General features: G+C 58.9%; 1 protein-coding gene across 4 annotated transcripts; it reads right to left on the bottom strand.

The window, feature by feature from the left end:
- Positions 1 to 35,982: 35,982 nt before the first annotated feature.
- On the bottom strand, positions 35,983 to 91,982 carry ST3GAL1 (ST3 beta-galactoside alpha-2,3-sialyltransferase 1). Of its 4 annotated transcripts, XM_079796549.1 has the most exons (9): positions 91,658 to 91,968; positions 74,576 to 74,729; positions 59,010 to 59,064; positions 47,376 to 48,290; positions 45,671 to 45,867; positions 44,582 to 44,761; positions 42,905 to 42,950; positions 40,993 to 41,112; positions 35,983 to 39,512 (listed from the first exon to the last, which is right to left on the bottom strand). In XM_079796549.1, the coding sequence occupies exons 4-9, from the start codon at positions 47,685 to 47,687 to the stop codon at positions 39,339 to 39,341; spliced, it is 1,029 nt and encodes a 342-aa protein (XP_079652675.1). In that variant the 5' UTR covers positions 47,688 to 48,290; positions 59,010 to 59,064; positions 74,576 to 74,729; positions 91,658 to 91,968; the 3' UTR covers positions 35,983 to 39,338. The 4 variants fall into 4 exon arrangements, with proteins under 4 accessions (XP_079652675.1, XP_079652673.1, XP_079652674.1 ...); XM_079796547.1 differs by lacking the exon at positions 35,983 to 39,512 and having other exon boundaries at positions 39,523 to 41,112; positions 91,658 to 91,982; XM_079796548.1 differs by lacking the exons at positions 35,983 to 39,512; positions 91,658 to 91,968 and adding an exon at positions 82,227 to 82,718 and having other exon boundaries at positions 39,523 to 41,112.
- Between the last annotated feature and the right edge of the window lie 48,168 nt (positions 91,983 to 140,150).

Below are 140,150 nucleotides of genomic sequence, written 5' to 3'. Positions count from 1 at the left end.
AGTGCACAGGCTGCCAGTCGGGACCGCCTGGTCTCCTGTCCCCGCACCCACGGGGCCTCGGGCTCAAATTCCACGTGTGCCTCTCTCCACGTACCCACGGCCGCTCCGTCCTCAAACATTTCCCGAGCGCCCCGTGCAGGCAGAGGTCTGGGTCCGAACCCTAGCTGGGCGCCTTACTATCTGTGCACCCCCAGGCACATGGCTCGTGTCCCTGCCTCAGTTTGCTGGTCTGTAAAGTGGGGATGCTAACCTCGATTTGCAGCGTCGCTGTGAGGGTCAGTGATGAGGCGGGGGGGGGGGGGGGGGGGCCCATCCAGGATACTGTAGGTGCTCGGTATATGGTGGCTGTCACCGGGCCTTGAGGCATGAAGAGGTCTGAGGGCTCGGGGTCCCCAGGACGCTAGCGTGTGTCCGATGGCTGCCCCGGCCATGGAGACCCTGGCGCCGGGGGGCGGCCTGGGGGGTGAGGGCGCGCAGGGGAGACTGGGAGTCCCTGAGAGCACTGGGGCTCTGTCAGCAGTGCCCCGACTCCAGCAGTTGGACATGGGTAACATTCCCCCCATTTCCCAGACACTCAGGCAGGTAAAGTCGCCGCCGAGTCAGCCAGGAAGTCCAGGGCAGCGAAGAAGACAGAGCCCAGGCCTCCTGACTCCGCACACCCGGAGTTCGGCTGTTTCTGGGTCAAGTCAGTGCGCTGGGTGCTTCTGCCCTCCGCCCGCCTCTCCTGGGCCTGGACCCCCCTCCCACCCCCAACCTCCCACGCCCCCATCCCCCCAGCTCCTCCAGCCCCAGCTCACAGGGCCCCTCCCGGAAGGTTTTCGGCTTCTCCTGAGCGCACATCCTCCCGCCGCCGTCTCCATCACAACCCTGAGCTCACATGTTGATAATCATACATGTTGATAATCTCACCACCGTAATCACCTGTTTGCGTCTGTCCCGGGACGGGAGACGCCCAGGGCCTGGCCTAAGCAGAGGGTCTGAGCCCCAAGGTCCTGGATGATCGTCCTTGGCTCCTGCCCAGCTCCCCACCGGGCTGTCCACGCTGAGAAACGTTTCCAAAACCACTTTGCGTTTGCAAACAGCACTTCCCCCGTAACAACCTGGTGGAGGGCCCTGGCGATTTTAAAATCACAGGGTGTGGGCCCAGGCAGCAGGGAGAGCCGGCAGGAGCTATGGGGAGGGTCAGGGAGAGGGAGAAGGAGGAAGAAAGAGGAGCCTGGCTGGTGTGGCCCAGTGGTTGAGCGTCAACCTATGACCCAGGAGGTCACGGTTCGATTCCCGGTCAGGGCACAGGCCCGGGTTGCGGGCTCCATCCCCAGTGTGGGGCGTGCAGGAGGCAGCCGACCAGTGATTCTCTCTCATCGCTGATGTTTCTCTCTCCCTCTCCCTTCCTCTCTGACATCAATAAAAATATATTTTAAAAAAGAAAGAAAAAGGAGGGGGAGGGGAGAGAAAGAGGAAGGACAAGGGAGGGGAGGAGGTGGGAAGGGAGGAAGGGCGTGGGGGAGGGAGCTCAGAGCAAGAGACAAAGCAGGCAGCCCCCCCCCCTTCCCCTCAGCCCTGGCCCTGGGGGGCGGGCGGGGGGGTCCTGGGTTCCAGGGGCCCCGTGGCCCCTCAGGTCTGCTTTGCAGAGGCCTTTCTGGAGGTCAGGGCCTGCGGGCTTCCTTGGAGGAGACCCCAGACTCCCCCGGGGCCTGGCTCCTCCCCGCTGCTGTCCATGGAAAGGCATCCAAACCCGTGAAGAATTTTTATAAGATTTTAATTGAGCCAATCTGACAGCATTGCCGGGAGCACCCGCTCAAATGGTCCCGAGAGTGACGGCTTTGCAGTTCCTTTTACGCGTTTGCCATGAAGGAGGGAACCTGAGGGGGTTCCGGGGAGGGGCTGGGGTGCCGGGTGGAGGACCACAGACGCTCCCGAGGGCGCTGTGCTGGTCCCAAAGGTGCGTGAGCCTCACACACAGGGCAGTGGGCAGGGCGGGCCTCGGGCGGCGATAACCTGTCCCTGAGGAAGCTTTCCGGCTGGCACATGGCTGCCCAGGTGACCTGCCCAGTTAGGAATCTCTGGTCCCATTGTCCTGTGAGGCCACCTTCCCTACAACCTCCGTTCTGCGTCCGCACCGCAGTGGGCGGGCCCGCATGGAGGCTGGGCCACCCCCCACTCTGGAGCCGGCTTGACCCCAACTGGCTGTGTGGCACGGAGCAAGGCTCTAGGCGTGTCTGAGTCCCCATTCCCTGGGGTTCCAGGGGCCCGGGGGGGGGGGGCGCTGCGGGAGGCTCCGGAGGCAGAGCTTGGGGCCCCGGCGGGAGCCGGCTGGGAGCAGCGTGGCCGGGCTCAGGGATGAATGAACGGAGCCAGGACACCCGCTCCTCTCTCGTGTGATCCCTCTCCTGTGACGTTCCAGAGAAGGCAGATCGTGGGGGGAGGTCAGAATCGGGGTGCCTCTTGGGGAAGGGCTGGATGCTGACTGGGAAGGGGCCCTGGGGTGTCCCTGCGGGCGGGGACATTCTGTCTTGAGCCGGATGGTGGTTTCACACGGTATGTCCATGCTGTGCATGTTTCTCCGTCTCAGTCACTCCTCCGTTAAACAGCAGCAACGGCAGCCTGCAGCGCGGAGAGCACAGAGCCGCCCGGCACCCGCACGCCTGGGCCTCGGGGTAACGTCACGTCTGTCTCCCACGAGGGACCGTGAGCTGCAGGAGGGCTGGGGCCGGGCCTGGGGCCTGAGCCCGAGAGGGCCCTGAGCTGGTGCCTTTTCCCCTTTGGGCCGCGAAGGGGACCTGGTACTGACAGCACCGTCCTCCCCCCGCCTCCCGCCCCCCCCCAGTGGGGACGTGCGGAGCCTCACACCCTCCCGGGAAAACCTCAAGGCTGAGGGGTGAGTCAGCAGCATGTGAGCGAGGCCTCCTGCCAGGAGCTGGGCCAGGCCGTGGGGCAGGTGGGGAGCGGGAGGTGAGGAGGGCGGGGTGACCCCTCCCCGGGACCGAACGCGTGCCTCCTGCCGCCTGCACCTGCTTAGCTTCCTGGACTTTGTCCACGCCTGCTGCGCCCTCCTTCCCCTGCCACTGCCTCAGCGGGGACCCCGCACGTCCTTCCTGCCCTCCGGTCAGCCATCCTCACTCCCAGGGCATTAATGCAGGGCCGGTGGTTTGCAGAGCTCGAGGCCCCACAAAAGCTAGCCCCAGGCTTGGGTGGGGAAACTGAGGCACGGGGGGGGGGGGCAGAACTTGTGCAAGGAGCTGAGATTCAGACCCAGCTCAGCCTGACCCCATTGTGCTTTCCCTGCAGTAGTCACACTGAGGGGAGCTGGGTGGGCCCTCTGGGGATCATGGACAGACTCTAGTCCCTCTACCCATTTTACAGAAAGGAAGACTGAGGCGCAGGGAAGAGAAGTATCTGGTGTGGGAGAAAGGGGTCACTATGATGTTTTACGACAGAACCCTAGCTGCTTCTCTGCTCCTTCTCAGAGCGGGCACGGTGGCTTGCTGGGACAGGGGTCTCCCAATGAATGAATGAATGAATGAAGTGCTGGAACCCTATTGCCCGTATGGCAGCCACTGGCCACGTGTGGCTTTTGAGCACTGGATGGATGACCAGGGCGATGAGGGACTGAGTTACAAATTTGGTTTCGTTTTAATTAGTTAACATAAAAATTTAAAAGCTGATACGTCAGAAAACTTTTAAGAGTGTTTGGGACAAGTTGGGTATGCGAATCTACTTTTTCAACTGCAGAATTTCTGATACCTACATACAGATCAAGTGTTCCAGATGAAAATTCAGCGTCAGAGTTGAGATACACTGGCAATATGAAATGCACACCAGGTTACATGGCGCTGGCATAAGGAAAGAATGTGAACTACCTCGGTGTGTCCTCTATGGATCACACGTTGCAATCATTTCTCCAGTAAGTAGATGGATAAATGGCGGTCCGTCCAGGCCCGTGGTCGGCAAACTGCGGCTCGCGAGCCACGTGCGGCTCTTTGGCCCCTTGAGTGTGGCTCTTCCACAAAATACCACGGCCTGGGCGAGTCTATTTTGAAGAAGTGGCGTTAGAAGAAGTTTAAGTTTAAAAAATTTGGCTCTCCAAAGGAATTTCAATCGTTGTACTGTGGATATTTGGCTCTGCTGACTAATGAGTTTGCCGACCACTGGTCCAGGCAATGGGATATCAGTGCTGAAAGGAAATGAGTTACAAAGCCCTGGAGAGACAGGCGGGGCCTTAAATGCATGTGATGACCCCGTGGAAGGAATCACTCGGGAGATGCTAACATACCGTCCCAGCGGTCGGCAAACTCATTCGTCCACAGAGCCAAATATCAACAGCACAACGATTGAAATTTCTTTTGAGAGCCACATTTTTTAAACTTAAACTTCTTCTAACGCCACTTCTTCAAAATAGACTCGCCCAGGCCGTGGTATTTTGTGGAAGAGCCACACTCAAGGGGCCAAAGAGCTGCATGTGGCTCTCGAGCCGCGGTTTGCCGACCACGGTACTATCCGATCCCAACTCTAGGACATTTTGGAAAAGGCAAGACTAGGAAGACAGCAAAGAGACCAGTGGCTGCCAGGGGCTGGGGGGGAGGGAGGGAGGAGGAGGCAGCGCAGGGGGTGTTCAGGGCAGTGGACGGCTCTGCCTGAGACTGCCATGGTGGCTGCATGTCATTTTACACGTGTCCAAACCACAGTAGGAGCAGCCCCACGCGTGAGCCCTCGTGTAAGCCAGGAGCTCTGGGGGATCATGATGTGGGTGTAGGTTCACGGACTGTGACACGTGTCCCCCTCGGGCGGGGGTGTTAATCGTGGGGCGGGCTGTGCATATGGGGGCTGGGGGTGCATAGGAAAGCTTTGCTGTGAACTTTAAACTGCTCTAAAAAATAAAGTCCATTAAAAAAATTTTTTTAAATCACCCAACATCTGGGAATTTTCCCTTGTATTTCCTACTGTGTTCCTAGCACTTAGCATGTTCCCGACGCATAGTAGATGGCAAATACATGTTAGTTGGGTGAATGAATGAATGAACGAACCCACACTAACAGTGTTAACATTTTGGTGCACAAAATTCCACACATTTTTCCATGCACGTATACCCCACATAGATGTTTTTCATTTACAGGAGGTTTTACCAGACACGTGGTTGCATAACCGCTTTTATGTCTTCCCAGGCTGTGAGCAGCTCTCAGGGCAATAACTACAATGTTCGTCAGCCTCATTGTCACGGCCGCGCAGGGCTCTGCCATCGGATGGACTGACCGTCCGCATTTCAGCTCGGCTCTCATTTTGACATCTGCGCTGACCTCATGCTGTTGCCTCCGTCCCCCCCCCCTCCTCCCCCCACACACACAGCAGGCGCCCGGCAGCGTGTCTCTCCCCACGTGGCTGTTTGTCAGCACTGCATTGAAACGGGTCTGAACAGAACAGAGCGGGCGCGGTGACGATGACATCTGAGTTTCTGGTGACAGAAAGCCAGGCTGCCAGGCCTTTCCTGCCTCCGGGGTGTCTCCCTGACCTGGTTGGTTCTCTGAGCTCCACCTTCCCTGAGAAATGTCCAGTGAATGCAACAGAAATGCACTCACTACGTCCGCCCAGCACCCGGCCTAGCCAGGGGGGGGGCAGCAGGGTGAGGTGGGGGCCGTCACCACTGACTGCCCACCCAGCTATGAAGCCGATAGGGCCTGGGTTTGAGACCTGGGGTGGCCACATGTGAGCTGTGTGTCTTGGGGGAAGTGGCATCACCTCTCTGAGAGCGAACACAGCGACAGCACTCACCCGCGGGGTTGTCCCGAGGATTCACAGGGGTGACGCCACGCTGCTCGTCCAGTATTTGCCCGGGCTGACGGTTCGCGGAGAGGAAGCGTGCTGTTACCGCCGCAAACCCGCACACAGCACGCACTGGGCACCCCTAACTCACGCACTGGGCGCCCCTAACTCACGCACTGGAGCCTGAGGAGGTGGCGGTGCCGGGGCCTCCATCAGGAGCTGAGACACGCGCCCCTGGGTCTGGCGCTCACTTCCCAAAGAGACACCATCACCCCCGTGGGGGGGCCTGTGCCCTCCGGGTTGAGAAGGCACTTAGACCAGGAGGCCAGAGATGGAGCCGGGTCCCCGTGAGCTCCCGGCGTCACCCCGAGCTCTGCGCCTCGGTGTCCCCATCCGTAGGCCAAGGTAGGATGGCCTTGCCCACGAGGCCCTCCAGGCTCTCAGGGTCTTAAATCACGGCCCAGAAATGCTCGCTGCAGGCACCGCCCCAGCATCCGGCAGCTGCCCCCCAATCCCGCCCACAGGCCTGCGAGCCAGGGATGGCTCTGCATTCTCAAGGGGTGGAACACAATCAAAAGAATAATAGCTTCATGACAGGAAGAATGATGTCAAATGCACATTTGTATCTGTAAACCCAGCGTTATTGGAGCACCGCCATGCTCACTCATTCACAGGTTATCTATGGCAACTGCCAGCGGCAATGGCAGAGTTGAGTAGTTGCCATGGAGACTGGCCTGCCACACCTTAGATAGATAGATAGACAGATTGATAGATAGATAGATAGATAGATAGATAGATAGATAGATAGATGATAGATAGATAGATAGATAGATAGATAGATAGATAGATAGACAGATTTTTAAAAAATCCTTACCCCTAAGGATATTTTTTCCATTGATTTTTAGAGAGTGTAGAAGGGAGTGGGGGAGAGAGAGAGAGAGAGAGAGAGAGATAGAGAGAGAGAGAGAGGGAGAGAAACATCAGTGTGAGAGGAACACATGATTGATAGCCTTGCATTAGCCACAACTGGGGCTGGAGATCAAACCTCGAAACCCAGGTAAGTGCCCTTGACCAGGATTCGAACCTAGGACCCTTTGTGCCAGCACTCTACCCACTGAGCGCACCGGCCAGGGCTTAAGATACTCATCATCTGTCTCTTTAAGAAACAGCTGTAGCTCCCTGCTCTGGCGTTGTCTTTTCAGATTGCACACCGTCTTCGGAATACTTCGCATTTGTCTTTCTTTCTCCAAAGGTCACTGCCTCTGAAGATCAGGGCTGTTTAGAAGACAGGAGAGAAGGCATGGAGAATTCCTCCTGCTCGGCCCAGCTCCCGGGCAGACAGCCCACTGCCCAGGGGTCTGCAGGGTCTCCCCAGGGTCAGGGTCTGCCGTGTGCAGCGGGCTCCCTGCCAACCCCCTGCCCCTGACACGCTTACCCTGCAGAGATGTAGCAGCGCTGACCGTTGCTTAGTGGTTAGAGCCCCGGCCCAAGCACAGAAGGGTCTCAGGTTCAATTCCCGGTCAAACTGCATGAAGGCAGAGGCATTTCCTGTCTCTGTCGCTGCTCTATTCCGGTCCCTACACGGTTTCTGGCGCACAGTAGGTGCTCAGTCAATATTTGTTGAATGAAATAAATGAACTACCGTAGTTAGAGCGGCCGTTCTTTCTTTCCTTCCCTTAGACAACCCTTCAGCACATACCACAGGGATTCGGACACGGGACGTCTGCCTGTGTTTACGGAACACCTACTGTGTGCTGGCTGCTTCCTCATTCATGGTAGCCTTTCCTCTTTTCTACCCTAGTTCCACCATCACACCATCCCGGGGGGTGGATTCTGTGATGGAAGGAAAGTGACGTCTCAGGCCGGTCAGCCACTTCACGACGCTCAGCGTCGGTTCCTCCTCTGCCAGATGGGAAGGTTTAGCCGAGGGCCCGGCGCAGAGTAGGTGCTCAATAAACAGTACTCCCCTCCCCCCACCCCCAGAGGGTGGGACTAGTTCTCCCTGTTGTAGCCCTGGGGTCCACGGCTTGTGTCTGGGACTCCCAAGGCGAAGGCAGAGGAGGGGGGCGACAGAGGAGAGCAGAAGGAAGAGGAAGTGAGAAGGAGCCGCCGCCCAGGCAGCGCCTGCCTGGAGCTTGTGAGCCTTTGGGGACCCGCAGCTGCTTTCGCTGGGTCTGCCTCCGGGAGGGGTCAGGCCCGGCCCCGCCCAGGCTGCAGCGGGGTCACAGGTGGCGGGGAGCCATCCCGGGACAGATGTGAGCGCTGCCAGAGCGCCAGGCCTGGAGGAAGCGCCGGGCGCCGGGCCGGAGCTCAATGGGCCCTTTCTCTCTCCGAACAAGCACACCCCTTGTTGGCGGTTTGTTTGTGCGCTGGCTTCCCAGGCTGTTCCTCTTCTGCTTTCCGTCCCCGGGGGTTCGGCCTGGGGCAGGCGCCTCCAGGAGCGCTGGGCGCCCAGCACTGGGGAACACCGCCCCTCTCTCCCCAGGCTGGGGCCACCCGGCGGCTCTCCCCTTCGCACAGGACACAAGACATGGGGAGACAAAACTTGCTCACCTGCAGGGACTGACCTTCGGGACCTGCTCGCCAAGGCCCGGGCGCCGTGCTGGGGGTTGGCACGCATTCCCCCGCCAGCCCCACCCGCAGGACACCATCGGCCACCTGGACAGAGCACGTCACCACCTGCTTCAAACTCTTCCTGGTGCAGCTCTGGCTGCCGAGGAGGAGCGGAGGCACAGAGCTCAGCGCCTTGGCGGCCGCAGTGGCTGGACTGGAACCCGGGCCTCGGTGAGGGCCCAGACTCGGCCCCTGCACAGCCCGTTCAGCTCCCAGCTCCCCACCATCCTTTGTTCACGTCACTCCCCTGACACCTGCCTGTGCCCAGCTCCCCGGGCGTGCTCCCCTCCAGGATGACACGGCGGCCTCCCTCCCTACCTCCCTCCGCGCACGTGCGTGGTCAGGACGCGGGATTTCTGTGAGCAAGCCCTCAGCCCTCCTTTGGCCGACAGACCCCAGCTGTTCCCGTGGCCTCATCCACAGAAGAAGGCCGTGGTCGGCAAACTGCGGCTCGTGAGCCACATGCGGCTCTTTGGCCCCTTGAGTGTGGCTCTTCCACAAAATACCACGGCCTGGGCAAGTCTCTTTTGAAGAAGTGGCGTTAGAAGAAGTTTAAGTTTAAGAAATGTGGCTCTCCAAAGGAATTTCAATCGTTGTCCTGTTGCTATTAGGCTCTGCTGACTGATGAGTTTGCTGACCACAGGAAGAAGGTCTCAGGGAGACGCTAGTGCTGTTCCCATTCTACAGGTGGGGCCACTGAGGAACAGGGAGCCCTGGGCCGCCCCCACCCAAGGCGGCAGCTGCTGGAGCCGAGAGCGGGTCTGGGTGTCGGCCTCTGTTCACAGATTCCCCCGCTAGATCCCGCTGGACGGGGCAGTGCCAGGAGGGCAGGAGGAGGCCAGGCCTAAGGCCAGGTTTGGGACGGCCAGGGGGCGAAGGAAGGCGGGCGAGAGGGAGAGCTGATGTGCCGGGCTGGTCTCTGGCTGCTGAGCGAGTCCACAGGAGCCCCACGGCAGCGCCTGCCCCCTCCCGTCTCAGTCCCCGCCCCAAACTCACGCGCGAGCGAGCATCCCCAAGTAGCTCAGACGCCGCAGGTCATTCTGCGATGGGCATGGAGGGGTTGGCATGGCCCGGGCTGCGGCACAGGCTACAAACGGTCCCCTGCTCGTCTCTGGAGTCCCCTTCTCAGACTCCCGCCCCCCCCCCCCGGGGCCGTCCTTCCTGACACCCACCAGCTTCCTCCCACGCTGCCGCCCCAGCCCCGGCTGCCCCCGCCACCGCGCTGGTGCTGTTGGCTCCCACTCGCTGGGTGTGTCAGACAAGAGGCCTCCAGATGAAGGCAGACTCCCCCCAGCCCGGGCGGCCCCTGTCCTTGGCCACGCCCGGAGGGCTCCCCCAGACTCAGAGATGGGGCCGGAAGCAAACCTCCAACCAGGCAGGGTCTCCCCCAAACGCCGTGAGATCTGGAGTGGGGGAGGGACGCGGAGAGGGTGGAGAATATGTGGGAGGAGGGGACCATCCTGGGGGGAGGACCAAGGACCTTCGCTTGGTGTCCCCGGGGTTCCTGGGCGAGTCCTGGGCCTTGCGGGGCCCTGCATGCCCTGTGGGAGGGGCGGGCTCCCTTCGTCCTTCGTCCCCTTTGCCCAGACCACCCGCTCGGGGCTGGGCACCGGGCCTCTGTCACCTCTCACCCCCAGGGCCTGGCCCATCCGGGCACGGCCCTCTGAGCGCTGGCATTCGCGGGCATCGTGGGGCACTCGATGTGTGCCACACACGCTGCAGGGATGTTTGTTCTCATTTTATCCTCAGGGGCACAGCTCTTCTCTCCACTTTACGGAGGAGAAAGCCGAGGCCTACAGAGGTGCCCCGGGCACTGCTCACACCCAGCCAACTGCTTCCAGAACCTTCCAGGCTCCATCCGGGCCGGTGTGCTCCATATTTCACTGATGCGGGACGGATGGGAACATTCGACCTCGGTTGCCGCTGCTGTGAGGATTCAATGTGGGAGTCGCTGCCGAGGCCGGTGCTCAGGGAGCTCAGTGAGTCAGATTTTCGAGAGAGAAAGGCTGCAGGCTGCTCCGTAAACGCCCCGAGTCCCCGTGTCCTGAGTTAGCCCTGGGACCTCGTGTTCCGTCCAGCAGCTCCCTGCTGAGAGAGCGGCGTTTGCCGCGCGCGGTGGACGTTTGGTCTGAGCCTAAGGTCGCACCGTGCGCACAGGGAGGTGGAGGTGGGTCCTGGCACCACTCCGGCGTGTCCGCCGAGCTGTCTTCCAATTGACCCCGGATCTGTTACAATTCCACCTCGTGGACCCACGGGCTGCGTGGGGACCCGGCATGGGTCTTGGGACTCGGTGCTTTGGCCACCGAAGCAGCTACCTTCTCTGGAAGGGGCCATTGCCCGGAGGGGTGAGGGGTGGGGGAGCCCTCACCCACCCTGAGCCGCTTCCTGAATAGGAATACTGGGCATCTGCCAACGTTTATGGAGTCTGTGTTAGGACCGTCCTAAGCACTTTCATGAATCAACTCATAGATGAGATCATCACTAACCTTACTTCCACCGATAGATGAGACAACTACGGCACAGAGAGGTCACTTCACCTGCTGAAGGTCACACAGCAGGTGGGTGAAGGAGCTGGGATTTGAACTCGGGGCTTTGGGGTTTCAGAGTGCGTGTTAGAGTCACGTGTCCTCCCCCTGCTGCCTCTGAGCCAGCCCCTCCCCATTTCCCCATGGCTGAGGGTGTGGTCTCCCGTGGTGCTGAAAGGAGAACGCTTTTGTTCCATTTTTCCCTCTGATCTTCACAGCAACTGTGGATTGGCCCAGAGGTGAGGGAGATACTGTCTCCCTCCCTTAAGGACGGAGAGTCTCCCGGGGCAGGGAAGGCGAAGACACAGCCTCACCCTCTCCATGTTTCGGATAATGAAACCCAGCCCGGGAACGGAGCGGCTGGCCGGGTTCCCGCAGCCGAGCGGCATTCCACCGCGGGGTCAGGCCGACTCCGTCCACGCGCCGAGCAAGTGGAGAAACAGCGCCCTGCGCCAGCGTTCAGCGGGCCCTCGCGGGCAGGAAGCTCGGCTGATCCCTGCGCCTCCCGAGGGCAGGACCCCTCCTGTCACAAACTGTGCGCGGACAGCCGGCCAGTGCGGCTCACGAGCCAGGAGGTCACGGTTAGATTCCTGGTCAGGGCACATGCCCGGGGGTATACACGAGGCAGCCAATCAAATGTTTCTATCTCTCTCTCCCTCTCCCTTCCTCTCTCTCTAAAATAAATAAAAACATACAAAAAATTTAAAAGCCCAGCAGGCATGGCTCAGTGGTTGAGCGTGGGCCTAGGACCCAGGAGGTCACAGTTTGATTCCTAGTCAGGGGCACATGCCTGGGTTGCAGGCTCGATCCCCAGTGTGGGGCGTGCAGGAGGCAGCCGACCCATGATTCTCTCTCATCGTTGAAGTTTCTGTCTCTCTCTGTCTCCTTCCTCTCTGAAATCAATAATATATATATATATATATATATATATATATATATATATATGTATTTTTTAAGTGAAAAACTGTATACGGACCATGGAATAAAGTTCATATTTCTCTAAGGAACGCTTGCATTTCAGGGATGAAACTGTATCTTGGTAACACAGAGAGACCGGGAATGCAGCCCCACGCTGGCGAGGACCGGGGAAGGCGTGCCTTCTCCTCGTGTTTGTTTCCATCCCGTCTGGAATGGAGAGTGCTTCAAGGAACACACCCTGGGCGCCCGTGTTTTCCCACGCAGCTGGCCGCTGACGGCGGCTTGGCTGCGATCACAGCCTCCCGTAGGCTCCCTCCGCGGTTCCCTCATAAATCCACGCCGGTGAGAGTCCGAGGGAGCCAGTGTTTCTGGAAGGCTCTGATCTTGTCCTCACCCTTTTGGAATTAGACTTAAGTTAGGAAGCGGGGGAGAGAAAATATGTCCTTTGTTGTTTATCTTCTTGTCTTTGTCTGAATGTTGGCATGAACATGAACAAAAAGAACAAAAAAGGAAAGCTAAGATTCATGCTGCCCGGGAGCGAATACGTTCCAGCGGGAAAACACCCGCCCGGGCGGGGAGCCTGCCCCTGGCTCCGGGCCGCTGTGGGGATCGGGACGCGAGGGAGAACTGGGATTTGCCTTCCGGTTCTCACCCTCCTACACCGGTGAGGGAATGCAGCCCCTCCCAGAGCGGGATTCGAGAATCCTACGGGAGGTGCGTGTGTGTGCGTGTGTGTGTGTGTGTGCGCGCGTATGTGTGCGTGTGTGCGTGCGTGTGTGTGTGTGCGCGTGTGTGTGTGTGTGTGTGTGTGTGTGCATTTTCTCACCCATCCTGGAAAGGGTCGCAGAGACTGCGGCTTAGACTTTGCAGCCACACACACCTGGATCCGGGTCCTGGCTCTGCCCTTGGTGACAAGGGCGCTTTTGGATGTTTGTGTCATTCCTCTGCCTCCGGGACCCCTCTTCTTGCCAAGGGGAAGGGGTGGTCATGTCCCCCTCGGGGTTAGCGTGAGGGTGACAAGAGGCAACGCGTGAAAGGCCCGTGGGCTCGCGCTGGGTGCCGAGAAACGTGAGTTCCCTTCCTCCCTGGGAAACACCTTGCCTAACTGGGATTTTCAGAGCGTAAGCAACGCTTTGTTAGTTAGCCCGATAACATGAAACCCTCTTTCCAAAGACCGGTAAGCCCTGGCCGGGGAGCTCAGTTGGTTACAGCATCGTCCCGGTATGCCAAGGTTCAATCCCTAAACAGGGAACATACAAGAAGTAAGCCATGAGTGCATAAACAAATGGGACAACAAATCTCTCTCTCTCTCTCTCTCTCTCTCTCTCTCTCTCTCTCTCTCTCTCTCTAAAAAAAAGATCAATATATATATTTTAAAAAGTCTTAACAAAAAGTTAATCTTCCTGTGGCAGGGACCACTACTTGGCCACTCAATATTCATTCTCCATTTCTTCCTGAGTCATAAAGCCCTTATATTATTGGGGCTGCCCAATAGATTAAAATGCAATACAATGCAATATAATACAATACAATTCTTGTAGCCAGCTGAAAAACTACATTTCCCAGCCTCCTTTGCAATTAGGTATGGTTGGTGGGACTGCAGAGCTAGTTCCATAAAAGAGGCACACTCAGCCTTTTCCACGTTCCTGCCTGAACCTGATTCCCAGCACGCCAGCCATCGTCCACAGGTGACCTTGAGGCCAGAGGCCATTAGTCAAGGGCGGTGAAGCAGGAAGAGAGACAGCGCGAGCTGATGACTATCGAGCCTCATTAGCTCTGTTCCTTTGTGAGAGGAAAGAAAATCTCCTATTTACCTAAGCCACTGCGTGTGAGAGTTTTCCATTGCATGGACCTGGCACCTGGCTCTGGTTAGAACAGATAACCTCGCCACCCCTCCTGGTCCCACTCACCGATGTGTGTCTCTCTCATTGGTGTTTCTCCCTCTTACTCTCTCTCTCTCCCCTCTCTCCCTCTACTCTTTCTAAAAAAAAAAAAAAACAATGGAAAAACTATCCTCAGATAAGGATTAATTTCACAAAAAACTAATTGTTGAAACCTATGGGGATTAGCGTTTAGACAATAACAGGACAGACCACCCTTCGTAGTAGAAAGACCACGGGGTTGAAGGCCAGCAGGCCTTGTATTGTAGTCCTACCTGTCGCTCTTGGCTGGGGGACGGGGCCATATCACTTCTAGTTTCACTTCCTGGCGGTAGAATACGAAGAGACTGGAACAACACAAAAGAAGGCTGCAAGAAAGCAAATACAATAAAGTCAACAGAATAATCTCTGTCAAGTGCTTGGCCCACGGGCGGGAGTCCGTGCCTACGGCCTGCTCTCTCTCTGTTTGCATTTCACTTGGCGTGGCGTGGCGTGGGCCCGCACCCGGAACACGCCCTGTAATGCTGGGTGGCGAGGACACGTGTGATCTCCAGAGGGTAAGCCGTGAAGTCAGTGGGTCAGAAAGGCCTAGGGCTCCGCATGGCCCCGGGGTGTAGCTGGCGTTGCCTTTGTGTGTAAGTCCCAGGATGCATAGTTGGTGTCATTCTAGAGGGAATGACCCAGGAAGTTACCAAGCCAATGGGTTTGGGCCACGGTCCGTTCTCCTGCCCGACATTGGGCTGAGTCTGCGGGCTGGGAGCCCCGAGGTGACTGGACAAATGCAATCGCGAGGGGAGAGAGGCTGGACGCAGAGCGGAGCTCCCAGGCCATGTCCCGGCCAAGGAGCCGGGGCAAAGGCAGCCCCCGAGCTCCCTCTGGAAGGAGCCGCCTGGGCTTTCTTGAGCTTTGGGCCCAGGTGCGTGGACACCTCCTTCTGGCATGTTCTGCAGGTGCGGCTGCAACCCAGCTGGTCCCGAAGGGCCCCTCAGCCTGGCCCCCTCCCCCAGCTGCGTACTACGGGACCACCCTTGCCCCACGTTCTTTTCCGCTAAGACCTGTCTCCCCTCTTGCTGCCTCCTTACCATCCAACCAGAGGTCACATCCTGTCCCATCTGTCTGTGCCTGTCCCCTGAATTGGTCCTCTCCTCCCTCCCCTGCTGTGGGGCTGGGCTGGCCTCTCCCGCAGCTAACCCATCCTGACAGGGCCCTTCTGATGGAGCGTGGAGCACACCCATCCCCCTGCCCTGTGCCCTGTGCCTCCCGGGCTCTCTGACACTCGGCCGAAAGTCCTGGCAAACGAGGAGGAGAAAGTGCTTCTCAGTTTACCTCCCAAACCACAGACCGATCTGCATCGCCCTCCCCCCAGACTGGAACCTCTCTGAGCTCTGGGCCATGGCCTACCTGCCCACTTGCTGTGGTTCCCCTCCCACCCCACCCCACCCCCACCCCAGCCAGCTCCAGGCTCTGCCAAAGTCCACCTGGGACTAACCGTCCCCACCCCGGAGCCTCCAAATCCACCTGCGCTCCCCAGGTCTCTGTCACACTTTGCCCCTCCCCAGAATACCTTATCGCCACCTCCCTGATAAGTGGCAATTCATGGACATGTTGATTGCTCTTCACTTGACTGTAGATCAAGGACTTTGTCTCGTTTAATTGCATAACGAGACGGGTATCAGGGCCAATACTCAAAATATGTAGCCCACTGTGGGCGCGTCCTGGCCGAAGAGAAGGCCTGGCTGTTGAGCCAATTGCCCTTCCCTGGCACGTGGTCGGGCCCATCGTAGGCCCTTCAGAATATTTTAAGAAATAGTTCGTGCACGTGAATTACATTCCCAGTTTTGTCCCGGGTCTCCTCACACTTCCTTATATATTTGACCTACTTTAGGTCCCCTTCTAGCAAGTTCTCTTCAGCTCCCTGACCTCTGGGGAACGTGTGGTTCCTTCGCTTGTTCCAGAAATACTTGTGGGCACGACTGGGGGCCTGGCACCATGCGAGGCTGCAGGGATACGCTCGTGAACACAAAACGCGGTGTCTCCGCTTTCAGGGAACTTGGACCCAGACCACAAAGATGAAGAACAAGAAGAGGAGAAAAATAGTCACAAAATTCATGGCGATCAGAGGGACCAGCAGGGTGCTGAGAGGGAGCCTGGAGCAGGGCGGGGGCAGGATGCAGGGGTTGGCACCGCATTGCAGGTGACATCTCAGCACGTGGACTTGACGCTGGGAAGTCAGGACGGAGAGCCCTGTAGGCAGAGGGAAGACGCCATTGGAAGGGCTTCGGGTGGGAAGGAGCTGATCCGCTTGGAGGAGGAAAGGAAGGGACGAGAGCAGGCGTCCTCAAACTACGGCCCGCGGGCCACATGCGGGTGTTTTTGCCGTTTTGTTTTTTTACTTCAAAATAAGGTATGTGCAGTGTGCATAGGAATTTGTTCATAGTTTTTTTTAAACTATAGTCCGGCCCTCCAACAGTCTGAGGGACAGTGAACTGGCCCCCTGTTTAAAAAGTTTGAGGACCCCTGGCCTAGAGGGTGGGCCCAGTGAGTGACCGGCAGAGCATCGATGAGGCGGGAGAGGCAGCGGCCCCGGGTGCTCCAGAGCATCACTGGCCGTGGGACGATGGCCATGGACGCCGCCGGGTTAGGTCCGAGTGTCTGGGGAGCCACTGGAAGTCAAGCTGACTTACGAAGGTGTACGACCTTCCTCACTCCTCCCCTTCCACAGATGCACGGACGGCGGTCATGTCTCCTGACCTGAGCCTGGGCCTCATAGAACAGCTGCCCAGGCCCTTGGAATCCTCCTCAGGAACTCCAAGGCGGCCACACAGACCGGAGGGCTCCCTGCGGGGCGACCCTGGGCCCCCAGCACTCACCCGGCTCCAGGTACAACAGCCCGGGGCATGGGAGCTCAGGCCTGGCCACCCTCCCAGTCCCTCCTCTTCCTCCGTCAGGAGGGGAGCCCACTGCCCCCATCCTGAGGTTCTGCCTCTGGGGCTGCAGGTCCTCTGGGCTCTGCTTGACCTGAGTTTGGAATCGGAACGAGGAGGGTCTAGTGAGGCCCCCAGAGCCTGTCTCCCGGTGTAACCCCAAGTCTCCTCACAGGCTCTCTGAGCCTCTCCGTGGTGGTGAATCGCCCCTGGGCCCCCAGTGAGCCCCTTCCCCTCCAGGCTCCACAGGACTTCCCACGAGCAGGGATGAGAAGAGACACATTGATGACCTTCAGCCCCCGAGGAACTGTGCCACATGGTCTTACGCATTTATCTTATTGGAACTTAAAGGTCCTAGTCACCCCAGTTTTCAGGTAGGGAAACAGGCAGAGCATGCACGGACACCTAGGCCTGGCCCTGCAGAAGGCTTCCTGTGTTGCCTGAGTTTTCACTTCCTCCTGTGCCCCATTGGCACGTCTGGTGACCAGAAGTTCAATTTGTCACGTGTGCTGAGCACCTGCGGTGGACCAGGCCCCGTCCCAGGCCTCCAGGCCTCGGTGATGACTAAGGCCTGACCACCGCCTCTACAGAGAGGCCAAAGAGAAAAATGGGTCAGTTCAGGCTTTGGAGTTACTCAGACGCCAGGGCCAGCCCTGCTCATGTAACACTGTGGCTGTGTGATTGAGCAAGTAACGAACCCGGTCTGCTCCAGGTTCAAGTCCACAGCTGGGGCAGTAATTGCACCTACTTCCCTCTTTCATATCAACAAGGAGCTCCCCAGGATCTCTGCCTTCGAGGTCAGAGAGTAAACGTAAACTTCCACCTTCGTCTGGCGGACAAGGCAGCCCCCGTTACCCACTGGGGTGACAGCAGAAAAAAGCAGGTTTAAATGAGACCCAGAGTCCCCATAACATAACGCAAAGATGTCTGGGTTTCAATGTCACACCAGGAACCAGGAAGTGTAAAGGGATTGAAAATAGGTCACCAATTGATAACAACACCATGATGACAGAAGTGTTATAATTACATGAAAAGGGTTTTAGATCGGCATTCAAAAAAATGGCTTCAGTGAGTAATTATAAACATGCTTGAAACAAATAAAAATATAGAAAGCCTCATCAAAGAAGTAGAAAGTCTCAGCAAAAAAATTCCTATATAATAAAAGGCTAATATGCAAATTGTCCCCTTGACCGGGAGTTTGACCAGGGGGCGGGGCTGGCCTGCCAACTGCCTGTGGCGCCTCCTACCAGCCGGCTCTGCCCCCTGATTGGCTCCCACATCCCAATCGGGGGCAGGGCTGGCCAGCCAACCTCCCACATCTCCTCCCTTTGGCCGGCCTGGCCGGCCTGGCCAGCCTGGCCGGATCAGCCCAGATCAGGGTGGGCTGGCCAGACCCCATCCGTGCACCTCTACTAGAAGATATAAAGAAGAACACAATAGAAATGTTAGAACTGAAAAATACAATGAGTGGAATCAAAAGCCCAGCGCATGGGCTCAGCAGCAGAATTAAGGGATAACCCTAATCTCAGGAATTGTCTTCACCTGCAATGCACCGAATGCTCCTGAAAACTGGGGACTAGGATGGCCATCTCTGTACCCAAAGGCTCAGCGCTGGGCCTGGATCGTCTTGGTTCCACACACACACAGCACACACCATGCACCAATGTTACCCACACACCACACACATCACACACACACTCAAACACTCCCTCGTGAATCTCAGGTCTACAGCAGGGAAGTGGGATAATGAGAGGGCCTGCGGGGTGGGGTGCAGGGCGGGGTGGGAGTTTTTTTACCTTTGGTTTCCTTCATCACCCAAGGTATTTGATTGCAGGTTTTCAAAAACGTTGCTCTGATAAGAGGCCTGTATTCACTCCCTGTGTCTGCCCCAGCAGATCCCAGGACCCCGGGCTTAAAGCAGCAGCAATGCTCCCAGCTCGGGAGGAGCCCCCTCCAGCTGTGAGCAGGCTGTTCCCCCGGGGACTCTGAGGGACAGTCCGTCCCGCCTCTCCCTGCCTCTGGTGGTGGCTGCACCCCGGGGGTCCTGGGCTGGCTCCTGTACCACCCCTGCCTCTGCCCCGTCTTCCTGGGCCTCTCCTCTGCACCTCAGCTCTCCTCTCCCTCGCCCTCTTACACAAACACCTGACGTGGGTTTAGGGCTCTACCTCAATCCAGCGAGATCTCAGGCAAACCTTACCCACACCTGCGCAGAACCGTTCCCACACAGCTGCATCCCCAGGTTCCGGGTGGTGGTATCTTTTGGGCTTGGGGACACCCTTCAATCCAATAAGGTCCCCGGGCTTCCCCAGACTCCCAAAGGGGGTCTCTCCGACTATGAATGGTGCCGCTGACTCAGCTCTCTGCCCCTGCCCATCCTCTCTCTGACGTGAGCTGGATGGTGGCCCTGGGAGACGTCAAGCAGGAGGGGCGGCCACCCTCCGTGAGCTCAGCGGGGATCCGAGTTCTCTGTGGCCCCCTCCCCTTGGGTAATGGGGTTTCCCTACTTGAGGGCAGAGGAGGGGTCTTATTGCAGCTACCCCAAGCTCCCTGGGGACAGAGGAGGACACGGAGGCCCCCAGTGAGTAGCCCTCATGCAGGGACTCCCTGCCCACCCTGAGGTCCCTGTGGGACTCCTTTCTGGCTTCGCGTCACTGTGAGGCCCGGGGGAGAAAGGATGTCTGGTTGCCGAAGCCGGTTTGGCTCAGTGGATAGAGCGTTGGCCTGCGGACTGAAAGGTCCCAGGTTCGAGTCCGGTCAGGGCATGTACCTTGGTTGCGGGCACATCCCCAGTAGGGGGTGTGCAGGAGGCAGCTGATGGATGTTTCTCTCTCACCGATGTTTCTGACTCTCTATCCCTCTCCCTTCCTCTCTGTAAAAAATCAATAAAATATATTATATTAAAAAAAAAAAAGAAAGAAAGAAAGCATGTCTGGTTGAGGAACTGGAAGGAGGTCCGTGTGGCCAGCTTCCGTGGGCACCGAGCAAGGCTGACAGCAGACAGGGGCAGAGCCCCGACAGGGACTCCCTGCTGTGCCGTCGGAAGATGGTCAGAGGCCAGAGGCCAGAGGCCAGAGGCCAGAGGATCCCCTGCCTTCCTCCCAGGACCGCTGCCTTACCCCCAGGACCGCTGCCTTCCCCACGATCGGTCCCTCAGCGGGGACCCTGCCACCTTCCCGGACCAGCGCCTGCTTTAACGGGAGGTTCAGTGCCCCCCGTCACGGAAGGCACCGGTGGGAAGGACCACCCAGACCTCAGGTGGCCTTCTCAGAGGCACAGCCTTCCTCGGACCAGGTCTCAGAAGGTCACGTGGGACCCCCCGAGCCCCTCCCATCCTCTCTCTGCAACAGACAGAACCCAGAGTCTGGGAAGGAGTCTGAGTTGCCCAAAGTCACACAGCAAGTGAGTGGCGGAGCAGAGACCCAGCCCAGCGGCCCTCAGCCTCTGAGTGGAGTCCCTGAGTCCCCAGCGCTCGCTCCGCAGGTGGCCAGCTGGTCTACCCAGGGTTTCTCTGCTGGCTTGGAAGGACACAGAACGGCTCTGGTTTTGCTTACAAGCTGAGATCTCCTGGGGCCGAGTCTGCCGGCCCCTCAGAGTGGAGAATTCTGCGCCTGATGTTTCTGGTGGGAACCTCAGGCCACCGCAAGCCAGAGGCAAGGGGAGGGGAGGGGAAAGGAGGCAAGGGGAGAGGAAGGAAGGGGAGGGGAGGGGAGGCCGGGGGAGGCCAGGGGAGGCTTCTCTGGGTCTGGGATGACATGAGGGCGTTTCCCCAGCCCCTGGAGAGCAGGATGTGGCTCTTGGCCCTTGATGCCCAGGATACTTCTTGTTCTGAGCTGCTGCGGGAGGGCCCTGTGATCCCACAGAACCCACTTTGCATCCTGGTCCCGCCTCTTCCGCTGTGTGACCTCAGGCAGGTAGCTGGGCCTCTCTCTGCTCTGTGCCTCCTGTGTGCCCAGCTCAGGGTGCACAGGAGTGAATTCCTCTCCTGCCCTCCCTCCACCCCACCGCCCTGGCCCTCGGGACCAACAGGAACAGAGCCGCTGGGAGGGCTGGGGAGAGAACTCTCTGGCCCCGAGGGTGTGTCTGCACAGTCTGGTTCGCTGCCCCTGGGGCTCTGGGAAGAGGTCCAGGCCCGAGCGCGCACAGATTCCTTTCCTTACCCACCCAGCCTTGGATTTCATGGAAAACAAAGCCGAGAAGAAAAACCCAAAGCGGCCTGACTCCGATCCGGTCAGTTACTGTGAGGGTTTCAGAGTCGGTGGAAGCCGGGGGTCTGCTCGGCCGGCTGCGCAGGGGGTGCGGGAGGCAAGAGAGTCCGGGCTCTCAGAGCCTCGTTTCCTCCTCCGGTGGTTCCCACGGGTGGAACGAGAGGCCCTGGCCGCGATTTTAGGGACGAGTCCTTGGTCCTGGAGAGCAGGCCTCCATCCTGGGCACGGTGCCCGGGGCCGAGGGCGACAGCCATGGTGCTGCGGCTCTGGGCAGCCCTTCCTCACACTCAGCCACATTGTTTGCCTTCTTGCAACAGGTCTTGACCCTAGCTCTGTGTCTTCGGTAATCCAGAAATTTCTCTGGCTTCTCTGCGTGATCGCTCAGCCACGCCCTTGCTGGCTGGCCATCTTGGGCCGAATGAGGCTTTCTTGGGCACCGGCTCGCCCCCTGAGCAAGGAGGGACCTGCTGGCTTCTGTCCAGGTTCAGACCCGCCAGGCCTTCTCCTCCCACCACAGCCTCTTCTTCCCCGGTGCTTCTCCTCCTACCACAGCCTCTTCTTCCCGGTGCTTCTCCTCCTACCACAGCCTCTTCTTCCCCGGTGCTTCTCCTCCTACCACAGCCTCTTCTTCCCTGGTGCTTCTCCTCCTACCACAGCCTCTTCTTCCCCGGTGCCTTCTCCTCCCACCACAGCCTCTTCTTCCCCGGTGCTGCTCCTCCCACCACAGCCTCTTCTTCCCCGGTGCCTTCTCCTCCCACCACAGCCTCTTCTTCCCCGGTGCCTTCTCCTCCCACCACAGCCTCTTCTTCCCGGTGCTTCTCCTCCCACCATAGCCTCTTCTTCCCGGTGCTTCTCCTCCTACCACAGCCTCTTCTTCCCCGGTGCCTTCTCCTCCCACCACAGCCTCTTCTTCCCTGGTGCTTCTCCTCCTACCACAGCCTCTTCTTCCCGGTGCTTCTCCTCCTACCACAGCCTCTTCTTCCCGGTGCTTCTCCTCCCACCATCGCCTCTTCTTCCCGGTGCTTCTCCTCCCACCACAGCCTCTTCTTCCCCGGTGCTTCTCCTCCCACCACAGCCTCTTCTTCCCGGTGCTTCTCCTCCCACCATAACCTCTTCTTCCCGGTGCCTCCTCCTCCCACCACAGCCTCTTCTTCCCGGTGCTTCTCCTCCTACCACAGCCTCTTCTTCCCGGTGCTTCTCCTCCCACCATAACCTCTTCTTCCCGGTGCCTCCTCCTCCCACCACAGCCTCTTCTTCCCCGGTGCCTTCTCCTCCCACCACAGCCTCTTCTTCCCGGTGCCTCCTCCTCCCACCACAGCCTCTTCTTCCCGGTGCTACTCCTCCCACCACAGCCTCTTCTTCCCCGGCCCTAACGGAGCAGACCTGGACTTGGCCGGCCGGCATCCGTGTCCCCTGATCTGCCAAGAGCCCCCGAATTTCCATTCAGGACTCATGTATCCTCACTGTGGGCCGCCGCGGGGCCACGCCGCGGGGGGGGGGGGGGCCTCTCCTGGCCGGGCTGGGGGCCTGTGGCCAGAGCCAGGCCCGTTGGCTGCTGATCTCTAGCGGAGGGACCCACGATGGAAAACAGACGGGGTCACTTGTTCCGGAAATGGGCCCAGCCATCTGCTGAAGAAGCCCCGCCCCCCTCAGAGATGTCCGTCTTCCTGACCCTGGGAGCCACGGCTGGGCCGTTTTCCGCGGCCAAAGGGACTCGGTGGGTGTGACTAACGATGAAGTTCAGGATCTTAACCTTTTGCACTCGGAGGTCGAGATTAAAATTACTCTTTGAATGTATCAATAATTTGAAATATAAAAAATCCAAATAAATAAGTTTGTATGAAAAGAAACTCCAGTTTTTTATTCTACTGCCGCGCTTTGTAAAATCTGGGGTATTTAAAAAATTAAATCCTGGTAGAATAAAGGAATCGAGAAAAAAGCAAGCGAGTGCAAAGGGTTAAAATGGGCCCATGTGCTCACCAGGGTCCTGAAGAGAGGAAGGCAGGAGGGTCAGAGACAAAAATCGGAGGTGCTCACACCTTCCACCCGCCCCCCCCCCCCCCCAACCAGAGCTGCCTGCTGCTGAGAGAGAGAGAGAGAGAGAGAGAGAGAGAGAGAGAGAGAGAGAACTCACGGACAGGCCATTACTCCCGCCCACCTCGGGACATTAGGCCTCGGCCCCTCCTCCCACCCTCCCCTTTGAGGCTGCCAGGCCCACAGGCGGCAGACAGAGTGGGCGAGCTCAGACCGGGTCGCAGTCCATTCTCCCAGCTACTCGCTGTGCACCCTTGGGCACATGGCTTGGCCTCTCTGGGCCCGTTTCCTGCCAGCCTGAGGGGTGACGAGCAGGCCTCCGGGAAGCACCGTGGGATAACTGAACACCATTTGGCTGGAAGAGCTTAAAACAGTGTCTCTGGGTTCCTAGACCCGTTTGCTGACTACTCTGAGGGAGAATCTGGAACGATCCCAGCTCCTTCCTAATCTAGACCCCGGAGGCAGGAGCCTCTTCCTCCTCCTCCTCTCCTTCACGTCTCTCTTCTCCTTCCCCGCCAGCAGAGAGGAGGCCGAAGCTCAGAGCCAAGTGAGCTGAGAGCCAGGCTGCCCCGCCTCTTCCCCGGGGCCCCCCAGTCCTGCCTCCCACGGAGAAGGGAGGCAGCAGGGTGCCAAGTCGGCCTCGGGCACTGGCCAGGTGGGCTGTGGCTTTTCCCAGAAACCTCCAGGCCGTGCCAGTCCTCCTGGAACCTGCGCTGCCCTGTGCTCGGGGAAGGCCTGGCTCTGGCTCGAACAGCCCCCAGGACCGCAGGCGGCACCGGGCGGAGAGCGGCACGCGGGCCCGGGCACTGGAGGGGCCGCCGGGGGCAGTGCCAGCCGCCTCTCCAGAGTCCGTGCTGAGGGCTATGCCCTGGGCTCCCCCCAGCGCCAGGCGGAGCCAGAGGCAACGCGACCCGTTCGTGGATAAATAGATCCGCGCTCCCCCCGCCTCGGGCCATCAGAGAAACACACGCGGGGGACACGTCGGATCTGTGAGGTCAGACATGCTAACGCACATGGCGTGTGAAGGGCCTAGAACACATTTCCTTAAAACCAGTGAGCGTGATGCGCCACTTCACAACCTCTTACCTCCTGACCCACCCGTTCATTCCACTTTGAGGGACTCACGGTCAAAAGGGAAACCAAGCCCGGCCGGTGTGGCTCAGTGAGCACCCACCCAGGAACCAAGAGGTCACGGTGCCGTTCCTGGTCAGGCCACATGCGGGCTCCATCCCCAGTCTCACCGATGTTTCTATCTCCCTCTCCCTTACTCTCTCTAAACGCAAACCAGGTAGCTGGACAGTTACTTAGGTAGAAACATCACCAGCTCAGGGTCATCTGTACGAATAAAAAACTTAAATGTCAGAAATGAGGGGATCCGTTAAATAAATAAATGTTGTGATTCCCCTGATAGTATGCTAAGTCGACGAGGAGATAAAAAATGTTGATAGGACTCTACCAGCATGAGACATTGTCCTGATAAAGGGTTATGTAAAAATAACAAAACATGAGTGTACTAGTTAGTATATATACTACACAGTTTAGTAAGGACACACACATGCACACATAGTTTTAAAGGAATACGCCAGAATGATAAACACAGTTATCTCAGTGGCCGGGCGATAGCTTTCCTCGTCGTTCTCACGGTTATCTGTGCTTTCCAAAATAACATTGCACTACCACTAGGTCACTTTAAAATCAGAATATGTGTCCCACAGAGACACACAGTCTCATTCACTCACAACACCTGCCAGGTGCCCGCTCTGGGGGCTCCCGCGGCGGGCGGATGGAGGCCTGGAGACAGCGCCCGCAAGGGGCTCTCGGCTTACTGCAGGGCCCACGCGGCGCCGGCCCAGCAAGACGGAGCCCTAGCCAACCTCCTTCTACTATAAAAAGCAGCCGATCTAGCTGCGCGCTCCGCCAGCAGCTGCACACATTGAAGCCATCGGCCCCGGGCGCGTCCGCTGACCTCACCTCAAACCGGCTTTAGACGTGCCTACCTGGGAAGGACTCCAGGCCTCCCGGGGGGACGCTTATATTTTTGGAAACGGAACGGGTCAACAACAGGCGAGAGCATTTCCTGCCTCCGCTCTTCAGGGGCCTGGTCCTGACTTTCAGAAACCCAGACCCGACCTCACACACCCTCCCTCGCCTCGCCTCCTCTTGCCCGCAGTGTAGGCGGTTCTCTTTCGCCAGAAGGCCTGGCCGTGTAGACAGGAGGTTGAGAGCAGAGTATAGACTCCAGAGAGCCGAGTCTGAATTCCAGCTTCACTGCCTACAAGCTGTACGACCTCGGGCAAATTAGTAAAGCTCTCATAGCTCAGTTTCCTCATCTGAAAAATGGGCGTACTGCACGCCTCTTCCACAGAAATGGATTGTGAGTGTTCATCAGTTTGAGTACTTACCGAGTTCTCATTGCAAGGGAGCCCCCAATGCAGGGGTAAGAGGCTATGTGGGAATTCTGCTAAAGAAACAAACCCCGCCCAGCTGGCGTGACTCAGTGGTTGAGTGTAGACCTATGAACCAGGAGGTCACGGTTAGATTCCCAGTCAGGGCACAGGCCCAGGGTGTGAGCTTGATCCCCAGCGTGGGGCCGTGCAGGAGGCAGCTGATCGATGATTCTCTCTCATCATTGATGTTTCTATCTCTCTCTTTCCCTCTCCCTTCCTCTCTGCAGTCAATAAAAATATATTTTAAAGAAAAAGAAGAAAAAAGCCCCGATTTGTGGTCTCTGCCGATTTCTGTGGTGTAAATACTCCTACCATCACCGCTTTGAAACCACCAAGCCTTTGACTGGATGGCGAGATTCCTGCATAGCTGACCCGTGGCTTGTAGGGTCTAACAGTCAGCACACCATTCGCCCAAGCGGCCAGACTCGGCGGGGTCTTCAGAGGCACACGGTTTAGTGGGAGGAAAACCAAGAGCTGTTTGTACAAGATTTGCTGTGCGTCTCCATAGAGGCTTGTGGTGGCCGAGACAATTCCTTCCTTTCTAGAAAACCTTTGCTCGCCGTGGAATCCCCATCCCAGCAGACAGGAGGGACCTAATTCTATGAGTTGAATAGATAAATAAATGTCTTTAATAAAACACACAATGAGTGGAAGCTGAGTTCAGTGCTGCGATGGAGACTAACGGGGAATCCGTCTTTCTGAGAGGCGGCCTGTCCGAGCAAGGTGCACGCGAGAATTAAAGGAGACACACACTTAAAGGCGTCCACTAGAGACCGGCCCTTTCCTTGTTCTTGGAGGACACACCTCCTGAAGGCCCCAGCTCCAATGGGGTGTCACTTCCTGTCTCAGTACCTTGGGCTTCCTGTGCCCCCCACCGTTGTCCTCTGGGGAGAACCTCATGGTGGCCCCGCCACAGCTTGTGGGGGGGAGGGGGCAGGTACTGGGTCTCTCTCTCACCCATGTTGCCTGTGGCTGAGCTCGGGCACCCGCACGTTCCCCATCTGCTCTGGAAGGACCTGGTCCTTGGTGCCCAGCGCAGAGGACGAGGTCGCCGCCTCTCCTTCGGGCCCTGGAGCCTGAGGACGTGGGAGGGAGCCTGACAGGCGAGGACTGGTTTGCGTGAGGTCGAAGGTCAGTTCTGGCACAGACATGGTTCTGAAGACCCGTTTGGACGCCTGGCTGTCACCTTGGGCAAGTCCTCCCCTTGGGGGTCTCAGTTTCCTAAGCTCCGTTCCCTTTGCAGAGTGGACACGAAGCTCCGAGAGGCTGGGTGCCCCACAACAGTGGGGTGAGAACTGGGTCCTGAACCCAAGACCAGCTGGCTCAGGGCTCAGCCCTCACCCTCACCCCTACCCCCACCGGAGGCCACAAGTCCTCCACCACGTGGGGTTTGCACCCCCCACCACCTAACCCCCACCCAAAGTGCCCACGAGATCAGCTGTGTTGACGAAAGGCAGGTCCGGAGGCCTCCGGCCTGGTTACTCATTACTTTATTAAATGCTGATACGGCAAACCCTCATAAACAGGCTACGGGGTGCTAAGTCACCAAAAGGCCGAGCCGGACAAACAAGAGCCTTACTGATTAACCGCCCTGCTGTCCAGGCCGCCAGCTGCTCCCAGCCCGGTGGGTGGGTGGGGGCCAACACCTCAGCCAGGAGCAGGGACCAAAGGCCGGCTTGTTTTCTGGCCCAGCTGTCAGGGCCCCTCGGCCTTGTCACCAAGCCCTGAAGCCTCTGAAAGCTTGGTTTGGGGTGTTTTTCAGGGAAGGCACCCCCCCGCCCCCGAGTCCTGCTGAGGCTCGCTGTGGGGCAACGATGCTCCTCCCGCCGCCCCCAGCCCATGCATTGGGGGAGCTTGGCTGTCCCTTCTCCCCCTGGACCCAGGGCCTCAGCTGCCACGTCTGCCCTGGTGCCGGGCGTTGGGCAACATTTAACGCCAGAGGGTCTTGATCCGGCATCTAGAAGGGGTCAGCAATCTGGAGAAGGCTGTGCGTAGATTAAATGAGAGTCCAAAGACGAAAGATAATTTTGAAAGGCATTGGGGGGTCAGAGGAGCTTTAGCTAAAGGAGCTAAGTTCTCCTTGTCTCGGGACCCCTTGCTTTTTATTAACACAAATTGTCCTAAGGCAAGGTGGAGATACACTTCAAAGGGTAGGGTTTACAGAAGAATTGTCAGATTGGGGAACAGCCTTCAGCTGTTCAGGTGTTTGGCCAGTAGGAGGCGATATCATGTAGATTAAGATGCCCTGAGCTGTCTGGCAGCAAACAATCAACTTAATGCATCCCTTTCAGGTTTGGGGAAATGCCTTTAGCCATTCCAACAGGTGATAACATATGTGACTCAGCCCTCGTGGAGTCCCCGAGTTCCATCAACCTTTTGATGAAACTCTTGCAATTATGACATGCTGGAACTGGCTTCCGGCACCCTGGCCCTCATGCGCCAGGGCTCGGAGTCAGGGACACTGGCACACACTCTGGCATCCCCAAGACCAGCCCTCGGGGCTCCTGGGCTTTTACGTTTCCATGAACAAGGGGAGGCACAGGACCCCCACGAGAAGCAGCTGGCAGCTAACAAGAAGTCCCGGCCTCGTTCAGCTCCCCGAGGCACTGTCTTGGTGGATGGCTGTATGAGCTCCCCGTGGCCGCTGTGACAAATGGCCCCAAATGCCAGGGCTCAAAACAACACCCAGCCAGGGCCTCCTCGGGCGAAAGTCCAGGTGAGGGCAGGACTCCGTTCCTCTGGGAGGCTCGAGGAGAGGGGGGTCTGTTTCCAGATCCCAGACACGGCTGCTGTTCCCTGGCTCAAGGCCCCACATGGTCTGTCCTCACACCTGCATCCCGGACCCCGGCCCTTGCCCTGGAGTTACAGGACCCTGCGACTACATTGGGCCCAACCGGGGAAAGCAGGGGGGTCCTCCCACCCCAAGACCCGTAGCTTCATCACCTCTGCACACCGCCCCGTGCCAAGTAAGGTGACATTCTCGGGGTTCTGGGGTCAGGATGGGGACATCCTTGGGGAAGGGGCCATTATTCAATGGGCTTGAGCTCCCTCTGAAATGGTCACTGACGGATTCTTGGTCCTAAGGTCACCACGCTTCCCTCTGACCCTCAGCCACAGGCGTTCAGACTTGTCCTTCCTGTCTCTCTCTCTCACACACACACACACACACACACACACACACACCCGCCCAAGGCCTCTGTGAGGACAGGGTACTTGGCTAAAGTTCGTGGAAGGCAGCAAAGGACTTCACCCTCCCAGCCATGCGTGCAACCCCCAAACGAAGCGAGAGGCCCATTTTTAAGTTTGCAAGGCCGCCCCCCTCTGCCCCGCTCCCTGCCATTTCCCTCCTGGTAGAATCCTAATCGCCTGCGAGCCCCTTGGTTTTCTCCTTCCTCTCCTTCCTCTTCTCTCCCCTCCTTCTCTCTCTCCTCTCCCGCAGTAGATTGTGCTCTTCCCCCCCCCAAAGGCCATTGTACCCATATCCCCCATCTCACCTGCTCTCCTCCTGCGGGATCTCTCGCCCTCCTCCGGCCAGGAGGGGGCGCTGCCCTCCTCTCCTCCACCGGCAGGCCTAGGAGTTTAGGTTTCTGCCTCATGAGCTGGGATGCTTGTTTTGGGAAATCTGAGCTGACGTGTAAGACATCCAGCTTCCGCGAGACCACCGTACTGTGAGGAAGCCCAGACCAGTGGTCGGCAAACTGCGGCTCGCGAGCCACATGCGGCTCTTTGGCCCCTTGAGTGTGGCTCTTCCACAAAATACCACGGACTGGGCGAGTCTATGTTGAAGAAGTGGCGTTAGAAGAAGTTTAAGTTTAAAAAATTTGGCTCTCAAAAGAAATTTCAATCGTTGTCCTGTTGGTATTTGGCTCTGTTGACGAATGAGTTTGCCGACCACTGGCCCAGACCACACGGACAGGCCGTGAGGAACGCCCTGGTCACCAGCCCCCCTCTCCCCTCGTGGAGGTGGCATCAGCCACCTGCTGTTGAGATGGCCCATCCCTCGGAGGCCGAGACCCTGACAGCCTGGAGCAGACACAAGACCCCCTGCCGAGTTCTGTCCCAATTCCAGACCCACACGATTGGGCAGCAAATGAAAGCCGCGGCCTCACAGCGTTGGGTCTGGGGATGCTGTGCTGCCCAGGGTCGCAGCAGCTGGACCGTCCCGTCCCTGCTCTCCCAGAGGCAAAAGAGACCCCCCTCGCTTTCTTAAGCCTCGCAGGCCCGCCAGTGCTTGTGTGGTCCTGGCCTCTGCCCTCGGGTCTCAGACTGCTCCCCACCAAGGCTCCTTAAGGTGTTTTGCTAAACAAAGCTTCTCTCTGAGGGGTGTTCGATGCCAGCAACGAAGATAGCAACGTGCTTTATCGCTGCCAGAGTTTTGAGTGCTTGGCACACGCGGATGCTCCGTGAATGTTTGTTTTGAATTCCATGGTTCTTCTTTGAACTCCCGGGGAGCCGGAAGGTGAGGCGAAGGCGGGTGCAGGAGTCACTTTAGGATTCCAGAAATTGGCTCATGTCGGACCCAGCATCTGTATCAGGCAGGATCCAACAACAAAAGACCCCGCCCGACCAGGAAGTTGAACAGAGGACACTGAATATGGAGAGTTGGGAGCAACGGTGTCAGAAGTGTCCAGAAGACTTACCTGTAGGGTTGCCCGGTCAAATATGGGACAGCCCGTTATGTCTGCATTCAGATAAACAACAAACGTGTGTGTGTGTGTGTGTGTGTGTGTGTGTGTATGTGTGTGTGTGTATGCATGCGCCATGCAATGTTTGGGACTATTTGTACTAAAAACCGATTTGCCATCTATCTGAAATGCAAATTTAACTCAGCTCCCGGTATTTTTATTTACTAGCTAGAGACCTGGTGCACGAAAATTTGTGCACTGGGGGGGGGGGGGGGGTCCCTCTTGCAAACTGGGACCCTTTGGGGGATGTCAGACTGCCAGTTTTGGCCCAATCCCCACAGACCAGGCTGAGGGACCCCACCAGTACACAAATCCGTGCACCGGGCCTCTAGTATTCATATAAGATCTTTGGTTAATCTCTTCCCTCTGAGATTCATCAGTCTGTTCCATGTTTCCATACCTGTGCATTGAGCATCTGCCCCCTGGTGGCCAGTGCGCATCATAGCTACAAGTCAAATGGTCGAGCGGTTACTTAGGCTTTTATATATATGGACTAGGGGCCCAATGCACAAATTCAGGCACCTTGAAAGGAACTGTGGGCCACGAGGCTGCGGTGGGCACAGGGGCGGGTCTTGGCCCATCCTCGCGCCCCCTCCTGGCCCCTCCTGCCGGCAGCCCTGTTCCCGCCATTGCTGCTCCCACATGCTGATAGCACCAGCCCTGCTCGCACCTGCTGACGGCACGGAGCAACTGGGGCCAGTGCCAGCAACGGGTGTGAGCGGTGGCTCCGGCTCCAGCTGCAGGTGTAAGTGGAGCTGTCGCCGGCAGCGGGTGCAAGCACCCAGTGGGACTGCAGCATGCAGGAACAAAGAATTTTCAGTAACCACCAGAGGGTCGCCCTGATGACAGCGGCCAGCGCCCCGCCTTGGTCTGGCGCCCCCGCTCACCTGCTCCACCATCTCGCCACAGCCAATGCCCGCCATGTTCCGCACTCTGCTACCTGCTGCTGACGTCCGCCATGTTCCGCGCACACCCCCTGGTGGTCAGCGCATGTCATAGCAACCAGTTGTTCGGCCGTTTGGTCTCTTTGCATATTAGCCTTTTATTATAAGGATTCTGGTAATCCCCACTCACCTAGAGGATAGCAACAGCAGCGGGAAGCGTGTCTTCCTGGGGTTGGAGGACGGTGGGGAAGGGCTGTTACCAGGGTCCAGGGGCTGGCACTGCCCCATGGAGCTGGCACCCTGGCAGGGCCTGCCTGGCTCAGGCTGGGACCAGGGAGGGGGCGCAGGCCCTGCAGGGATGCTTCCTGAAGAAGGGGGAGGAACACCGGGGCTTCTTCCTTCCTCCTGCCCTCTTTCCTCCACCAGCGTCTCCCATTGGCTGAGCCCAGACAGAAGCCATTGGCAAGGGAACCTGGGAAATGTAGTTTGCAGGAGTCAGGCCTCGGGAACAGGGGCAGAGCAGGACATTAGAACTAGGACCCTATTTATCAAAAACATGCTGAACGTCTTTAACCAGCTCTTAGGCCCGGCGTCCTTTAATCCTTAACTAAACTCCGAGGAAGAAGCTGTTCTTGTCCACATTTTACAGATGAGGACACTGAGGCTCGGAGGCATGAAGAAATTCACCCAAAGCCACCCAGGACGTATGCGTGAGGGCCAGGCCTCTGCGACCTCAGGAGGAGGCGCGTTGGTCCCGTGGGAGGTGGGCAGAAGGACAGACTCAGAAGCACAGGTAACATCAGCTCCTCAGGGTTGGGCTGGAAGGCGGGCAGCCTGATCTGGGTCCACTCACTTGGGCAAACGAACCCCGCCCCTCCAATGCCTGTCACCCTCTCTCTCCCAAAGGCATGACGTCCATCAGTGCTTTCCTCCCAACAGGCAACACTGCTTCTGCCAGGCACTGTGCTGGGCACAGAGAACACAGGGGAACGAGGCGGGCAGGGAAGCAAAGAGGGGCAGATGGCCGTGCTGGGGGCACTGGAAGTAGGGTGAGACAGAGGGTGGGGGTGCGAGGAGGGAGGGGTGACGGATCCTCCAGCCAAGGCTGAGCAGGCGGCGATGACTTCCCAGCGGCCCAGCCGGCTGCTCCCGCCCTGGTCCTGCCAGCTGGCGCCCCAGCGGAAAAGGAGGCCACCCTCCCGCCAGGGGCTCAGGAGAGCTGCAGGTCAGGGAGGGGGCTGGGCTTGGTCTCCCAGGGGCTGCCCCCCTCCCCGCCTCCCGGGAAGAATTGGACCTCCGCATCACCCAGGGCTCTGCTCTCTCCAAGGCTCCGCCTCTCCGCCTCCGTGCGTCAGGCTGCGGGCTCCCGCTGCCCCCCAGACAATGACGAGGGGCCGCGCCTGAATGTCCCACCTTTACCGGAAAGGTCAGCCGCTGGAGGGAAGCGCCATCCTGGAACAGGAAGTCCGGTTTCCAGGACGTGCTGCAATCTGGGCTCTATTTCTGGAACAATTCTATGGGCTCCGATTTCTTTAGAAAACTCAAATGAAACCCCTGCAGGCCAGCGGACAAAGGGAGGGCTCAGCGCTGCTCTCTCATTGTTCCTGGCCCTGATCCTCCCTCGCCCGCCTCTCTCTTTCCCTCCCTTTCTGCCCCAAGGCCTGGCTGCTGGGGGCCAGCTAACCCACCATCCAGGCTGCAGGGGGGTCCCGGCCTGTGGGACCCAGAGGCCAGGCCCAGACGGCCTCTCGTCCCTCCCCAGCCCAGCCATGGAGGAAGCGGGCCTCTCTCCCTCCTGCTCCCAGGACCCCGGGACGCTCCACCCCACACCCACAGCGCACAGTCAGCCCGCCCCACAGGCTCACTCCATCAAATGAGCACATTTACGAGAAACATCTTGCATTTATGACTGTTTTATTTATTTTAAAACATTTGTAGCCCGGCCGCGTGGCTTAGAGGTTGAGCGTCGACCTGTGAACGGGTTCGGTTCCCGGTCGAGGCACCTGCCCAGTGTGGGGCCTTCAGGAGGCAGTGGATGCATGATTCTCTCTCATCATTGATGTTTCTTTTCTTTTCTTTTTTTTAAAAAATATATTTTATTGATTCTTCACAGAGAGGAAGGGAGTGGGATAGAGAGTTAGAAACATCGGTGAGAGAGAAACATCGATCAGCTGCCTCCTGCACACCCCCTATTGGGGATGTGCCCGCAACCAAGGTACATGCCCTTGACCGGAATCAAACCTGGGACCCTTCAGTTCGAAGGCCGACGCTCTATCCACTGAACCAAACCGGTTAGGGCGCATCATTGATGTTTCTATCTCTCTCTCCCTCTCCCTTCCTCTCTGAGATCAATAAAAATATATATTTTAAAAAAACCATTTTTAGATTTAGGTAAAATCCACACAACACGTCATGGACCGTGTTCCAGGGTGCCGCTCCGTGGTATGTCAACTTTCCACCATGCGGTGCAACCACCCCGCCCCCTGGTTCTGAAACATGTGACTGCGACCTGTGCCCGTTGCTCCTGCAGCCAGCTGCCTTCTGTGCCTGTGGGTTTTCCAGGCACGGGGGTTCTCATGGAATCGTGCTCTGTGGGCCCTTGGGGTCTGGCTCCAGGGCCTCCGCAGGATGTGTTTGCGGTGGGAGTGGGAAGTCAGGGGCATTCCATGATCTGACGGGCCGGCCCTGCTACGCGGCACACGGCCCCTGGAGACCTCAGCCAGCCAGTCCACTGGCTCGGGGTTCCCGCCTTTGCCCACTTGGGTCAGACACTCGCCTTTTCCCAGTTTCCTGGGCCCAGGGGCAGCTATCGCCTTATCTGGAGGGTGCTGGACTCCGTAACACCGAATGCCAAGCCTAGTTCAGTTCTGGCCTCTGCATGGGGGTGTCTTTCTCACGTGGCTTTCAAATACTTGCTGGGTCCCCATAAACCCCAGGTGGAAACTAACTGGCCGAGGGTGGGTGCGCTGCGCCCCCTGGTGGCCACCATCGGTAGGAGGCATGGACTGTGCTCTTGGCCAAGGTCAGCAGGAAGGTTTTGGCAGCTCTGGGCTCTGCCATGAGGAACAGCCCAACAGCCCGTGGGAACGCATCGCCAAAGGGCTTGGGTTGGGAGCAATGCCGCGGGGGAACCCAGGGTCCCCGGCTCTTGAGGGGAACGGAGGTCGTTAACCCTGCCCCGGCGCTCCTGGACTCAGCAGCTTGCTTTGGAGGCCCTGGCTGCACCCCTTGCTCCCCTGAGTTAGTTCACCCCCTGAGGCGCAATTTCTTCATCGAGTTCTCCTCTCTCCAGAATTGCTGCAGGACTCAGTGAGCGTAAGGGAGGCGAAACGCTTAGTCCAATGGGTGGCGTGCCAGGGAAGTCGCGGTCATTACAGACCATCTCCACCTTGCACGGAGTTGCCGCTGGCACCTGCCCCTCAATCAGCCGGTGGCCACCTGACAGCAGAGGCCTTGGCTCTGCGCACCCTCGGCCCCAGCGGCCCTGGGCACATACACTGAGTGGCCGGATTATGATGATCTCTGAACGCATAATAGTCTGGCCACTCAGTGTGTGTGTGTATGGTCCGGCCAGCCTGGCCCGGGGGAGGGGACACGGGCGGTTGGCCGTTCTGCCTGCTGGTCGAACTCCTGGTCGAGGGGACAACTTGCATATTAGCCCTTTATTATACAGGATAAATATAATTACTCAGTGTATGTGTCTAATGAAATGTATGTGGACATCAAGTATGTTCGTTTCCACACAGTCCCACGAGGCAGCAAAGCAGGGACCATCACTCCCTTCACGGGGAAGGCCCGGTCTGGATCCCGGCTGGATCCCCGGGGTGCCTGGGTTCCAGCCGCGCCCTCTCCTGGGGGGACTCAGAAAGGGCGGGAATCTTCCGGCAATCCACAAATCTACGATACCTCCCAGTCCCACCGCCACAAAACACGAGGGGCAGGAGGTCTCAGAATCCGTGGGGCCCCGGGACGTTGAACCTGGACACCCATGGATCTGAAGGTGCCTTCGGGGTGTTCAACATCCGCAGCTAAGCGTTCTACACGAGCCCTCCTTCCAGAAGGCTCCAGCAAGGATGTTCCCAATGGACCGATCGCAATCACGACCCTTTGCTTAAGGTCGTCTGGGTGCCAGGACCTGTGCCAGGTGGTGGCATCACAGGGGCTGCTGGCCCTGCAAATAGCAGACTCCCCGCCTGGGCTGCCGAGCGGCACCTGGGGCAGGGACACCCGTGGCGCTCTTGTCCAGCCCCCAGCCGGGATGTCTGCGTGAGGGCCGCGTCTCTCTGGGCGCCCACTGATGTTCCTGTACTTCACGCTCCTCCCCACCATGGTCCTGGCCGCCCCTGCCATCTGCCTATGGAACTTCGGCTTCTCTCCAAGGTCCCCAGCACCTTGCAGCCGACCTCCCTCTCCCTCTCGTTGAGCCAGGGTGTTTGCAACCAACTTGTGCCCTTATCCTGGGACTTCAGTGACACGTGGCGCTCACACACAGCACCTGCCCTCCCTGCTTCCTCCCTCCGCCTTCTCTCCATCACCTGGAACAACCCCATCCTGAAGGCCACTCATTCAGACACCTGTGCCCACAGCTTCCCAGCTCTGAGCGGCTTCTGTGAGTGTCCTCTGTCCTGACATCCACAGGACTCGTCTCCAGCTCCGCTCTGTCCCCCAGCAACCAGCTCCCGCCTGTCCCCGCTCCGTCCCCACCAGCTTCCATCGCCTCGTGCTCCCCCACTTCGGCCTGTCCCCTTCTAGGCTCTTCACCTCCTCCCCGCCTGCTGCTCCCCTCCCTGCACTGGGGGTGGCTGAGCGAAGGCGCCCGCTCCACAGAAGGGGCCCCTCTCCACGTCACCTTCGACCCCGCCAGGCCTCCTCGGCGAACGCTCAGAGCGCTGGCGTGAGTCTGCCGGGGCCTCCGGACGTGCTTCTCTTCCTGCCCTCCCCCCTTGGACAGCTGGCGCTGTGGCCCCATTTCCCAGATGAGACCGCTGAGGCTCAGAGAGGCCGGGGGAATCCCCGGCCCTTCACCGTTTCAGGACTGAAACACCTCCCGAGTGGAAACCGTGAAGGGCAGCGTGAGGGCTCGGCCCCCCCAGAAAAACAACACACCCCGAACGATAAAATAGCTCTTCTTTAATTCACTTCGATTCAGGTCACTGCAAATGCTCAACAATAAATAAGACACAGCCGAGGCTGAGGACCGCGACTCGGGTCAACGCTCGGCTGTGAAACGCGAAAACAAGGCTGAGTGTTGGGGGGGGGGGGGGGGTGGAGGGCGAGGGGGGGAAGGTAGGGGGAGAAAACGCAAATTTTAAAACACCAACAACCAACCAAACAAGATTGCCAAAAAAAAAAAAGAGAGGGAAAAAAGTGCCGGGGAAACTTTGGCTTTGGCGTGACGTAGCGGCACGATGGGCATCAGGTCTGCCCGCGGGCGGGGTTCCTGACCAGGCCCGGGTTAGAGCGGGCGCCGCCTGCCTGTCTCCCCAGCAGGTGCGAGCGCTGGGGCCCAGGGAGGTGCCCCTGCAGGTGTCAGTCTGGCTGCTGGCGGCTCCGGGGCAGGGGCCTGGGGGCCCTGAGGCTGGGGTGTCGCTGAGCTCTCTCTGCCCCTCACCTGCCGCCGCCTCTCCGGCTTCAGGCTCAGCAGTTTGCTGTGGGCAGGGACCCTCTTCCCGGCCGGGGCCAGGGCTCCTCCTCTCCAAGCTGCTCTCTGCCTGCAGGTGGGCCAGCCCTGAGCTGGGTGGGACCCAGGGCCCGAGGGAGCCCAACCCTGTGTACGGTGGACACCCCAGAACTGCCCCTGGTGGCTGCTTCTCGTTCTCCTGCCCACAGCACCCCCACATGCCTTATGATTAACACTGGTCCAGTTCTCAGCCACTCAACCCACCGTGGGGGTCCCACTGGCTTAGACCCATCGGTGCGTTCAATCCCGGCCACAGCGACCGGGGTTTAGGTGGTTCAGTCCTCTTTCTAAGGCAAGAGGATGCAGAGATGTCTGCGGGGGCGGACAAAGTCGCCCCCCGCTGGAGGGATGGCACTGAGGAGGCGGGGACCACAGCTTGCCAGGAGGGCAGCCGCGGGCCATAGCGGAGCGGCCAGCAGCCACGCCAGGGCACTGCTCGGAGATGCCGGTGGACCCGCCGGGGAGCCCAGCTCTGGGGGCTCTAAACAAGGAGCCGATCCTGCCCTATTTCTGCGCAGAATGTCTGAGCTGTGCGGTCTGTCACCATTAGTGGCTTTTGCAAGTCACATCCCTTCTCTGGGCCTTGCTTTTCTCACCTGTACAATGGGAGAGCCAGCTTCCTAGGGCTGGAAGGAACCTCCCAGCTGGCACAGCCTCGTGGGAAGGAGGGAGACGGGATGGGGGCCGGGCAGCCGACCCAGGCAGGGGGTCCCTGGCCTGGCCCACCCCGCAGGCAGGGGGCTCCTTGGAGACCGGCACGGGGGCCCCAGGCAGGGGACGAGGTGTCCCTGCGGCTCAGCTGGGGACAGGGCCTCCTTTTCAGGACCTGCTCTGACTCAGCCACGCCCAACGCAGCAGGTTGCTGTTCTGTGACGCCCGGACATCCTGAGCTCGCAGGAGAGGCGAGAGCGCGGGCGCCGTCCACTGCTCCGTCCAGTGACCATCTTCCTGAAGGCCTGTCCCTGGGACTGATCGGCCGGCCGCCAGATGCTGGCTGAGGTCCTCCCATCTCCCATCGAGGGTTCGGCCTCACAGAGACTCCGAGCCTTCACCACGGGGAGAGTCTGACGTTCGGGCGGGTGTTAAAGCTGGAACAGGTGTGTGGATCCTGGATCCTGCATTTTTGAGGCTGTAAGGACCGCAACGGAACCTCCCCGGGAAAGAGCTCGCATGTACAGACTCAGGAGAAACCGTGGCGTGAGGCTTCGGGGGACTCTTTCTTATGAGGTGCCTGACACCACCTGTGGCCCCTGAACGCCCACAATTCCTCCCTCCCCACGTGCAGAGGGAGAAACCGAGGCCGGGAGAGCAGGTCCCCTGGCGTCCCTCTCATGCCATCGGGAGCAGCGGGGCCGTTGGGGAAATGCTGTCTACGGGACAGTTTTCCCGATGACATGTCAGTAATGGAGCCAACGCCGCGGTCCTCCCAGGCCTGGACCCCGTGTCTCGCCCGGCCCCGGGGAGGTGCCCCTGGGTTTGAGAGGGGCCCAGCCGGAGGCTGAACCCACATTGGCAAGGAAGCTGGGCTGGGAGAGGAGGAGGTACAGGACATCCTGCACACCCACCGACCTGACACCCCAGGATTTGCCCACCACACCCCGAACACCCACAGAGCTTGCCGGAAGCAGCCCACTCCGCAGCTGCCGGGCAGAGCGGGAGAAAGGGAGTTAGAACCCAGCCCAGCAAGAGCCAGAAAGTGCACACGAGGTCGGCTGGATGCAACAACAACGAATCAATAAATAATCAGGAAGGGCGACGAGGAGGACAGAGTGCGGAATGAGGTATGACTGCCCCCGCTCTGATGGCCACGCTCCCAGGATCCCCCGCCCCGCCCGGGACCCCACGCAGGTGGCCAGCGGGGCCTGGGCCGGAGCGGGGCCTGGGGGAAGACGCTGGCTGGAGGGACCCGCTCCGGGGGCGTGGCCGGGTACGGGCATGGAGTCTGACAGTCTGTGAACGTCAGAGTGACGTGCCAGGGCGGGCGCCTCCAGGAGGGAGGGGGGGCACCTGAGCTCTGCCCCACCTCGGGAACCCGGAGGAGCCCCCCGCTGAGAGCGAGGGGCGCTGAGGGTCTCCTTTCCCGGGCTGGGTGCTGGCCTGTCAGCCGGCGCATGCGTCTCTCCCGGGACGGTACGAAGGCACATGGAGTGGCCAGACCTGCCCTGGGCCATCACGTTCACCACCGAGATGGTCCTCACAAGAACCGTCTTGGGGAGAAGGAGAAGACATCTCTGCTGGACTCAGAAACGCCTGCCTGAGCGTGAAGACCTTCGGGGGAGCCCCTCCTGCCACCAGAACGAGTTCGGGGAACAGAGGGGAGTGGGGGCTGCCACGTGCGAGGAAGGGGTCGCCCGGCCCCCAGCGCGTGGCTGTCCGGAGCCGCCCCCACTCGGAAACATCCAGCGAGAATCAGAGTGCGGGCGTCAGCCCTGGGCCCCCCAGCAACGGAGTCTCTGCCCGTCCTCCCTGGGAAATGTCCTTTCTTTTAAAACAGGGGGGGGGGGTCTTCAGTATCTGCCCCTCCAACCCCCACACCCCCGTCTTCCGCAGCCGTATTCGGAGAACAGACTTCCCCCGCGTCTCCACCTTTTCCCGGCGTGGGAGAGCCGTGAGGGTCGCTCAGACGTGCTCTGCAGCCCGGTGACATTGCTGAGTAGATGCTGTCAAATGTTGGGGTGCGCGAGGCTGGCCCTGGGAGCCCCCGGAACGGAAGGAACAGCCCCGGCGAGGAGCAGGGCTGCCGTGAGAGGCTGCGCGGATGTGGCCGTCCGCGACCCTTCGCGGCGTCATCTCCCCTTGAAAATCCGGATTTTGTGGATGGACGCCAAGGTGGTGGTCACGTTGGACTCAAAGTCTCCGTCATGCACCCCGGTCTTGCGGAAAGCCCCCGCCGACGGGTTGTTTTCCCAATAATGGTGCCAGTTTCCTCTGCTGTCCGCCCCGAAGCCGTACAGGTCCACCTGCGGGGGCCAAGCAGAGGTCAGGGCTGGGCGGCGGGTAGAGCCGGTGGGACAGGAAGCCGGCAGGCACCCCGCATCTGCACACGCCCTTTCCCCGGAGCGCAGAAATCCCTCTCTAGGTTCCCGGGACTCCCGGGGGCGTGGTGTTGAGTAAAAGTCAAGTTTGTGTCCGAAGGCTCCGGGGGAGGCGGCTGCACCTGGGTGGTCCTGAGGGAGCGGGGTCTCGCCTCTGGGGCAGTACCACCTCTTCTCCAAGGACTGGGGAGCCGGGGAAGAGGAGCACCCAGCCCTGCCACCCCCTGGAGGACCTGCAAATGCCGCATCCTTCTCTGAGCCTCACTCTCCTCATCTGGAAACCGGGGCCAAGAGTGACATCCGTGGGGAGGCCGGGGTCCTTTCTCCCCTCAGGCGGATCTCCATCTGCCAGGCGCCCTCCCTGGCCAGCGGGCGGGGCCTTCCTTACCGTGGCCGGTGTTTACCGAGTCCTTCTCCTGTGGCCCCTCCTGCTCCTCTGCCCGGGAGGCAGGGACCAGCCTGGACGGACCAGGGTGGGAACCTTTTTCCTGCCCAGGCCCTTTGGATGTTTATAACGTCATTCGTGGGCCACACAGAATCATCCACTTAAACATTAGCCCGCTCTGCTTGGTCAGACATTTCAGTAACTCGCCGCTAACGCCTTGGCAGGGCCAGACCTCATGATTTCTTGGGCCTCATGCAGCCCCTGGGCCGGACACTCCCCACCCCTGGCCTAGATCACCGGTGGAAACCCGGCGCCACCTGGTGGCTGTCGAAGGAGGCCCAGGAGGGGGAACACACTTCCCAAGCTCCCTGGCAGTCCATCCTGGGGGACAGTGGAAGCCCTGGGTGCCTGGTTCCCACTCTCAGAGATTCTGGCGGGAGTGGGCGGGGTGGCCTGAGAGCCGGGCTCTAGCTCTGAGGTGGGAGCAGCAGCCTGACCCAGGTCTCCTATGCCCACGGCTCCTTTGTTTCGCCCCCAAATCGGCGCTTCCACCCATTGGTCCTGGGAGCCTAGGGAGCTCACACAGAATGAGCCAGAACGTGCTCCTGGGAAGGTTTTTGGAAACCACCGCTCCTCCTTAAGCACCCCCCGAGAGAGGCCTGCCAGGCCCCGGGGGCTGGGGTCAGGATCAAGGTCAGCACCACCACAGATGCTATCACAAGGGCTGGGGTTGGGATCAAGGTCAGCCCCAACACAGATGCTCTCACAAGGGCTGGGGTCACGATCAAGGTCAGCCTGATCACAGATGTTCTCACAGGGGCTGGGGTCAGGATCAAGGTCAGCCGGACCACAGATGCTCTCACAGGGGCTGGGGTCAGGATCAAGGTCAGCCGGACCACAGATGCTCTCACAGGGGCTGGGGTCGGGATCAAGGTCAGCCTGACCACAGACGCTGGCACGGCCTCTCGGGAACAGTGAATGAGGGACCCTGGTGCCTGGCTGGGCCGGCGGGGGGCATACCTCATCACAGACGTGCAGGGAGAAGATGACCGAGAGGATGCCGGTGGACGGGTAGCGCCCGTGGCCCTGCAGCCAGCTGTCGAAGACGTACTTGATGAAGGCCGGGTGGTAGATCAGGATCTGCGGGGGGAGCACACGGCCCTCAGAGAGACGGCTGGGGAAGGACACACCCCCTCTCGGTGCCACGCGTTTGTGGCCACAGGGACAGACATGATGGGAACAAGGCCCCAGCACTCAGGGGGCTGCATGCTAGCGGGAAAAGACAGACAGGAGCCTCGCTGGTGAAGTGCCAGAAGATGCTGGGAAAGAACTCGGGGACAGGGAGGCAGGGAAGCCCTGGGGCGGGGGAGAAGGCTCGCTGAGCAGGTGACGTCTCAGTCACACGAGGCCGGGGCTGAGCGAGACGGTGCGGCTGCAGGAAAACTCATGCACGGAGCCACCATCCACCTGGTCTGGGCCCAAATGGTCCCCAGTCCCTAAAAGCACCCAATGTGCTAGCTCTCCCCCTTCTCCTGCTGCAGAGGAGGAAGCCGAGGCTCAGAGAGCTTAGCAACGTGCTCAAGGCCACACAGCCAGCGGTGGCCGAGCGGGGGCGTTCCGGCATCAGGCAAGGCCTTGGTGCCGCTACTCACAGCCGCTTTGAGGGGACTTGCCCGGCAGCAGAGGGCAGGCGTGTGCAGGAAGCCTAATGCGACACCTCCCCCGCCCCGAGAGGTCTGGAGGGGGGCCTATGCTCGCCGCGGTGACCCCTTCAGCTCGCAGCCTAGTGGTTTGCCACTGCCTCCCTGGGAGGCCCTCCCTGCCATGGGATTCACAAGTGCTTCTCCCCCGCAGCAGTACCGCCCCACGCAGGCGGGTGCTGCAGGCCGGGGAGGACCCCAGTTCTGCGTGACCCCAAACCAGCTGTGGGTCCCCGGGCAAGTTGCCTGACCTCTCTGACACCAATCTCCCCATTTAAATAAGAGCATGCAGGCCTGGCCGGCGTGGCTCAGTGGTTGAGCATCGACCTATGAACCAGGAGGTCAGGGTTCAATTCCCAGTCAGGGCACATGCCTGGGCTCTGGGCTCGATCCCCAGTGTGGGGTGTGCAGGAGGCAGCCGACCAGTGATTCTCTCTCATCACTGATATTTCTATCCCTCTCTCTCCCTCTCCCTAACTCTCTGAAATCTATAAAAATATCTATATATATAAAAGGCTAAGAGACCGTCCGACCGTCCGACCAGTAGCTATGATGCCCACTGACCATCAGAGGGCAGACGCTCAACGCAGGAGCTGCCGAGCTGCAGTGATTTGGCAGCAGCCGTTCTCGGGTGATGCACCCCAGAACCAGAGAAGAGGGAGCCCGATTCTGGGGTGCGTCACCCAAGAACCGCCCTCTCACAATCCAGGACCCCTTGGGGGATATCGGAGAGCCGGTTTTGGCCCGACCCCCCGCAGGCCAGGCCGAGGGACCCCACCTGCCAGAGGGAACCCACTCACTCCAGAGACACCCTTCAAGCCACAGTGCCGCCCCAGGCGTGGCCGGCTGGGTCAGTGTGGTGGCCACTGCCCTGCCTTCATCCTTCTGCCCTCTGCCCAGGTTTTGGCCGGCCCCCACACCAAGAAACGATGGAGACACAGGTGAGGTCTGGCTTGGAGAAGCTCACACAGTAGTTCTCAAACTGCAGCCCCTTTGGCACCCCTGGAGGCCTTCTATAACCCCAGGTAGGTCTGGTGGGGGTTGGGGGGTTGCATCTGTGAGTCTCCCAGGCGATGCTGCCGGTCCAGGGTCCCAGGGTCGGTCCCTCCAGCAGGGACTCCACCGGCCCAGCGCCCAGGGCTCCCTGAGGCCAGATGCCGGCAGCGGGGAGGGTGCCCTCCCCACCACGTCCCACCGGGCAGAGCATCACAGTGAGCATGAGCGCCACTCACCTGATCCTTCCGCACTTTGATCTTCGAGGGGACAGGGATGTAGGTGCTGGGGGGAGAGAGCAGAGGGTCAGTGTGGGGGGGCCGGCTGCTGCGGGCAGCTGGGGAGGGGTGACTGAGAGGGAAGCAGGGCCAGGCTGAGGAGGCAGACACTTTCACAGGGGCACCCCGCCCCGCCACAGCCCCCCACACACAGCCACAGGCCCCCCACAGCCTCACTCCCCCCAGCCACAGCCCTGCTCCCTGCCAGCCACAGCTCCCCCAGCACAGCCCCACTTCTCCTTCCCCTACCCCACCACAGCCCCCCTGCCACAGCCCCCCCAGCACAGCCCCACTCCCCCCCAGCCACAGGCCCCCCCTCCCCCGCCACCACAACACATCCTGCTCCCCGCCCCCACCAGCCAAGGCCCCTGCCACAGCCCTGCAGTGGCCCATTACAGACGCCAGAGGGCGATCTTGGCTCATTTGAGGACTTTCTGCTGGGTTATGGGCCTTCTCCCAGAAAGGTTAAGGGGACTTGCTCCAAGGGCCCCCCAGGGTCCCCCTCCGCCCCCCGCCACCACACACACACACACACAGCCTTGGGAGCCAAGGAGGCCAGAGCACCTACCCCCACGGTAGGGGTGCTGGCTGGTGAGGCCCACACTGCCTGCTTTTCATCCGGAGCGTCAGGAGACTCCAAGATGAAGGCCCCTGGCTTCACTCTGGATCTGACTCGGGCGCAGCTTAGGCTCCGGAACCCAGGGACCAGGTGGCATTGCCCTGCCCAGCGCCTGCCTCCCTCCCGCCCTCCCTCCCTCCCTTCTCCTGGGAGCACAGCACCCCCCACCCTCACCGCACTCCCTCCCTCCCTTCTCCTGGGAGCACAGCACCCCCCACCCTCACCGCACTCCCTCCCTCCCTTCTCCTGGGAGCACAGCACCCCCCCACCCTCCGCATCCTGCACGGTCCACACTGGGCCTCACACGGGCTTGGCCCCTGGACATGGAAACCACTCCCCTTCGGGAACAGCAGGGACTTAGGAAGGGGACCAGGCGCGAGCCTGGCTCCGGGCAGAGTCCGCCTCGAGCACGCTGCCCGCCAAGCCTCACGCCCTCCCTGGCAGAAGGGAGGCCTGAACACGACAACTGTGACGATTGGGTCAGACGCCACATGCCCCGTGCGTGTGGTGTCGGGAAGGTGTGCGCACACGAAGGACACTCACGCCCCAGCTGCCATGCTCGGCACCCCATCCTCCCACCTGCGCCCCACCCCGCCCAGCGCCGTTTTCAGTTTGGAGGCAGATGGCTGCACGCGGAGCACGCAGAGGCGAGGGGTCGGCGCTAAGGTGCGCTGAGCCCTTCCCAGCGGCCCCATCCCCAGGAGCTGCCGGGTTTCGGGGAAGCACAGCGCGTGGTCCACTTGGGGGTCAAGAGGAGGAACAGGTGCAAGTCCGGGGGGCGTTAGAGCGATGGGAAGTGCGGGACGGGGAGAGCGGAGAGTCAGAGGTGGCCTGTGGGCTGGGCGGCGGGTGCATCCCAGGAGGAAGCGTGTGGAGGGGCGCACTGCAGGGAACAGCAGGAGCTAGGCTGTGGTGCAGGGAACAGCACGGTGGGCGGCCAGGAGGCACCCACAGGGTGAAGAGGAGCAGCGAGGGGCCAGGCCATGGGCCCCTCCACCCGACGCCCCGGGGGAACCTACTGGGAGATGGTGCCCGTGGTGGTGGCGCTGACCACCCACTCCAGGTCCAGGGTCTTGAAGGGGACCAGCACCATGCTGACGTTCTCCGCCAGCTCGCGGAAGCTCTCGGGGTACACGAAGTGGTGGGTGGTCTTGCTCCCCACGTCGGCCTCGAACCCCGCGGTGGGGGCCTTGTTCATCCTGGAGGAGAAGGGAGAGACGCACACGCGTGGCTCACACGGTCCCACATCCCGGGGGCCGCTGGGACCTGGGGCCAGCGCTCAACTCCGCGGCCTCCTCATCTGTGAAATGGGGACAGCGAACACGCGGCTCGGGGATCTGTGGGTTTTTCCTTTTAGGAGCTCAAGTGCGCTTAGGCGACCCTGCTGGGGGTTCTCAACCTGTGGGTCTGAGGCGTAGAGCCTAAGACCATCGGAAAACACAGATATTGACATGACGATTCATAACAGTAGCAAAATTACAGTTATGAAGTAGCAACGAAAATAATTTTATGGTTGAGGGTCACCACAACATGAGGACCTGTATTAAAGGGTCGCGGCATTAGAAAGGTTGAGAACCACTGGTCTAAAGACATAAAGCTAGAGATCACAGGGACGGAAGATTCTAGAAGGCACCTGGGATCACCAGCCCCTCCCCCCACCCCCTCGCTGCTGCTGTTTCTCGCTCTGGGCTGAGGGAACGGCGGTTACAAGAAACCCAGAGAGGCGTGCGTGGGGCACCTTCCTGGAACATCTGGCCACGTGGTGACAGGAAAACAGATTTTACATGAACAGCATGCAGGCTGCCAAACGGGATGGATTTCACAGACCAGACGAGGGTCTGTAGGTGAACCTTGCCGTCTCGCCAGGGCTCTCGGCGCCAAGCTCCCGCACACTGCATCCAGAGAGGCACCTGCGTCTGTCTCCACCCCGCAGGGCAGATGGGGACACCGAGGCCCGGAGGGTGCCGCGAGGAGCCTGAGGTCCCCAGGTAGGTCTGGGCACACCGGGGCTGGGACCTTGACCTCCGGGCCCGGAGCCCAGGTGCCTCCTTCCGCGCCGGGGTCTGGGGGTGCCCAGGTGCGCCTGGGGCGAGGGTCCGGCCGCTCACCTCAGCACGAAGTCATGGCTGTCGATGTGAGGCCCGTACCAGGACTCCCGCAGGTTGCCCGAGTTGCCCACGACGGCACAGCGCCGGCAGCCCCCCGCCTTCTTCTCCAGCAGCGGGTCCACGTTGTGGGGCACCACGCGGAACAGCTCCTTGAGGGTGTCATTCAGGTCGTGGGGCTGCTTCTCCCGCTGCAGCGTCTGTGGCCCAAGGACAGGAGACAGGTGGGCCTGGCTGCACTGCCTCTGGCCGGGACGTGGCGGGGGGTGGGTGCAGGGAGGGGGTCAGAGGGGGGCCGGGGCTCTGCCCCATGTCCAGTGACAGATGAATAGATTTGAAAAGGTGGAGCACGCAGCCAGGCCATTGTGGCTCAGTGGCTGAGTGTCAACCTATGAACCAGGAGGTCATGGTTCGACTCCCTGCCCGGGTTGCAGGCTGGATCCCCAGTGCGGGGCGTGCAGGAGGCAGCCCATCAATGATTCTCTCTCATCATTGATGTTTCTCTCTCTCACTCCCTCTCCCTTCCTCCCTGAAATCAATAAGAATATACTTTAAAAATAAAATGAAATAAAACGCAGAGCAGGCATACAATGGACTATCACTCAGCCATAGAAGAAGGACATTCGGACACACGCTACAGCATGAATGGACTCTGAAAAGATGCCAAGACAGAGGACAAACACCGCGGGTCCCTCCCACCACGTGAGGCTCCAAGGAGTCAGATTCATGGGCAGAGAGGGGAACGGGGGTTGCCAGGGTCTAGGGGGCTGGGGCCGGGGAAGGGGGTTAGGTACAGAGTGTCGGGGGGATGCTGGGAAAGTGCTGGGTGCAGAAGGGGTGATGGTCACGTGACACGGTGATGTAGGTAATGCCCCTGAGATGTGCACGGATGAATGGTCCAGAGGAGTATTAGTTCATCACCATCAGAGGGAAACCATCATCCGGGATCAAGCACCTGCTTCTGCTCAGACCGCCTGGGGCAGCTCCAAGATCCTCATCGCAACCACCCGAGACCTGGCGACCGTGCTCATCCTGGCTCGGCCGGGCAGGGCTGGGCCCACATCCTGCCCGTCTCACAGGCTCCCAGGCCACGGGGCTGCCGCTGCCCGCGTGGGGCTCACTCCCTGAAAACCCCTGGGGGAGTGGCCGCAGCCACGCTCCCCTGCAGGAACTCCCTCGGAGATCCCCACCGGGAGGGGCCCCTGTGCGCCCCAACACTTCCAAGTGTTCAGGACCACAGTGTCCACACGGAACTCTCTGTTCTCATGTATATATAGCACATCCTCAATAAGGAGGTTGTGTGTGTGTGTGTGTGTGTGTGTGTGTGTGTGTTTTAATCCTCACCTGAGGACTTTTCCATTGCTTTTTAGAGAGAGTGGAAAGAAGGGGGAGAGACGAAGAGAAACATCAATGTGAGAGAGACACATTGATTAAAAGCCTCTCTAACAGGACCGGGGATCGAGCCTGCAACCCAGCTACGTGCCCTTGACCGGAATCAAACCCGGGACCCTTCAGTCCACATGCCGACGCTCTAGCCACTGAGCCAAACCGGCTTGGACAGTCGTTTTTGCATGAATGAACGAATGAATGAATGAATGAATGTATGGCCAACATTGCAATTCCTGCAAAGCACCTGGCAGGGCCCCAGGTGTGTACTCAGGTGCCGGGGGCCCCCTCCCTCATCCCCCGCCTCGGCCGGCGCACTCACCAGCCACCACGTATAGGTGTCTTCGTCCAAGAACGCGTTCTTCGCGGTCAGCAGCGGCTGCATGGACCAGTTGAACCTGTCGTCGAACCAGGACGAGACCCTCCGCTGGCCGACGCAGCGGGCGCAGGCGCAGGGCCGGCGGGAGAAGGCCAGCAGCCGCCGGAAGCTGTCGGACAGCTCCAGGGCCAGCTGCTTGGGCAGCCAGGCGGAGGTCGCCGCGGTGTGCGAGTAGCTCAGGAGGAAGGAGGTGAGGAAGACGAAGAGGACGAGGAGGGTGAGCACTTTGAGGGTCCTTCTCCGCAGGGTCACCATGGCGGCTTTCCCCACGGGGCTCCCGGCGACGAGCTGCAGGAAATCACGCCCCACTCGGGAGGGACTTGGAAGGAAAGTCCCGGAGAGGGAGGTTCACGCGCAAGGTGAGGCGTGGGTGTCCAAGGGGCGCGGGGGGCCCTCAAGGCTCGCTATGGTCAACTTGGCTTCCGCCTGGCGACGGTCACCCTCGGGCACCGGAAATCACCCTGTGACACTCGAAGGCCACGGGGGTCATTCAGGCGGCGGGATGCCTCTTCTTGCAGCAAACCTGTCTCTTGCAGAACATAAAGGAGCCTGCCGCATCAGCAACCCTCGGACAGCCGGTACTGTCTCTCCGCAAAGCGATCATCCGACGTAAGACCCGCGATCGCCTTTCCCATCCAAATGGGCGGAGGGGCAACGACTCTGTGAAGTGCCGGGTCCCGCCGGGGGAGGGCCTGGGAGGCAGGGTCACGGTGGGGGACCAGGAGCCGCTGTGCCGCCGTCCTCCGTCCGGGAAGGCTGTGTGTGCTGACGCCGTCAGAGCTCAGTCTGACCACACGGCCACCAGAGACGTGGCCGCAGGCCGTGGGCTTGCCGAAGGCACCGAGGGCTGTCTGTCATCTGCACAGAGAAAGAGGAAGCAAAACGGGATGGAATTCTATTACCTTGTGATGACACCCTGGCTGGTGTGGCTCAGTGGACAGAGCATCCGCCTGGGGACTGAAGGGTCCCAGGTTCGATTCCAGTCAAGGGCACATGCCCGAGTTGTGGGCTCGGTCCGCAGTGGGGGGGTGGAGGGGGGGCGTGCAGGAGGCAGCCGATCCATGATTCTCTCTCGTCGTTGATGCTTCTATTCCTCTCTCCCTCTCCCTTCCTCTCTGAAGTCAATAAAGACACATTAAACACACACACAAAAACCCAGCAGCTTGTCCACTTGAGCCAGATTAACCTTCCAAGACCGGCTCGCTCTGCTTTCCCCTGGCCAGCATAGGCGCTGGTCCAGGGATGAGAAAGCGCCCTAATTCCATCCCATCAGAGGGAAGCCCCCGACTTCTGCAGGAAGGGAAGGCACTGGCTTTTGCTCTGGTCTGTGTGAGGCTGGGACGAGGCAGTCAGGGTCGTGCTGGTCATGGTGCGGGCTCCTCGCAGGGGGGACGGCCGGGCAGGACCAGCAGGAGGCATTCAACCCCTGACGGGGCCGCACCTGCAGCCCCCCCACGCTCTGACCTTTCAGGCACATGAGACCATAAATCCCCTTTATTGTGTAAAGCAGATTACTTGCAACTTGAAGCAACACAACTGCGCCTCAGAGCACACTTGCTCCTACCCCTGGGCTCCTGCCCACGCTGTCCCCGCTGTCCAGAACAGCCACCCCACCCTGCTCGGGCCTCGCTCCTTCTTCAGGCCTGAGCTGGCGCTGACTCCCAGGGGAGGCCTGCCCACTCCTGGCGGCCGCAGAGTCCTGGCTCCCTTCGGCCTGCTTTGTTTCCGCATCTGCCTTCCTCCTCCTCCTCCCCGGCGGGCGCTCCAAGAGGCCAGAAACTCAGCCTCACGCTCTGACTGAGCCTGACCCCCGGCACACCCGTGGCATCGGGGAAGGCAGGCGGGAATGAGGGACAGGCAAGGGCTGGCAATTCACAGATCCGAGCGAGAAAGCACGGACCACATCCGAGGATGCCCATGCCCGCCAGGCTGTGTCACCGGTGTGCTGTGTGGCTGTGAAGAAGCGACCTAACCTCTCTGGGCCATTCCTTGAACTGGAAAGGGGGCTGAGAAGAGAGATTCTGCTCACTTCTCGGGGCTGTCAATCAAGCAGCCACTCACAGCGCATGTGCTGAGGCCGAGGTCCAGCATAAATGATTCTAAGGGGGGAGCTCCCGGAGCATCTGGGAGGCCCAGTGCCTTTGGGAGGAAGGAGGCTGGTGGGCCTGGTCAGTGGGGGAGGGGGAGCAGGTGTGTATTTGCGGGGAGGGAAGCCTTTCCCGAGACCAGGCTTTCTCTGAGGGACGGAGCCCTCCGCAGGGTCTGAGCTGAGCAGGGAGGGACAGGGTCTCCCTGTGTTGGCCGTGGTGATGAGCAGGGCCCCGAGTCCCAACACCAAGGGCCGAGACGAATTCACGTCAACAGATGCCTGGGAGCCACACGGAGGACTGGGACGGGAAGACGGGCCGGTTCCCCGCCACCTCCTGGCTGCCTGTGAGATCCAGATGCCCGCAGCGGACACTGGGGTGGAAGGAGACGGAGGGTGAGGCTGAGCTGCAGAATGGGGGGAGGGGGGCTTGGAGGGGCACAGCGACACCCTCCTCCCTCCATCGGCGCGACCCAGTGGCACCATCTCCAAGGCCGGGGTGCCCGTGGGCTCCCACCCCCGAGCAGAGGCGCCTGGGCTGGTAACAATGAGCGCTTTCAATCGCCCTGGAAAGAACTACAGTGGAAAAGCAAGAACGCCCTGCACCCTCCCGGCCCCAGGGAAGAAAGGAGGCGTGCGTGACTTCCCTGTTCTCTGTTAAGTGGGGCAGCCCGCCACACACGGGGAGCGCCCGCCCTGGCTCCCTGGCTGGAACCTGGGCCAAGACTCCGCGGGCCAAGATCTCTGCTGCCCAGTGAGCCACGCCTCAGCGAACAGAGAGCGGGGGGGGGGGGGGGGGGGGGGGAGACACACTCCCTGTCCTGTCTGCAGCAGCGGGTCCATGGTGATAGAGAGAGGGCAGCAATGACCTGCCACTAAGGGAACTGTTTCTGTGCAGCCGGCGTGGCTCAGTGGCTGAACGTCCACCCCTGAACCAGGAGGTCACGGTTCAATTCCCGGTCAGGGCACAGGCCCAGGTTGCGGGCTCCATCCCCAGTGGGAGGCGTGCAGGAGGCAGTGGATCAATGATCCTCTCTCATCATTGATGTTTCTATCTCTCTCTCCCTTTCCCTTCCTCTCTGAAATCAATAAATATATATACACTGATTGGCCAGATTATTATGACCTCTGAACGCATAATAACCTGACCACTCAGTGTATATCCTATATAATAAAAGGCTAATATGCAAATTGTCCCCTCGACCAGGAGTTCGACCAGCAGGCAGGCCGGCCAACTGCCCATGTCCCCTCCCCCTGGCCAGGCTGGCCGGACCCCACCCACGCACCAATTCATGCACCGGGCCTCATATATACACACACACACACATATATATACGTATATATGTATATACATGTATGTACATATATGTGTATATATACATATACATGTGTGTGTATGTATGTATGTATGTGTGTGTGTATACACACACACACACATACACACACACACATACTGAGTGGCCAGATTATTGTGCGTTCAGAGATCATAATAATCTGATAATAATCTGGCCACTCTGTGAGTGTGTGTGTGTATTTATTTATTTTTTTTAAGAGAATTGTTTCAAATGCTTGGAAAACCTACGGAATGAGCAGTGTGGGTTATTGAATGCTGAGCAGACGCCTGCTGGACGGGGCAGCAGCTATCACGAGGCCGGGTCGCCCGCCCAGCTCCGTGTGAAGCCCCCTGCGCCACGGGTGCCGGTGAAATGACGGAGCAAACACTGCCGACAGGCGCTGACGTTAGCACTTCTAACACCGGGCCTGTCATCCTCACATCAGCTGGGCCAAACGGGTGCTCACACCCATTTCCCTGAAATGGCAAACTGAGACCCAGAGACGGCAAGTGGCTTGTGCAAGGTCACACAGGGACGTGGAGGCCGAGCCCGCACTCGAACCCACGCCTCTGCCTCCTCCCGGGTCTCTACGTAGCCACGGCGAGTCCTTCTACTCCACCAATACCTGCTCTCGTTGTTACCTGCTTCCTTGACGTTTCTTTTTGGGTTTGAAACCTGTTGTCTTTCCAGCCTCCTGAGGTGGATCCTGCCGTGTGCATCCTCTCTTCCGCCGTGTCCGGTGTGTTTGAATCCTATGTTCCATCCATCCATGTCAGTTCTTGTATGTTTCAGTTCTAGCATTTCCATCGGAGCCCTTTTTGTCTGAGTGGTAGTTTCCCGGTGAAATTCCCCATCTTGTCATCGGGTGGGTCTGTTTATACCGTCTGTTTTCTCTCTTTGGCCATGGCGTGGTACATGCATGGTACGTGCAGACACTGTGTAGAGCAAACATACAGAGGCTCCGGCTGCGGCGGTCCTTAGTCCGGGAGGAAGCTGTTTCCACCTGGCGGGCAGGGAGAGCAGGGGCACGTGACCTGGGTCCCCTTGACGGTCAGGGTGATGGGGCCTGCACCTCAGTCCCTTGGGAGGGCCGGGCATTCCGGGTTTGTGCTCACTGACCGGGCACAGCCCTTCTCGGAGCAGAGCTGGGATGCCTCCCGAGGCGCCGCTTCCGTGCCCGCTGTAACCTCTGATTTCTTATCTCCCCTGCCGCCCTGGGAGGTGGCCAACAGCTCCGTCTAGTCTCTGAGCCTCGAGGCTGCTGATTTTGGCTCGGTTCTCAGGCTCCGGATCCAAGCACCTTACACCCTGGCAGATGCCTTCAAAGAAAAACGAGGTGCAGCATGCCGAGTCCCTCCCCGTCTTTCCGCGGGGCTGGGTGCTCCCATCCTGGGTGTCGGCTGACCTGGACGCCCTGACCTCGGCTTTTTATCTGCCGTGTTTGACTCCCCCGCCTCGTGAGACCGCCCGAGACCTGGCCTCCGCTTCTTCATCCGAAAGCAAGGCACCGACCTCGCAGCGCTGCGCCAAGAAGGACCCGCGTCCGACCCGAGTCCCTGCAGGGGAAGCACCGAGGTGCCTGGCATGTCGCGAGTGCCCCTGAATGTGGGGTTTCCTTACTGAAGCCCTAGTGGTTTCCAATGAACACCCCGCCCCACCCTTTCTGCCCCCCTTGACTGACGGAGGTGGAGGCTGAGCTCAGAAAGGGGGAGAGACTTTTCCCAGGACGCACAGCGAGAGGGCTGCCAGAGCTGAGGGGGGAACCGGCCCCGAACTCCAAGAGGAGGCGCTGGGGTGGCGTGGCGCTCCCCGGAAGGAGCAGGAAGGCACGTGGGCTGAGAGGGAACTGGGGAGCGGAGGCCCCGGAAAGCAGAGGCAGGCAGGGGTGGGGGTGGGGGGGAGGGAGCAGCCAGGGGTGGGGCCTGCAGGGAAACTGAAAGGCACGGAGCCCTTGGCGGGTGACCTCAGGGATGTCCCGTCCCTCATCTGGACAATGGAGGTTAAAAGCCATCCCTGCCTCCGAGGCGGCCGCACAGAGCGGGGTTCATGTAAGCGTCTGTTACCAGGAAGGACGGAGGCTTTCTCTCTGCCAGTCATTGTTGTGGGTCACCCCGCCTGGGCCCAGGACAATCGCCCTCTGGGGCTGGGTTTTATCTCCATCTTCCAGAGGCGGCCACAGAGGCCGCCAGCAGCCAGAGACCCGCCAAGGAGCCGGAACCCCAGCCCAGGCGGGGCCCAGCGAGGGCTGTCCCCTGGGGCTTTGTCCCTGCCCTGAGCCTGGCCGCTGAGGGGTCGGAGAGGGACGGGGACCACCCCCACGTGCAGACGGGGGCGTGAGCCCTGCACGGGGTTTGCGTGCGGCCCAGCTGAGCCCCACCCGCTGAGTCACCCCGAGTCCCGCTGAGTCACCCCCGAGCGGGTGTCTGTGATCCTGCAGCTCAGACCCGGACGGACGGGCTCTGCCTCCCTCCCCACCCCCCCCCCCCCCCCCGGCTTGGGAAGGACCAGCCACCGCTGCAGCCACACAGGACCCTCCGGAGAACAGCATCGGAGAGAAGCCCACCCCAGGCCAGGGAGCCCGGGAGGGGGCGGGGCAGTTCACAGGGGTCACTCCCTGCTCCCCAGGGACCAGCTCAGGAGGAAACGCCAAGGGCCCTGGAGATACAGCGGTGGCAGGCAGGTGGCAGCTGAAGGGAGAGAAGGCTCAGGGGAGACGGCCGTGGAGACGGGGGCTTTGACAGTGATGGGAGAGAGCAGAGAGAATGGGGTGAACCGGGCAGCTCCCCAGAGTGCAGGTGGCGGCGCTGGTGACGGGGGCGCCTGGCACAGCTAAGAGCAAGGTGCCCTTCAGAGCGGCCGCAGTGGGTGGGGGCAGGCCATGGACGTCTGCAGCAATGGGCACGTGGGGGTGAAGGCAATGGGGAGCCACAGACAGTCCGTGAGCAGCAGGTGGTGATGGCATGGAGGCTGGACTGGAGGGGGTGCACAGACACCCCTGGCGTCCGAGCCCGTCTCCTTTGGGGCCACAGTGTCCCCACTCCTTCCCGCGCACACGTGACTGCCTGCCACGCCCCCACACCTGCCGGCAGCGTGGGAGACCTGTCTTGGGCTTGCAAAGCCTTCTCTCACCCGCGCCTCTCGCTGGCTCCTGTGCCAGGAGCTGCAGGGAAATAAAGGTTCCTGCAGCACACCTCAGGGTCAGGCGGCTTGGAGGAGCGCCCCGAGGAAACACGATTAGCAGGGATCAGGGTCCTATGACAAGGAGCTGGGTACGTGCTCATGTTCTGAGTCGCACAAAAGGAATTTAAATCCACAAATCTCCTCCTGTGTGGCCTGAGGGCGCTGCCTTCAGATGTCCAGGCAGCACTTGGAGCGTGAAATGCGGTCAGGAATTTGGGGAGGCCCCGTGCTGGCGCGCCCAGGCTGACAGCTGCCCCAGGGGAAAAAGAGGGGGGATGGCCCCGATGTGGGGGTGCAGAAACCATGACAAAAATAGACCATTCAGAACGAGGAACCCCACCTCAGCCGCCTCCCACCTTGTGTCATTAGCAGGTACAGGAGGCTCGTCGCCCAGTGCTTACAGGACAGAGGGTCAGGCAGGCTCAAGGACCTGCTCAGGGTCACCATGGGGTCAGCAGTGGATGGAGGCAGCCGACGCAGGTCCAGGTGTGTAAAGTGGGGAGAGGGTGGGGGAGGGAGGCTGCCGTTCCAAGCGCCGATGAGCTGCGTGACCTTGGACAAGCGACCTGACCACGCCACACCACGCACGGCCCTTGTGTACAAGTAGAAACACAACTACACGTGCCAAGGAGCGCCAGCGAGCGCAGGCCACAGTGAGAGCGCTGGCCTGGGTGAGGGCCGGCGGCCTGCCTGCCCCCCCCTCTGTACTAACCCACGAGAGTGGCCATCCCCATGTGCTGAGCCCCGAGTGAAGCTCTCGGAGCATGTCTAAGGGCGTTAGTCCCGTGAACTCACTGAATCGACTAATACGCCCATTTTACAGATGGGAACGTGGAGGCCCAGGGTCGTACATTTTGTAAGGAGTGAAGCTCGAGGAGCCCCAGCTCTGCAGGGGAAGTGCCTACCTCTGAGCCTCAGCCTGAGCTGGTCCCACAGCAGGAGCCCTGGCCAGAGCCCACCACCTCCCCCTTCCCATGCCCTCTCCATGCTGTTCTCTGCTCTGCCCGCACCTGCTCAAATCTCCAGCGGGTTCTCTCCACACCTAGGTTGAAATCCAAGGTCCTGGCCACAGTCTGCAGGGGCCTGCAAGACCTGGTCCTTGCCTACTGCCTGACTCCGTTTTCTACGCCTTTTCTTTGCTTTCTCTGCTCAAGCGGCACCGGCCTCATGCATGACAACCACAGGACCGTGGCCCAGGCTCTCAGCTTTGCCCAGAATGCTTTGCACACCGATACTGCGATATTCTTTTCTTAACTCAGGATGCCAGGTCGCAGGTCCACGCCTCGGAGAGACTCCCCCTGAACCTTTTGCACCCGGTTCACAATGCGCAGCCCCTCCTGGCATGTCCCCTGTTTGTTTTCCCACCTACGTTCCTGCGCAGCCGAAAAGTTTCTCCGTGCCACGCGGCTCCCTGAGCTCAGAGACGGTCTCTTGTTCTCCGCTGGGCTCCTGGCAGAGTGAACTTCCACATTCTCTAATAATCACCTGGAAGGTAGGTATCGTCCCCATTTTACAGATGAGAAAACGGAGGCTAGTCTGGATGTCGTAATCTGCCTCATCTCACAGTCAGTAGGTGTCAGACCTGGGATTCAAATCCAGACCTCCTTCAATGCCGCTCCTCCGAGGGTCTCCCATCCATCCGCGCTCTCGGCTGAGCGAAGAATCCAAGGCCCTGACTGCCCTTCATCGGGGTCCTTGTTCAGCGTGATGTTTGCAGCAAGAAGTCATGACGCATGAGGGAATGGCTTGCTTTCGATTCGCTGCACGCGGTGGACTCCCCCAGCTCAGGGTCCCTGGTCTATGCTGCAACCCATCACATGTGCCGGCATCGGCCTGGGCCTGTGGCTGGTCCCCGAGGACGCTGGGGCAGAGGGGGAGCCGACACAAACCTGAAGCTCATGCTGCCGGCTGCGCCTGAGTGGTCAAGTCCCTGGTCCCTGACCCAGGAGTCTCATGTCTTCTGCCAACACCGAGAGACACTAACGGGCGGACTTCTTACGTGAGAAATAAGTGAATCCAGGCGGGACACCTTTTCTGTCCTGTGTCCCATGTGGGGAAGGACGTTACTATCCAGACAAGGTCCTCGCTGATGGAGTGACCTTTCTGTCCCACCTGGTGAGCCTCACTTCCCCGGGAGCTTCCCTGCTCCCCCTCCCGCTCCCCAGAATTCACAGGAGACTCCGGTGTGTCCCATGACCTGGGCCAGAAGGAAATGTGATTTGATTTTAACAGAGACATTAGCGTTGGTTAGTAAACATAGAACATATTAACCCAGTGAATTTGGGGGCGGGCATTGGGGAAAACAGAAAACAGAGAGAGGTGAAAGTGTCCTGACATTTGCATTTTTATGGCTGGAGAGTGAGCGCAGCAAGAACTCTCTGGAATTCGGCCAAATGGAGAACGCGGCCGGGGTGAGCCCGACCGTGGAGGGCACAGACTGTGTCTTACTCAGTTCGGCATCCCCGGCACTGTGCCCGCGGCCTGGCCCCTCCCGGGCGCCGCTTCCTGGGCACACGGACAGGTGGGCAACCCAGCGGTGCTGACGGAAGATGGGCTCGCTGGTCGACCCGCAGGCGGCCGCCTGTTCCTTGGGGAGGAGGCGGGCAGGCGGGCAGGCAGGCGGCTCGGGTCCACAGGGAAGGAGCCCCGTGAGCGCCCCTCATGGGAAACGTCCAGGCGCTCGCCGGCCAGGAACCAGGCAGACCTGCTCGCTGGCTATTCCTTTTCCAGCGGAACGAGGTTCAGTTCACGGAAGACTTCCCGACGCCTTCTGGGCCCCGAGGAGAGAGAGGTCCCTGGCCCGGCAGCCACAGGTCCCAGGTCAGGGAGAGGGGAGAAGGCAGGGCCGCTGGGAGGCACAGGGTCGGGGCATTTCAGCATCACAGAGGAACGCAGGGAGGGCCACCCTCTCCGGCTGCCTTTGCCCCTTGGGGAAACCGAGGCTCAGGGAGGAGATGTGACCGGCCCCAGGTGGCAAACGAGGCTCCGGTGGCACCAAGACCAGAACCTGGGGATCTTAACTCCCAAAGCCCACCCCCCGCCCCCAGCACGGGGGCAGACAGGCACGGATACCAACACAGTTATTCTTGCATTATTCTTGCATTATTATTCTTGCATTATTATTATTATTATTATTAATTATTATTATTATTATACTGTTCCCCACACGAACAACTGTGAGCCTATGTGGCCCACTCCGTCCGGGTGGACTGAAGGCGGAGTGGCCAGTGCGACCAGCACAGGGGCGGAGGCTCACGCTGGGCTGTGCACAGAGGCAGGTGGGGGCCTCGGTCCGTGCTGGGCCTCAGGGTCCTCATGTGGGAAACGGGACGATTCCAATAACCATCTCAAACCAGCCCTGCCCAGGGGCCGCCCGGGCCCCTCTGCCCTCGGGGGCCTGTGTTCGGAGGGTGCTCTCCCCGCCCCCCTCGCCTGAACCCTACTTGCCCCCGGCTGAGGCGGAGCAGCTCGGCCGTCCCCGGGGAGCTCAGCCTGTGACACACTTCCTTTGGCTTTTGCAAAAACAACAAACTAAAAATACTACAAACCGCACCGCGCATCTGCGCAGCCACCCAGAAGGCAGCGAGCATGGGCGCGCCCTGCCGCTTTCCCCCCGTGGCTGGGCAGGATGTGGGGCCCCCAGCGCAGGAGGAGGGGCCCTCCCAGTCTGGTTCCCAGACAGCCTGGAGCCCGGAGAGCCCTCCCTGGGACGGTGAAACGGCCCGTCAGCTCGCTCTGGAACCCGGGGGTGCGGGAGGCTCGGGGTTGGTCCTGACCAGGACACCAGGGCGGACGGGGTAGTTTTTCTCAAATGTCACCCACCCGCCTCCCACCTCTCTGCTGCAACGGCTCCGCCTCGTCAGCTACACGGTCCGCATGAGCATCATCACAGGCACTGCCTCCCGCCGGACGGGGCTGGCAGCCGCCGCTGCACCCGCTCCGCAGCCCACTGTACAGATGGGCAAACTGAGGCCTGGGAAGGGCAGGGGCTGGCGCGGCCCACACAGCGTGGCCTAGCAGAGCCAGACCTGCTCGCCACGTTTCTGGGGGACAGCTGCCATCAGACAGCGGGGCTCACCTGCTCTGGAACGTGGGTCTCACACTCCGGGAGAAGCCAGCCACCGAGGCCGCGCTTTTCCCGGTGAGGCGGGGGTGGGGACCCCAAGCCCCGCTGTGGTGCTCCCTCCTCACCCCCAAGGTGGTCTGGAAACCAGAGCCCTTCACACAGCCCCTGCTGGTGGCCCCAGAACGCCACGCCCACTCTGAGCCACTGTCCCACGAGGGGCCCCTGAGGACTTCAGAGACCAGCAGGCCGTTCATTTACATCCATTAACCCAGGGGGCCGGTTCCCCCTCAAAGATTTCTCAGAAACGGCTTCTAAGAAACTTCCCGAAGAGAAGAGTGGGTTTCAAGATGGGGACTCGGCACTCCTGGTGATGGGCGAGGGGCCGTGAGCGGCAGGGACAGAGACATGTGGGCGCCTCACCGGATGAGGGGAGGGGGCCCCACGCTGGACCCCGCCCCCACCACCTGCCCTGCTCCCCTTCCTACCAAGAAGTCAGGGGCCCCACTTTCTCAATCACAAAGAATCGCCCTCCTCGAACCAGCCTGTAGCTGCCGTCCGCACCCCGTCATGGGGGCAGGACGCCTTTCTCCCACGGTCCGGTCCGAGGTGACTTTGAACACAGCCAGAGGGGGGTCCCTGGGTCAGCCAGGACTTTCTAATGATCCGATGAACACCCCATTCCCCGAGCACCGCCCGACCACGTGGCTTAGACAGGACTTCCTACAGTCTGAGAGCCACGGCGACCGGTGCAGGGGAGGCACAGGGAGACACCCCACAAACACCACGTCACGGGCCCCCACACGTGGCGGGGAGGGGGACGGTCATTTCAACACGGTTTCAGGCAGACAAAGCAAGGCAATGGGTTCTGGAGCCGAAGAGAGCTGGGTTCAAATCCCAGCTCCGCCACTTACCGGCTGTGTGACCTCGGGCGAGTTCCTTAACCTCTCTGAGCCTCAGCTTCTTCATCTGAAAACCAGAAGGAAAAAAAAAGCTCAGAGGTACCGCAGGGAGAGGGCGGGCCGGTCTCACGGGAGAGAGCCAGCAGCGTGCGCAGCTCAGACTCCTGTGACGGGGCGGGCCCACCCCCCGCCCTCCGCCGGGAGGAGACAGCAGGCACCTGCACCGTGGGAGCCCGGGGACCGGAGCGCCGGGTTCGAGTGGCACACTGTTCATGAAAGCTCTGTAGCGCGAGGTCTCTCGGACCACTTCCTGCTCTAGGTAGGTCGGAGGGGTGTGCTCCGGGCACGGGCTCACCCCCGCGGTAGCTCAGCTTCCTGCCCGTCAGAGGAGGCCACTGAGGGTCAGGTCCCAGGGGAACGTGTGTCAGGGCAGAGGCCCGTGCAGGGGGCTGGGAGGCGCTCAGAGAACGTGTGTGAGGACAAAGAGCCTCTCCCACCAGCCTCTTGGGGTTTTAGAACGAGCAACCAGAAGCCATCGGCCCTTTAGCAAAGGCTCCCGGCGGCCCAGAACCTGCCGGGCCTGGAGGGAGATGCTGTGCCACACCGGGGATCAAGGCCAAGACTCTCTCCTCTCAAAGCTCACGTGTCCAATCAGACAGAGCAGTGACATTGCGCACGGCAGCGGGCGGCAGGGAGGCAGCCCGGGGGCTCGCGAGTGAGCCAGCCAGGCCAGGCCAGGACAGCGCGGGACCGGAGCGCGGGCAGGGGACCGGGGGCGGGAAACCACAGGCCAGGCGGCAGGAGCCGGCACTCAGCCCGCCGGGGGGCCACGCGAGCCCGGGGATCGCGTTACGGGATGAGGTCAGCGCGGGGAGTGAGGCCTGATCCTGTCCCCCCAGGAGGACAGCACAGGTGAGAGGCTGCTGTCCAGGTCCCTTTCTGGTCACGTCCTCTGGGCTGGCTCGGTCCCTGGGGAAGCCGCTGCAGCCCTGTGGGCACGGGAACTCCCCGGGCGACACCCCCTTTCGGTGCCAGAGGTTAAGCCTCGCGGAGAAACCCGTCGGTGGCCTCCTGAACACAGCTCCGCCTCCCACATGCTTCTCTGGGCTTCCAGGGAAGGTGCCCGTCAGCCGTGGACAAGCATTGACGTCACGGCCCTGCACTGCGTCTCCCGTCAACGCACCCTGGGCTGCGGGAGGCGTGGGGGCACCTGCCGTTACAGGGGGGCTTTCGGAGGGGCGCCCTGCTGTCCTGGGTGCGGACACGTCCTTGCTGGGCAGCGGGAGACGGAGGCTGAACGTGCATGGAGCCTCCGTCTCCTCCTCCAGAAAGGAGGGGCACGAGAGAGCGGGCAAGAAGGCGGCTCCCACCCCGGCCCGTGTGGCTCAGCGGATAGCGCGTCGGCCTGAGAACGGAAGGGTCCCCGGTTCGATTCCGGTCCAGGGCACGAGCCTGTGCGGTAGGCTCCATCCCCAGAGTGGGGCGTGCAGGAGGCAGCCAATCAATGACTCTCTCTCTCATCACTGGTGTTCCTATCTGTCTCTCCCTTTCCCTTCCTCTCTGAAATCAATAAAAATATACTTTTAAAAAAGGTGGCTCGAAAACACGGCACGTTCTGGGCACCGTGTCCCGTCTTCTCATTACCGCTGGCGTCCTGTGACGGGCGCAGCGGCCCTCCGCCCAGGGGTGGCCACCGGAGCTGGGAGCCGCCAGGGGACGCAGGACAAAATGACCCTCCTCGGGAAGGACAGGGGACGGAGCAGGACTCGGAGGGGACCACTCTCCCGTGTTCTTCCTGGGTCCTCCCACGGGGGGGGGGGGGGGATTCACACAAACCATCGGCGACCTTTTTAAACAGGATGTGAAGAGATCGACAGGGGAGCGGCCGCTGCCGCCGCCACCGAGGGCAAAGGGAGGAAGCTCTGGCCCGCTGCCTCTGTAGACTCCAGCCATTAGCCAGCACCCGAAGGAAGTCCCTCTGATATATCTGCACAGGTTGGAGTGAATCCTCACCTCGGAGCTTTTAAAAGACGGACAAACACGTTGGGGAAAGTCTCGTCGAGCCAAAGCTGGCCAAGAACCGAAAAGCCAGGGTGCCTGGGTTCGGGTGGGGCATTCTTGCCGGAGCGTGGGGAGGTGGATAGGCAGGAAGCGGGTGGTCCTTGTGAGAGCGGCCAGAAGAACATAACGGACTTGTTCTGGTACCTGATCACAGGGTTCCTGTCCTTACCGAACACCTACTAGGCGCCTGGCCCTTGGCATACAAAAGCTAACCCTTACTATGACAGGAGCATTGCTTCAAGCACTTTATGGGGCTCCAGCCAGTCCAACCTCCCCAACAGCCTTGTATCAGGTGCCCTCAGTGGCACCCCCTGGGCAGGTGAGCCCAGAGAGGTGAAGTCATTTGTCCGAGGTCACACAGCAAGTAGATGGCAGAGTCGGTCCCTGCATCCAGGTTGCCAGGCAACCATCAGGGCCGAAAGCGTTAGCTCAGCAAATGCACACACGGGCCTCCCCGGGCAGCGGTGGTTTCTGCCCGCCCACCGTGCACGAGCCGTCTGCCGCAGATTGGCAGCGAGTCACAGCCTGGCCCGCGCCGAGCTCCCGGTCAGGCTGTCAGGGGGCCACCCCAGGGTCGTGTCTGGCAGCACCGTGGCTGGACAGCCCCAGAGAGGAGGGTCCCAAAGCCCCGGCCTGACCCTGGATGATGCCAGGACCCGCTGTGTGACTTCTCTGTCCCCCGGGGTCATTCCCTCCCTCGTGGTGACTTTTGTCAAGTCCCCACGTTCCAAGCCTCAGTTTCCTAATCTGTCCAGAGCTGCACTGAATCAGGATCAACGGTTGCCTCGTGGGATGGTTCGTCTGCAGCACGCAGCAGAGGACGGAACTTTCCATCAGCTGTAACTTTTAAAAATCAGAAAAACCTCATCACACAAAAAAAATCTGGACTCTGGCTTCGCTTCCTAAAGGAAGGGAAGGTCCAGGAACCCTGGGCTCGCGTTCCCCATCGCGACAATTCCCGGAGGCGGCGCAGCAGTCATTTCCTTTGGTCAGGACCTCGTCAGCTTTCCAGTGTGCCCCAGGCCCCACCGCTCCCGATTGCCTCGCCCAGACCTCTTTATCCATTGGCAGTACCCTGTGGGACCCCTGCACTGGGTGCGCTAAAGGTCTCCTCTTGCCATGCTTTTCCTCATGCTCCTCACATGCTACTAGGGTGCTGCCCTGCCACCCCCCGGGGTAGATAGCAGAGGGCCCCCAGCTTGAGGCTGAGCCTCCAGGACTGCCTCCCACCACCCAGCGGAGGGGAGAGGCCTGCCTCCGCCAGGGTCCCGGTGCCCTGGTCAGCGAAAGCTGATAGCCTCCGCAGCGCACCCGGCAGGCCGCGCCGAGGCCTCCTACAATTACCTGCCGCGTGTAATAAAGCCCCATCGAGAAACCTTAGAAAGGGCCCGGCCAGGAGAACGCTTTCCTGGGTAATTTCCCGATCCTAGAATTTCAGGTTTGGCCAACGCATCATCTGACGGTTGACTCTCCTCCGGCGAGGCTCACACGATCCGTGCCAGGTCCCGCTGTTTGCCCTGCGCTGCGGGGAGCCGGGAACAGAAAGACGCGGGGCTGCAGCCCCACCCTGGAGCCACCCTGGCGTCCTCCCAGGCCGCGGCAGCCGGTCAGGCAAAGAGACAGCGACAGAGCAGGACGGCAAGGGCCCTGCCCCCGGACAGCCACCCCTGCTCCGCCCTACTGCGCGCCCAACTCTTCCCAGAAAGGACCTCACCTCACTCCCACGTTCCACCCCGATGTGCAGGGGAGGCTCCGAGGCACGGAGAGGCGAAGGCCCCTCGTGGAAGGGGCAGCAGCCCAGAGGTGCTGGAGCCGGCCTTGACCCCAGGGGTGTGCGGCTCCACAGCTGGGTTTGCAAAGAAGACCTGAGCCTGCCAGGCAGCCGGGGGGGGGGGGGGGGGGGGGGGCAGAGGAAGGCGAGCAAGAGTGAGCCCGGGGTGGGCGAGGGCCAGGCTGAGCTGGGGGACGCACAGAGGTCCGGGGCCTCACTAGCAATCAGAGAAATGCAAAGAAAGGAAAAAATACACACACAGGGTGAGACATCATCGCTTGATACCCTTCAGCCCGGCAAAACGTGACAGGCACTTTTAAAAATCAGAAAAACCTCACAAAAAGAAGTTATAGGAGGCCTCAGCCCGGTGTCCGCGGGTTCTGCAGATGGGCAAGCTCACTCACGTGCTGCTCCTGGGCGGGAAAGCGGGCTGGAGAGCCACCCCGGCCAGGCCCACGTTTGGCACACGCTCCACGATGCACTCTGGCCGGGCGGCCCCCCTCTGCCCGGATACCTCTGTCTCCCCGTCCTGCTCGTCGCCCCAGCTTCCAGTGAAATGGAAGTTAGACATCAGGACGCTCGGAGCTTCCTCAAAGGCCTCGAGAAAAGGTGTTGAAAATAAAACAGAAACAGATTCACTGACACAGAGGACAGGCGGACCGCTGTCCGAGGGGGAGGGTTCTGGGCGGAGCGGAAGAAAAATGAAGGCGTTAAGAATGGAAGGAGGAGGAGGAGGAGGAGGAGGAAGCAGACAGGACCACGGTGCGGTGACTGCCCGAGGGAGGGGGGTGGAGGCAGGGGAGAGAAGGGAAAGGGGTATAAAGGGTGACTGGACTTGGGGTCGTGAACGCACGATGCAATATACAGGTGACGTGTTATGGAGTTGTACACTTGAAATCATATAATTTGCTCGGCCGGTGTGACTCAGTGGTTGAGCATCGACCTATGAACCAGGAGGTCACAATTCGATTCCCGGTCAGGGCACATGCCCAGGTTGTGGGCTCGGTCCCCAGTGTGGGGCGTGCAGAGGCAGCCGATCCATGATTCTCTCGCACCATTGATGTTTCTATTTCTCCCTCTCCCTTCCTCTCTGAAATCAATAAAAATATATTTTTAAAAAATAAATAAAAGAAATCCGTATAATTTTATTAACCAATGCCACCCCAATACATTCAATAAAAAAATTTAAATAGAAGAGAAAACATGTTGAGTCTGGCCCATCTCGTACCCTTCTCCTGAGTCCCAGCCAATGGTTCGGACCCCCTCTGGGCAGAAGCACGAGCCCCCTGCAGAGGGGCTGAGCTCCGGCCGGCCCTGCCCCACGGCCCGGGACTATGACAAAAGGCCATCCCAGTGGGCACCAAACCCTCACCCCCTCTAGGAACCTCTTCCAGGACGGGGCTCGCATGCAGACGGGGCGAGCCGCCCAAAGAGGCTCATCATTTTTAACAGCAAACGCCAGCCAGCTTGCAGGCCGCCACCACGGGGAGATCGCTAAGTGCCTCGCGGTGCTTGCCAGGATCTGCTCCGTGACAGAAAAGCCGGCCTCGCCAATAAGGCTCATGAGGAGGAACACAGGGAGACACCTGCTCCGCTGTGAACTGGGGGGAACCAAGGAGACAGCACCAGACCAGAGTTACTGTGTTAGCGATCCAGGAACCGAAAGACAGCGGCAGGAAACCCCGCAAATGCTGAGAGAGGTACTTTCCGGGAGGGGGCGTGTATGTGGGACACCCCCTTCCCCCGGGGCCTTTACACTTTTCTTTCTTTCTTTTCTCTTTTTTTTTCTTTTCTCTTTTCTTTCTTTCTTTTCTCTTTTCTTTCTTTTCTCTTTTCTTTCTTTTTTTCTTTTCAATCCGCACCTGAGGATACTTTTCCATTGATTTTTAGAGAGAGCGGAAGGAAGGGGAGAGACAGACATTGATGTGGGAGAGACACATCGATGGGCTGCCCCCATTTGCACCCTGACCAGGGCTGGGATGGAGCCTGCAACCGAGATACATGCCCTTGACCGGAATCAAACCCCGGACCCTTCCGTCTGAGGGCTGACCCTCCATCCACTGAGCCAAACTGGCCAGGGCCACACTTTTCTTTCTTTTCAGGATTTTCTTCGGTGGTCAGGGCTACTTTTACGACCAGAAAATAAAACTACCATTAAAAAACAAAAAACTAAAAAATGGTGGCCTGTTAAAACCTTCTCCAGCACCCAGCGCAGAGCGGGCCCCCCCACCCCACCCCGACCGGGACCCAGCGCGCCCAGGGCTGTGCGGAATGAGACAGCTCTCAGGACCCGGGCTTCCACTCCCCAGGCCCAGGCCCAGAGCCGAGCAGGAACAATGGGAGCCAGCACGTGTGAGGACGCGGACCCAGCAACCAAACAAAACAAAACACAAGAAAACAGCCGGCTTCCCAGGAACAAGGGCTCAGAAACACCGTCCCGGCCCCCAGGCTCCGGGCCCGCCCCGCCCCGATTTCCCTCTCCTTCCCGCCCCAGCGGCAGGCCCTTAGGGTGACAGCCTCTCACCCAGGAGCCGGAGAGGCCTAACTTGACTTCCCACGTGGTCCCGTATGGCTGGGTCCCCTAGCACCGCCCCGGTGGGGACAGGTCCCAACGTCATATACATGAGACGCCACGGCTGAGAGAGGTTCACCCACCTGCCTGTGAGGCTCAGAGAGGTCGCCCACCTTGCCTGAGGCCACACAGCTGCTCAGGGACAGAGCAGGAAAGGGGGCGCAGGCCTTCTGTGTGACCACCCCCTTCCCGGGAGGACTAGGCCCCTCACCACAGCTGGCCCATGAGCCCACCCCTGGCTCCAGGAAGCCCGGTTCCAATCCCAGCGGAGTCCGTGACTGTGGGGTCTCGCTCGTTCACCCCTCGGAGCCCAGGTTCTGTCAGTAAACTGGAGACAAACCTCGTCCTGGCCCAGGGGGGACACGGCAAGCCCTGGTTCCCGCTCGCACGGGAGCAACACTGTTACGGCAGCTGGCCGTCCCCTCTGGCCTCCTGGAGGGACGTCCTTCTCTGGTCTAGGATGTGATCGCAATGCAGTCTCCCTCCTCCCCCTCCCGGGGACAGGCCTCCTGCTCGGTCCCCGGCCCAGCGGGGAGGTGCTGGGAGGGAGAGCTGGACGGAGAGGCCTCCTGCTCGGTCCCCGGCCCAGCGGGGAGGTGCTGGGAAGGAGAGCTAGACGGAGAGGCCTCCTGCTCGGTCCCCGGCCCAGCGGGGAGGTGCTGGGAAGGAGAGCTAGACGGAGAGGCCTCCTGCTCGGTCCCCGGCCCAGCGGGGAGGTGCTGGGAAGGAGAGCTAGACGGAGAGGCCTCCTGCTCGGTCCCCGGCCCAGCGGGGAGGTGCTGGGAAGGAGAGCTAGACGGAGAGGCCTCCTGCTCGGTCCCCGGCCCAGCGGGGAGGTGCTGGGAGGGAGAGCTGGATGGACAGGCCTCCTGCTCGGTCCCCGGCCCAGCGGGGAGGTGCTGGGAGGGAGAGCTGGACGGACAGGCCTCCTGCTCGGTCCCCGGCCCAGCGGGGAGGTGCTGGGAGGGAGAGCTGGACGGACAGGCCTCCTGCTCGGTCCCCGGCCCAGCGGGGAGGTGCTGGGAGGGAGAGCTGGACGGAGAGGCCGGGGTGGACCCCCACGAGGACAGTCGGCTGTGCTTAGACATCTGTCGGCCCGTCTCCAAACTACTTTCTGGCTTAACGGAGCTGGTTTCTGGCCAACTGGGCTCAGTTCGAGTCTAATTCCAAACAGACGGCTCTGAGCCCCGCCCCCACCCAGCCCCGCTGCTCCCCGCCTGCTGCAGGGGCCCTTGCTGCTCTGGGGGGGGGGGGGGGGGGCAGGAAGGGGGAGGGCTAGAGGGGAGCTGCAAGGCCTCCTGGGGGACGGTGGGGTGCAGCCCTTCCTGGGAGGTGGCTCAGTCCCTCAAACACACAGAGGCCCAGACTGGGAGGTCCATGTGGCATTCGCCAGAAATCAGGCCGCCCAGTCCCGCCCTGGTGCACGCCTCCGCCACAGCCCGTGTCACGTCGAAACAGCTACACACATGCCGCTGGGCCCTCCACGCCAAGAGACGGTCGGCCCTGTGGTTCAGCACGTGGACTCTGAGCCACGGTGACCAAGTCTGAATCCCGCGCTGCCCAATCTTTGCAGCCCCCCCCCTCAGCAAGTCTCCTCACCTCTCCGTGCCTCCCCCTCCTCTGTAAGGGCGATGCCCCCCCCCAGCAAGTCTCCTCGCCTCTCTGTGCTCCCCTCCCCCTCCTCTGTGAGGGCAATGGTGGTGCCCAAACCAGCACCGACCTCAAAGCGACACGGCGCCTGGAAGAGTCCTTTCAGACGCACATCACGGCCGCCGCCCGTCCTGCTGCGGCAACGCACAGGGGACTCCCCGCGGCGGGCCCCCTCTCCCCAGCGTCGTTTGTGACCACTCAACACATGTTTGTTTTTTGGGCATTTTTGTTTGTCTGTTTGTTTGTAATCCTTACCAAGGATTTTCCATTGATTTTCAGTGAGAGTGGGAGGGGGGAGAGAGAGAGAAACATCGAAGTGAGAGAGACACAGGGATCGGTTGCCTGCCCCACACATCCTGACAGCGGGTAGGGAGCGAACCTGCAACCCAGGTCCGTGCCCTTGGCCAGGAAGAGAACCCGCAGCCCTCCAGCAAGCAGGCCGGCGCTCTAACCACTGGGCACGCCAGCCAGGGCCATTGGTTCCTACCGAGGACTGTGTGAGTTACTCCCAACCCGGTTCACAGATGGAAACCTGAAGCACAGAGAGGTGAAGAACTCGCCCAGGGCCACCCAGCCTGGGAGGGGCTGAGCCAGGACCCAGACCCGGGCAGCGTCCTCCAGGCCGGAGCTGGCCACCAGCAGGCACCGCCCACCCCCGCTGCCCGTGGGCCCCACGTTACAGACATGACAACCCTCCCAGCTCTGGGGTCTTCTGACACCACAACCCCCGCCCAAGATCTGGGCTCCGGCAGATGGTTCTCGACCCAGGGGCGCAGGGATGATGAAAGGAGTTGATGAAGGCGGGTACGGCTCCCCAAACCCACGCGGAGGCCTCCTTAAAGGGCCTGACTAACGTGCAGTGTGCTTCAACCAGCTCACATCTTCCTTTTCAGCCGGACAAAGCGGCACCCGCAACGGGCCAGGGACTCAATCGCTGTGGGCTCCTGAGACACCAAGCACGTAGCAGAGAGAGACAGAGAGCGCGCTGGGACTTCCAGGCACAGGGAACCCGAGGTCGAAGCCTGCGATTGCAGGGCAGGGGCACAGCAGCCAGCGCCCGGCCCAGCCCGGCGGGGTGCAGACAGCCCAGCGTCATTTCATTTCCGGGGCTTGCAACACCGCGCAGGATGTCAGCGAGGCAGCCGAGGAGGAACCACAGATGCAGCCTGCAGCGGCGAGGAGGGGGTGGGGTGCACCGAGGCTCCGGGGCAGAGTGGGCAGGGCAAGGGAGCGTGAATGAGGAAGCGGGACAGGACCCACGCTGGCTGGCGGCGCGGGGCACGGGGAGGGCTGGGCCCTCAGATGCATGGCTGGGCTTAGTTCTCGGAACAAGTCGGCGGGGTCATCAGCCGAATCGGGCCTTGCAGCCCAGGGGCCGGGGGAGAAAGCCGAGGATGTGAGAGGAGAGGTGAGACTCGACTCGCCCAAGCGCACCCGAGTCCTGGCCCCTGAACCCAGACCAGGCCAATGCCAGGCCCAGGCCAACCGTCCACACACTGTCCCCTCCTGGCAAAGGGGCTGCTGTGAGCGAGGGGGAGGCTGTTTTAAGCCAGGTGGGGCTGGGACCCTGCCTGTTCTTCCCCAGGCCCCAAGCCGAAGGAGGGGTGTGGGCTTGGGGAGAAAGCCCTGGGTTAGGAACGGAAGCACCCAGCTCCCACTCTCCTCCCCTCTGAATGCTGTGTGATCTTGCACAAATGACTTAGTCTCTCTGGGCAACACTGTCAGCTGGGGGAAGGGGTGGAGTGGATGAGTTTGACCCTCCCCGATTCCCTCCAGCTCTGAGTCCTCTGTGACGGATGTCAGCTTGGCACTGGGTCATGAACCAAGGTCCCGGTGTCGGGTTGCTGTGTTCGAATCCCGACTGTGCCCGGAAATGGTGCCCCTGGAGGAGGGGGTTGGGTTTATTGCCTGGGGACCCCAGAGAGCCCACCCAGCCCGAGCCCAGCATGGGGTGCTGGCAGGGAAGAGGCAGGGCCTTGCCCAGGTCACGAGGCTCAGAGGCTCACTGAGTCATCCCCACGTCCTGGCTGCCCACCCCATGTGCCAGGTGCGGAGCGGGCCCTGAAGCTCTACGGGAACACGATCACACCGGAAAAATACTAACAATGGCTGCTGCCCAGCTCTAGACTGGGGGCTCCTCGGCAGAGCCTCCTGGGCCACTGCGGTGCCATGAGAACACGCTGCCACCAGGGGGCAGGCCAGCGCTGAGGGCGATGGGCCTCGGGTCGGCCTCCCAGGGAGGTGGCCCGGGAGCTGAGTTCCTAAGGGCAGCACAGGAGCAGGCAGAGGGCACATGGGGGTGCCCGGGAGCTCCCAGGGAGCGCTGGGCAGGCCGGGCAGCAAAGGCTTCTGGGGCAAACCTCATGTGTGTGGGGGTCCTCATCCTGACAGGACAGGGCAGCCAGTACACCCTTGCCAGGACAGATGGAGTACAGGCTGCCATGGCCAAGGGGACCCAGCCTCTGCCCCGTGGGATTGAGCATGTTCCGTGGGACTGAGCGTGTCCCGTGGAATTGAGCGTGTCCCGTGGAATTGAGCGTGTCCCGTGGAATTGAGCGTGTCCTATGGAATTGCGCGTGTCCCATGATTTAGCATGTCCCGCAGGAATCTGACGGGTGAATGCCAGGCCCTGTGCTGAGCACCAGGGACGGGCAGGGAGGGTGTGAGCTTCTGAGTGCCAGGCAACCGCCTAACGACACCCACCTGGGTAAACACTGCCGCTGCCCAGCGGACACCAGCCGGGCCGCCACCCAGGACGGTCCCCCTTAGAGAGCCTTGGCTGAGCGACCATCAGTGACCCCGCTCTGCCCACCCCGTGCCCTAGCTCCCCCCGTATGTTTCAAATTCACCAGGGAAGGGAAACCGGGCACCCCACCTCCACCCCTATAAAGGCAGAACCCCAGCCCGGAGTGTCAGTCTCTCTCTCCCTCTCACTCCCCCACCCCCCCCCCCTCTCTCTCCACTGTGTGACCCAGGGTGTGCTCTGCACCCCTCCAGGACCTGTGTGAGGAATAAACCTTGGTTTGTGTGTGTGTGGGGGGGGTATTCCCCAAAGTTCCCTGGTGGTTATTTCTGAGGTGCAGCTGCAATCACAGTAAGAACCACAAGGGCTGGTCCGGCCTCCACACGGACCCTGGCCGGGGAATGTCGGGAGGGGGGAGGCTGCCACAGACATCGGCCCGGGCCCAGGGGAGTGCGCGGGCACCCTAGCAGGATGCTGTACGTAAAACACTCGCCGTCGGGCGTTGCTCGTGTCTAGCAGGGCCCCGAGCGTTCCTACGTATATTAACAGGCTAATCCTGAGGCTGGTACTTGTGAAAATTCTGCAGATCAAGAGAGCTTAGGCGGCTTGCCCAAGAGGGATCTGAACGTGGGCCATCTGTCTCCAGAGTCCGCGCTTGTAAAATTACTCTGAAAATTACTCTGGGATTCGCAGAAGGGGGGCTGGGGGTCGGGGGGTGGGGATCTTGGCGAGGCCCAGGTCATGGCCAGCCTTGTCCCTCCCGCTACGGAATTTGGACTCTGGCCCAGCGCCGTAGGTGACGTAACCCTGAGAGGCGGACACAGCTGGACGCCCTTGGGGAACAAAGGCCACTGCTAGAAGCCAGCTGTCCATCCGCCAGGCTCGACCGGGTAAAAACCAGCGTCTTGAGGGTGACTCAATCTCTAAGCTTGGCTTCTAGAGGCACCTGGGAAATTTCCAGCCCCTGGCCGCCCCCCTGTGCCCGGGACACGGGCACTGCCAAGGCCTCTGGGTCCGGCCGCCAGAGAACCGTGACGTCCACCCGTCCCTGGAGACCAGCGACTTCCCATGGATCCCCACTTAGTCGGGGGCTCTGAGCTTTTCCCTTAGGCTGTCAAGTAAAGAAATGACCACAGCCAACACAACAACAGCCATCCGTGCAAATAAATCACAACCATACCTTTGTTTTTTTTGGTCAGATGGGCAAAAATAGAATATGTCGTTGTGTGTGGCAGAATTTTTTAATTCCTTTTTATAAATTTTTAAATTAATTAATTAACTAGTTGTGTGTGTGTGGCGGGGGGGGGGGGCAGAATTTTAGTCATTAGTCTACGTGTGTCATTAGATGTAAAAGGTTGAAATCCGCTGCCGCAGGCAGACATGTTCCCCAATCTAGCAGTTGGGGGCGCCCTGTTCCCACCCTCACAGCCCACCCCAGTCCCACCAGAGTGCGGCTTAGCTATAAATACCACCGGTGGTGCCATGCCTATATTTAGTGAGCAGTTACTATGCGCCAGGCACCGTGCCCAGCTCTTTGAGTCATCGTCTCATTCAGTCCTGACGAACCCGGGCAGGTGGGTGCTCGGATCGCCTCCTTCCTCACAGACGGGGGATCAGTCACGCAGCCACGGATACCTGCCCAGCTCCGGGGGCTGCAGAGGCGGCGGGAGGCCCGCCAGGCTTGCTCACTCCGGGGCCCACTCTCTTGAACCCTCTACCACCGGGGGTCCACCTCCCCAGGTAGGTGGGACCGGCCCCATTTTATCAAGAGAAACAAGTGGGCATTAGTTACAGCCCTCACCGATCCCAGCACCGTGTCTGCGCGTACAACGGCCTCGTTCATGTGTCTGCCTCGCCCACGGAATGACGAACATCTTGAGGACATAGCTCTGTCTTATCCTGTTTCACTTCCAGTGTGTGGCCTGGTGCCAGGGACCTGGGAGTGTTCGCTGAGTGAGTGAGTGAGTGAGTGAATGAATGAATGAGTGAGTGAATGAATGAGTATGAGTGAGTGAGTGAGTGAGTGAGTGGGAAAGAAGGAAGACCATCCTGAACGGCCGTCTCCCTGTCTCCCCATCTCCTCTCTTCCATAGAAACGCCCCTGCTCCCGACCCTGCGGCCCTTTTCGGAAAGGTTATCAGCTGCGGAAATTCCACCAGCTCCCCACTCTATCTAAACTGTCAGGCCTCCTCTGATCTCATCGGAATGCCCAGTCTGCTTCAGGGCGAGCTGATAGCAGGCACTGGGGCAGGAAACGCCCCAGTGTTAGGGAGAGTGTGCAAGCCCCACAGGATGTTCGGGGACAAAACAGGCCTGGGCAGGCCTGGTCTCCAGGCAGAGGGGGCCGGGCACCCCAGAGGAGGCCAGATATCCCGCCTGTCCTTTGAGCAGCAACTCTCCACCCACCCACCCCCACCCCCTGCTCCCGCCCCATACCTCCCCTCCCTCTCACAACCCCTCTCCCCCTCACTGTTGATCTCTTTTCAGCACTGGACTGAGTCCCAGGAACACCTCCAGGACCATCACACCTAAGCTGTCCCCCCACCCCCGCCTGCCCAGTCCTGACATTCATGTCTACTTGGTCCCTCAGCCTCTCCCCTCCCCCACTCCTTGCTAGGATGTGAACGCTCTGGGTCTTGTCTGCCTAGAACAGTGCCTGGCACATGGAAGGAGCGCAGAAATCTGTGTTGATGCACGAAGCCAGCATTCATCAATACGAATTCTGCATCTCCCCTGCTGGGGGCTGGGGGCTGGAGGATGGGGGCACACACGTGTTCCAGGTCAGGCCTGTGCCGGACAGAGGGCCTGTGCTCACCCCGTTCTGAGGTGCCATCGTTACTGCGTTCGGGGCTCACCAAAAGTAAACCCCATCCCATCCCTGCACCTTCCATCCCCACCATCCCACACTCTTCCGGGACTTCCAGACGGCCATTGTTAGCTCATTCTCTGCCTCTCCTCCTTCCTTCTCCCCTGGCCTCTCTCTCCAGCCCCCGGACCCTGCGGCCATTAGGGGAGGCCCCACATACCCCGCTGCCTGGGACTAGGAAGGGCTTACGCGCACATCGTACCTACCTAGTTGCGTATATAAAACTAGTAAATCCCAAGGCCCAAGGCGTGGTTTCTACATGGACTCACATACAGAGGCCACAGGCCGGCTGCCCACAGAGATTTTAAAAGTAATTCCATTTTTATAGATAGATAGGGAGGGAGGGAGGGAGATAGATAGATGTCCTCACCAATAATCATATAGAATAGATCTCTCTCACACACACACACACACACACACACACTCACACACACACTCACTCACACTCTCTCACACACACACACTCACACACACACTCACACACACACTCACTCACATACACACACACTCTCACACACACACACTCACACACACACACACACCTTCCGTCGGGACCAGACTGAACATTCCAGGCTTTGCGTCCACACGGTCTCAGAGGCAACTGCCATGTGACAGCGCCACAGACATGCCTGAACCGATGAGCGTAGCTAGGCGCCAATAAAACTTTATTTACAAAATCGTCCACGTCCCAGCTGTGTGCTGACTCCCCCTGCAGGACACACCCGAGGGGCATTCAGGCCTCCTGGGTGGCGGGCTCTTGTCACAGAGGATGTCCCCACGCAGGACACAGCTCACCGTTTTCCTGAGCGCGCACGTTCCCTTTAGGGAAAGGAGAGGCCTGCGTCCTCCCCGAGGCAGAGGGGATGCCCTCCTTAGGGAAGATCCCAGGAGAACAGCCACCTTACAAAGAGACCAGCAGAGGGGACACTCCCTGCCCCCCAGCAAGATCCAAGGAAGAAACCAGAGAGATAACACCTCTCACCCTGCAGGGAAGGTTCGTGAGTCATTTACACACGAAAAGGGGCCGCATACCCAACCTGACGAGCTCCAGGGAGGCCTGCTCAGAGGCCTTGCAAACTCCCCTAGGCTGCAAGGAACCGCGTAGGATGGTCTGAAATGTCAACTTTCTAACTAAAAGCGGTTTATGGCGGGTAGGCATGTCCTAGGACAGTGGTCGGCAAACTCACTAGTCAGCAGAGCCAAATATGAACAGTACAACGATTGAAATTTCTTTGGAGAGCCAAATTTTTTAAACTTAAACTTCTTCTAACACCACTTCTTCAAAATAGACCCGCCCAGGCCGTGGTATTTTGTGGAAGAGCCACACTCAAGGGGCCAAAGAGCCGCATGTGGCTCGCGAGCCGCAGTTTGCCGACCACGGTCCTAGAGCAGTATTTACCCTACCAAAGGCCCATCTTCACATTAACTGGGCCTGTCTGTTGTCCTTTTGCCTCTAGGATAACACACCTGATAACATGCCTTTGCCAAGACAAAGAAATTTCCCTTTTTCCAGACCCCTCACAGCACAGGCTCTGCTCTCTAGAGACCACACCCCGCCTCGCTGTTCCTGCTACCATGCTCACATGCTCATTGCTGACTGTCAGCTTCCCGCACCCCCCTGAGTAAAAGGTGCATGTGTCCATCATTTCACTGTTTACCCAATCCCAGAAACTCCCCGCTTTGCTTTCTCCCGCCTCCCTAACCTATCACCAGTGGAGTCTGTGTAACCCGCACCCATCTCCTCTTTTGACGGTAACGTATAACTGCCGTTATACGTTACCGTCAAAACTGCCGTTCTCCCGAGCATGCGTGCAATCCGGGGAGGTTTTGCTTCTGGGCAAGAGTCCTCAGTTTGGCTCAAATCAACTCACAAGAATTCTCTGCAGGTTTGACCGTCTCTAATGTTGACATGTACCTCAGTCGGTGGAGGGACTGTCCATCTCGGGTCTTCCAATGGAACGGTCCTGGCCACGAGGATCAGAGCGTCCGGCCACCACCGCCCCTGGCGACGCCAATGAGTCCTGTTGGCATTTCCAGGTCAGAAATGCTGAGTCTGAAGATGGGACCCGCTGGACGGAGAGAAGAGAAAGTGCAAGTGAGCTCGGACGTTCCATGCACCCACGGCCTTTTGAAGGTGAGTCAAGGAAAACAGGCATTCACCCACTTCCCCGCTTGCCCAGCACTTCAGACCTCAGAACATTTCTTAAGTAAACACCTACTTTGTCCCACGCACAGACCCAGGGCCACAGGCAGAACGGGGAGTGAATCATAACCGAGGCCCTCAGAGGGCTCAGCCAGGGGAAGGAAACAGACAAGGAGAGGCTGGTGTGGCTCAGTGGTTGAGCATCAACTCATGAACCTGGAGGCCACGGTTCGATGGCTGGTTGGGGCACATGCCCAGGTTGTGGACTCGTTCCCCCGTGTGGGGCGTGCAGGAGGCAGCCGATCAATGGTTCTCCCTTCCTCTCTCTAAAACTAATAAAAAAAGAAAAGAGGCAAGTAGACTGGGGGGCCACTGGGTCACAGGGCTGGGAGTGCCATGAGGGAGAACTGAAGAAAAAAAGACCGACTTGGTCAAAGCAGAATCTGAACAGGAGTTAATACTCTACCCTGCTTCTCCATCAGAGTAGCAGTGAGCTGCTGTTTGGCAAAAAGGAAAGGCTGGGAAAGTGTCTCCATGGAGCGAGGATAAAGAAAGGTGTGAAAGCCCAGCTGGCGTGGCTCTGTGGTTGAGCGTCGACCTATGAACCAGGAGGTCACGGTTCGATTCCTGGTCAGGGCACATGCCCGGGTTGTGGGCTCGATCCCCAGTGTGGGGCGTGCAGGAGGCAGCTGATCAGTGATTCTCTCTCATCATGGATGCTTCTATCTCTCTCTCCCTCTCCCATCCTCTCTGGAATCAATAAAAAATATATTTAAAATGTCAAAGAAAGAAAAAAAGATGTGAAAAGGTGTGAGATCCGGGTTAGCACCCATCCCGCTGAGGTCAGACGGGAAAGCGGCTTTGGAAGCCGGTCTCCGGGGTAAGAACCGACTCCCAGCTGAGCTCTGACTGCGGCCCGAACGCCGAGACGTGTGCGGCCCCCGGCTCTCCCCTCCGATCCCTCAGGAAACCAGCCACGGTCACACTGAACATTCCCGGTGACAAACGGGCAGCTGCGGCCTGGAGAGCTCAGGCGAGTCAACCTGCCCAGCATGACAAAGGCAGTCAGTGGTCCAGGACCCACCACAACGGGACACCCCTTTGCTCATCCGGGCCCAGGTCCTCATCTTAGCCACGGGCATGGGAGATGGCGGTAAGGCCTCGACGTGCTCACCACACCTCCCACGCACACCCCTTTGCAGCGGAGTTGATTTCTCCATCCGTGGACTCTGGGCCAATAACGAATGTGACCCGAATAAAGGCTTAAAAAGTGCTCATGCTCAGAACTTCCTCTGTCTCGCTGCTGGGCACGAACCACGCTTCTGTCACCTTAACACACCTGAGCTAGCCCCGCCCCCCGCCCCCGGGAGGGTGAGAAATTACACAGACAGGCCCCAGGCACCCCAGCTGAGCCCCCATGGTGGTCTACAGGAAATGAAGAAATGCCCAGTCAGCCCACAGACTCAAAGGTTTGTTGTTTAAGGCACCAAGGTCTGGGGCTCTTTGTTACGCAGAGGGAGCTAGCTGATACAACCCCCAAGTTACCTGTACGGTGCTGGCATGTCAGATAGGTCAGCCCGTGTGGGCGATGGCCCAGAGCTGATGAGGGCCGGAACGCAGGCAGGGCTGCGGGCAAACCGGGGGAGTGAGAGACTCGGAGCTATTTTAGAAGTAAAACCAACAGGACTTGGCTACAGACCGAGCCCAGATTTGTCTCAAGGCAACTGGTGCTCACTATAAACAGATTCTATTTAGGGCTCACTGGTGGGGGCGGGTGTTTACAGAGAAGATACATACAGCAGGGGGCGGGGGCAGAGCAGTTAGGGCTGCTTGTCTGGGGAAGGAGAGCTGGGGGGGTGGGTCTCTTTTCCGCCCCTGCTGTTTGAAAGAAGAATGAAGGGGGGGGCTCACTAACCTAGCTTGCCATTGCTGCCTCCTCCCACGCCAGCCCCGGCTCCGAGCAGCAGCCAGAGGCTCCTCAGAAACTGTCACCCAGACCTCCTCGTCCCTCCACAGGCTCACCCTGTCCCCTGGCCCCGGTGCCTTCTGCTCAGTCTGTGATTCCAGCACCCATGGCGCTCCCCACGGACAGCTCTGCTGACCACTCCGACAAGGCGAGGCATGGCCCCTGCACGCTCCCGGGATCCCCCGTGTTCCCGGAGAGCATCCGTCCCGTGGGGGCAGGAGTGTGTCCCCTCACCACAACCCACCACCCCACGCACCTCCTGCCACAGGGGGAGTCCATGACGGTTCCCCAAAGGACAGGCCGCAGGCTCCGCTCGTGGGCGGCAGCTTGGCTTTTGGGGGCCACCTTGGCTCTTCGGGGCGAGGTTCAGCTCTGAGAGGGGAGCCCACCTCTCTCCTAAATGGAACCAAGTGAAGTAAAACTTCCCTTAAGGAGCACAAGGCTGGGGCCTGGGGCCCGCCCCTCGGCACCGGGCTGGCCCTTAGGCAACGGTGCCGGTGCCGGTGCCGGTGCCGGAAACCCATCATTGTCCCACTCATAGAGAGGTGTGGACAAGGAACCCGGAAGGCTGGTCACCCTTGAAGCTCTGAAAGGTCAGAGCCAACCACTCCCGGTCTAATTGAGACAATGGTAACTGAGGCAACTTCCCCACCAAATAATCATGTAAATCCTTATTGATAAGATAATCTGCCTGTTCCTGGAATTGCCTGCCAAAGGGCAATGGGTGTATCCCAAACCTGAATAAAAGGGATGGCGAGGCCAAGGCAAGGCGGTAGTCCCTCCCCCTAGAGGTGGGCTCCCGCCTGGCCCCCAATATTCCCAAATTCATACTTTCCTAGTCTCTTTCATTTGTGTGCGGCCTTCTCCAGAACCCGAACCCTGAACCGGAACCCTGAACCACGCGGGATGTGAAAGGGGTTCCCACACACTAGGGCTCACCTCTGAGGGGCTCAGCTCCACCCTGGGGGTCTGGGCTCAACGCAACAAAAGAATCCATGTGTCAGCCCTGGCCAGTTTGGCTCAGTGGATAGAGCGTTGGCCTGCGGACTGAAGGGTCCCGGGTTCGATTCCGGTCAAGGGCACATGCCCGGGTTGTGGGCTCAATTCCCAGTAGGGGGAGTGTAGGAGACAGCCGATGGATGACTCTCTCTCATCATTGATGTTTCTCTCTCTCTCACCCTCTCCCTTCCTCCCTGAAATCAATAAAAATATATGGGGAAAAAAAAAAAGAATCCAGGTGTCACTCCTGCAGGAGGATTTCTCTGAGACCCGCCTTCCACGCTCCACCGGGTTAGGGACCTGGCTACCTGGGGTATGTGCAACTTCCTTTATTCATTTCCTTATCTCACTTCATTCTTCTTCTTCTCCTTCTTCATTCCTTCCTTCTATTCCTTCATTCCTTCTATTCCTTCCTTCCTTCTATTCCTTCATTCTTTCATTTACCAAGAATTTACTAGGTGTCAGACATCCCCTCAGTCCTTTTATCTATTACTCCTACTAGTCTGATTGCCTTAAGTGTGGGCAGAGGGGAGCAGTATTCTACTTATCACTAGATTTCCCCACCCAAAACCCCATAAGGGGAGGGGAGACAATGACAAATGAGTGCCTGAATGAATGAAGCAGATAACTCTCTGAGTATCACTAGGATGTGGCTGATTTCCCACTAGCAGGAGCCTGTAGCGGAGTGCTCCAGGCGCCACACCTTACTGATTATGATAACTGATCATTGCTGATAACCATGATAACAGGAAAGCCCAATACGCACCGTAAGGCCTCAGGGGGAAACCTGTCAGTTAAATTATACACAGAGCCTCGCAACGGAGCGTCCACAGCCTGGTACCGGGGGCCACCTGTGACCTTTGGTTAGAGCCTCAGACTCACCTTGGAGCAAAACATAAACCAGGAGCAATTCTGCCATTAGTCTTCCTGGCTTTTAGAAATATAGCTGGCACCCAGCCGGCGTAGCTCAGTGGTTGTGCATCGACCTATGATCCAGGAGGTCATGGTTCGACACACGGTCAGGGCACACACATGCCCGGGTTGCTGGCTTGATCCCCACTGTAGGGTGTGCAGGAGGCAGCCAATCAGTGATTCTCTCTCCTCATTGGTGTTTCTATCTCTCTTTCCCTCTCCCTTGCTCTCTGAAATCAATACAAATAATATTTTAAATACATATATATATTTAAAATAGTTGGCAATTGCATCACCCCAACTGGCAAACTTAAAACCCTGGGACTCTTAAAGATAGGGTGAACTCCTCAAGTGCGCCCCCATCCCGGCCTCAGTCTCTCAGCTCCCCACACAGGGAAGGTCACTGTCCCAGGACCTCACCTGCTGGTCCCAGGAGCAGTCTCGTCAGCTACTTAGACTCTCCTCGCCCTTTGCTTTATCCCAAGGGCCCACACCCTGCCACGCCCTGCCACGTCCCAGGTTTAGTATCCCCCCCTCCCCCCCGTTTCCCGACCCTTCCACAAGGACTTCCAATCAGAACTAAACTCTTCGGAACAGATGAAGCGTGTTTACACACACAGCCCTCCAAGGAAGACGAGTCAGACATAAACCCCACTTCCAGGGAGGCCCAGAAAGGTCCCGTGACTCTCCAAGGTCACCAAGGGGAAACCGAGGCCCCGAGAGGCGGGCTCAGGGGGCGCACAGCTGGCGGGCTCCAGGGCGTGGCCCCTGGCTCAGTGCTCCAACCCGCAGGCTCGGAGGCAAGGAAACTGCCCAGCCGGTGCACAGAAGACGAGGACAAATTCCAGGAAAAAAAAACAACACGCACAAAAACACCAGTCCTCTCTCCCGTCTCCTGTTCAGCATCCGCAGTTACTCCTTCTCTGCCCCTGTCCGAGCCCCCGCCATGCCCGGCCCCTCGTGCAATGTACGCCCGCTTCTGCCCTGCAATGTAACGCACAAGAGAGTTCCTTCTCCGACCTCGTGTATTCCTCGGATGGAGCAGGGTCTAGCAATAAAGCTCTCCCTCGCGCCAGCCAGGCCGCTTCATAAATCACCGCCTTTTCCCTCCGGGCGAACACGGATCATCTGAATAATTGTGCAGCTGAATCACACTGCTGCACTTTAAATTACAGGCATCTCTCCTCGGAGGCCTGCGGGCATGTCACGTTCCCAAACTGCGTGGCCGCTGTGTGGCCGCTGCGGGCCTTGCCGACCAGGGGGCCGGTCAGGTCTGGCTGTGTGAGTGCGGGGACAGCTTTTCAGAGTGTCCGTGGACTCGCTGGTAAAATAGAAGCTGTAGCTGCTTCAGTACTCGGCGAGGCTGTACTGAGAACGAAGTGAATAGAGAAACAACATGTGGTCACTTCAGTAATCATCGTCGGGCAAAACTACTAGTAGTGGCACGAAGTAGGAGCGGACGCCGTTTCTAACTGTTTGTACTCAAAACTCCAGCTGATCCGCACCGCGGGCCTGTGGGGTGTGTATTACCATCTGCATCATTTTGCAGGTGCATGAATGGAGGCTTGGAGAGATTAAGGAACTCGCTCAAGGTCACAGTGCAGAGGGGAGCCCGAGAGGTGGACTCCGCTGCCGGGCGGGGGTAACATCCGCATGTCCCCAGCCCTCCCCGCCCTGAGCCAGCCTGTGCCCTGCCCCGTGGGGACAGCAGTTCACTCCTGGGCTTGCCCCACCCCCCCTCCAGCAGCCCCGTGTGGGGAGGGAACACAAGCAAGGAACCAGGCCTCCCCGGACCCCGAGGGAGATGGGAAATGAGCAGGTGGGTGGTCTCGGAGCCCCAGTTCCTGTCCAGAACACAACGAGGGTGGAGAATGAGATCAAGACGGAGACGGCCTGGCCTGACTCGTCAGCCAAGGGGCCAGGGACCCGAAGGGGACAGGGCAGGGCAGGAGCGGACGGAAAAGTCGGGCGTGGCTGGGGTGCCAGGCTCCTGACCGCCGCAGGGAATGGGGAACGCGGGCGCCGAGGGCGAAAGGAAGCAGAGTGGAGCCGCCCCGCCCCGGGGAGGCCGTGCCTCCGGCCGTGGGGCCCGGGCTGAGGAAGCCCGCCCCGCCGGGGCTGAACACGAACCGGCGCGGAGCCTGGGCAGGAAGCGGGTGTTCGTCAGGCGGCACAAGCTGTTCTCGGGCGTGCGCCCTCCCTCTCGGAAAGCGGTCAGCACGCCGGGCCCCCGAGAATGGGTGCTCACTGCTGAGGCCCGGCTGCTTGGCGAGGGGCGGTATTATTATTAACAACGGCCACCACGGAGCAGCTCAGACCACAAGGCCCGCGCCCTGCTCAGCATTCCGGGTGCACCATTTCATTCCCCCTGCACAGCAGGCCCTGGAGGGTGGCCGTCCCACGGCCATTTCACGGATGTGGAGACAGAGGCTCTAAAGATAACGCCACTTGCCCAAGGCCACACAGTTAGAAATCGGCAAAGCCAGGGCCATGGCGAACCCAGGTTTTCTCGTCGCCACCCAGACGGGCCGGGCTCTAAAGGTGGTCCTGCCCACCTCAATCCCACAGATTCCTGATGGGAGGGGCGGCGTGGGCCTCCGTGACTGGGCTCCCTGTGGTCAGCCGTGGCTCCCCAGTGCCCTCAGGGCCCAGGATGGGCATCTCCAACTGGTTTCCAATCTCTAGCTTCTCAGTCCCCAAATATAATCCGTCCCACAACCCCAGAGAGACGAAGCCACCAGTTCTTACACTGGAGCCAACACTCCAGACGGGACGCCCCACAGTTCCCACCCGGGCTGCCTGCCTATGGATGGCGGCCGGCGGGTTTTCCTAAAACGTGGGTCTCACTCAGTCTCTTCCCTCTCCCAGGAAAAACCCGTGATCACGCCTTATTACTGAAAGAACGCAGGTCACGTAGGACCCACTGAGGGGGGCCTCGACCTTTTCCTTTTACTCCTTCCTCTGTCACATACGCGGCTCGGTCTGCGGGCTCCTCCAGGGGATCCATCCCCGGGCACCGGGCACCGGCTCTCCCCACCCTCAGCTGCTGTGAGCAGATCCCGTCCAGCCCCCAGCTGGGCCCGGGGTGTCCCCCACCCTCTCCCACGTCATTTAGCTCCATCTCCCACCTGGGAGGATGGGCAGGCTTGTGCCCCAGACCCCACAGCTCATCGGATCCCCTGCTCTCCCTCTGGCTCTGGCTCTGGCTCCCACGGGCTCCCAGCCCCAAGCCCCCTGACAGGAGGCGCCCCCGGGGCCGGCCTCCCTGCTGGCCAGGCTGGGTTTGCTCTCCGAGGAGGGAGGAGGGGATGCTGGTGCTGAGCGGGCTCCTGGGGCCTGATGAGCACTGTTCTCCGTGTCCACCCAGAACTGGGCTCCTCTCTGGGATTCGGGAGGGATTGTGAAATGTGTTTGTTTTCTAGGCCACCACAGCCTCGTTAGGGAGGCATAACTGCGCTTTTGAAGAAAGATCAGAGGAAAGAAAGAAGGGGGGAAGGGAAGGAAGGGGAGGGAGCGGGGGAGGGGGGGGAGAAAACGTCTACTAACCACGGAAAGCTTGGCCCAGAGGGGCGGCTGGTGTCCTGCAGTCTGTCCCGGTGAACGGTGAACGTGACCCCGGGGCCGGGATGGCCCCATTGATAGCCCTCTGACACATGGCTCGGCAGGGGGCCTTCGTGCCTCTGGCCTCTCCTCTGGCCTCAGAACAAAGGGAGGAAGTGGGAGGGCGGTGGGCAGGGGTCCGGTTAACGCAGGCGGGGAGACCAGAAACCTCCGCCTTGTGGGTGTGTCAGAGGGGCACGTGGGGACATGGAGGGAGGGGGTGCGCCACAGCCCCCCAACTCAGCCTCTCCCAACCTGGGGGACCTTAGGTCAAGGGGCCAACTTCAATGAGCCTCGGTGCGCTTCCCTGTCCAAACACCTCTAACCATGACGTCCTAGAGCCTTTAGGAGGTTAATAAACGGGTCCAGAAGGACCCATACGTGGTATTTCCCGGGCAGAAACTCAGCAGAGACTTATTTATTTATTTATTTAATATATTTGTATTGGTTTCAGAGAGGAAGGGAGAGGGAAAGAGAGCGATAGAAACACCAACGACGACAAGAGAGAACCATGGATCGGCTGCCGTGCGCACGCCCCCCACTGGGGATGGAGCCCAAAACCTGGGCATGTGCCCTTGACCGGAATGGAACCCGGGACCCTTCAGTCCTCAGGCCGACACTCTATCCACTGAGCCAAACCAGCCAGGGCTCAGGAGAGATTTTAAAAAAGGAAAAAAAAGCACACGGAGATGCCAGAATCCACTAAAACCAACCGGAACTTGCTCCGAGGAAATGGAGGCACAGAGAGGTTGAGTCACTCCCTCCAGGTCACACAGCCAGGAAGCAGCAGAGCCAGTGCTTTTATGGAGTGCATCAATGAGCGACTCGGAGATGAACCACTGAAGCCTTCGTGTAGCGGAGGTTGGACAAGGGCACTGCTAAGCCTCCTTGCACACACGAGGGCTGCCCGATTCCTTCTTGTCTCTCGCTCTCCGGAGTGTGCAACCTCGGTGGTTTGTTATTCAATCGACTCTCACACACCCCCCTCCCGCCCCCTCCAGGAATGGGGACCGCTTAGGGACGACACCGTGGCTCAGGGCCGGAGAACGGTCTTTCCCCCGGTCCCAGGGGCAGGTCCCGTATTCAAAGCTGCCCCCAAGGTCCAGCCCCTCTCTCCTGCCCGTTTGGATGCTGGTCATCACACGTCCGTCGGTTTACCGGGTCCCGTCCTGCGGCACACGGAGCATGCTGGCTCTGCTCCCTCTGCTCCCTGCCGTCGGCGGAGACCGAGCAGCAACAGGAGGCCTCGTCTTAGAACCCATTCTTCAAACCACTGAGAAAGGCGTGGCTCTCACTTGACATTTCTATGAGGTGGGAGCGTGCCACCTCGCTGCCTTCTCACCGGCTCCTTTCGCTTTAATTTCCTTTTCTCTGCCCAGCGCCTGAAGTCTAATATGAAGACGGTGCTTTCGACACCGCCCGGAATACACCCCGCAAAGGCGTTCTTGCTCGTGGCAGCTAACATGTCTCCCCAACAATGGTCTTGAGTCATCCGACTCCCCACCAGGTGTAGGATTAACAGCGTTTTCCGGGAGCGAGAAGAACAACAAATCTCCCTCTCAGTGGTGAAGATGTTCGTTGTTGAAAGGGACCCGCTAATGTTGCAATGGCAACTCCCTAGTCCTTCTTCTTCTCGGCGCAGGTGCTCCAGGGGCACCGTCTAGGGAGCTGGGTGGGATGTTCGTGTCCCATGACCACCTTGCTGCGCAGGGTGCTGCCTCCGACCGACCCCCTGGCAGACTCCCAGCCCTGCCTGAACCCCGGGCACCTTGGGGCTGTCCCCACTCCATAGACGCCAAGAAATCAGCAATTGCCATCAGCCATGCAAGGCGGGACGTGGGCGTCTGAAAACCCAGCAGGTTATGGCGGGTAAATAAACCCACCCACCTGGGCCCCGATGGTGAGTGGGGGGAAAGGCTCGGATGCGCAGCCTCTGGGAGGACGCGGAGCCCTGGGGATGCGGCTGCCGGTAGAGCAGTTGGGAAACTGTGTGTGTAGAGGCATCAGGACCTCCTTCCCAAGGGGCTGGTCCAGAACTTGGGTCCCCCTGCTGTGCCCATGGGACGGGCTGGCGCACGTCCTGGGCTGGGCTGGGCTGGCTTGGGGCAGACGCCCACTGTGCTGTTTCACATTTGCAACTCTGAGGGGGGCTGCTCCGCCCTTCAGGCTCCCCCCACCCCCCACTCCCCAGATCTAGACACAGGATGATCCTGGGAGCTACACCGCGTGGGGCCTGAGGTCTCAGGCTTCGGGCACAAAAGGCGCCGTTAGGAATCGTGTGGCTCTGCCACTCTGCAGTTTGGTGACCTTGGGCCAGCGGCTTAGCTCAGCGTCTCCGTTTTCACGTCTGCACAACGGGATTCGGAAAGAGGAGCAGTTGAGGCACTGTGGCGCACCGAAGATCCGGGTGGAGAAAGAGGTGGGGTGACCTGGGCTGAGTCCCTTCACCTGCACCACCAGCAGGAGCCTCCTCCCAGGTCGCAGGGAAAGAACTGACCTGAGGGCGGAAGAGGGTCAGGCTGCAGCCGCCAAGGGCTGCCAGCGAACGCAGAGGGCCCCGTTCCAGAGGTGTCTGCGCTCCCAGACCCCGGGGAGGTCTCTGCGGTCCTTACCGCGAGGGTCCACGGCGGGGAGGGAAACAGCAGGTCTGCACAGCCTGGCCAAGCCATGGCAGGGCGTTCATTCTGGGCTCCGGCGGAGTCTTCCAGAAAAGAGGGGTGTGTGTGTGTGTGTGTGTGTGTGTGTGTGTGTGTGTGTGTGTGTGTTTCCTTTTCTTTTCTTGTCACCGAGCCTTTCATTTCTGCAAAGGTAAATGCCCTGAATTACATGGATTTTCGTCTCTCCTGCGGAGCTGTTTCAGGCTCTCTGAGCGTGACACGCTCTCCTGGAGCCGGTCCACCCTGTCGGCGAGGGAAGCAGCCAGGTTTGCTTTGGTTCCGTTTTTTTCTGGTCGGTTTTTCTCAAGAGCCCTTGGCTAAGTAAATATGCATGAAGGGGGGTTTTAGCCAGTTCCGGCTGCTCGTTCAATGTGGATCCAAATGGATTTCTTTCTTTTTCTTTTTTTTTTCCATGTAGCAAAATCTAGTACAATGATAGCTAGTTGGGCTGGATTTTCTTACAGGCATCTGGGGAAATTCAGAGAAAGTATTTCCTTATCCACCACACATGAACCTTCCCAAAGTCCTCTCTTAATTCTGCCAAACAATTTGGAACTCATGTTCTTTTTCTTTTCCCAGAATTGCTGTAGGTGAGCTTTAACTTGTATTTTACATGCTCTCCACGGCTCCAGAATCAGACCTGGCTAGAAAGCTCTTATGTGTTTGAAAGAGGAGAAAAAGGTACACACACACACACACACACACACACACACACACACAGTCAGAAGGAATGGTTCCAACATTCTCAGATGGTTTTGGGAAGGAAACAACTTTTAACATAAAAATATCCAAATCGTCCTGTTTGAGTAGTGAATAGGCGAACAGGCCACGCCGGCCCTCCACCAACGCTCTCGGGAACGAACACGGACACGTGCCCGGGGCTCTGGCTTGTTTTTCACACCAACCGCATCCTCTCGTGACAGACGAGGAACCAAGATGCACAAAAGGCAAGCAAGTCCATCCCTGGGCCCTGAGTGATAACCTTTGAACCTCTGCTATTCTTCATTTCATGAAGAAAACGCAGCATCTTACTAATATCTCACCCTCACGAAGGGCGGCAGCGCACACAAGGGTGAGCGTGAGTCTCCAGCTGCATGGCCCTGGGCAGGGAGCATCTCTCCGGCCTCTGTCCCCCCCCCCCCACACCACCACCACCACCACGGGTGGGCTCAGCTCTTGGTGGCACAGGGACCCTGGGGGCAGGCAGGACAGAGCAAGGTGGCCGTTTATCCTCCCGGCCCCTCCCTGCCAGGCTGAGGAGGGGCTGTGTATCTCTTCCAGGGGCTTCGACCGGCTCTCCTGGCTCCCCTCGCCCATCCCTCCCTCAGTCTCCTCTGGGGAGGGAGTGATGGGGCCCAGGTTCCTCTGGGCCTTCGGTACCCTTCGGGAGTCCCCACAAACGTCACCTCCAATGGCAGGTTTCGGCCAGGATTCTATCTCGCAATATCCAGACTGAGGACTGCGGGAGGATGACGAAGCCGGGTGCTCGGGGCGTGGGAGGGGAGGCGGGTGGGCACAGGGGCCACGGCTGCCCGGCTGCCCGCGATGCCAGGGATCCCCGAGGGTCCTGAGGATGGAGCTGGCTGCAAAAGCGAATGGGGCGGAGCTGTCTTCACAAAGGATGGCTTTACTGGCCCGGGGCGACTTCGGCAGAACTCCAAGCCTCTCGCTGTGCAGCGTGAACCTGAGACCCAGAGCCTGGAACAGCTGGGGTGCCGAGTTCAAAGTCCTGGCCCCGGGAATAGAGCCTCGGGGCTCGCTGGGGCCCAAGGCTGGGTCCTGTGCTCAGATCAGAGCAGGAGAGCGCGCTTGGATCCTCGGGTTCTGTGCACCCAGTGCCCGGGCCGGCTCTTCCGCTGGCCTGCCCCACGCGTGTACATACATGCAGCGGGACTCGCTGGGAAGCAGCGTAAGGTCAAGATGACCAGTGGATTTTATTTCCCGCTTTCCCGGCGCCTTTACAGCGTGGGAGGGGCCTGGGGAGAGGGTCAGGGTTAGAACTCACAAGGCAAAAGCCGGTCCAAATAGAACTCCTTTACGTCGGCAGCTGCCACCAGCAAAGGGTTCAAGCGAGATTTACTGACCAGGCGACTTAGAGAGGCCCCGGGGGGGGGGGGGGGGGCTGCTTGGTGGAAAGTAGAGAGAGGCCTACCTGGCACAAAGCCCCCCACACCCCTAGGCTCCAGGACCCCTCACTGCCACCCCACCCTCCCTAGGGGACCAAAGGTTCCCACCGGCCAACTCTATGGAGCCCCAACTTCAGGAGGGTGCTGAGGAGACTAGCCAGGAGAGTCCCCACCCCGTGCCTCGAAGCGGGGACACAGCCCTGAGGTCAGTCAGCAAGGAGGCTGCTGGGAAGTGAGCGTCCCCCGCTGGTGCAGAGCTGCTCGGAGCAGGACCCACAGCCCCTAGGAACCCGAAGCCATCTCTGGCGCCTTCCTGTCCTCTCAGCCAGTGCTCCGGGTGCCGAGGCTGCCAGCAGTGAGGGGGCAGATGCTGCTCGCCCAGGCCCTGGCCTTGGACCCTTCCCCCCCCACCCTCACATGGTAAAACCTGGACAGCAAATGCAGGTCTAGCAGGCCAGCACAGCTGTTTCAGGCTTGTGAGATGGTTCAAAGGCCAGGGAAGAGGACCCTTACTCATCCTGTCATTTATTTATTCAACCAAAAGCTGCATGACGGCATTCCTTTCCTCCATATGCATAGACTAGAGGCCCGGTGCACGGAATTCGTGCAAGAGTAGGCCTTCCTTCCCCCGGCTGCCGGCACCGGCTGGCTTCCCTCCAGCACCCGGGACCTGGGCTTCCCTCACAGGCCCGGCTTCATCTGGAAGGTCGTCCGGAAGGACATCTGGTCTAATTAGCATATTATGCTTTTATTATTATAGATATGCACATACACACTCACACAGTTACATATAACATGCTTCTGTGAGGAAGTAGTAAGGATCCCATCTTACAGATATGGAAACTGAGACATTAAGTCTGTGGATGAAAGGGGCCACATGCTGACCTGACAGCTCAGGGGAGGCCTGCATGGCGGTCTTGCAAACTCAGAGACCTAAAGTAACCACAAAGGATGGTCTGAAATTAAACTTTAACTAAACTCAGTTATGGGGGCAGTTACATTCTAGGCCAGTATCTTCACTGACAAGGTCAACCTTTAACTGAGCCTATCTGTCTTTTTGCATATATGATAACATACCCTTGAAATGTCCGGGTAACTTGTAACTTCCCTTTTTCTGGAGCCCCTGGGGCACAACCAAATGTGGTAGGCGCCAGGACAGAGGCCACAAATTCCTTCATTATCATGTTCATCGTTCCTGCACCCACCTAAGTATGTGTCCATCATTTTACTTTTTATCCAATCCCAGGGGTTTCCCACCGCTTTGCTTTATCCCACCTCCTTAATCCGTCACCAACGAATTTCATGTAACCCACCTACGCCCCTTTTCTTTGATGGCAATGTATAAATACAGATGTAACCCGCCATTCTCTGGAGCATTATCTCTATTCATTGAGGTTCTGCTTCCCGGCATATGTCGACAGTTTGACCCAAATAAACTCACAAAAAGTCTTTACAGATTTCAATGTTTGTTTTTAGTTTGTTTTTTGTTGTTGTTGTTGTTGTTGTTTTATGTTGACAAGTCTCAAGCCCAAAGTCAGAGAATGAGAGAGAATGGGAGGCGAGGTGAGCCCCGAACTTTACACCCAGGTCTGGGCAGAGGCAGGGGGCAGGGAATGGTGAACGAGGGTCCGTTGTTTTAGCCAACCACAGGCTTCAGAAAATAGCGGGGCCGTGCATGGTGTCTGGGGGCAGGGAGAGAAGGTGACGGGAGGCCCCTGGATGACCCCCAGCACCCTGCTGCTGGGCCCCCCTTCTCCACCTCAGAGCCAAGCGCCAGTTCCCACAGCAGCCAGCAGGGGGCAGTGCACCTTGCCTTTCGGAACCTCCGGGCTCTCGCCTGCAGCTCTGGGGAAAGAAAACCAACCCCGAGGTTCTGCCAGCAGCTTCTAGGAATGGCCCGGCTGAGAGCCCAACATGTAGTAGGTGCTCACGGCACGTGCGAAGCCGAAAGGGCTTGCCCAGGGAGATTCATGTGTGCCCGGCAGTTCAAAGAGGGCGGAGGAAGGCGTGCCCAGGCCCCTGCCAAGCGCCTCCCCACGCAGAGGCCTTGGGAACAGCCTTTGCACCTACTACGTGCCCTGCGGGTTGGTGACGACCCTGGTTTATCTCATCTCCCCTGCGGGAGAGAACCAGCCCCCCAGCGCGGCACACGGCAGCAGAGCGAGGGCGGGCGCTCGCTGTGTCCCTGGGGGAACCATCGCGGCACAGTCCACGGGCACGGCGGCCCGAAAGCGTGGTAGGCAGTTAGGCACACAGGAGCAGGGCAGGGCCGATGGGCCAGGGGCCATCGGGCCACCAGGACAGAAAGCACCCTTCCCCCCAGGTGCCTTGCGAAGGACGATGGTAGGGTGAAATCTGGACCCCAGGGTGACCTTTCCCCCCTAGCAAATTGCTGGTCATGCGCGAGAGATAACATCTAGGCCTCGGAAGTATTTCAGCTCCAGGCCCAGACCAGCAGCCAAGCCAGCCCAGTGACCCCAGGGCTGACGTCAGGACCAGCTGCAGGGGATAAGGAGCCTGCCCTGGAGCGCCCAGGTCAATCAGTGGGGACCCGGACCCTGAAAGGCCACACCTGGGAAACTGCAGATCTCCCCCTGCAGGGGTCGGCAAACTCATTAGTCAGCAGAGCCAAATATCAACAGTACGATTGAAATTTCTTTGGAGAGCCGCATTTTTTAAACGTAAACTTCTTCTAACGCCACTTCTTCAACATAGACTCGCCCGGGCCGTGGTATTTTGTGGAAGAGCCACACTCAAGGGGCCAAAGAGCCGCATGTGGCTCGCGAGCCGCAGTTTGCCTACGACCGCTCCTAAAAACCTCCATCCTTACAGCCCTCAGGACAGAGGACTCGGCTCCTGGAGCGCTGCCTCCTCTGGGCCCCTGTCCCTTCCCATTCCCCGTCCCCACACACACACCCCCAGGCACATGACCATCCCGCTCCCCACTCCCAAACTCCTAGGGCCCTGCTTTGGCCTCTGTAGCTTCTATCCTCCGCCCATTTCTTCCCAGATTACTGCCACCTCTGCGATTTCCTAAGTAAGTGCTCTTCGAGGTGGCGTCTTGGCTCTGAATCCTCTCCTAGCCCGATCTCCAGCACCGAGGTTGCTGAACCCGGGTCCGGTCAGACACCTGGTGCCCTTGGGCGCCTACAGACAAGGAGGGTGAGACCGAAAGGGCGAGGGGTCCCCGGAGGTGGAGGCCAGAGGGGTGTCTGATGCATGCGGAGACCTGGGGAAGCGGTCGCTGCCCTCAGGGTCAACGCCGTCTCCCCCTCGGCTGGACACACCGAGCCAGGGGGAAGCAGTGACTCCCCCCCCCCCCCCAGCCGCGGCTCTTGCACTTCTGGGCCCACGTGTCCCGGGCAGAGCGCCCCCACCAAGCCTGCCGCGTGGTGGCTCCTGGCAGGGGCTCTCTGGCAGGAAGGAGGAGAGACCCAAGGGCTCCAGACAAGAAACAGAACCGAGGCGACCCATCCACCCACCCTTCCCAGAGGCCAGGCCCCGGCGTTAGACTGAGGCCCGCTGGCTGGGGGAGACCGGTGCCAAGCCCGGCGCAGTCTCAACCCCCACCTCGAGTTTGGCGGCGTTTCCTCTCTCAAGGTCAAGCTCACAGGCACTCACGCTGAGTAAAAGGAGCGGAAAGTTGCGCCACCGTCCCAGTTCGGAATCTAACTGAAACCCCATCCGGGCGATCTGCCCCGGTGTCGGGGTTCCCCGCCCCCTCGGGCTCTGCCCAGGAGCTGCCCCGGCCCCGCGCGGCTCGCCCCGGAGACTCCGACAAGTTGTTAACTTTTGTCCGATGATTTCGCGGCCGCTGCGGCGCCTAACGGGGCGAGGGCGGGCTCGGAGTCTCCAGTTGCACCAGCGCCACCCCTGCCAAGCTCGGCTTCGCCCACCCCAGTCCCTCACTGCCCGCCCCCCCGCGCCACGTCCAGCTGCCCGGCCCCTGACGCCAACTTCTCCACCGTACCCCCAGAAACGCGGGCCGCCCGCGTCCCCCTCCACGAGGGCCGGGGCCGCCTCCCGGATCTGCGCCTGCTCGCAGCGGCTTGGGGGGGGGGGGGGGCTGGATCCGGAGACCGTCCCGCGACCGCCGGCCTCCGCGACCCCAGCTCCACGGGAAAGCGCCCGGGCAAGAGCCCTCGGCTGGCGGGGAGTCCTCCCACCCGCGCGCCCCGCTGGCCGCTCGGTCCTCCCGCAGCCGCAGAGGGGAGATTCCAGCCCGGCTCCCCGTGCAGTGTCACGGGGGCCACCCCAGGGACCGCTGCCCGGGACCTGGCATAAGCTCCCCGCTCGCTCTCCCAGGAGAAGCTGGAGATCCCTCGCCCCAGCCTCCTCCCCGAACCCCCGACCCGATCCCCAAGGTCCCGGTGGCGCCGGGGCGCGGGCACGGTGGCCCTACGTGGGTCTTCTCCCCGGCGTCTGGGGTCTTCGATCCCACTTCCACGGTCACACCCTCCGAGGCCCCTCCCCGCCACTTCTGCCCCCGGGTCGGGGCGATCACCCCGGAGAACACACGCGGAACTGCCCGAGCCCCAACTCCGCGGCCGCAGCCCCGCGCCCCGGCGGCGGTCGGCCCGGCGCGCGCACTCACCGCGGCTGGGGACGCGCAGGAACTCCCGCGGCTTCGGGGCGCCGGGGCTTCGGAGGGCGTCCCAGACACGCGCCCCTGTCCCCGCTCACATCGCCCGTGCCTCGGCTCTCTGCTCCTCTCCCTCCTCTCCCTCCTCTTCCTCCTGCCTCTGGTCTTTGTCTCTGCAAAGTGTCGAAACTGTCTGGCATAGTGGAGCTCCGCCGGCGGAGGCTGGGGCCTGGAGGCGGGGAGAGGCTGGGAGCGGTCCCGGGAACACCTTCCCCCGGGTGGAGCGGGAGGGGCAGGCCGGGCGGCCGCGACCGGGAGCCTGGGCGGCAGCGCGGGGCGGGCGCCGGGGCTGCGGGGCCCTCCCCTTCCTCCGCCCAGCGCCCGCCCCCGCGCCCGCGCGGCCCCTCCCCGCGCCCCCCGCCTCCCCGCGCTCGGCTAGGCTTCCCCCTCTCTCGGGGCTCCCTGCAGCCGAATGTAGGGCTCCGCAGCCACGTGGACCGCCGCCGGCTGGGCCGAGGCCGGGCCCGGGAGGCGCTGGAGGCGGCGCGGGGACCGAGGCGCCGCTCCGGGAGGGCGCAGCTCCGCGACCCCTCGCGCTTAGGCCGCCGCCGGTGGATGGCAAGGCGAGGGCAGGGCGTCCCGGTGGCCCCGAGGGGGCGCCTCGCGGGGTCAGCCCGGGGTGGAGGCTGCGGGCGCCCACCGCGAGGACGTGCGGTGCCCCGAAGAGCCCCAGTGGGGTGCACGGTAGCTTCAAGGGGCCGGTCCCCCTGCTGGCGACTGTGCAGAGTCGCCGACTTGTTCTAGGAAGTGGGCGACTCGAGGTGGGACTGAGAGAGGGGAAGGGGAGGAGCGAGGCTGGGCTGGGGCGCGGGTGAGGCCCGGCTGGGCCCAGTTCAGGGCCACCCCAGCTGGTCCACGGCCCGACTCCCCTGCCTGCCCTCTCCCTTCCTCCCAGATTCGGCCTTCAGCATGGTCCGGGGCAGGGGGACCTCAAGCAGTGGCTGGCCCCAAGGTGCCTGGGGCTCCCAGGGCCAGACCCTTTGGGGCAGGTGTGAGGATTGTGTGCCCTCCCTCCTGTCTAGGGAGGTGGGGAAGCCGGAGAAGGCTGGCTGGCTCCATGGCCGGATGCCCATGTGGGAGGCGAAGGGCTGGACACAGGTTGAAGAGGCATTAAAAGCATTCTGGTTGTGCAGGTCCTGTCCCCTCAGTGGACTCCACCTCTTTCGCAACTTTTCTGAGAAATGCTAGAGGACAGAGGTGCCGCCTGGCCTCAGGGTCAGTGAATTCTTCCGGCTTCCGGCGGAGAGGTCAGGCGGAGACCATCCTTCACCCCCAGGTGCCAGTGGAAGCCTTCAGGCCGCCCCGGGGCGCTGGGTCAGACTCCTTGTCTTTCTTTTTCCACGATCAAGTCGGCTCAACAGTCCCAACTTAATTAATGTTATACTCCACATAAACACAATGAAGGATCAAAATCATGTGACCATGTCAATAGGTGAAGAAAAAGCGTTTGATAGAGCCCAATACCCAGGTACGATAAGAACTTTCGGAAGAGTAGGGTTAGAGCAAACATGCCTAACTAGTCCTAATAAAGGCCGTGCACAGAAGCTCACAGCGAACATCATACTAAATGGTGAAAAGCTGAGAGCTTCTTTCCTTCTGTTTTTCTTGAAACTGAAAATTTTTTATATATTTTTTTTTCAGTTACAGTTGGCATTCAATATCGTATTAGTTTCAGGTGTACAGCAGTGAAGATAGACATTTATGTAAGTTATAAAGTGATCCCCTGATAAGTCTAATAACCACGACACCATAATTATAATATTATTGATGACTAGAGGCCCGGTGCATGAAATTCGTGCACTGGGGGGCGGTTGTCCCTCAGCCCAGCCTGCACCCTCTCCAATCTCATGACAACGTGGGGGCGGCCATCTTGTGATGCGAGGGTGTGAGAGTCAATTTGCATATTACCTCTTTATTATATAGGGCTGTGGTCGGCAAATTGTGGCTCGGGAGCCACATGCGGCTCTTTGGCCCCTTGAGTGTGGCTCTTCCACAAAATACCACGGCCTGGGCGAGTCTATTTTGAAGAAGTGGCGTTAGGAGAAGTTTAAGTTTAAAAAATTTGGCTCTCAAAAGAAATGTCAATCGTTGTACTGTTGATATTTGGCTCTGTTGACTAATGAGTTTGCCGACCACTGATATAGGATATTCCCTGTGATATTTACAGCCCCATGACTGTTTTGTAACTACCCATTTTTACTTCTTAAACCCTCCACGTTTTTCACAGAACCCCCCAACCCCCTTCCCCTCCGGCTATACAGACTTCTTTGTTCAAATACTGCGCTGTCACTCACCGGACGTGGGCCAGACTGGGTGCAGAATCCCTCAGCTTCCCCCGCTCTGCGGGACTTTCCTCATCTGCAGACATGGGCCTGCTAACTGTCCATCGCGGAAGGTGGTTGTGGTGATTAAGCGAATTCATACATGTCAGACCCGTAGCACGACCTAGCGTGTAGTAAGTGCTCAGGAAAAGTGAGCTGTGCCCACGATGCACTTCTCCAGGGCCAGAGACCCCCAATCCTGGAGATGAGGTGCTGGGGGACATGTCTGGGCCTTGGGGGAGAAAAGGAGAGGTGCTCAGAGGAGAGCGGGGTGGAAGAGAGATGGATTTTAAAGGGGGCGGGGAGAACAAGAGTCGGGGGCGAGGGAGACAGAACAAAACAATAAAACAAAAAGCATGTGAGTCTCAGAGTTATGCCAGGAGTCCAGCCACGTTCCCTGGGGGCTTGGGACCGGGCCCAGTGTGCTGCCCTCGGCGAGGGTGAGAGAAAAGCGTGGGGTGTTTAATGACCCTGATGGTTTCTAGTTTGGTTCTTGGGGGCCGGGTGGGCCTTGGACCTCCCTAGAAGCATTTTGCGGGCTTTGCCCTTTCTGAGATGTGCGGCAGGGTGTTCCTGCGGTTGGCATCCCAGGAATGCGTCCCTGTGTGGGAGGAGGGGAGCAGGGGCGTTTATCAGGGGTATCCGCTGCTGCTCTGGCCCAGGCCGCATCTCCCAGCCGCCGGGCGCGGGGGGCCTCTCAGATCAGCACCGGGACCCCGGGCTCCTGGGGCGCTGTCAGCCGCCCGAGTCATCCTCGGAATACACGCGCCTCCTCCTGCCGCCCTCAGGGACCGCTGCCCGCCGCGCCCTGTTGGTGGGTGTGCGTGGTCGTATAGCTGGTGGCTTTGCCTTCTGGTGTGACAGCTTTGTGGACAGGGGATGGGTCAAGCTTTGCCTCCGTCTCACGCCTGCCACATGGTAGGTGCTCCATAAAACGTTCCGGATGGATTCATAAAGGAGTGACGTGGATGGCAAGGATCAAACAGTATCACACCCGGGGAAGCAGCTGGGCAGCTGGGAAACTAGGAGATGCTGTAGTCACAGACGACTCCCGGCAGCGCCTGGCGAGGGTCAGACGGGGCCGCTCAGTGGCCCCGGATCAACCAGCTGCTTCGCTTTTTTTTTTTTTTTTTTAAATATATCTTATTGATTTTTTACAGAGAGGAAGGGAGAGGGATAGAGAGTTAGAAACATCGATGAGAGAGAAACATCGATCAGCTGCCTCCTACACTCCCCCTGATGGGGATGTGCCCGCAACCAAGGTACATGCCCTTGACCAGAATCGAACCCGGGACCCTTCAGTCCGCAGGTCGACGCTCTATCCACTGAGCCAAACCGGTTAGGGCCAGCTGCTCCTCTTTGAAGCCAAGGACCTGGCAGCTCCCACTTCAGCCCCGGGCTCCTGGCGGTTCCCCTGGGTGACTCCACAGTGAACTGGAAAGCATCCTGAGATGGAGTGACTCCGCGGTGACACACGCTTAAGTCATCGCCGGCTCCATGTCAAGCGCCGGCCCTCAGGCGCAGCGTTCCCCAGAAGTGGGGGGCGGGGGCTCTCTCCCCCACCTCCCTGCAGTTAGGGCGTGTGTCTCAGGGAGAGCCCCTCTCCCTGCCCCGCTTCTCCTGGAGCAGCCACATCTGGCAGCCGGCGCTGCGTGCAGGAGCCCAGGTCATGGGGTGTGCGTCAGGGATGTGTGGGTGCGCACTCCTCCCCTCGCCCCCCGCGAGTCTCCCGGCAGGCACTGCCTGAGGACAACTGGTATTAGTCATCCCTCGGGGTGTCTGCACACAGAGTCCCCCGGGGGAGCCCCAACATTGACTCAGCGTCCCCCCTTCCCCTCCCCATGTGGTCAGAGCAGCAGCCAGGCTCGGGGTGAGGTGGTTAAGTAAATGGGTCCCAGCCCCCACCCTCCTTGGCACCTCGGGGCGGAAAGACCCTGATGGGTCTGGTGCCACCTGGGTGATGGCGCAGAGAAGCCAAGGCCGCTCGCCTGGCCCGTCAGAGGTGAGCTCGGAGCGGCTGGCACGTGGCGCTGGCGTTTTGGACAGTGTTTTACTCGGGCCCTTGGGGCGTGAGGAACGGGCCCAGCTTTCCTTAAATAAAGAGAGGGAACGCGGGACTGTGCAGACTGAGCTGGAAGTGGGGAGGGGGACAGCCGGGTCTGGCTTGGCCCTCAGCTGTCTCCCTGCCCATAGGTTTTCTCTGTTAAGATGAGGGGGTGGGGGTGTGGGGGGGTGTACAGCAGCGGAGTCTGTGGCCCCACCCCCTCCACACATTGGCAATCCCTTCAGCTTCACACCCGCCCCCCTGCTCATCCACTGTGGGTTTTAGCTTTTCTAGACCAGGAATCTGATGGGCAGGCCTCCCGGGTCCTGGACCAACAACCAGCGGCGACCAATCCCCAGGCAGCACGGGCCACCTTGAGAGGAAAGGGAGCCACACGGAGATTTCTCATCACAGAGGATGTAGGACGTCACCCCGGGGCCTCCTTCCAACCCTGAGAATCTTGGGGGCGTTTGAGTCGGCAGCACCGGACACGCTGCACTCCTCCCACGTCAGCACCAACAGCCTGGGAGCCAGCGGGTCGGCGGGTGGGTCGTGACCTCCCTGCGGCCTTGGCCCGAATGTGGCTCCGGAAGGAGTAGATTTGACCTCCATCGGGGCCCATGAGAGAGAGAGAAACATACTTGGGTGTTTTTTTTTTACGAGGAAGCCCTGGGGCCCTTCTCTTTATTCCCAACTGCACCCGAGCCGGAAAGGGCGCTTACAACCCCATCCCGCACGCCGTTTCCCCGTGGCAGCCATCCGCTGTCCTCTCTAGCGATGGTCCGGTTTGGTCTGGTTTATTCATTTGTGGGTGTGGGTTTTTTTTAGATTGCCCACGGTATTTGTCTTTCTCTGCCTGACTTACCTCACTTAGCATAGTGCCCTCTCGGCGCCTGCAGGCTGTCGCGATGGCAGGGTTTTATGCTTTTTATGGCCGGGTAGAATTCCATTGTGTACGCGCACCCCATCCTCACCCACTCATCTACTGATGGACACCTGGCTGCGTCCGTGTCCTGGCTGTTGTAAATAACGCTGCTCAGGGGCATGTCCGTCTTTTCAAATGAGTGCTTTGGCCTTCTTCCGATGAGTGCCCGGGAGTGGCGTTGGCTCAGCCCCGAAGCTCTGGTTAGATCACACGTTGCTACGTCCTTCACGTCGGCAGCAGCAGAGCCTTCCGCGGGCCTGGGCTGCTGCACCCACAGAGGGCCGTGGCTGCCTAACGTCCCGTCACGGGTGTTACACAGCCACACGCAGTCGCATCTCTCGGGACCGGGGCGACGCAGGGGAGCCACGGGTGACAGGGCGGGGGCGACCACCTGCCATCCACCTGGGGATGCCGTGGAAAACAAAGGGGACCGACCGGGACGGAGCCCCGAGGACGTGGCGCCTGCCAGGAAATGCTTATGGGATGAATAATTCATTCCAGAACATGACTCTCTGTAGATAAGCTCTCGGGTCAGCGGTTTCGGAGTCCGGCCCCAAATCGGAGAGAGAGCGCCGTGGCTGAGCCTCGGGTTCCTCCTGGAGCCACAGGGGAACCCCTCAGCGCCACGGGGGTGACGGCAGGAGGCCTGTTGGATGCGCAGGCTCCCGGAGCCACTCCCACGAGGGCGGGGGCCCTGCGGCGGGGTCCAGGGGTCCACCTGTAAGACGGCTTCCTGCTGGCACGAGCGACAGGCGCGGGGTGGACAGTGGCCCTCAGCCACGTGGCCCCGTGGAGCCGCGGGTGGTCTTTTCCATCCGAGGTCCTGGCTCCCCGTCCTGGCTCTGCTGCTGGGCCCCACCTGCCACCTGACAGTTTTCTTCTTTTGACACCCACGTTCTCGTCTGTGTACCATGAGGAGGCTGCGTTAGAGCCGTGTCTTTAAACTGGGCGTGAGGGGCCCTGGGGTTCACAGTGGGCGCCCATCGGCGTTCATCCACTTAGCCGACCGTCATCGAGTGCCGGCTCTCCGCTGGGCCCTGGGCCGGATCCTGGAGATATTACAGAATCAATGCTCAGTGATCACCGTGAAAGGTCCTTCGAGAGAGAACCACAAGAAGGGACAAGCGAGGGAGCCCACGGAGGTGGCCTACGTGGCGGTGGGGGTCTGTCATTGGGGCCAGCTGTTCCGGGCAGGGGGACCACCGGCTCGGGTGATCTGTAAGGGTCCTTGCAGCCAGAAACCTTTTGTTCCGTGATTTTCCTTTCCAAAGGTTTTACTTCTGAGTAAATCAAAACAGGCAGGACGCAGTCACCGCACGTGAAATCTGTCCGAGACGCCCAGGCTCACCGCTTCGTTGTTGAAAGGCAATTGTGGGGCTGAATCTTCAGGGATCGGAACTGTTCTGTGTCATGGTGGTAGGATATTTAAAAACCAGCCTCGGGGCCTGGGAAATGGAGCGAAGGAACAGAGAGGGCCGAGCCACAGCCCTGCTTGCAGGAGGAGGCAGCCTGCACAGTGTGTGTGTGTATGTGGGAGGGGGGCCCTCTGGACTCTCCCACGTGGGTGGGTGCTGGCTCAGCTGTCAGATCAGATGACTGACACCTTCTGAGTCTTCCACGTTTCATCTGCAGAATGGGCCCATGGTACCTGCCTCTCAGACTCATTTGAAGGAGAGAGATTATATGTAAAAAATCACTCACTCGGTGCCAGATCCTTAGTAAGCATTAAATAAACGATGGCCATTATTAATTTAAGCATCTTTCTTAAGTGCATGATACTCGTCAACATTCCTGAAAATGTTTTATAAATGAGAATGGAAAATTACACGCTTTGGGAGTTGCCAAATGTCAGGGCTCCGTGAAGCCAGCGGCATCTCTCTGGGGAAGGAAGCCTGTGATTCCCTCTCCTCTAAACTACGTGCCCAATGGCAGTGGCCGCCACATTTTGAATTTGCCCCCCCCACCCCCACCCTCACCCCCTAAAAGGAGAGCAGGTTATTTTTATACCAGTTGAAACCAAGCTTAAATATCTACATTTGGGATGTGTGTTCCATGTTTTAGGAGAATAAAGATCACACCCATCTTTTGGTTGAGAATCAAAAAAAGAGGCCCTGTATTTGTTGTTGTTGTTAATTTCTCTGTATTTTTGTAGTTTACTAGATTACCTTTCCTTGAGACTAAACCTGTGCCGGAAACCAAACATTGTCACTTGGTAGTTATGTGAAAAGGGAACCCGGGAAGCCTTGTCAACCTTGAAGCTAAAGGTCAGAGCCAACCACTCCCTATCTAATTGAGACAATGGTAACTGAGGCAACTTCCCCACCAAATAATCATGTAAATCCTTACTGATAAGATAATCTGTCAGATACTGGAATTACCTGCCTAAGGGCAATGGGTGTATCTCAGAACCCCAATAAAAGGGATGGCAAAGGCCAGAGCAGTGAGTAGTCCTCCCACTAGAGGTGGGCTCCCGCCTGGCCCCCCATCTACCCAAATTGATTCTTTTCTAGCTTCTTTTCATTTTGATTGCGGCCTTCTCCAGAAACCGGACCTGAACGGGAACCCTGAAACATGCAGGACGTGACAAGGGATCCCACAAACCTGCAAGCACCTTTTCCCCCCTCTTTATTTTAATTGTGGGGTTTTCAGGTTTGTTTGTTTTTATTGATTTGAGAGAGAGAGGAGGGGAGAGGGAGAGAAACATCCATCAGCTGCCTCCTGCACGGCCCCTAATGGGATCAAGCCTACAGCCCGGGCATGTGCCCTGACTGGGACTCGAACCAGGAACTTCTCAACCTCTTGGTGCACAGGAGACGCTCAACACACTGAGCCACACTGGCCAGGGGTCCCCTGTTTTGATAGTGAAAACAACACAAGGATGCGTGCTTGCTGGAGGGCCTCTGTCACTCAGTGGTTTGTGCAGCTGCTGGTATGAACGTGGGCAAAACGTTTAGCTTCAGCTTATTTACGTCTAAAATGAGGACAAGGATCATATCGAGCCTCTAGGACCACTGGGGGGAGAGGGGTTTAAATGGCCATCACACGGGCGGTGCACAGGGAAGGCGCACAGGAACGTAGCTGGGGCTGTTGTTGGTATGTGTATTGATTGATTAAATGTTTCCATGTTGACATCTATCTTGAACTGCAAACTCATAAAAGAGAAATTAATGTTTGCCTCTTGCACTTAATGACCTGTGTTTAATGATTCCGGAGGCAGCTAAATCTACCTCGAGGCCGTGCTGAAAGCTATGGCCTCAGTTTTAAGAGCCGTGACATCTGCTACTAATTTGGGGAGTCGATTTGGTAAAATCATTGACGTCATCAGGGTGCCTGAGGCCCGTGGCCTATAGCCAGACCTGGAAGGAGGCAGGACCCCATGAGGTGGTGAGATAATTGACTAGAAAGGGTTCAGAATTTCACCCATGAAATCAGGTGTAGGATTAGGGAAAACCCCAAATAATAGTAGCCAGGTCAGATTTGAGTTCTGCCTGTGACAATTCGCAGGCTGCTGTGGCATTCGACGCTCAGGGACCCAGGCTGTTCCACGACAGTGCAACCACCCCCACCCCCCATTTACCTCCTAGTCCAAGCTGGCTGCTCCAGCTCCAGCCATCGCATCTTTATTCCAGGCATTCAGGAGGTTGAGCATGCCCGTGGCCTTTAAGGGCATCTCCTGCAGATGGCCCACACCACTTCTGCCTCCCTGGCATTCCCAGGCCACGCTCAGCTACCTCGCTGTAAGGGACGCTGGTAAATGTAGTCTTTATCCTGTGCACGTGTGCTGAGGGAGGCGGGTATCCGGGGACAATTAGCAGCCTGTGCTACAGGGGTTAAAGGGTTAGGTCGCTCCGCTTAGATCAGGGCAGGAGGGCAGAAACTAATCCCACGTGCAAAAGGGTGGACTTGGAGATGCTTGTTGCCATAGTAACTAGAAAAAAGACTGAGTCTGCCAACTGTCGTGAAGGAAAACAGTTGTCCTTGTACCTCAGACCCTGTGTTCTGGCCAGAAATCTCTGGTTGATGAGCTCAGATGTTTAGGATGGTACTTCCTTGTGATGTTAAAAACACACACACACACACACACACACACACACACACACACACACACACTTGTTTATTCTCCTAGTGCTAAACGCTTTTCCACTGGGGAAAGCTTAGACATACCCCGTGATGAGAAGTGAGTAATGATGGTGGGGAAGTCAGCACGTGCTTGGTACCTGAAGTATGTGGTATAACCATGAAAAACAAGTTTTCGTGTTTGACATGTTACAGACATGAGCTTGAGAATGTCAATTTAAAACGTCAGTAAGCCGCCCTGACTGGTTTGGCTCAGTGGATAGAGCGTCAGCCTGCGGACTGAAAGGTCCCGGGTTCAATTCCAGTCAAGGGCATGTACCTTGGTTGCGGGCACATCCCCGGTGGGAGGTGTGCAGGAGGCAGCTGATCGATGTTTCTAGCTCTCTATCCCTCTCCCTTCCTCTCTGTGAAAAATCAATAAAATATATTTAAAAAAAATAAATGAATAAATAAAATGTCAGTAAGTAGTAGTTGCATTTAGACACGTAAATTGTCACTGGAAAATTTAAACAAAACATTAGAAAGCTTACCATATTTAGTTGTTTAGGAGAATTGAGAGTCTTTAAACCTAGTTACGAGTTTAATCATTGCCTCACAACACGTTTTGAATACTGAGGAAGGCATGTGCCTGTCACATCAGTAAATGTTAGGGGGTTTAATGAATTGTTATCTGGGCCCATTGTTTTAAGCGACTTAGGTTTTGTCAAATATTGAAGAAGAGACTCCTTGATTGCAATTGTTAAAATATAGTCTATGTTGAAAGAAATTGGCAAGTTGAATTCAAAGACCTAAAGAAAAATGGATTTTTAAATGATTTTATGTCAATACATTTTTAAAAATCAACCTTAAATAGTTTTCTATGTGTGAAAGCTGCCTGATAATAATAACTCAAACCCACAACTACAGCTTTTTTGCTCTTATTATCAATTATCCCTGTTGCCCTTTTCCTTTAGTAGTGAAACTCTTTATGTCTTCGTTTGTTGCTCCAAGTTACATCTTACGGGGAACCCAATTTGGCCCTTGTTTTGAGAAATGACTCTCCCTCCTTCCAAGTAGGTTGGGGAGCCCACTGGTCAAGGGACCCGCCTCTTGTTCGGTTCCAAGGTGGCAGGTGTCACATGCTAGTCCGGTCACACACGCTGCCTCCCTGCAAGGAGGGAGCTTTATCTCCTTCTCCCGGGAGCACCAGCCTCCCCCCTGCCGCTTCCTGTTTAGCATAGTAGCAAAAAGGGCAGATTCAGAAACCAGATTTCGTGTGCACAAATCCCAGCTCTGCTGCTGCCTCGCTGGGTGACCCTGGGCCCATTCCTTAACCTCTCTGAGTCTCAGTTTCTGAACCCATCAAACCAGCATCATAATAGCATCCCCTTTAGTGCTGTAAACATTAAGCAAGCACCTATAAAGCTCTTAAGTAAAGACTGACATATCGTAGATGCTCAATACGTGCTTATTACTATTAGTACCTCGTTGATGAGTTTTCCTTTCAATTATGTGAATGAACCCAAACTTTCCCATCGAATTCCTTTCATGTCTTTACTTGTTAACTATGGACTATTTCTGTTCCTTGCAAGCACCGTTTTCTGGCTGAAACAACCCCGGTATATAAAAAATAAAATAAAATAAAATTCCTGCCCGGCTGGCGTGGCCCAGTGGTTGAGTGTCAAACGATGAACCAGGAGGTTATGGTTCAATTCCTGGTCAGGGCACATGCCTGGGTTGCAGGCTTGATCCCCGGTGTGGGGTGTGCAGGAAGCAGTCGATCCATGATTCTCTCTCATCATGGATGTTTCTATCTCTTTCTCCCTCTCCTTTCCTCTCTGAAATCAATAAAAATGTATTTTAAAAAATAGAATACTAGCCCTGGCCGGTGTGGCTCAGCTGGTTGGGCATCGTCCCGTGCCCGGAAAGATGGCCAGTTGGCTTTCTTTCCCGTCAGGCACATGCCCGGTTCCAGGCTCGGTTCTTGGTGGGGGACATGTGGGACACAGCTGTTCGATGTTTTGTTCTCACGCTCATGTTTTTCTCTCTTAAAAAGCAATTTTAAAAAGAGAATAGTGGGTTCATCCACGTATCTCTCTGCGGATCTCCCAGTGCCCAGCCTCCCAGGCCTTCAGTCAAGTGGTCCCCGCCGAGCAGGCAGCTGTCCTGTGCCGTTTGCCCAGTGCCAGGGCTGCCCGCGCTTCCGGGGAAGCAGAGGCGGGTTACCTGGACTCTGTAGACGTCGGGGTTTGGCGTCCAGAAGAAATGGCTGTGATCCCCGTGAGCGATGACCCAGCCCTGTGATGCCACGGCAAAGAGAAAGCATGTCAGTGCTGCGCTCTGGGGACAGCGTGACCGTGTCGGAGCGAACTCGCAGCAGATGCTGTCGGCCTGGACGCGGGGAGATGCTCGGGCTCCTGCAGGCAGAAGGGGACCCAAGGCAGGGAGATGACAAGATGACGTCGGAGGTGGACGCTCTCTTCCTCCCTCCCCGCCTCCGCGCTGCCCCGGGACCTCTCAGCCTTGTCCCCTTCAAACCTGCAGAGGAAGTCAAAGGCTCCACCCCCTCCCCCGCCCCCTTGCCATCCTCCTATGAAAGTGAGAAAAGAAACCATATCTTGTTTATGTTATGTGACAGTTTCTTTAATAAAATATGACCTGTTTTATGGCAACACACAGACAGCAGCTTGCAAAAAAAATTGCCCGGCCAGCATGGCTCAGTGGTTGAGTGTCAACCTAGGAACCAGGAGGTCACGGTTCGATTCCTGGTCGGGGCACATGCCTGGGTTGTGGGCTCGATCCCCAGGGTGGGAAGCAGTCGATCAATGATTCTCTCTCATCATGGATGTTTCTATCCCCCCTCCCTCTCCCTTCCTCTCTGAAATCAATAAAAATATATTTAAAAAATACTCATCATTCTGCTTCCACATCTATCTATGTGGCCAGTGCACACGCACTCCCCCCTTCATCTCGCCCTCCTGCCTGCAGGCTACCCTAATTAATAATAATGAGGGTGAAATTACTTTCTCTTAGAATCCCACTGAGCAAAGGCTGAGGGGAAGCTTGTGTTACTACTTGAGCAGAGAGAAGAATTCCAAAGAAGCTGGGGAGAGGGAAAAGGAGAGGCAGGCGGGGCGGAGGGGGGCACGTTGGCGGGCGGGTTGCTGAGCTGGTCACCTGTGGTACTGTTATGCTCAGGGGACTCACAGGGTCTACTGCACCAGGGGAGGGACTGTTGGGGAGGGCGGGAGGGAGAAGAGCGTGATCAGTGGCTCCCACTCCTGTCAGTCAAAGATTTGGTGGTCGGGGTCGGGGGGGGGGCACCCTCTGTTCTGGGCCCCCCATGCAGAGAGAGGCCTGGAAAGGGTTGTCCTGGTGGGAGGGGCTGGGGCCTGCAGAGTTGGGGTGGAATCGTGGCTCTGGGGCAGAGAGGGCGGCTGTGAGGAGCCGGGCAGGGCCTGGGCCCAGGTGCCTGCCTCACCTGCGGGGGGCGCTGTGGAACCCTCTTGACCTGCACATCTCACCACAGTTCCCGCGACTGTCTTTTCCTCAGTCCCAGCTTGTCCTTGGCTGCGGTCTCTGTGATTTGTGGCAGGTTTCTTCATTTCCAGCACTTTTCCACTTATTAAAGGGATATCGTGAGGATCAGATAAACCAGTAAGCAGGAGAGGGGCGCTTCCAGGCTTACCGGTGGGTCGGTGGGTCGGTGGGTCGGTGGGTCGGTGGGTCGGTGGGAGGGCCCAGAGGCTCGGGGATGCTTTCCAAGCAGCGCCCAGAGGGAGGAAGTCCCCACGCCAGCCGTGGGCAGGAACCCCAGCACAAAGGTCACCTGGGCAGCGGGGGCACTGCCTCCCACGGAGGCCACGCAGGGGGAAACGTACGCTCCCGGTGGATCCAGAAAGTGAGTTCTCCTTGATCCCTAACATCTTTTTTTCTTACAAAAAAAGGGTTTATTCGCAATTTATAAACGATGGCACGGACGGAAGGCGGCAGCAGCAGCTGAGAAGCACTCTCCTCTGTGCCTGGCTGTGGCTCAGGCCTGTGAGGCATGGAAGGCCTTTGATAATTTTGATAAAACACAAGGTAAGAAGATGATCACTTATGAAGCTCCTCTGGTACCAGGGACTGCGCCGGGCGCTGTACATCCGTTAGAATATTGTGAACATACGTTATGCGCTTCTGACGGTCCAGACGCTGCTCAGCGCTGTGCACGGCCTCATCCAACCCTCCGGGCAGCCCCGGGAAAGAGGAACCGGTGAGACTCTCTCTACCTTATGATCCGGGAAAGTGGGGCCCCACGAAGGTGAGTCACCAGCCCCCCGTCACACAGCGGGTGGGAGGTGGAGCTGGGATGACCCACCAGGCACCTGGCTCTGGAGTTCACACCCCGTGCTCTGTACCTGCTGATGCTTGAGCCTCCCCTGGCCCCTTGTGTGGCCCCCGGGCAGCCAGGCTGCCCTCTTGCCTGCAGGATCAGCTACCCAGCTGCCCCCTACCCCCACCCCCTACCCCCACCCACCCCTTCCCACCCTATGCCCCTTGCTGGTGCCAGGAACATCACACTTTAAACCTTCACCTGCCACCTTCTAGTCCTATGGCCCGGACACCGCCACCTCTCTGAGCCTCTGTGTACCGATCAGCAAGGTGAGGGGGGACCCTGCCTTTACCACGGGCTGGGGAAGGGCAGCCAAACCTCGTGGGGAAAATGCAGAGCACGGAGGAGGCTCCGGCGGCTCCTGTGGAGAAGAATGCAGTCGTTAACGTGTAACAATGCAGAACGAAAGCTGTGCTTTGCGAACTCAGAGCCTTAGAGCTACTCCGGCGCCACCCCGTATGTCAGCATTAGGGACACCTCCACTCTCCGCTTTTCCCTCTGAACTCCAATTACGGTTCTTTGGTAACTCACCTGGACGCCCTCTGAACGCCCCGCCCAGATGCCCCCCTGCGGGAGCCAAGGCCACCGTGGGGCCCGGGCGTTTTGGAGGCAAAGCGTTTGGGCGGTTGCATAAGCTCGGGTGCGCTCAAGGGTCCGGACCCGTCAGAAGTTCAGATAAACAAGTGATGGCAGAGCCGGTGGGGCGTGAGCGACGGCACCCAGGATGAGTGGGTGACTCCACCGCCAGAGGTCAGTGGATCTCGCTGGGGAAGCCGAGTGTTTCGTCCTGGCGTCCGGCCGGGCTGTGGGCCGGCAGCAAAGCCCTTCCCAGCCTCAGAGGCAGGTGATATTCGGAAAGGCTAGCAAGGCTCCGCGGTTGAGGCCACGCTTCACAACAAGGATCACTGCTGTTGGAACCTGTGTTGCCAGGGGTAACCACTCTCCCGGGGAGTCTGAAAGGCTGCCCCGTAGACAAGAGCTCCCCATGCGGTTCTGGTGTTCAGGCCCCCGGGGGTCTCGTAGACACGCAGGTGGCTCAGCGGGTCCAGACCGAGGCCAGGGACGGCGCCGGAACCAGCTCGCAAGGGGTGCGGAGGCTCCCGCCCGCCGTCCACACTGCGGACAGAGCCAGGCTCTCTGCCTCACCTGCGGCCCTGCCTCCAGGACCGCCCCCCTCACCCGGGTGGTCTGTAGGGGAGCTAGAGCACGAGGAGCCCGAGGTCAGGCCGAGGGTCCGAGGGCCCAGCTCGCCGTCTGCCCGTGTTTGCCCCGGGGCCTGCGGCCCAGGATATGGCTCTCAGTGTCTCAGTCTTGTCCCCCTTCCTGTGCCACGGAGCTCCGGGGAGTGGCCCACGAGAAGACGTGTCTCCGTGGGTCTGAGTCTGATTCTCCTCAAAGGCACGTCCTCGCTGGGGTCCCCAAGAAAAGCCGTCGCGTTTCCATCAGCCGTCGCACCCCTTCCCCCGCGGGGCTTTCTGGACGTCCCCGGGCCTGGCCCCGAAGGCTTCAGGAAGGGGTCCCCGGATCTGCGTGTCCAGCAGGGGAGCCCCCTTTTCTTTGGAAAGCCTTGCTCGAATCTAGGGATGACTCCCCAAGGTTCTCAGGTCTGGGGCGTGACTAGAGCGAGACGCCACTGTCAGGCCCGAACCCTCCCCGCTCCTGCTGCACCAAGTTCTTGGCTGCTCCGAGGAGCTGCGTTTCGGCCTCCAGGCCGCATCTGCCCCCGGACACAGGCCGCTACAGCGCAGAGGGGCTGTGTGGGACTCCCTGCTGTTCGTCCCTGGTCCTGCCCTGCCGAGCTCCCCATTGTCCCCTGTGGTCCCGAGACCCTCCCCCCCGAACACTCCCCTCATTCAATCCAGAGGCCACCTGGAAGGGCGGCCGCCGGGGGGCCACTGTGGTCTATTTAAAAGGGTGACTCTTCCTAACGAGTTGATGATTCAAGAAAGTAGATGCTCCTCGGTGGCCAGTGAGGGGGCAGGAGACAAGCGTCTGTCTAGGAGCCATTTCATCCAAGACCCCTCTGTGCCAGCCGTGGCCGTGGGGTCTGAGCTTGACACACTGTTCCATCGAGTCCTCTCGACAGGCTCCCGCTTCACAGGTGAGGAAACCGAGCCCCCAAGGTGATACGGCGATTACGTAACAGGAGCAGGTTAGAGGCTCCTTACCCAGCTCGGCACGCTGGACGCCTCCCACCGGTCACACCTGAGCTGGGATGGGGGTCAGGAGCCAGGGCCTGGAGCAGGGCTGCCATTCTCAGGGAGGGGTGCAGGGGCCTCCGTCACCTCTGGGGGCCGGCCCCCGAGCAGCTCGGAGTGAAGATGGAGGTGCCCTCTGCCTTCCTGCGGCTTAGGACAGAGCTAAGATGTAGAGCTGGGGTGGGGACCTGAAGGGCCCAGGTCAGGGCGGTGTGGCTAAGGGACCGCCTACGAGACGGTGAGTGGAGCAGGTGCTGGGGGGGGGGGGCTGCGCAGCCGGGCCTGGGAAAGGCCCTGACATGGCGTGGCTCTTCCTGGTGGCGGCCGTGGATGGGCGGCCTAGCGTGTCCCCGACCCATCTAGCCTTCCCGGTGTGAACGTAAAAAACAAAAACAAAAACAAAACACATTCAAACCTGTGAAGAATTTTTGTGAGTTGATTTGAGCCAAACTGTCCACAATTGCCTGGAAGCAGAATCTCAACGTATTGAGATAATGCTCCGGAGAATGGCTTTTTTTTTACCTTGTTTCATACATTACAATCAAAGGAGAGGTAAGTGGGTTACATGAACTCCATTGGTGATAGATTATGGAGGCGGGAGAAAGCAAAGCAGAAAACCTCTGGGATTGGATAACAGTAAAGTGATAGACACATGCTTCTTTTACTCAGGGGGTGCAGGAAGTTAACAGTCAACAATGAAGATGATCACAATGAGGGAATCTGTGGTCTTCGCAGAGCTGAGCCTGTGCTTTGAGGGGTCCAGAAAGAGGAAAATCACCCTGACATTCCAGCGATATGTGTCCTAGATGCAAAAAGGCAATAGGCTCTTTAAGGTAAAGGTTGGCCTTGTCAGGGAAGGTACCGGCCCAGGACGTGACTACCCACCGTAACTGCTTTTAGTGAAAGTTTAATTTCAGACCGTCCTTTGTGGTGACTTTAGGTCTCTGAGTTTTCAGGCCGCCATGCCGGCCTCCCCTGAGCTCTCAGGTTAGCAGGTGGCCCCTTTTCCTCTACACTGGAGACAGGATCACACGTGAGCCATTTTTAGACATTCCATCCTAAAACAAAGCCAGGTGCCTACATGAATATTTGCTGAAGAAACCGCTGAATGAGTGAAAGCATCTCCCTCCTTCCTGGGTACGTTTCTGGCAGGTGTTCATCCACTTTCAAACACATCTGACCCAAGCGCCTCTCTGGCAGACCTGCCCTGGGCCTCAGCACACATCTCCAATGCTGCTGCCTTTCCAGGTGCCTGACCACCATCAGCCTTTCCCAGGTGGGTGACCACCATCAGCCTTTCCCAGGTGCCTGACCACCTGCTGCCTTTCCCAGGTGGGTGACCACCTGCTGCCTTTCCAGGTGCCTGACCACCTGCTGCCTTTCCCAGGTGGGTGACCACCTGCTGCCTTTCCCAGGTGCCTGACCACCTGCTGCCTTTCCCAGGTGGGTGACCACCTGCTTCCTTTCCCAGGTGGGTGACCACCTGCTGCCTTTCCCAGGTGGGTGACCACCTGCTGCCTTTCCAGGTGCCTGACCACCTGCTGCCTTTCCCAGGTGGGTGACCACCTGCTGCCTTTCCCAGGTGCCTGACCACCTGCTGCCTTTCCCAGGTGGGTGACCACCTGCTGCCTTTCCCAGGTGGGTGACCACCTGCTGCCTTTCCCAGGTGGGTGACCACCTGCTGCCTTTCCCGGGTGGGTGACCACCTGCTGCCTTTCCCAGGTGGGTGACCACCTGCTGCCTTTCCCGGGTGGGTGACCACCTGCTGCCTTTCCCGGGTGGGTGACCACCTGCTGCCTTTCCCGGGTGGGTGACCACCTGCTGCCTTTCCCGGGTGGGTGACCACCTGCTGCCTTTCCCGGGTGGGTGACCACCTGCTGCCTTTCCCGGGTGGGTGACCACCTGCTGCCTTTCCCGGGTGGGTGACCACCTGCTGCCTTTCCCGGGTGGGTGACCACCTGCTGCCTTTCCCGGGTGGGTGACCACCTGCTGCCTTTCCCGGGTGGGTGACCACCTGCTGCCTTTCCCGGGTGGGTGACCACCTGCTGCCTTTCCCGGGTGAGTGACCACCTGCAGCCTTTCCCAGGTGCCTGACCACCTGCTGCCTTTCCCAGGTGCGGGCCTTCTTGAAACACAGATGCAGGGAAGGCCGAGACGGTTGCTTTTTTCTCTGCCAGACACCAGCCCATGCCAGTCAGGCAAGTGGCATTTCAAACAGATCAAGTTCAGCAAACTGAGTCCTGCAGTGAATTAGAAATTCCTTTTGATTAAAAAAAAAAATACCTCCGGCTAAAGGCTAAAATGAGCTGGTGATGGTGGGCCGAATTCCATGGACTTCCTGACAAATATTTAGCAGACAATGAGGGGGCGGGGGGAGGGGGTTATCCGCTAATTTGTTCCTTTCTCAAGGAGACGCATCCGGAAACCACACAGGCCCCTGGAGTCAAATCGTTTGTATCCACACGCTCTAAACACACAAGGAAATCATGCTCATACGCATGCTTCTCCCATTTATCTCCAACCACCAGACAGGGAGAGCATTTTCATCCACTGAAAATGTATAAATTATTCGTTTCCTTAAATTATAGATGGCGTATTATAACAAGCCCATGAAAATGGCGAGTGCGTGCTAGAAAAGTATAATCCTGTCTGCTAGCATCACTCAGCTGCACGCGGGTGCCACGCTCTGTGCTGAGTGCTTCACGCTCATTATTCCCCTGCACGTTCACCGCGGTCCCACAGAGCAGGGTAGAGCAGTGGTTTTCAACCTGCTCTTTTAAAATCAGAGTTGTAAAAAAACAACAAACATTCCATGGAAACTCCAATGTATCGAACGGATGACATTTGCCTATGTGTTCGCAGCAGACCTGGCCACCTCCTCAGCCACGCCCACTTCCCACCCCCTCCCCCACCCCCACCACGTGACAGAGGCAGGCACAGGGGCCCTGGACAGCTGTGTGATTTGGGATGAGTGGCTTAAACCTCTTAGCCCTCGTTCCTTACCTCTGATGCCCCCACCCCCGCCCCCAAAGTTAACTGTGAGAATTCGATGAGATAATGTGTTTGAAAAAACAAAACCAGGAAAACCTCCGCAGTGCCCGGAAGAGGGCGCTAACCACGATCCGAACGGGATCTGCCTGCGGCTGGGTTCGCAGAGGCGTCCCGGGCATGGTCCCGTGGGAGCTATGGCATCCAGTCCGTGGTGTGGTTGTGCGAAGAGGGCCTGGGGCAGGAGGAGGCCACGCGAGGCCGTGGTGTGAGTGCAGTCCCACGGAGGGTGCCTGTGGCTCAACCCTGCCGGGCACGGTGGGGGATTGTACGAGTCACACTCCCCTGCTGCCCTGCCCGGGACACTGGAGCTGGGGTCCCGATCCGCCGGCACCCCTCAGCTCCAGGCTGTTTCTGGGCACTCAGCTGTCTGCACAGAACAGCCGCGTGGCCTCCCGCCACCTCTGGGCAGTCCTCCACGGAGTGCGGGGCCGGGCCGGTGCTGGTGGGAGCTGGGGAGCAAGTGGGAGTGAGAGCCCGCAAGGAGCCAGGTGCCTGGAAGTGGGACAGTTTCCCCGGGGGCAAGGGTGGGGCCCGGCAGAGGCCGCTGAGAAGTAGGCTTCATGCCCCATCCGTGCCTCCACCGGATTAAACCAAAAAACGAGGCACCGCCAGCCCCTGCGGCCTTGCGTTGGCATTGTGTTCCTGGGGGGCTCGCCTGGCAGCCAATTGGAAGACCTGGTTCTCCCAAAGCCCAGAGCCCCAGCCCCAGGGCACTGGAGACACACACACCTGTGCCTCCTGCTGTGGATGGAACCAGGCGTGCCCGGAGGACAGTGGGAGCCACGGAGGACAGTGATGGAGCCACAGAGGACAGTGGTGGAGCCACGGAGGACAGTGATGGAGCCACGGAGGACAGTGATGGAGCCACGGAGGATAGTGGTGGAGCCACGGAGGACAGTGATGGAGCCACGGAGGACAGTGGGAGCCACGGAGGATAGTGATGGAGCCACGGAGGACAGTGATGGAGCCACGGAGGACAGTGATGGAGCCACAGAGGGTAGTTATGGAGCCATGGAGGACAGTGATGGAGCCACAGAGGGTAGTTATGGAGCCACAGAGGGTAGTTATGGAGCCACAGAGGGTAGTTATGGAGCCACGGAGGACAGTGGTGGAGCCACGGAGGACAGTGATGGAGCCACGGAGGACAGTGGTGGAGCCAAGGAGGACAGTGGGAGCCACGCTGGAGAGTGGCGCACATGGAGACAAGCTGGTCCGGGCCATGCAGAGCTGGATCCTCAGCTAGCACCCGGCCTGCCGAGGCTCACACCAGCTCTGTGGGCACCTTGGACTCCTCACCCCCATTTCTACCCGGCAGCCCTGACACCCAGACAGGTTGGATGACTCCCCTGAGGCCTCAGAGCAGGCCAAGGCCAGAACAGACATCTAGGGCTGAATTTTCAGGTTCACTCACCACTCTGCCCGTCGATTAACCCTGGAGACCGAGAGCGGGGAGGGAGGCTCCCGCCTGGCTAATTGGAAAGAGGTGGTGGGGATGGTTCCCGATCTGACCTCTCCAGGTCCTGCCCCGGACCTTGTCCAGCTGCCCAAACCTGGAAGCAAATGAGACTTCAAGGAGGGACAGTCTCTTTTGTCCGCTGGATTAACCTGTGGCCACTCATTTCCCATCCAATTCCAAGCTGTGGCCTAGAAGCCCTGATTCGCACTCATGAGCAAGGACGTGTCCAATGAGAACGTTCCGAGAACATGTGCATATAAACTTGTCCTCCAAACCCTTCCCAGATACTAATCAGCCCCCGGGTTCTCCAAGGGGCTAGCCCGCCAAGTCAGACCCCGTGACAGGCTCCGGCTCTCCCTGGCCTCGGAGGTCAAGGCCGCCCATCACGTTCTCTCCCTTCTTAGTATCGCCAGCGGCCGGAGGGGACTGCAGGCCTGTCCATGGCTCCCCATCGCCTGGCTGAGGCCCTCCTCTGACCAGTCTGCTCCCCCGGATTCAACTCTGACATGACGGGCTTAGTTCTGGGGCCCCATGTGGATGACACTGCCACTGTCTAGGAAGTCCCCTTGACCTATGACATTGACCTCAGATGGGCATGCTGGAGGCTTCGTGCACAGAGATGGGGGACTTCCTCAAGAGTGTGGGGTTGGCAGCTGGAAAACCAAAAATCTCCTCCTAGCTGCACCCCGGTTTCCCCTGTTTGGTGTTAATTCTCTGCACCTCAGTTTCCTTAGCCGTCGCCTGGGAACTTGATCCTCACAACAACCTGTTTCGGGGATGGTCGTGAGAACGAAATGAATTAAAGCGCCTGAAACACGTCAAAGAGTGCCTGCCCCTTGGGGAGCTTGGAAAGAAAAATCATGTCAGCCTTTGGGGTTAAGATTCCCCCCAAGCCCCCCGCCTGTGACTGCAGCTCCCCTGAGCTTCCCGCACCCACACACCAGGCCATGCTCAAAGGCAGAGCTCCCGGGCCACCTTCCCAGTCCTCTCCATGTCATCTCTCGCCGCTCCCAGGACCCACTCTCACCCGCAGCCACTGTGTTATCTTCAAGAACAAATCTAATGATGTCACTCCTATTTCTTGGAAATTTACTCCAGGTTCTTATCTACAGATAAGAGCTCCCTAGACTAACATCTGGCCTCTCCCACCCCATTTCCTCCTGCACTCCCCTTGGCGCATGTCCCGGTGCCCTGTGATCCTGGCGGATCCCAGACACAGGAGGACGTCGCTGCCCCGAGGCCCTGGCACCTGCCTCCCTCCTGCGGGTCTTTCAGCTCTCAGTTGGAAGCTTACTTCACGAGAGAGGCCCACTGAAGGGTTCAAAGAGGGGACAGGGTGACCAGGAGATGCATAACCACGCTTTAAATGCCAGCTGAGCCCTAGCCGGTGTGGCTCAGTGGATAGAGTATCGGCCTGTGAACTGAAGGGCCCCAGGTTCAATTCCAGTCAAGGGCACATGCCCGGGTCGCAGGCTGGATCCCCAGTGTGGGTCATGCAGAAGGCAGTGGATCAATGATTCTCTCTCAGCATTGATGTTTCTATCTCTCTCTTCCTCTCCCTTCCTCTCTGAAATCAATAAAAATATATTTAAAAAATAAAATACTAGTTGAAAAGCGGGGTCGTTTAACTCAGGGGCCAGGCGGCTGGGGGCGGGGGAGGGGGAGAAAGGATTGAACTTGGGGTCCTCGAGCTTAGGAGTTGTCGCGTGGACACCCACAGCCTCAGCCCTGCTGTGGGGGAAGGGGAGGGTTGGAGCCTTCCAGGTGGTTTGTGAATTGGCCCACAGGAGCGCAAGGAGAAGCTGAAGGAAGAGACAGGCCACTCCTGGTGGGTGGGTGACATGCTAATGAGCAAGGAGCTTTCTGAGAGCTTGTCTTGTGCAAGACCTGTAGAGAGATCTCTGACCACCTGCCAGAACCTTCCAAATGTATACCGAAGCCTTACTGGGGTCCAGGCCCAACACCACCTCCCTTCTCCAGCCATGTCCTTAGAACGGCGCCCCTGTGGGAACCCCTGTGGGAGCCCCTGTGGGAGCCCCTGTGGGAGCCCCTGTGGGAACCCCTGTGTGGAACCCCTGTGGGAACCCCTGTGGGAGCCCCTGTGGGAGCCCCTGTGGGAGCCTGGAATGGGAGGCCGAGAAGGCATTCCAAGGGAGGGGTGGGGGAGGGGCTTCCAGTTGCCCCACCCCCAGGCCCAGCTCACCTGCGGACAGGCAGCCACGCCCTCTTGATCACCTCATCTGGGGGCACCTTCTCTGAAAAGGGGGGAGGGAAATCCTAATCTTTCAGCAAAGGGAGCGGAGCGTGCAAAGCTGGTGAAGACAGCTCTGCAGTGAAAGGCTGTGCCCACTGGCTCTTCCCTCTCCTAGACGGCGCTCCGTGCCTCAGCGAGGGCAGGGGTGCGAGAGGCCTTCTCCAGGTCCAGGTTCTCGAAGCCGCTTGGAAACAAATGCCCAACTGTAGGCAGAAGCCTCGGGGTCATTCCTCCTTCAAGCAGAGGCCCTGGTGGGATTACACTTCCCGGATCAGGAAACGTAGAGCTCACCCTCTTAACCATCGTTTTAACCTTTTTTAAAAATATGTTTTATTGATTTCAGAGAGGAAGGGAGAGGGAGAGATAGAAACATCGATGATGAGAGAGAGTCATGGATTGGCTGCCTCCTGCATCCCCCCTGCACTGGGGATCCAGCCCGCAACGCTGGCATGTGCCCTGACCGGGAATCAAACTGTGACCTCCGGGTTCATAGGTCGATGATGCTCAACCACTGAGCCAATCCGGCCGGGCTGTTTTAACCATCTTTAAGTGTGCAGCTCAGTGGCATTAAGCACATGCACCACCAACCGTCTCCAGAACTTTCTTCATCTTCCCAAACAGTCATGCTATCCCCACTGAATGACTACTGGCCTGCCCGCTCCCCCCAGCCCCTGGCAACGAACACAGTGCCCCTTTCCGTCTCTATGAATGTGCCCACTTCAGGCTCCTCCTGCAAGAGGAGCCGCACAGAGTCTGTCCCGTGGTGTCTGGCTTATTTCACTGAGCACAATGCCCTCAAGCTTCATCGTGTGGCAGCGTGTCAGAATCGTTCCCTTTAAGACAAAATTATACCCCATTGTGCGTGGATCCACCCATTGGCTGTTGTGAATAATGCTGCAAACATGGAGTCCTTCACTCCTTTATTATTATTTTGTTGTTGTTAATCCTCACCCAAGGATATTTTTCATTGATTCTTAGAGAGAGTGGAAAGGCCGGGGAGAGACAGAGAGAGAAACATCGACGTGAGAGAGACACATCAATTGGTTGCCTCCTGCACGCCGAGGTACATGCCCTTGACTGGAATCGAACCAGGACCTCGGTCTGAGCTATACCGCTTAGGGCCTTCACTCTATTTTAAAGGAATACTGGGCCTTGCTCCTGGTGGGGGACACGCCTGACATCGGCAGGTGTGTACCAGGGACTCCTAAGGAGGGCTCACTCTGCAGGGTCGGGTGGTTCTGACTGGCCCAGAGCTGGTGCCGGGGCCTCCTGCCCAGCGGGCCCTGTGTGTTGGGGGTGGGGGAGAGGGTGCCTGGAGCGGGTAAGCGCTCACAAGCCCCACTTCCTCACTGCCTGGTCCCAAGTCGGACCCGGTGTGTGGGACGGACGCTTCCGTATTACTCAGGGACTGCAGTGACTTCTGAAGGTGACCTCAGGGTCATGGCTCACCTGGGCTGTCACTCAGGGGTGGGGAGGGAGAGAGGACAGGCCGGTCTGAGTCAGGCCAGGGGGTAATTACATCCTGCCAGCTGTAGCCCTTCCATAAAGAATTGCCAAGAAACTAAATGATGGTCATAAAGGCATCCGCCACGGTGATCCTATGGTTTGTCTGCTTCCAGTTTTAGCCTCCGGGCTGCTTGACCTTCAGTGTGTCTGGTACTGCGGGCATCCGTGTGCTAGGTGTGTAGTTTTCCCTCCCTCCTGACGCACGACTCCGGCGCTCACTGTGGCCATGAGCTGCGTCAGGCACGGGGCATGCGGGGAAGAAAGGGACACGTCTGTCCCAGCCCCGTGAGCCAGCGTGGGGACCATCCAACGTGCGGGAGACCGGGACACCTGGAGGGCAGAGTGCTTGGAGGCACACGAGACAGGTCCTGGGACAGGGAGGGCGGCAGGGCGGCATCTGGGGAGGGTAGATTCTAAGCCAGGGGTCCTCAAACTTTCTAAACAGGGGGCCAGTTCACTGTCCCTCAGACCGTTGGAGGGCCGGACTATAGTTTAAAAAAAAAACTATGAACAAATTCCTATGCACACTGCACATACCTTATTTTGAAGTAAAAAAACAAAACGGCAAAAACACCCGCATGTGGCCCGCGGGCCGTAGTTTGAGGACGCCGGTTCTGAGCGGATCCTTCCTCCACGGGCAGAGCACACGCGCAGGCCCGCCGTGGGAGCCACAGAGGTTTGGGACAACCGTGCCTCCTGACCGCCTGGGACGTGGAAGGGGAGAGAAATGAGAGGGGGCAGGGATGATGGGCTGTGGGCGGGCCCCACGCCTCCCGGGGGGTCTTGCTTCAGATTCCTTCCTCCTGGAGGCAGGTTAGTCCGTTCTGATACAGGCAGAAATAGGCGGTGCTGCCGTGGCCAGAGGGCGTGGCTGAAATGCCAGCGTGGCAAGAGCTTGGAGAATGGATGCTGCGGGCTGGGGGGGGGGGGCGGGGGGGGGCACAGTGATGCTAACTCTAGAGGTTGGGAGGCAGGATGCGCTGCAGCCGCATTCATCCAGGCGGGAGGACGGGTCCAGCGAAGGAGGTGGCGATGGGCAGGGAGCTAGGAGGCTCAGGAGCAGGCACCGCTAATTCTTTTGGTTGTTGTTCTTCCTCACTCGAGGGTATTTTTTTCCATTGATTTTTAGAGAGCGTGGAAGAGAGAGGGAAAGACGGAAACATCGCTGTGAGAGAGACACATCGATTGGTTGCCTCCTGCATGCGACCCAACCAGGGCCGGGGATCAAGCCCGCCACCGAGGTACGTGCCCTTGACCAGAATCGAACCCGGGACTCTTTGGTCCGCAGGCCGACGCTCTATCCGCTGGCCAGCGCCAGGCATCTCTCGTTCTATTTGTAGAGGAGAAAAGTGGTTTCAGCGGGAGCAGGACACACATTTGTGGTCCCAAAATTAAATTAGGCCATTTTATTCTTACTCCCCTGGTTTCGGGAAAGGAGGGGGTGGAGAAAAGGGAGCAAAGAGGCAGAAAAGGATAGAAGGGGGGAAAAAAAACAAAAAAACCTGAACGTAACGCCGCGGGCGTGGATTCTGAGTGACCCGCAGGCTTCCTGAGAACCCCTCTGTGTGCTGATAAAAGGGGGGTGGCCCCGGCCCAGAAACCGGGCCCCCGTCTCTGGTTATTCCAATCGGTTCCCTGAGAGGCGACCACTGGCTTCCTGTCATCAGCTTTCCACCCAATAGGATCGCAAGGCGGTCTGTGCTGCCTCCGTGTGGATGTGCTGCTGCTCACCCAGGTCATCCTCCCCCATGACCTTCCGGTGACCCTGAACTGCAAAATCTGAATGCTATTCCCGGACCCCAGAAATGCGGGGGGTTTGGGTCGTGGTTTTTTTCCTTCCACGGGGAGTTGGATATTTGGAAATAAGCTGCAGGAGCGGCAGGCGGGGTTTCAGGAGGGGACAGTCACTGCCCACTGAGCCACTCATTACTGCTTAATCCCGGCGCCTGGGTGTCTAATTGGCATTAGGACGTGTCTCCGGGGAGAGAGAAGCCCCAAACACTTAATAGCTGTAATGATCCTGGGTAAAAATAATGAGCTGGGAAAAAAAGCCCGGCGTTTAAAAAAATATGATTTTCCTTAAATGGTAAAGTCTATTAGAAATAAATGGAAAAGAGCTCACCGTTAATGCATACCTTTTACGGGCCAGACACTTTGCCTCTATCGCTCTCAAAATCGTCTTCCAAACAGGATCCTGCGGTAGGTAGGATTGCTCCCATTTCTAACAGGGAGAAGTTGAAGCTCCAGATTTTCAGAGACGTGCCCGGGGTCATGCGGCGGTAAAGCAGACCCGTCTGACTCCACAGCAAACGCTCTTCCCATGACACTGGCCCGATTCCAGCCGAAGGTCATTGTCACGTGGCAGGGGGCCGGTGTGTGGGCTGAGCTGCAGTGGAAATTCAGGTTGGACACCAGAAGGAACTTCCTGATCCTGAAGTGGTGGGATGGATGGGCAAATGACAGATGGCTTTTACTTACTGTTTTGATGATGATTGTAGGGCTTGGCCGAGCCTGGCCAGGAGAGCTCTGTCATTATACTAATTACTAATTACGTGCTAGGCATTGTCATGTTATTTCCAAAAATGACTGCTTTCTGAAGGCCCAAACTCTGTGAAGTGGGTGTTACAGTTTCTGTTTACATAACAAGGACCCTAAATCTCTGAGACCTGCTGGGTCTGCTGGAGGTCACGCCCTTGGAAGTCAACCCCATAGGCCTGAGAACGCGTCCTCCGCGGCGTCAGGCAGGTCTGCACGTGCACTTTCTCCCACGATGACGGGGGGTGGGGGTGGGGGTGGGAGGGGGGGTGGATGGGATGACTCCTCATTGTCCATCAAGCCTTGGTTTCCTAAAGCAAGATGGCGGCCATTCAAGAACAGTTTCCAAATAGTGAGAGGATGCCTGAAGATTAGATGTTGGCCCGCTTCGCAGGGCAGAGGCTGGGAGGCGCTGGCGCTGGCGGTGTTGGCAGGGAGGGTTCCAGGGGGCCACCGCGCCTGCTTTTCTGCATCCAGATGACACGTGCAGCCTCCTCGGGGGGAGGCGCCCCTTCCTTCCGTGGGCCAGACGGCCTCCGTGTCCCTCAGCGCTCCCCAGGCAGGCGGTCCCCAGACGCCTCCCTCTCACCCGCTCGGGGTCACCAGTCCTACTAAGTCCCGGTTCCTAGGACGCCGCTGCTCAGCCCCCATGGCCACTGCCCGGCTTTAGCCTCCCCCGTGTCCTCCCTGAGCCGCTGCCTCCAAATCTCTCCACTGGAATCAGCCTTCCACTTTGCCGCCAGACTACTCTCATTTTTTAAATTCAAAAAATATATTTTTTAGTTTCTTATTCAATAAATACATACTCATTCTCCAAAAGCTGAAGGATAAAAAAAAAATCATTTCTAGCTTTCTATCCCTCTCCCTTCCTCTCTATAAAAAATCAATAAAATATATTAAAAAAAAAAAAAGCCAAAACTGGTTTGGCTCAGTGGATAGAGCATCAGCCTGCGGACTGAAAGGTCCCAGGTTCGATTCCGGTCAAGGGCATGTACCTTGGTTGCGGGCACATCCCCGGTAGGGGGTGTGCAGGAGGCAGCTGGTAGATGTTTTTTTTCTCATCGATGTTTCTAGCTTTCTATCCCTGTCCCTTCCTCTCTGTAAAAAATCGATAAAATATATTTTTTTAAAAAATTCATCACAGAGAAAACCAACCTCAGGTTCTGGATTATTTTCTCCCAATTGTTCCGACGTGAACGGCGCTGTGACAGCTGGAAACAGACGGCTACGGTGGCCGTCCCCGGGGTGAGAGGGCCCCGGAGCCAGAGGTGCAGCACGTCGGAGGAAAGACCAGGTCGGCCTCCCCCGGCCCCCGCCTGGAGGGAATCAGGGCCCACACGTAGGAGCTCAGGATGCTCCTCCCGTCCGCCGGAGACGCCCCAGACCAGCCGGAGAACCCAGCAGTGCAAGACTGTGACTCGTTCGCCACGTTTTCTGGACTTCATCTCTGCGCGGACATTGTCCTTCCCACGGGCGGAAGGTCTGGCCCTGCGATCTGTTCCGGCCCACGGCGTGGACGGGAGCGGCCGGCCGGGGGGTGGAAGGAGAAGCCGTGGCCCCACCTCTCCGGCGTGTTTCGGGTTTCCCGGGCGCTCCTGCCCCTCTGCACGCGTTCGTTTGTCCTGGAGGGGCTGCTCCTCGGTGCTGCAATGGAGGGTGGGGAGCAGACAGGACCCCCCCCCCCCCCTTTGCAGCTTGAGATGGACATGACGGTGAGCAGGAGACAGACCTCTGTTGTCACCTGCCAAGGTTCTTTTTTTTGGGGGGGGGGGTGTCATTTGCTCCTGTAGCATGAGCCTGAGGTGACTGATACACTTCTGTTAAGTCACGCAAGATAGACACATACCTACACGCCGGGCTGACCTAAAAGCTGACGATCAGGAAAATGCTACTAAAGCGTTGAGTGGTGCGGTTCCAGGACGCGTGTGGAGGGGATGTGAGAGCAGAGTGTGCTGAGAGAGCATGCCCTGGTTTAGGTGGACGTACCCCTACGAGAGAAACCAAGGAGACGAGGTGCACTCCGGACCATGTGAGCCGCCGTCTGTCTAGTCACTAATGCTTCCTGCGAGATGACAGCATCACGTCCTTGCGTCTCCCCCCACGTTCTCGAAGGCAGATGCCCACGGGCAGCCCCATTTCACAGATCAGGACACTGAGGGCGGGGGAGGTAGTCACTTGCACGCTCACATAGCCCCTCCACACACAGCCGTGTTTCAGACACGGGCCTCTCTCCCCGCAGCACCCGCCCACTCCACCTCCCAAGGGTGACCCCTGGCCGGGTGCCTGCAGGGCTGGCCTGCAAAAGGGGGCTCCTGGCCGCGTGGGGGGGGGGCAGGGGATGGTGGCAAGACCCACCAGAGTAACTCGACCCTGTAGCCCCAGAAAGCACCGGTCTTCCTCGCATTCTGAGGGGAACCCCTCGAAGAGAGCTGTGGTGGGTTTGTCACGGATGCAACGTCGAGACCTGGAATCAGAGGCGAAGTCGGAGCGTGCAGAAATGCCAGTGACATACACGCACAGGCAAGGTTCTTTCCCAGCGGAAAAGTAAGGCCAGTCCTATCAGTTCTACCGAGTTGGGGCGCAGGGGAAGGAACCCACGGGAACTAGTGGGTGCCAGAAGGGGAATTGCTGGGAAGAGACGGGGGTCGTCCCCAGAGCCAGGAGACGGGAACACGCCGGGGCCAAAAGAATGCTGGGAGCGGGAGCCCGGAACCCGGCAGGGCTCTCCCGCCGCCCCTGGCTCTGCTTCTCTCTAGAAAACGGTTCCTCCTCCAGCTGCCGTCAGCCCTCTGGCGCCCACACCGTCTGCCCAGCCACCGGCGGGAGACGGCTGTTTCCTTCCCACACGTCCGGGGAACGCTTCGATTTGGTGCTTTATTCCATGGCCACGTGCAAGCCAGCGACCAGAGCCCGGGGTGTGGCACGTGGCACACGCATGGCAGCACCTCTCGTGTTGCTGGGGGGGAGGGGGGAGGGGGGAGGTTCTGCAAGAAGAGCTGGGGGCAGGGCAACCACCCCATAAGCACGTGGGCACCCCAGAAGAGACGGACAAAACCAAAAGCCCTGACAAGAGTGGAGAACATCGGGGACCCCGCCTCCCGGAGGCACCCGGCTGGAGTATCCCCGAAAACCCCTTCCCGTCTTTTCCGCACGCGTGTCCTGCCACAAGGTTGAAACCACATCCCATAGGCCAGTGGTCGGCAAACTGCGGCTCGCGAGCCACATGCGGCTCTTTGGCCCCTTGAGTGTGACTCTTCCACAAAATACCACGGCCTGGGCGAGTCTATGTTGAAGAAGTGGCGTTAGAAGAAGTTTAAGTTTAAAAAATTTGGCTCTCCAAAGAAATTGCAATCGTTGTCCTGTTGGTATTTGGCTCTGTGGACGAATGAGTTTGCCGACCACGGCCATAGGCCAAGTTCAAGCACAGTCAGCAGAGACCACCTCCAGACCCGAGGTGAGCGATGACAGGAGGAGTGGTTTGCCGTCACACCACCGTCAGCCCTTTTCCCCGTGGACAACCAAGCCCGAACCATCCCCAAATTTGAAAGTTTGCCGTGCGCACACTGAGAGGAAGGGGTGTCTTCAACACACTCGACCCAACACGGGACGCCCCCTCGTCACACCTTTGCTGCCTCTTGAATAAAACCCAAACTCCCGGACTCCAGGGACGTGGCCTTCTGGCGCCAGGCCCTTGACCTTCTGTCCTGCTTCCCTCCGAAACGCGCCCCAGAGTCACCTGATTCCAGGGTGTCCATCGGTCCATTGATTTACTGACTGCGCCGTTACACATTCACCCAGCCAGGCACTGCAGAGAGACGCCTGAGTAAGCCCTTCCGGTTGCTCGGGGGACCTCACAGCTTATGGGAAGGGGACTGAGTAACCAGGGACCATCTACGGGTGGTGAACGCCACGTTAAAGGGGAGAATCTTAACGACGGAGTCTGCACTGGGCAGAAGTGGGCAGGGCGCGTTGTAACTCGGTTTGGCTCCCAGAAGGGCTAGTGAATCCCAGGCGACGTCTGTTCCAGCTTCTCCCAGGACTCGCCCCCTAAACTCTGTACCACCTCCATGCGACTGTCTTGGCTGACCCCTTCTTTAGCTCCCCCCGGGTTCCCAGGAGAGGAGGTACCACGGAGAGAGGAGCATGTGTCTTTGCCTCAGGCCGTCCCAGCCCCTGCCTTCCTGTGCTGGCGGGTGCTGCCCGCGGGGATGGCTGGCGCGCCCCCTCTGCGCGTCCCCCAGCCCACCCGCTCCGTTTCCATGGCCACCAACAGCGCTGCTTTCACCAGTCAGGCCTGCCCGCCACGCGTCCGGGCCTTTGTGCCGCTGTCAGAATTGACATTTCACTTCCCAGCTGTTGACTCGCCTTCTGTTCTCGCCTCGTGTGTAATTGCCCGGAGGATCTCCTTTCTTTGGGGTGCACTGCTTACCTGGTAACGAGGCCACGCTAGGAAAGAGCGCTTAGTCTGTGAAATTAATTACGGAGACACGCAAGGCCTCTGCAGGGGGTCTGCGCCCAGGGCGTCCTGGCTGCAGAGAAGAGGTGCCGGGAGCTGGGTGAGCAGCTGGGGGGCAGGCAGGTCCCCCGATTCTGGCGGCACATGGGCGTGTGTGAGCTCCTCAGTGTGTCCATGCCTGCGTGTGCAGGTATGTTTACAGACACCGGTGGGCCTGAGGCCGTGTCTGCAGCATGAAGGTGACCGTGCGTGCCCCATGCTGCGGGCAGGCAGGAATTCACCCCCGCACACGGTGCTCACCCACAGCCAGGGACACTGGACTCTGACCCGGTGCCAGGTTCTGAGCTGGCGCTGGGCGTCTGAACACGAATGAGCGAGATTTCCACCCTCAAGCAGCACGTACACTCAGGAGGGGGTTGCTCACGCCTCACGTGATTGACGTCTGGGGCCAGCGAGTTCTCTGCTGGGGGGCAGGGTGTCTGGGACACAGTCAGACGTTCAGCAGCAGCCTGGCCTCCCCCTCGAGATGGGAGGAGAAACGCCCACTCCAGTGCTGATCGCAACTGTCCCCCAGGTAAGATCCTTAGTGACACAGGCCAAGTCCCTCTTATCCAAGTCACACACTCACAGGTTCTGAGGATGAGAATGCCGCCGTGTTTGGGGATCCTGACTCAGCCCACCGGGGGGGGGGGGGGGGTCATTTCCAGAGCCCAGGGCAGAGGTGGGACCAAGTAGCCTGGCCTGGAGAACCTGGTCCCACTTTGTGTTTTGTACATACATGTAAATCAATATATGTATTGGCTTCAGAGGGGAAGGGAGAAGAAGACCGAGATAGAAACATCGATGATGAGAATCATTGATCAGCTGCCTCCTGCATGCCCCCTACTGGGGATGGACCCGCAACCCGGGCATGCGCCCTGACCCGGAATCGAAACCGTGACCTCCTGGTTCTTAGGTCGATCTCAACCACTGGAGCCATGCCATTGGGGTCTTGTCCCACATGGAGAGCTCAGAGGTTCCAGGCCGATCTGCACTGTTCCCCGACCTCTGCTCTCATCTGGGCCTCCTGTCTCTGGGGCTGGGTCCCTACTGCCACCCTCCTGGGTGGGGTCACGCCCAGGCCATGCCCACGCGGGGGGACGAGCCCTCTGAGAACTCTCATGTGGAACCTTGAGACTGGCTGCTCTCGTTCTCGACACCCCCCCCCCCCCCCCGATTCATCCCCCACGTGTTCGTGTATCCACATGTCTTTTCAGTGATTGTTCATGAGGGGTACCCGTTCCAGGCACCATGTTAGGGCCTGGGGATACATCCGTGAGCACAGCAGGTGAAGGGAAATGTGCAGCGAGCGCACGTACGGCAGCAGGCCACACTTCCCCCTTCTTCATGGCTCCCCATCCCTTCCAAATGGGGCCGCTGATCTTTCCCTGTGCAAATCCAGCCCGTCTGTCTGTCTGTCCTCCAGAGATCCAGCACAGAGCTCCTTCCAGGCCACAAGTCCAGCCCTGCCAGGCCTCGCTCCACAGGGCCCACATGCCCGCACGTGGAGGAGGACAGAGAGTCTGCATTCCTGGGCCTGCCTTCAAGGTCAAACACAACTTGATCCATCCCTGCCTCCGTCTGGGTAGTCTCCTCAGTCCTGGCAGCTTCCTCTGCGTTCCCATGGCACCCTGTGTCTCTGCTACCGGGTCCCTCTTCCTGCAGCAAGACCCGGACTCCCGACCACCGGCATCTGCCGAGGACCCCAGCATCTTTGCTGGCTTCTGGGGGTAGATCTCTACTGCCGGGCTGCTGGGCTGTGGGAGGTGTGGCTGCCCCAGGCGTGGGGGGTCCTGGCACTACATCCTGGGCTTGGGTTTGCTGATGAGAAGTGGCCAGTGGGGTTTGGAGGCAGCGGGACCTAGTAGGTAGACAGGTTCCATTGCTGACTAGCCCTGGTGTGACTGTAAACTGGCCACTTCCACGTCCTCCCTGGGAAAGGGGCTGACATGCACTTTAGGGGCACTGGGTCCAACCACCTCTCCAGCGGCTGGGCAAAGGGGCTCCGTGGCTCCATCTCTGCAATGGAAAGCTCACAGGGTCGTTGGGGTGAACAGAGCCAACAGGCAGATGGGCCGTGGCACATGGAAGGGGCTCTATAAACAGGAATTATGGCTATTGCACGGTTGTGTGCATTCTGCCATTTGTCTAAGCGTCTACCGTCAACGGGACCCTTTACGACAGTCCTCACCACGTCGGTGGGGTCTCCCAGGTGCCACCGCAACCAGGGTGGGGCTGTGTCTGAAGTAACAAGACCAGTCCGCCCGGCCTGAGGTGGGACTAGCTGTAGGCCTGTTTGTGTGCGTCTGCAAGCGCTGAGGGAGGAATGGACTTCCTTGGCTGCAGCTAAACCCCCCACAGGGCCCAGGTCTGTCCCATCCGTGCTCCCTGAGTGAACGCGTGGATTCTCAAGTTCCATTTCCACTTGCATCCCGCTGTCGGTCCCAGAAGCCCCTGGGCTCCAGGCTCTGTGGTGGTGACCACCCGCGGGCCAGGCGTTACTGGCACCTCTGAAGGGGGAGGAGATGGGGCTCAGGGGAGAAGCTCCTCCCACCAGGCATGCTCTTTGGAGGGCAGGGTGAGCTCCCACAAGACGTGGGGGGAGGCCAGCCAGGAGGCAGGGGTCAGCCCTTCCCCGGCCCTCCACCTACCCCGCAGAACCCCGCCCGGGAGGCTCAGCCCCAGGACCCCTCCCCGCACCCACCCCACACACTTCCCCGGGAATTTCTGTGACGGAAAACACCGTGGTCTTTTCCAAACACCAAAGGATGGTCACACGCTTACTGGCGAGGCGCAGACGGGTGATGATAGAGCACGGGGCTTCACAGGGAGAAACCCTGAGCCTGGTGAGCCAGGACTTTCCGTTAAACGATGAGACTTCCACAGTGTGTGTGTGGGGGGGAAAGTAACTCCCTTCCACCCTTCCCATTCTCCTAGCTTTCTGGCTGAACTTTTTTTTCAAATCAGAAAGGAAAGCTTACTTAGAAAGTCACAGGTAGAAGTGAGCCCTAGAAGAAATGGGCTCAGGAAACAACTTACAGCTAGAGCAGGGCCCTTGGAGGGAGGAGGAGGGAGGGAGGGAGGGAGGGAGAGAGGGAGAGAGAGAGAGAGAGAGAGAGAGAGAGAGAGAGAGAGAGAGAGAGGGAGAGAATGCCCTGGAGAACGTAGCGGTGGGAAAGGCAGGGCCTGCTCCATGGACAGAGCCGAGGGGAGCCCTCCATCCGAGGGCTTTTATCTGGAGGCCTGGGGAGATCCCAGTAGAACGGCCATCCGCCCTCCAGGGGTGCCCCCTCATGCTCTGCACTGATTGGTCGGCGCCAGGGGGTCCTGAGTCAATGCAGCTGGCCCCGGGGGCGGTCGCGGGTCTCTACATCTGAGTTTGCTGCTTCTCTGGGCCTGGAGCCGAAACACAGCTGAGGCCTGGACGGCATCTCCCGGGGTGAATGCCTGAGGAGGGGTCCTGCAGGGCCCCGAGTTCTGCCCTTCGCTGGGCACCCAGGGCTCTCCACCTGGCGATCCCCTGCACCTGGCCTGCGGCTCCCGCTCTGCGCACACCCATTGACCCGCCCACTACACTCCCCCTGAATTCTTTAAAGGAAAAAGGGGGCAGGGTCCCTTCTGTAGCTGTCTCTGCTGAAAGGGGGCAACGTTCCCTTTCAGAGCCAAGATCTCGCTCTCTGTCAGAGGGAAGGTGGGGCCCCGGTGAGGGCGCTGAGATGGGGTCTAAGTCAGCAGGGGTGCGGGGAGGGGGGTGGCATATTCTTAGACTAGACAGAGGGCTTGTAACCTGCTGGAGACAAATTGTGTTATAAATCTCAATGTTGTCGGGGCAAAAGCTAGAACAAGAATGATGGCGAGTGGCCAGTGGAAGGGAGCGGCCGGGAGCGTGCCGGGCGCAGTCTTTGGAAGGACAGCGCCGTGTTGTCTCCCGGGATGGCACTACGACTCCCAGTGCTCCCGTCTCTCTGGGACACGCAGGAGGGAGGGCCTGTCCATGCAGGGTGGACCACGGGCGGGAGCCTTGGTGAGTGCGTCTCAGTTTTTCAAACGCCAGCTGTTGTCCCCCTTCCCGTATTAGGGGCTCCAGCTCAGTTCCTCCTTTGAAGCCTCGTGAAGGGGTCTTGCTGACAGCCCACCTCCTGGTACCCACAACCTGCAGCCCCCGGGCAGGCCTACCAGGGCCCGGAGTTGCCGATGGGTATAGGGCGGGGGCAAGCCTTCGACTGGCTGTACCCGATCACAGGGGAGCCCCCGATCACAGGGGAGCCCCCGTTCCCTAGGGGTGAGAATTATGCCCAGCTGACCTCCTGGGAGATTAATTGGGCCTTTCCCTCGCCGAAGAGACTTTCTAGTCCTGGGAGGCTCAGGAATTCAATCTAATTTAATCAAATCGACGGGAGACAGATTAACTGGAGAAAATGACCAGTTTTATTATGTATGTACTTACGGGGGTTCCGTAAGAATGTGGGGCCCAAGACACACTGAGCAGCTGAGGCTTAAGTGCGTTCTGGAGTAAAAAGGAGGCGGGGCTGTGGCACTTCCCGGTGAAAGTGGGCAATGCCCGGGAGGTAAGAAAGAGCGAACACGGGGCACATGAATTCTTGCCGGCCCCCCAGAAACGATGGGGCGCAGAGGGGCGTCCGCAGGCAGACCGTGCCTGGCTCCTCCCCGCCTGCCTCCCTGGCTCACGTTCTGCTCATAGGACAGCTCCCAGAGGCAGGCTCCCCACCTAAATTCCAGGAGGCCGGGAAGGGCAGGGCCAGGGGTTCTCGCTTAGTCTTTTGTTTTTAAAAATAACCAGCTTAACATCATCCATCTCCCCAAAAGGCATATTTTGGTGTGGCAAAATTTGCTTCCCCTTGATATATCCATTAAAATAATCAAACAAAAATAATCTTAAATATATATATATATATATATATATATATATATATATACACACACACACACACACACACATATCTAAAACTAAAAAAAAAAATCAAGTATTTCAGATGCATGTACCTATATTAATAAAATATTAACAAGATAATAAAGACCAGGCCACAAGATACCAAAATATCAACAATGTTTATTATACCTGAAAATAGCAAAAAATCAATCAGGCCACTACCGGTCATCTAGCATCCTGAGGAACGAGTAGGAAAGGCAGGGGGTCTATAAAATGGGGTCGTGTAAACCAAGCCGCTGAAATCATTAACATGACAAAGGCTGAGGCACGAGGAAAGACCCCTTTCTCATTCTAACCAGCCTGGAAGTTACACCTTCTGAGCTTCCCAGTCCTGCACCCATGCCTGGCTGTGCATCAGGCCTGGGCTGAGCCTCTGCTCCCTCCTACAGGGCTCGTGATGGGGACCCCTGACGTCCCTCATCCAGACCACCTGGCATCTGACTGACAGCCCTCCTGGACCAATCGCAGGGCTCACAACGCAGGGCATTTGGTTCTCCATTGTGTACCTTCTACTACAAGAACTCTTCACGTCTCCTTCTTCTTCAGAGAGTGAGAGAGCCGTGACTAAATCTCCGAGGCTTGTTTGTGGCCCAGCCTCTGGAGCCGTCTGCATTTGTTGTGCTCTGGGAACCGTGCCAGAGCTCGCTATTCCGGGGCCTGGAAGGGAGGTTTGTAAATGTGTTTTGTAGTAATTAGCACTCTTCACAAATTATTTCCAGCTCTCTGCCCTCTGGCAGGATTGTGGGCTGCCTTCCTTCGGTGTGTCCCCATGACTGGCTTTGGCCAATACCGGGAGCGAAGGTGACACTGTTACGTCTGGGTGGGAGCTTCACACGCCAGCCCTGCGAGCCACCCCTCCTGCTTCCTTCCTCCTGCCAGTCACTGGGGAGAGGAAGGCGGCTGTGCCCTCTGCCTCCCTGAAGGGAGGACGGTGTGAAACACAGCTCTGGCCGCCCCCCCCCCCCCCCCCGGGCACTTGGTGCAGAGAGGAGTAAGCTCAGCATTCTGAAGCCCCTAAGAGTTTGCCTTGTTACACAGTAGGACTAGTCCAGTGGTCGGCAAACTGCGGCTTGAGAGCCACATGCTCTGTTGACTAATGAGTTTGCCGACCACTGCCTTAGGGAAAAACACTTAAAAAAACATTTTAATAATGTACTCATGTCTTTAACCTGAAGTCAAAACTTCTGGGTAAGGGTAATGCCTTACGCAGTGGTCGGCAAACTCATTAGTCAACAGAGCGGCAAACCTCGGCTCGCAAGCCACTGCAGTTTGCCGACCACTGGACTAGTCTATTCTTTTTGTCTTTAATCTCACCCGAGGATATTTTTCCATTGGTTTTCAGAGAGAGTGGAAGGGAGAGAGAGAGAAGCATTGATGTGAGAGAGACACATTGATTGGTTGCCTTCGACACGCCCCAACAAGGACTGGGGATCAAGCCTGCAACCTAGGTACCTGCCCTTGACTGGGATCGAACCCGGGACCCTGCAGTTCCCCAGGCCGATGCTCTATCCACTGAGCCAAACCGGCTAGGGCTGGACCAGTCTATGCTGACGGACACAGCTCCAAGTCTGAGCTCTGCTGGTCCACAGGCCAAGAGGGTGCTGCTGCGGGTCAGGGCACCTGCCGGGCGTGGGCATGTGCACGGTCAAGGCCAGGTTCTGCTGGCGCAGGTGAGCCACAGCCCCGAAACGCCCGCACCCGCTGCCGCTGGAACCTCCGGAGAGGCTGGGGCTGCGTCGCAGTGACCGGCAGTGCTGGCTGCTTGAGGCGCGTTCTATGCACCCAATTTGCAATAAAAATACATGTGCCAGGACTTCCACACAGCACGGTGGCCCTGGAAAGGCGGGCTGATTGGCAGCCCTGGCTCTGCGGTGGGTGCCTGTGGGTGCCTGTGGGTGAGACGGGGGAGGGGCAGATCTGCCCGGCGCTGGCTTCCCCGTGGGAATCAGCCGTCAGCTCTCATGTTTCTTTGGTCTCTTCCGACCTGTGACCGTTTCCTAAGCTGCTTTTTTCACGCTCAGGAAGGTCTTGAAGACGGCTGGGCTTGCGTTCTGCAGGCTGCTCTCCATTTAGTTACTTATTCTTTTTTAAATGTTTTTTTTTATTGATTTCAGAGAGAGAGAGAGGGATAGAAACATTCATGATGAGAGAGAATCATTGATGGGCTGCCTCCTGCACGCCCCACACTGGGGATCGAGCCCACAACCTGGGCCTGTGTGTTGACCTCCTGGTTCCTAGGTCGAAGCTCAGCCACGGAGCCATGCGGGCTTGTAGAGCTGTCTGATGAGGTTGGCATGCTAGATTTTTGAGATGGCGTCACGGAGGGGAAGTGTGCTTCAGGCTGCATGACATTAGAAGTGTGTTTTAATGTCACCTTAGCCCAGTGATGGTCACCGGGCGCGCCTCCAGAATTGTCAGAACATGCAGTGCCTGGCTGTTCAGTGGAGGGCACTGACCTCTTCTCCCTTAGGTTGTCAAATAAAACGAAATGACAACAGCCAACTCAAGAGCCATCGGGTGTGAATGAATCAAAATTACACCTATTTTTTTAGTCGGATCAGCAAAAATACATTTTTTGATATGCCACAGAGTTTTAGTAATCGTGTGTGCCAGGAGATGGACACGGCGAAAATCGCTGACCTAAGCTGTCACCCGTGACGGGGACTTTGATCACGCGGTTGAGGTGGCGTGGCCGGGTTTTTTCAGTATAAAGGTTACTATTTCCCCCTTCCTACACCGCATTCTTTGGAAACAAGTGCTGAAGTCTAGCCCACAATCAAAAGGGGAGGATTAAGCTGCGCCCTGGTGGGGGGTACGGGGGGGGGGGGACATCATTTGGCACTCTGGAGGGAAGGTGTGGGGAGCCTGTCACTCTGGGACCAGGGCCAGGAACTCGAGCTCCCAGCCCCGCTCCTCCTGCTCAGCAATGACAATGAGCCTGCACGAGGCGCGCCCCAGCTCGGCTCGGCTCCAAAGGCAGGTGCGGGGCTGCGGGTAGGTGACCGACTCGGCAATTAGAGAGACGAGGACTGAGCTTCTGCTCCACCACGTGCTACCAACGAACGTGGCTTCGGTGAGCTCCTTACGCTCCGTGGCCTGCAGCTGCCTCGGGAGGACGTGGGGCGGCAGGGCCTGGGAAAGGACCTGTGAGGCAGCGGCATGGAGCCGAGCCCGGGACACACGGTGCGTTCAGCCATTATTCCCACCACACGGAGGCTCGGGGCAGGTTAGTCAGAGGCACTGCTCGTGGCCTCAAAGGAGTCCGCAGAGCGATCTCCCCGCCTGTGAGCTGGAGACACTGTCTCAGCTCCGCTCCCTCCTCTGCCGAAGCACAAAGCCTACAGGAGTCGCGTGAGAACCCGGCCCACGCCCAGCCTGGCCACTGAATGGCGCACAATTACACTTCTGGTGAAGAAAACAGAGCAGGCCCTGAATGTGGCCGGGGCAGGGGGGGGGAAGCAGCTCTGGACCAGATCCCCAATAAGTAAAAGACCGTCCGCCAGTCGGTGCCTCAGTTTCCCCATCTCAAACAAGCATGACCGTTGCAGCTGCGAACGTGGCGACCACTCCAGGGAAAACGTGCAATTCCTGAGTTAAATAGCTGTTACCCTTCCTGGACTGCTTATTGCAAAAGCAGAGATGAGTGCACAGCCATCATCCTATCTAATAAAAGAGAAACATGCAAATTGACCGTACCTCCGCTACGCCCACCAGCCATGCCCACCAGCCAATCAAGAGTGAGTATGCAAATTAACCCAACCAAGATGACAGTTAATTTGCATATCCTGGTGTAGAGGGAAGACTGAAGACAGCGTAGAAGGAAGCCAAGCACTGCAGCAGGGAGCGAAGCTGCGGAGAAGCAAGCAAGTGGGGCGGCGGAGATGGGAGGGAAGCAGGCGGGGTAGCGGAGACCGCCGCAGGAAGCCCTATTCTTGCAGGAATCTTCCTGCAATGGGCCTCTAGTTTATTATATGTAGCGTGACACCCAAAGTCTGCAGTGGAGAGCATGGCAGGGGTTTGACTTCAAATAACATAGCTGGCGTCCACGCTAGAAGTAGGCGCTGAAGGCTCTGAAAGGTGTTAGCATTTGCCCGTAAGAACGTAAATAAGTGCACACATGTGAAGGCCACTGGGTAAAGCTCGTGTGGTAGGGAAGATTACGCGTTTGGTGTTAGTACTGGGGCAGTAAAATTGGTGTGTATTTCGCGCGGGTGTGTTGTAAATGGCTAAACTCTGTTTTTTAAGAATTGCACACACAGCGTAGACAGCAACACATCAGGCTGATCATGACCCAGCGAACAGATCCATGGGGGTCAAAGCTAAAGAATAGCTTCTCGAAAGAAAAGGGAAAAATGCACAGTCGGTTCTTGACACCTTAAATATAATTATGGCTGGGGGGGGGGGGGGAGTGAAGAAAAAAATAATCCAATGGGAGTGGTTAAGAACCTCCAGTTCACAGAGTATTTCCTAACAAGATGTGAGTACGAGAAGTGAAATAAGCCATGACCGGTTTGGCTCAGTGGATAGAGCATCGGCCTGCGGACTCAAAGGTCCCAGGTTCGGTTCCGGTCAAGGGCATGTACCTTCCCCAGTGGGTGGTGTGCAGGAGGCAGCTGATCGATGTTTCTCTCTCATCGATGTTTCTGACTCTCTATCCCTCTCCCTTCCTCTCTGTAAAAAAGTCAATAATAAAATATATATATATTTTTAAAAAGAAGTGAAACAACATATAAAGACACATGATAGATTGTTCAGTGCAGACAACAGTTGGAACCTGACACACACACATCGTGGTTGTGACAGGGGCAGAAATAGAATGGTAGGGGCCAGCTAGAATGGTAAGAGTTATTAATCATGCTCTGTTCACCGGGACTGGTTTGTTCTGATTAAAGAAGGCACATTCTAACCTGGCTGCGAGTTGCACTCGGGACCTGGGAGCTCACCTGGAGATGCAGCCCACCCTCCCCATCGGGAGCTGCCTGTTATCAGGGACAGATGACCAACCTTGTTGCAGAAACCAGGGCCGCAAGCCCTTTGAAGACCCCCAGCCTTTGCATACCCACAGGCCTTTGCAAATCTGCAGACCTGTTAACTGCCCATTTGGCATGCCCTTTGCCTACTTCCCATGTAATCTTCGTCCTTCTACCCAATATAAGCAGCTTTCTTACGGGGCTGCAGAGCAGATGTCTGTGGGTGACCTGCTGCTCTCCCATGCTGCCGACAGGACTGGAATAAACGCTCATATATGATCCAACCCTGTCTCTGCTCAATTGGCTCAAGCAGTCACAGGCAGCTCGGACCCATTGATTGTCCGGTTACAGCTGGAACTGTGAAAATCCACAAGCATGGTGGGCAGATGCCAGGAAGGAACTGCACAAAGAAACTCATTCGGTAAAAGGTACATAAGCATGCTTTGATTGCAAGTGTCCAAACAAACCTTCAAGTTACGAAACACAGACCTCAGTGTTGCTCCAATTTCCCGTGCTTTGGAACGAATGAACAAGGGCCCCCATGCACACTTCTGCTACCTGCAAATATTTTCCCAACCTCCTTCTTCCTTTATGTGCCCCTCAACGCTCCTAAACAAGGCGAGCGCAGCCCAGCCAACCATTTCTGAAGGACGGGAGACAGGCGTGCAGGACTCCGGAAGGAGGGGAAGAGGGAGCGTCTCTTCTCTTCATCTTCCTGCAGCTCGTTAGCGTCTCGGAGCCGCGCGATGGAGGCCTGAGGGGACACGCATGGAGGTGAATCTATCGCCGAGCCCGGGCGCTCTAACGAGCGCATTGATCAGAAAGAGACGCGAGAAAGCAGTCCGGTGACACCGGAGTGAATATAAATTTAGCCCTGACTGAAGCGCCTGCAGAACCCGCTGCTCCCCGCTGACAGCATCCGTCCGGGAGAGGAGAGAAAAGCAATTTCAGTCTTCAGCCTTGATTCTCGCCGCGCTGCTGGCAGTTTCGAAGGAGGAGGAGTTATGACTATTTTACCTCCAAGAGCAACGGGAACTTGTCAAAGGTCCCTCCCCTGGGAGTGACAATCAAGAACGAGTCTACGCGGGACCGTGTTTGAATTCGAAATCCATCCATCTGCCCGCAGGAGGAAGGACGGTTGCAGACCATTAGAGTTGTCCAGAGGGGGCAGGCTGCCTCCGCAGGGGGTGAGCGCCCCGTCACCAGGAGAGTGCAAGTCGGAGCACGTGGCTCGGTTGACAAGATGCTTCTGAGGGGGCTCAGGCATGAAAAAGAGGCTCCGGGAGAAGTGAGGGGCTCGAGACCGGGTCCCCTTTCCGAGTCTAACGTTGGCCCTCTGTCCTTCTGGAAAGCCAGCCGGTGGGATGATGAGGATCACTGGGTTTGGGACCCAGACACAGGGAGTTTGGGGTTCTGGCTTCACTAGTTACTATGTGCCATCGGCCGGCTTCCTGTCCGGGCCTGTATGAACCTCAGTCGCTAGGAATCAGAGGGAGATCAGACTGTTACCTGCCCACGGGTCTGTCATGAGGGCTTCAGTTAGAAGATGCAGCAAGGGAAAGTGCTCTCCCCGTGGCCGGTGTGACGTGGTCTCGACAAATACTATCATGAGTTTGATTGTTCGGTGACTGTTGTTTAATTCAGCTGCTATCCACTGCCCCCTTCTTAGGAGCTTGGCGCTTTCACCCACGGTTCTCATACTCCTGACATGGGCTGAATTTTGTGCCCCCGAAAAGTGCCAGGTTGAGTTCTAAGCTCCAGGACCTCGGAACGTGACTGATAACAGGGCCTTTAAAGAGATAACGCAGGTAAGATGAGGGCCTATGGCCGAGACCCAACCCAACGTGGCTGGGGTCCTGACAGGAAGAGGAGACTGGGACGCAGACACCCACCGAGGGAGGACCACGTGAGGACCCAGGGAGAAGACGACGGCCACCCGCAAGCCAAGAGGGGAGGCCTCAGGGGCAACCAAACCTGGGGACATCTTTTTTTTTAAAAAATTTCTTTATTGATTACGGTATCACATATTTGTCCTCGTCCCCCCATTCCCATCCCACACCCCTCCCCACACATGCCCCCACCCCCCTGTTGTCCTTAACCGCTGGTTAGGCTCATATGCTTGCACACAAGACCTTTGGTTGATCTCCCCCTTTCCCCCCACCCTTCCCTACCCTCCCCCTGAGGCCCGACAGTCTGATCTATGCCTCCTTGTTTCTGGGTCTGTTCTTGTTCATCAGTCTATGTTGTTCATTATTTCCCCTAGATGAGTGAGATCATGTGCTATTAGAAATACACTTATAAGAACCGAAAATGAGACAAGCAATAATGGTTATGGTGCTGCTGACATCTTGACCTCAGACGTCTTACCTCTAGAGTTGTGAGAAAATACCTTCCTGTTGCCTCAGCCACCCAGTCTGTGGCGCTTGGTCATGGCAGCCCTGGTGAGCTAATATACTCCTCCACTGCCTTGGGAGGTGTGGACCGGGACCCTCACTGCCCCGAAGAAGACACTGAGGTTCTGAGAGGACCAGTGACATCTTCAAGGCCCCCCGGCTCCCTCAACGAACTGTTGTTTACGGTGAATATCACACTCAGAGTGGCCAGTAGGGTGATGATCGCACAGTAAATAAAGGGGAGGGGCTCCCTGGTGACAGAGCAGGGACCCCAACGCGGCCTCGGGGACTCACCCCCTTCCCACGATCCGCCCCTCCTCCATCCCGCCCTGAAGCGCTATTCCTTGCTCACCCGCTTCCCCTACTCTATGAGGCTACAGGCTGTTTCTCTCTCTCCTTCCTCCCCCTCCAGACCTTGGTCCCCCAGCACCTCGTGATGCCTGCAGCCTCTTCACCGAAGTATTTTTGACACAAATAATAGTCCCGGGTTTTGCCTTTTCGAGAGGCGGCCGCACGATCCCGGCAGACACCGGTGACTCCTTTTGATCATCGCCTTCAGCAGCCCCCTGTGTATGCCTGGGCCTGACCGGCCTCCCTGCGCTGGGAAATCTAACACTATTTTTATGCCCTTTCATCTCTCTTTGAACAACCTCCTGGCGTAGCACTCCAGGCTCTGGATTCGCAGAGAGCAGTGAGGGAGCGGTGAGGACATGCTTGGCCAGTCTTACCCAGAGGCGCGGGGAGCCCAGGCCGCGGCCCTCAGCTTGTCCAGTGCTCTCCGCCTGGCTCCCCGGCTTCCCGGCTCCCTGGGAGCCCCCTGGCCGCGAGCTGGCTTCTCCCGTCTCCTCACTCCAGGCTCTCCGCGCAGGGCGCTGTCAGTGTTTCTAAAGCGCCGGCCTTCCTCAGCTGAGTCATGTCATTGGGAGGTAATTACAGCAGTGACACCTCAGCGTGAGTGTCAGGGAGAGGCCAGCCGCCCAGATGCCCGAGGCCAGGGCCCACACGCTGCCTCTCCCAGGCTCCTTCCTTCAGAGCTTGGCACGGTTGTTGGCATTTAAGTTCCGCTTAATGCAGCAAGCACCACGGAGGGCTGACATGAAACACGCTATTGTGTTCCCTTCCAGGTCTTTCTTTGGGTCTATACAGTGGGCTCCTTTGTCCTGTTAGAAGCTTAAGGTGGGGACACGGGCTCAGGTCGCCTGCCCTCTGCAGATCCAGACCGAGGGACCGGGCCCACGAGAATGACAGCCAAATGGGGAGCGGCTCCGTTTCATTCACACACGAGCCACTCGGGCACCTGTGTCCTTGACGCTGAGTTAGAGAAGGAGGTGAAGGCTTGGGTGCCCTGTGGGTGCTCTGACGTCCCCCGTACGCATTGGCCAGGCCCCGGGGCGGGGGCCGAGACCACCCACACCAACAGCAGAGTGGGTGAAGGTCCATCTGCTGAGACCCGTGGCTGCTGTGCAGGGAGGAAGGTGAAGGAGAGAGAAGCCTGGGTGTGGGGCCCGGCGGGCTTGAGTCCCGGCCGATCCCTTAGGCCCGTGGTCAGCAAACTGCGGCTCGCGAGCCACATGTGGCTCTTTGGCCCCTTGAGTGTGGCTCTTCCACAAAATACCACGGCCTGGGCGAGTCTATTTGGAAGAAGTGGCGTTAGAAGACGTTTAAGTTTAAAAAATTTGGCTCTCCAAAGAAATTGCAATCGCTGTCCTGTTGATGTTTGGCTCTGTTGACGAATGAGTTTGCCGACCACTGCCCTAGGCGTCGCCAGGAGTAAGGGAAACGCAGAGAATGTAAAAGGGCCCGAGCCCCTCACAAACATGACGGCTGGTCAGAGCCTCCACGATCTTCGGGTCCGAGTCCCCGCTGCTCAGCTGGGAAAACACAAGAGCCGAGGGCCTCGCAAAGGCCAGGAGGTCCCCCGGGGGCAGAGGAGTGGTCTGCGCATGAGTGTGCTGACCCCCTCGACCTCCGGCATCCTGGAGGCCTGCTGATCGGGGACTTGCCTTGTCTGATGATGAGGGTCCAGCCACTCCACTCCGCACAGCTCTCTGCAGTGAGGGCTGAGCTGTGACCACCCGGAGGTCCCGTCTCTCCCTTTGACTCGCAAATTAAAACGCGTCCTGGGAAGAGCAGGTCCCTGCGTGGAGAAACCTCCCTCCTTAGCAGGCCCTCCCTGCTCAGCCAGGGCTGCGGACGGATCTGCTTTCCCGCAAGGAGCCATCCAAGCATTGCGCTCCCCTTCTCTCCCCGGTTCTACCTCAGAGCTCAGAGGTCAAGCCAAGAACTGCTGTGGAATGCCACCTCTGGCCGAGCAAACAAAGACGCAGATGGTTCGCTCTGGGGTAGGATTCAGCAGCTGGGGGGGGGGGGGGGCGGTTGAGACGTGGGGGGTTGAGACGTGGGGGGCAGGGCCTGGCTCGACAAGGGGGCCTGGGCGTGACATCTCAAGCCTGTGACCCCAGGTCCCAACACTTGGAGAACAAGTTCTTCGTCCACGGAGGGGTGAGGCCGAAACAGTGCCACGCATGACCATTTCCATTCCCAGGGTCCCTGCCAACTCCCGCTGAGCGATGAGCGGCAGTATCTGGCCAGCTGCTTAGAAAGCCTTCCTCCCCGCCGGGAGGTGCGGGGGCGTCGGCAGAGCTTGGAGGAGCGGAGGGAGCTGCTCAGGCCCAGCACCGAGGTGCCGATGTGCCGGCCGGTTCGGAGCCCTGACGGTGCGCGGCGGGAGGCCACGGTGGGGCGAGGGGGAGAGCCGACGAGCCTGGGAGGATCATCCGGGGACAGACCACCTCGGCTCTGACACGTCCCTCCAGGTTGGTGGAGGGCGATTTCTGAAGGCATTTGTTTGGAACCTATCAGATGCTTTTGTGTGTGTGTGTGTGTGTGTGTGTGTGTGTGTTTTTAACATATATTTTTATTGATTTCAGAGAGAAAGGGCGAGGGAGAGAGAGATGGAAACCTCAACGATGAGAGAGAATCATTGATTAGCTGCCTCCTGCACGCCCCACACTGGGGATGGAGCCCACAAACCGGGCCTGTGCCCTGACCGGGAATGGAACTGTAACCTCCTGGTTCATAGGTCGACGCTCAACCACTGAGCCACGCCGGCCGGGCAATCAGACGTTTTAAGGGGAAGGATGTCCACCTCCAGCCGAGGTGGAGAAACACGGACCAGACTCATCCTCCCACTTGAAAAAGTCAGCCCCGGACACATGCACGGAGGAAGGGTTTCAGAGGCGAGAGCAGGCCCTGCGGGGCAGCGGTCCGAGAGAAGGGCACGTGAGGGGCGCCCCACGCGCGCTCCTGAGCCCGACGGGGAAGTCCCCGGGCCGCGGCGCGGGGAGCAGGACCAAGCCGGCCCGGTGGGCCCTGGGTCTGGAGATGGAACTGAGAACGTGTGAGGCCGAGGTGGCTGGATTCTCGGGCAGCGGTCCAGAGAGGAGAGCGCTCCCTAGAGAGAAGGCTCTGGAACTCTGCAGAGGCTCCCTGCACCCCGAGGCTGTGCCGGGAGGGCGGGGCTTCATTCTCTGTGCCCTGACCTCCCGGCCTCGTTCTTCCCTGCATGCCCGGCCTGCGGCTTGCTGAGGTCCCACGGGGCAAGTCCACTCGTTCCGCAAGAATCGAAGGAGGGCGCATCGGTGAGGAACCTGGCTCATCGCTGGGCAGGGACCTGGCTCAGTGCTGGGCGCGCAGGTCATGGTGTCTACTCCCCTCCCCGCCCCTTTCCCCTTCCTCCCCCCAAGCAGGAGGCGCTGGTGTATTGCAGCACCTCGGCTGCTCCCAGGCCCCTAATTGCCTCGCCTGGTGTATAGCGTCTGCGGCAAATGTATTTCCTCTCACGCTCCTTGTAAGCACCGCTGGAGCAGAATGAGCGCCTCACATCCCTCGGGGCGGACAGATGAGACGGAAAATCTGGCAGGGAGCCAGGCTGGACCGGGAGGCACGTGTTTGTAGAAAGCGGTCCTCTTCTTCGTCTTAAAGGTGCGGCCAGAGGGGGCCTGTCTGGGGACCTGAGTCCCTCCTCCGGTCCTGGAGGCCCGTGTCCCTGCGGGCAGGCCCAGCCCTGAGCCACGGGGGAGCCGGGAGGGTCGGGGCCCCTGGCCACAGCGTGCGGCGGGAAGGGACGGGACCTGGCCGCCATCCGGTCCGGGCGGGGGAGCTGGCGCCTCTCGGGGCCCAGGCCTCGGTGGGTGGGCCCGGCTGGAATGTGGGTCCCACCTGTCCAGGTTCTGTCTGGCCGCCCGGTTCCCTTCTTGCTTCTCTAGTCTGGGACGCTTCCGCGCACCCGGCCCGTCGGTTTTGATTCTGTTTTTATTTTTAATTCATTAATTCAGCAGAAACGTATGGTCGACTTCCCGGTGCCGGGCATCCTTCCGGGCGCCGGGGGACGCCATGAATGAGGCTCTGTCCTCGCCCCCAGGTGCTCCCAGGTGGTCGGGAGGCGGGCCCTGAATGGGCTCTTTCAATGCTGCGCGGCTGGGGGCCGGGGGAGGGGTCGTTTGGGGACGACAGAAAAATGTGACCGCTGGGCCTGCGTGGGGGGCCTCCGTGAGTTTGTGGGTGAGCCGAATTTTAAACGGAGAAGAAAAACAGAGCTGGTCAAAGAAGCATTAGGAGGAGGAGGTAGCAGCCATGATCTGGGGGCCAGGGGGGTGGGGAAACCTGAGTGTGAAGGTAGAGGCGGGACTTGAACTCGGGTCTGCTTGGTCCGAGGGCCACCTTCGCGTCTCCTGGCCACACGGCCTCCAGGGTGAGAGCCTGCGGGGGAGGGGGCGGCGTTCTGCTCAGTACGATAGCGGGACAGCTCACTCCTCAAGTCCAGAGCCCCTTCTCCTCAGGAGCGCCTGCCTCCGAGCCCAAACAGGAACCCAGGTAATCATCTCAACAGCCCGTGCACGCGGTCACGGTCGGG

This window comes from Cnephaeus nilssonii (assembly GCF_951640355.1).
Source record: "Cnephaeus nilssonii genome assembly, chromosome: 18".
NCBI classification, from domain to species: Eukaryota; Metazoa; Chordata; class Mammalia; order Chiroptera; family Vespertilionidae; genus Cnephaeus; species Cnephaeus nilssonii.
Note: the sequence above shows the minus strand (reverse complement) of the source record. Positions and strands in the feature narration are given on the sequence as shown.

Bases quoted from the DNA above. Each gene is read 5' to 3' on its own strand.
- ST3GAL1 (XM_079796547.1), bottom strand. From the start codon at position 47,687: ATGGTGACCCTGCGGAGAAGGACCCTCAAAGTGCTCACCCTCCTCGTC. The intron at 45,868-47,375 runs GTGAGTGCGCCG...CTTGGGCCACAG, and splicing joins ACACCTATACGTGGTGGCTG to ACGCTGCAGCGGGAGAAGCA. The intron at 44,762-45,670 runs GTGAGCGGCCGG...CTTCTCCTCCAG, and splicing joins AGCCATGACTTCGTGCTGAG to GATGAACAAGGCCCCCACCG.